The 120,874-nt window shown below is 45.7% G+C and overlaps 1 protein-coding gene and 3 non-coding genes across 5 annotated transcripts; 1 reads left to right on the forward strand and 3 right to left on the reverse strand.

Moving 5' to 3' along the window:
* Nucleotides 1-40,560: 40,560 nt before the first annotated feature.
* RAI2 (retinoic acid induced 2) lies at nt 40,561-120,178 on the forward strand. Of its 2 annotated transcripts, none has more exons than XM_043896980.1 (2): nt 40,561-40,775; nt 118,202-120,178. In XM_043896980.1, exon 2 carries the CDS (start codon nt 118,226-118,228, stop codon nt 119,804-119,806), a length of 1,581 nt encoding a protein of 526 aa, XP_043752915.1. In that variant the 5' UTR covers nt 40,561-40,775; nt 118,202-118,225; the 3' UTR covers nt 119,807-120,178. The 2 variants fall into 2 exon arrangements, with proteins under 2 accessions (XP_043752915.1, XP_043752914.1); XM_043896979.1 differs by lacking the exon at nt 40,561-40,775 and adding an exon at nt 40,974-41,370.
* Nucleotides 99,830-99,902, reverse strand: TRNAF-GAA. The gene has a single exon. It is a non-coding gene; the product is annotated as a tRNA-Phe (tRNA).
* On the reverse strand, nt 109,987-110,059 carry TRNAF-GAA. Its single transcript has one exon. It is a non-coding gene; the product is annotated as a tRNA-Phe (tRNA).
* TRNAF-GAA lies at nt 112,354-112,426 on the reverse strand. Its single transcript has one exon. It is a non-coding gene; the product is annotated as a tRNA-Phe (tRNA).
* Nucleotides 120,179-120,874: the final 696 nt, after the last annotated feature.

Here is a 120,874-nt window from a genome sequence, read left to right on the forward strand (position 1 = left end):
GCATTTGCCAATTTCCATGGTGTAAATCCTTCCGCCATAGCTGATTTCAAGCTACCCAGGTGATAAGGAGCTAGAGAGAAACACACAACAGGCAGCACAGCATTGAATAAATACTGTTTCCATCGTACAGACACGAGACACTGAAAAACCCTCAGGAGCATAGATCCTACAAAATATGATCAAATGAGTAGTGAATGATGAGTGTTTCGTGCCTTTTTCTAGTACCTTTGTTTTTAATATAATTTATGGGCTTGTGTGTTTATTCCATTTAATTTTAAACAATGGCTTTTTCAATTCCTATAAATTGAACACTCAGCTCCCGTGAGCCAGTGTGAGTTGGTATACCAACCCGTGAGCAGTCTGGGCAGATAGGAGTTGGCATGAACAAGCACAAGCCAGCTCCAACACATCACTGCTTCCGGGGAGCCACACCGGGGAGCAGGGTGAGGCTTGTTTATGCAAGCTCCTGGGAACTGGGTCCCCAAGGAGGTAGGACACGGGGATTCCTGTGTCAGAGCTTTAGCCATAGGCCTGTCCCACTTTCTCCCATTGTATCCACTTTCCTTTCCAGTTGCTCTGAAGAGCTCACTAGATCTTTCTTGTCTGTCCCTTTCTCTGGCTTTCCCAACCACTATCCCCACCCCAGCTCAGAGGGAGTCATTTCTGTCCTACCCAGAGATGGAGGACTCCAGAAGGCCACCTCCATGGAGGGCCCTGAGCCTAATCCTGGGGCCAGTTTTCCTTCCTGTGTGCACATCCCAGGGCAGAGACAGAACTGCAGAGTGGGAAGGGCCCTGGGAAGCCGCCAGGTGCCTGCCAGGGAATGCAGAGGGCTTGCTCCCAGTCTGCACATGTGTGGACCTCAAGGATCCTGGGCAAGCTGCACGTCTTTCCCCCTGTGCAGTCAATCTAGGTGTTGAGAGTCAATTCCCCACCAGGCGCCAGGCCAGGTGCTGCAGACTCACCAGTGACAAGCCTGCCATGGGGTCTGTGTCGGGGGCAGGGAGCAGGAATTCACTTTGGGCTTGTTAAATAAAAGGCAGAGGGACTTCCCCGGTGGTCCAGTGGCTAAGACCCTGCACTCCCAATGCAGGGGGTCCAGGTTGGATCCCTGATCAGGGGACTAGATCCCACGTGCCACAACTAAAAAGATCCTGCATGCGGCAACTAAGACTCGGCACAGCCAAATAAATAAATATTTAAAAATAAGTAGGTAAATAAATAAATAAGAGGCAGGTTTAGACCAACCTTGGTCTGAATCTTGACTGTGCCATTTAGAAGCTGCCTGTCAAGTCACTTCAACTCTTGAGCCTCGGCTCCCCCTCTTCTTCTTTGGAGAGTGTAGCACTTTTCTTGGGACATTGTTGTAAGACTTTAACAGGGTGATGTAAGTGTCTGGCCTGTAGAAAGAGTTTACCATGTAAAAAGAGAAGAGGGGTGACCAGGAGACCATGCGGGAGCAGCTGCAGTTTGCCCAGTATCCTGGGCCATCCTGAAGGCTGTGGGATGGAGGTGTCAGAACCCCCTCACCCTTCTCTGCCCGCATGGATCAGACAGCCTGTCTCCCAGCGACCCAGGCCCCAGGTGGGCGAGCCTCCTTCTGCCTAACCCTGGGCCTGATCACCTCATCGCTGGAGCAGCACCCGACCCCTTCTCCTAGACCACTCAGTGCCTCCTGAGGGTCTCCAGCCCAGGCATCCCTAGCGACGGGCAGCCTGGATGTGGTCTGCTTGACCTTTGTCCTTAACTCCCTTGCTGTGGCCCAGCGGGGTGGACACTAGTTGTGTGTCTGACTAGGGCAACCAGCAGTCCCAATACTGAGCATGAACCCTCTGCCTGCCCTGTCAGGAGGCCTGGGTTGCCCAGGGGAGATGGGCAAGCCTGCAAGTACTGCCCCCTCACTGTGGCCAGGACTGCCTGACAGCCAGCCTTTCGGAGAGGCACACCCAGTCCTCCGCAAGCAAGAGGTCCGCCTGTGTGCACCTGTGGCATTGACTTCAGAACCCCGAGCAAGCTGAGGAAGCACAGATGCAGACACACCTCAGCCACTCCGGCTGTCCTGAGTCTGACGTGGGCAAGGGGAGCCCCCCGGAGGAGGGAGACAGGCTGGAGAGACACTCAGAATGGAGAAAGGCTGATGGCGCATCAGAGCGACCTCCTTCTGTGGGCCCCCAGGGTGCTGGTCAGTGTCCAGGGTCCACCACGCATCTATCCCTCGCTGCTAAGAGCGTCAACATAAAATCAGGTGCTGTTCCATCCAGGCCCTCACATAGGGCCTGCCAACAGGGAACCTCTTCAGACTCTAAAACATGGCTTCCCCTGGGTTCCTCCTGGCATAAGATGCCAGAGTAGACATCTCTGATGGTCTCTAAGCCTTGGCTGTGGCAGTGACAGCAGACCACCTCCCTGGAGAAGTCCTGGGACAGACACCAAGGCCTCAGAGGGCAGGCTAAGAGAGAGAGCACGCGTGCGCAGACTCAGGCTGCCTGCCCCACTCCAGCGGTGCAGAGTGGCTGCTGAGTCCTCCAGCATGCTGTGCCTGCAAGGAGGACTCCTTCCATTCTGATATCCAGGCTCTGGAGCCCAGGCGAAGAAGCACTCTGCCATCTGCTTGGCCCCTCGACCTGCACGCCTCTGGACAAGTCTTCTTGCACCCTGTTCCCATTAGTTCTCCCCCAGAGAATGTGTCTCAGTTATCAGGAGCTACTTCCTGCTCTTCACCCAGAGCAGCACTGCATGACTCAACCTTGGAGTCCTCTGGTGGCTCCTTAGCTTCTTCTTAGGTTGTCCTGAGACATGTAAGGCTGGGGGCAAAGGAACCCGCATTTCATACTGTGGCTACCATGCAGTGTCCCAAGACCCCCAAATGGCGGTGGCTCCCTGCTGGCCACTTCACCTTGGCTTCCTGGATGGATGGGGTGGGGGTCTTTGCTTCTCTGGAAGACAATGCCTGTTCCCCAAATTACCTCCCCAAGTTACCTCAGGGAGAAACCCACTCAGAACTGCCGGGTTTCTCTCTGTGGGAGAGGGTGACCCAAAGAATGTGCGTCCTTTCTTGGGTCAGGGAAGGAGGCCCGTTTCATGGACATGTGACCTGTGTGGTCACACAGGACTCTGACCTCTGAAGGGCACCATGCTTAACTTAATGTTCTGCTATTGGTGTCTTCAAATTTTTAATAATTTTTGAATAAGGGACCCTGCATTTTTATTCTGCATTGGGCCTCCCAAATTGTGTAGCTGATTCTGCAAGTGGGGATGGTAACCAGTGCGCACATGATGGGTCAACCTTAGCTAAGAACAGACAGTTCTTAGAATGAAATTAGAACATTCTCTAACACCATACACAAAAATAAACTCAAGATGGATTAAAGACCTAAATGTAAAACTGTATACTATAAAACTTCTAGAGAAAAACAAACAGGACACTCTGTGGCATAAATCTCAGTAGTATTTTTTGGATCCGTCTCCTAGATGGGTGGAAGCATAAGCAAAAATAAATGAGACTTAAGAAGCAAGGCCATCAGGTATAAGGAAGAGAGAGACGTGTTTGTGATTTGAAGAAACAAGATACGGTGAGATATGGTCTGTGGGAGGGGACTGACTGGGTCCTTCCCAGCATCTGGGATGATTTGTGGGCCCGTCAGGAGCACTGTGTTTAAAGGGTCTGAGAGGGTCGACTGGCCAGGAAAAACTTCCATTCCACCCAACCGACAGGCTTCTGGAACCAACCTTGACAACCTTGTCCAGCCTGGGGGAGGAGCTTCAAAAACAGTTCACCTGATGCATGTGAGAGCTGATAAAGCCATCCCAGTGCCCCTACCAGTCCCTGACTGGGAACACAGTCTGAACTGCAGGTAGCCAAAGATAAACCAAAGACAAACCACTGAAACGGTTCTTATCAAGGATGCTAGTGACCTGCATGTTGCCAAATCCCACAGTCAGCTCTTAGCCCTCATCCTGCTTAACCCATCAATAGCTGTGACACAGTTGATCACCAGCTCTTCCTTAAATTCTTATTTGGTCACTGAGACAGCACCCTCTTTTGGTTTGCCTTTTCCTTGCTGGATTCTCCTTCTCACTCTCCTTTCCGATAAGACTTCCTTGCCTTCATGACCTCTAAGCTTTTGAACACCCCCAGGCTTGGTCTTCAGGTCTTTTCTCATTCCCTTCACTCCCTAGTTATTTTTATCCAAGCTGACAGCTTAAAACACCATCTATATACAGATGCCTCCCAAATTTGTATCTCTAGCTCAGTGCTCTCTGCTTAAACTCCACATTTGTACTGATATATCCACCAGCCTATTGGACTTCTCAACTTAAATGAGCCTAAAATGGAGCTACTGATACCTGTCTCAAATTTTCGGCCTTAAAGACCTCTCCCTCTCAGTGAATACCCAAAGCTCTGCCACGGCCGCCTCTCACAAAGAAGGGTTCATCTCCAGTGCCCATCTCCTAGGCCAGTTCTGCATGGAGCTCACTCCCTTCCATCTTAAATCCTGATTGCCAGAGCCTTGTGCCTGCTCCCTAAATGCATGGGAGGCTGGGAGAATGAATTCTGAGTTGTACCTTGAGAAATAACGTTTTCCAAACCTAGGAAGGATATTCAAAAGATGCTGAGTAGCCACAACTTATAATTTCCTCATATTTTATGAGGAAATCTGAGTATAAACTCTTGTGAGAGTTTTAAAATATTCACCTAATATTTCACACCTGTATCTACTATATCCAAAAATAGCATTCCTTTTTAATCACCAGAACTTGCCTTAATCAAGTCTATCTAATAGCTCTCAAGCTTTTTTAGTCTTTTTTCCATCAATTTAGGTCATATCTAATTAGATTACAGAATTCTAATGACAGCTACAAGCATAAACAGGTTTGGGGACAAATGTAGCTCATTCTTTGCTAAATATACAGCCCAACCAGTAGGAATGAACATATTCTGGCATCTCAGAGAGTGGCTCCGTAGCCCTGAGCAGTTTCAGGTCCTAGGCATTGGTATTGTTTCCACTGTGTGGAGCATTGGTTAATCGGGTGCATCAAGTAAGTAGAGGTGGCTTGACAGTTCCTGCATGCTTTACTTATTACTATCACGGGAGTGATGGCTTTACGTTCAGTGTCCATCTGGCTTCCCTTCTGATGTTGAACACATTGTGCTCTTGTGTTCCCTGCCCCATACTCAAGGAAAGGCTGGTTCTTTTCTCTTTCAGAACCCTTTGCAGACGCATCAGTCTATTACTTCCTGGAGGAATAATGTGTACTTCCAGCCTGATTCTGAAACAATCTGATTGCAGGAAGAAATAAATCATATCCATACATACATAAATACGTATTTATTTATCAACCAACCAGGACATTTTTTTAACTTTATTTTCTATTGGGGTATAGACAATTAACACACAATGTTGTGATAGTTTCAGGTGACTAGCAAAGGGACTCAGCTATACATATATATGTATCCATTCTCCCCAAAACTCTCCTCCCATTCAGGCTGCCACATAATATTGAGCAGAGTTCCATGTGCTATACAGTAGGTCTTTGTTGGTTACCCATTTTAAATGTAGCAGTGTGTATGTATCCATCCCAAACTCCCGAACTATCCCTTCCCTTATCCTTTCCCCTTCCCCCACAACCATAAGTTCATTCTCTAAGTCTGTGAGTCTATTTCTATTTTGTGTGCTCATTTGTATCATTTCTTTTTAGGTTCCACATGTAAGGGATGTCATACAATATTTCTCCTTCTCTGTCTGACTTACTTCACTCAGTAGGACACCCTCTAGGTCAATCCATATTGATGCCAATGGCATTGTTTCATTCTTTTTAATGGCTGAGTAATATTCCACTGTATATATGTACCATATCTTCTTTATCCATTCCTCCATCAATGGATATTTGGGTTGCTTCCATGTCTTTGCTATTGTAAATAGTGCTGCAATGAACAGTGGGGAGCATGTATCCTTTTGGATCATGTTTTTCTCCAGATTGTAGGGTCATAATGGTTGCTCTGTTTTTCAGAGAGTGAGTAAAGGGAACACTGTTAAACATTAGGATGGACCAACAGGTTTAAAAACTGAGATGTTTGTCTTGGTAAAGTGGAACATCTGATAACCCTGATACATGTATGCTCATGCAATGGCAATCTTCTCCAAAGCTCACAGAGAGGCTAGTAGTCATTGTCAACATAGTAAAATTTGCTTATTATATGTCATATGGAAGATGCAGGGATGCTTATTTAAGGGATTGAGATAACCCATTTTATCTGTGATACAGTGGCATTCCAGAAGGGTAGACTGTGATCCTATCAGATAAGATTCTGACCCATATCTGGAAAACCAACATCTCGTTCTGGTTCCAAACCAGTGAGTCTGGTATGTACTTTGTGCCAACTCAGTTGGAGGGTGATGGATACCACCTTCTTTATACTTGAAAATTCCATACCCCGCAATTGCATTGTCTATTGTATAACTCCAAGATTGATGAGGGGTACCTGGACCAATGGCTTGAGTCTTCCCAGCCTGTGAAGAATGTGAATGTGAATGAATGAACTTTCAGATGACTTCAACTCCAGCCATCTGCATCCATCTGAGAGATCCTGGGCTAAAATCTGCCCAACCAACCAATCTCAAGTTCCTGACCCATAGAAACTATGAGAGAGAATAAATTATTGTTATTGCTTGAAGCCACTAAATTTATGGGGTGATTTGTTAGGCATTAATACATAACTGGAACAGGTACCTATGTGCTGTCTCAACAGAGTACCCAACAATCAATGGGTTTCATGAGATGGAACTTCAAGGGAGAGCTCAATGCTGAAGATAATAATTTGGGGAGAATCTTAATATACATAATGGCTAAAAGGGCTGAAGATGAAACTAGAGGCCAATGCATCCATGAAAAAGGTCAAGAAGGGATACTCAGAGAGTTAAGCCCTGGTTTCTCAAACCCCAGTTTCTCATGGCTCTCCTCTATCTCATTGGCCATTGCTTCTTCTTAACATGTGTCTTTGCTGCTTTCTTCTCACTTCTCTGGCCTCTAAACTTTGGAGTCCCGGGCAGCTTCTCTCCTGTACATATTACCTAGACAATCTTATCTAAACTCATGACTAGATGTGATCCATGTGCTCACGACTCCTCACTTTCACTCTCTGGGTCTAACCTCTCTTTTTCACTCCAGACACATGTATCCAATTGCCAGCTATATATCTCCATTTGGAATCCTATCAATACTAGGAATCTCAAACTCCACATATTCAATACCAAACTCTCAACTTTCTCCAAACATGCTCCTTTTTCAGTCTTCTTCATCTCAGTAAGTAATGAATTCATCATTTACATGGCTCAGAAAAAAATTGGTGTCTTGTTTGAATTCCTCTATTTGTTTCACATATTTGGTCCATCCACAAATCCTTTTGGTTCTGCCTTCAAAATACACCCAGAAACCACCCACTTCTCTCTGTTTTCACCACTTCCTCCCTAGTCCAAGTCATCATTGACTCCCACCTGGTAGATGGCAGTGATAAACAGAGATAGTGAGTGATACAGTCAGAAGATAGTGATTCAAAACAAGAGGTTTGTTTTGTATGTTTTAATTAAATTAAACCTTTTATTTAAGATAATTATAGATTCCCACGCAGTTAAGAAATGACACAGAGAGATCCAGTGTTTCCCCAAAGGGTAGCATCTTGCAAAACTATAGTACAATATCACAACAAGGATATGGACACTGGTATGGTCAAGATAACATTTCCATCACCACAAGGATACCTCTACTGACCTTTAATAACAACATTCACCTTTGTTTCACCCCTCCACCCCATCCCTAACCACTGACAACCATTACTCTCTTTTCCATTTCTAAAACACTATCAGTTCAAAAATGTTATATAAATATTATCATACAGCTTGTAATCTTTAGAGATTGGCTTCTTTCACTCAGCTTAATTCCCTGGAGATTCATCAAGATTTTTGTGTATTTGTTTGTTTTTCTCAATAGTTTGTTCCTTTTTGTTGCTGAATAGTACCGTAGCTAGTTTAACCATTCATCTATGATAGAGCATCTTGTTGTCAGTTTGGGGTTGTTGTGAATATAGCAGCTATGGATATTCATGTATAGTTTTTTTGTGAACACAAGTTTTCATTTTTCTGGGATAAATGCCCAACAGTACAATTGCTGAATCATGTGATAGTTGCATGTTTCATTTTTAAAAAATAATTGCCAAACTATTTTCCAGTGTAGCTGTGCCATTTTACATTCCCACCAATAGTTTATGAGTCATCAAGTTTCTATGCATTCTTGCCAGCATTTGGTGTTGTCACTGTTTTTTAGATTAGTCATTCTGATAAGTGTAATGAGAGCTCATTGTGGGTTTTTTTTGCATTTTCTTTAATTGTTCACAATGTTGAACACCTTTTCCTGTGTTTATTTGCCATCTGTATATCCTCTTCTGTGAAATGTCTATTCATGTCTTTTACCCATTTTCTAATTGGATTCTTTGTATTTTACTGTTGAGTTTTGAGAGTTCTTTTTGTATTCTAGACAATAGTGCTTTGTTGGATATGTGGTCTGCAAATATTTTCTCCCAGTCTATAGCTTGCCCCTGTATCCTCTTTCAGGGTTCTCATAGAGCAAAAGTTCTTAATTTTGGTAAAGTTCAATTTATCAGTTTTTCTTTTTATGGGTCTTGCTTTGGTGTCAAGTCTAAGGATTTCTTACCTAGCTCTAGCAAAAATCTTCTGCTATGTTTTTTCTAATAACATTTTATAGTTTTACATTTTGCATTTAAGTTTGTGATCCAGCACCATTTGTTAAAAAGGCTCTCTTTCTTTTGAATTGTTTTTGCACCTTTGTCAAAAATCATTTGGACATATTTATGTGGCTCTATTTCTGGGTTCTTTATTCTGTTCCATTGACCTATGTGTCTGTCAACCACATTGCTCTGATGATGGTAGCTATTTAGTAAGCATTAATGTTATGTAGAACTATTTCTACCACTTTATTCTTATTTTCCCAAATAGTTTTAACTATTCTAGTTCCTTTACCTTTCTGTATATATTATAGAACAATCTTATCTATAACTACAAAAAATCTTGCTGGGATTTTGATAGGAATTGCATTAAACCTGCATATCAATTTAGGGAGCACTGACATTTTTTCTATTTTGAATCTTTCATGCCATGGGCAGGGTATGTCGCTCCATTTATGTGTATCTTATTTGATTTTTTTCATCAATGTTTTGTAGTTTTCAGCATGGAAGTCCCACACACGTTTTGTTAGATTTTCACATAAGTTTTTAATTTATTTTAGGGATTATAAATGGTATTGTATTTCTAATTTCGGTGTTCATATATTCATTGCTAGTATATAGAAATGTGACTGACTTTTGTGTGTTCACTTTATATACTGCCACCTTACTGAACTCATTCATTCTAGAAGTATTTTGTAAATTCCATTTTCTACCTAGACAGTCATCTGCAGATAGGGACAGTTCATTTCTTTCTTTCCAAACCCTATACCTCATTGCTTTTTATTTTCTTATTATGCTGGCTAGAACCTCCAGTACTATCTTGAATAAGAATGGTAAGAGAAGACATTCTTACCTTTTCCTTTATTTTAGAAGGAAAGCAGTCAGTCTTTCATCATTAATGTAATATTACCTATAGTTTTTTAGTAGGTGTTCTTTATCAAGTTGAGGAAATTCCTAGTTCTGAGATTTTTCATTTATTGTAAAAGGGTGTTAAATTTTGTCAGATGCTTTTTCTGCATCAATTGATATGATCATATGATTTTAATCCTTTAGCCTGTTATTATGATTGATTTTTTAATTTGAACAAAGCTTGCATCCTTAGAATAAGACCCATGTGGGCACAGTGTTTTTTTGTGTGTATTAGTGAATTTGTTTGCAAAATATTGTTAAAGGTTTTTGTATCTATATTTATGAGAAACGCTGGGCTGGAAAAGCACAAGCTTGAATCAAGATTGCCAGGAGAAATATCAATAACCTCAGATATGCAGATGACACCACCCTTATGGCAGAAAGTGAAGAAGAACTAAAAAGCCTTTTGATGAAAGTGAAAGACGAGATTGAAAAAGTTGGCTTAAAGCTCAACATTCAGAAAACTAAGATCATGGCATCTGGTCCCATCACTTCATGGGAAATAGATGGGGAGACAGTGGAAACAGTGTCAGACTTTATTTTTGGGGGCTCCAAGGTCACTGCAGATGGTGATTGCAGCCATGAAATTAAAAGACGCTTACTCCTTGGAAGGAAAGTTATGACCAACCTAGATAGCATATTAAAAAGCAGAGACATTACTTTGCCAACAAAGGTCCGTCTGGTCAAAGCTATTGATGTATGGACGTGAGAGTTGGACTGTGAGGAAAGCTGAGCGCCGAAAAATTGATGCTTTTGAATTATGGTGTTGGAGAAGACTCTTGAGAGTTCCTTGGATTGCAAGGAGATCCAACCAGTCCATCCTAAAGGAGATCAGTCCTGGGTGTTCATTGGAAGGACTGATGCTAAAGCTGAAACTCCAGTACTTTGGCCACCTCATGTGAAGAGCTGACTCATTGGAAAAGACCCTGATGCTGGGAGGGATTGGGGACAGGAGGAGAAGGGGACGACAGAGGATGAGATGGCTGGATAGCATCACCGACTCGATGGGCATGAGTTTGAGTAAACTCCAGGAGTTGGTGATGGACAGGGAGGCCTGGCGTGCTGCAATTCATGGGGTCGCAAAGAGTTGGACACAACTAAGCAACTGAACCGAACTGATGAGAGATGTACTTTTTTTGATACTGTCTTTATCTTGTTTGGCATCATAGTAATACTAGTTTAATAAAGTTAACTAGAAGTGTTCCTTTCTTATCTGTTTTCTGGAAGAGATTATATAGAATTGGTGTTAAGTATTCTTTAAACATTTGACAGATTTGCCAATAAAACCATCTGGTCCTGGAGATATCTTTTGGTGTAGTTTTAAAAGTGTAGATTGGATTTCTTTAATAGTTATAGGGCTATTCAAATTATTGTTGGGTGAGTTGTACTTGTTCGCACTTCTTGATGACTTCGCCCATTTCACTTAAGTTGTCAAATTATATGCATATAGTTTTTATAGTATTTCCTTATCCTTTTATGTCTACAGAGTCTGTTATGATAACCCCTGTTTAATTCCTGATATTGGTAATTTGTGCTTTGCTCTTTTATACTTTTCAGACTCACTAGATGTTCGTCAATTTTATTGATGTTTTAAAAACCCAGCTTTTGTTTTATTGATTTTCTCTTTTGTTTTTCTGTTGTCAATTTCATTGACTTTTGTTCTTATTATTGCCTTCCTTCTGCTTGCTTTGGGCTTATTTTGCTCTTCTTTTCTCTAAGTTCTTGAGGTGAATATGCATATTATTTAGTTGAAGTTTTTCCTCTTTTCTGAAGTAAACATTTTGTGCAATAAATTTTCCTCTCAGCTCTGGCTAGGTCTCACACATTTTGATGCGTGTATTTTCATTTTTGTTCAGTTCAATATATTTAAAAATTTTTCCTTGAGACTTCCTTTTTAACACATGGATTATTTACAAGTATGTTTAATTTCCAGCTGTTTGGAAATTTTCCTGTTATCTTTCAGTTATTGATTGCTACTTTAAATCCATGATGGTTGGAGAACATACTCCAACCATTTATTATTTAAATTATTTTAAATAAGCTGAGGTTTGTTTTATAGCCAGGATATGGTATCTTGGTATATGATCTTGGGAACTTGGAAAGAATATATATTCTTCTGTTGTTGGGCAGGGTGTTATATAAATATTAGATCCTGTTGGTTGATTGAGCTCTTCTATATCCTTCTTGATTTTTTATCTAGATGTTCTATCATTTGTTAAGACAGGGTATTATAGTTTCCAAATATGACTGTAGATTTGTCTATTTCTCCTTTCAGCTGTATCATTTTATTGCTTCACAGATTTTGCAGGCCTGTCATTTAATGCATACATATTTAAGATTTCTATGTGTGCTTGATGGGTTGACTCTTTCATTGTTATGTCACATGCCCCTCTGTCTCTGGTAATTTCCTTTGCTCTATTTTATCTAATATTAATATTAATACAACCACTTCTGCTTTCTTTTGACTACATGATATATCTTTTCCATCCTTTTACCTTCAACCTACATATATTGTTATATTTAAAGTTAGTCCCTTGTAGATACTATATAGTTGTGTCATGTTTTTTATCGACTATGCCAACTTCTGTCTTTGAATTGATGTTTACAGTTATATTTAATGTAATTATTAGTGTGTTAAGGCTTGTCTTCCATTATATAATTTTTTTTCTATTTGTTCTCTATGTTTATCACCTCTGTTCTTCCTGCCTTCCTGTGGGTCACTTGAACATTTTTAGAATTAAATTTTGAGTTATCTATAGCTATCTACAGCATTTTGAGTTTATCACTACATAATTATTTTATTAGTTATTCTATGTATTACATTATATATGTATGTATATATACATATATATGTATATATTACATATATATATATGTATATATATATAGAGAGAGAGAGCTCACTTATTGCAATCTGCTAGATATTTTGCCAGTTAAGGTGAAGTACAGAAACTTTACTTCCTTTACGCTTGTGTACCTTCAGAAACACAGCATATTTATCTATATTTTTATTCTTTCTATTGTTCTTTCTTCCTTTCTGATATTCTAAATTAGGTCTTTTAGTGATAAATTCTCTTAGTTTTTCTTCATCTGAGAATGCCTTAATTTCCTCTTCATTCCTGAAGGATATTTTCACTGGATATGGAACTCTGAATTTACAATTCTTTTTTCTTTCAATACTTGAAAAGTGTTGTGCCACTTTATTCTGGCCTCCATGGTTTATGTTGCTGCTGCTGCTGCTGCTAAGTCGCTTCAGTCGTGTCTGACTCTGTGCAATCCCATAGATGGCAGCCCACCAGGCTCCACCGTCCCTGGGATTCTCCAGCAAGAACACTGAAGTGGGTTGCCATTTCCTTCTCCAATGCACGAAAGTGAAAAGTGAAAGTGAAGTCGCTCGGTTGTGTCCGACTCTTCCCGACCCCATGGACTGCAGCCTACCAGGCTCCTCCGTCCATGGGATTTTCCAGGCAAGAGTACTGGAGTGGATTGACATTGCCTTCTCTGATGGTTTATGTTGAGAAATCTGCTATTATTTAAATTGTTTTCTCCCTATAGGTAATTTGTTGTTTTTCTCTCTCTGCTTTCAAGATTAATATTTGGTGTTAGTTTTCAGAAGTTTGACTATTACTTGGTACAGATTTCATTGAGTTTATCCTGTTTTAGGGTTTGTTCAGTTTCTGGAATGTGTTAGGTTTATGTATTTTGCCAAATTCAATGAATATTAATTCATTCTTTCTTCGAGCCCCTTTTCAGTCCCATCCTCTTTCTCCTTTCGTTCTGGGATTCCAGTGACCCAGATGTTAGATCTTTTGTTATAGTTCCTCAGTTCCTTGAGAAACTAAACAGTTCATGTTTTTAGCCTATTTTTTTCTCTCTTATTCAAATTGGGTAATTTTTATTCTTTCTTCAAGTTCACTAGTTCTGCCCTTCTTTTCCTCCATTCTACTATTGGACATATCTATTGAGTTTTTTATTTTGGTTACTGTATTTTAAGTTCCACAATTTTCATTTGGTTCTTCCTTATATCTTCTCCTTCTTTGCTGAAACTTTCTACTTTTTCGTTTGTTTCAGTCATGTTTGTAGTTGCTCATTGAAGCATTTCTCTGATGGCTGCTTTTAAGTCTTTGTCATATAATTCTAACATCCCTGTCATCTCAGTGTTGTCATCTATTGATTATCTTTTTCATTTAAACTGAGATTTTCCTGGTTCTTTGTATGATGAGTTTTTTTTTTTTTTTTTGAGACCTGGACATGTGTACTATGGTACTCTGGCTGTGATTTAAACCTTCTGCTTTAGGTGGGTTCCTCTGATACCCCTCTTACAGGGGAAGTAGGAGTGGCATTTTATTCCTGATAGGTGAGTGTAGAAGCCCGGGTTCCCCTCTCAGCCTCTGTTGTGATCCTAGAGAAGTGCAAACTCCCCATATAGCCTTCACTGACACCTGGGTGGTTGTCTCATTACCACTGGGTAGTGGTGAAAGTCCTGACTTTCCACTAGGCCTTCCCTGGCATCACCCACTGGGGAGGAGAACTTTCCACTAGTTCTTCCCTGGCATCACCCACTGGGGAGGAGAAGGGGAAGGATGCCTCATTACTGCTAAGTGGGGGTGGGGTCCAGGCTTACCACGTGGTATCCAGTGGCACTGCAAGGGAAGTGTGTTTGTTACCACGTGGCAGGGATGAAAGACATGGCTCCCTACTCAGCCTCCTCTGACACCCACTCTGGTGAGAGGATGGTCTAGGCTTACAGTTGTTGTTGGTGTTTGGCTGAAGTAATCTGGTTATTTTCTAAAGCTAGGTTTTCTGTGTTGCTAGGCTCTCCTTTTCCTGGTACTTTTGCTGGAGACAGCAGGCTTTAGTTTGGAATTTTTTTTTTTTTTTTTTGTCTGCACATGTCTGTATTCCAGATTGCGAGCTTCTTCAGCTCATAGTCTATGATATATGAAACAAAAGGAAAACCCAGAGAATTCACCACCCTTTTGTTCCTCAGGTCTTGAGGTCCCTAGCCAGTCTCCTTTCCCCTCCCACCTTTCAGAGTCTTCTTATATTTGTTTCATTTAGAATGTCTACGGGTTTTAGTTGTACTTAGTGAAAGGAATAGGGGAAAGTACATTTATTCCATCTTCTAGAAGATGGAAGTTCCCCAGAAGGTTTTTATATAAAGGTAGAGAAACAACAGTTTGGAGGAAGGACAGTTGGATGATGATGATGATGATCATTTCCATGAAACCCAATAGGATAAACACCATCTACCTAAAAGAGTTTTAGGAGATAGAACTTCACGGGAGAGCCAGATTTCGATTAACACTAGATAGTGGAGAAACGGTGGTGCCCAGGGCTATTTGCTCGGGAAGGGGCCCTGCAGTTCCAGTGGACACAGTGTACAAGCCTGGGAGGGACAGGAAGAGCAAGAGGGGTGATGAGCAGAGCAAAGAAATCCTTGGCTTAAAGTGTGAGAGATGACCTGTGGGGCTTATATTTGAGAGGTGACACAGGTGTGACAAGCTGAACTGCCTGCCTCAGCAGTAACAGATAAATTTGTGTCATATCAGAACCCAGTCGCAGTACACTACACTCTTGGTTCTTAGTGGCTGCAAAATGTCTCTTGCTGCAATGGGTACAGGTAGGCGAGAGTGGGAATGGCACTTGGAACCTCTGGGTTCCATCTTCCCATTGGCACAGCCAGCCCGGATACAAATAACCTCAGATGAAGGGTCTAAGTTCCAAAATGTTCTGAAAGAGTGCTGAACCACTCATGAATTCATTCCTTACCCCTCATTTTTTTCATTCTAATAAGGTTCTCAGGCAAACCAGTATGATTTCTTTGCAGCAAGGCATTGTCTGGTATACATTTTGGAAGATTTGAATATTGAGGTTGTCACTTTAAAATAAATTGTTGTTGCTATTGCAACACAACCAACAATAATAATAAAAATAATAAATGTATTAAGTGCTTATTAGATAGCCTGTACTGTTCCAAGTGCTTGACATGTTTTAAGTCATTTGATCCTTAAACTGCCCTATAAGGTAGATACTAATTATTGAATTCATTCCATTTTATGCATGAGAAAACTGGGGATGTGGCAGAGGAATTAGAAATATGTTCAAAACCTCCATTGAATTAAAAACTGGCATAGCCATCTTCTTTGTTACCACATGCATTACATGAGAATCACAAAGAATGATGTTTTCCAGTGCTTTTGCAAACTATTGCTACAATCCAGTTTTTGTGTTTATTTCAGTTGCTGGGGTAAAAAGTAATGGTGCTAGTCTCATTCATTTCATCCCTGGCAAAACACTCCATCCATTATCCCTATTTTTCCTGTCTTTAAAATTGGGGCAGTCGTACCAGGCCACCACCCCTCTAGCCACAGAGAACAAAAGCAATAAGTTTTTATTGCAAAACATTTTGAAAAATATTAAACTTGTACTAAGTTGTTATTCAACCCATAGGGAGATGGGTGGTGGCTGAAGAAGAAGAAAAGCAGGAAATGGGCAAAAAAACCACAGAGGAGAAGGGTTGCCTAGTGAGGTGGAACCCAAGATAACAAAGATTCCAGGACATTTCCAGCTACCAGTTTGTTTTCAACTGTACCCACCCCCATGGTGACTCTAGGCTCCTTTAAGCGGGCCAGTGGGCTTACTTGGGGCCTCACAGATGGCTACATCAATGTTAAATAATGACTCGAGTATAGATAAAGCTTCCTTGTATTGTTTTCCAAGTCGTCCCCCTTGTCTCCCATTTCCTCTTCCATCTACCATTCCAAAGGTTCCCAACAGATGTTTTTCAGGTTGTCCCATATTGATTTTGCTTCATGCAGAAATATTCCCTCAAAGAGGCATCTCTCTCTCAAAGCAGAGACTTGTCCAGTGCTCAGTGGTGTGTGTGTGTGTGTGTGTGTGTGTGTGTGTGTGTGTGTCTCCTCAGAGCACAATTCTCTTGCTTAATGTAGTATCAGTGTCACACACATTGCATTTATCTTCACAGAGGAAAAAAAGAAAATTTCAACGTGATCTCATTATAAACCATTTTTAAGCATTGAAAATTCCACCTTTGTGATACACTCCCAGGGTGGGGCAAATTTGGATATTTTTTGAGTCAAAACTATAAACAGAAAATTCCTCACTCCTGGGTTGAAGGCTACCACAGATCAACTTACTGCTTGAAAATCTGCAGATTCTCCCATCAAATTGGCACAGATTCTAAGCAGACTTGAATATTTCCATGCTGTCACTCTTTAGGAAAACTTGAATAATGGAAGACAAAAGCTCAAATTCCATTTGTTTGCCTCTGTCTTCTTTTCCAGGAGGAATGCTGGCCCAAGCATCTCACTAAAATTTAATTCCCCGAGAAACACTTCTTCCCTCACCTCTGTTTGGAAAGAACACCATATAAAATAGACTTTTAAACAACTTAAATAAATTCACAAGCTCTTACATGTACTTTCTGTGTTCACCTCTTCCTTTCCCCTGCTCCACACCATGGAATATCCTGCAATCAGATTAAATAGTCAAAAAATAAGGTTTCTATCACATCCTGTTGCCACTCAAACACATTCATTTACTAAAATCTTTAGACAGACCTTTACATTCTCTTCTCCCAGTCTTCTGTTATACAGTCTCTTCTCTTCAGAATCCTCCTCAACATGTCTTCTGCTTTCCCACCCTTATTCCTTTTAAAACTTCCTCCTCTCAACCCTTGACAGCCCTCTCCCCTTTACATAGCTAAAATTCTTTAGATCAGTAGTTCTCCAAGTGTGGTCTCTAGGCAGTGTATCAGCATCACTTGCGAACTTGATAGAAATGCAGGTGTTCAGTTCCCACCACAGATCTACCGAATTTGAGTCTTTGTGAGTGGGGACCTGCAATCTGACTTAACAGTCTGATGGTTATGGTGTACATTTGAGTTTGAGAATACGATTTTGTCTCAGATCTCAACTCTTCCTGAATGGTCCCCTGATCACCACAGCTTTGATCCGAGTTCTTGAGATGTTCCCATATTTGTCCACTTCATTTGGCAATCACCGTGTGCCACTTGGTCTAGGTTAACTACCTTTTAAGGAAACCAGAGATGATTTTCATCCCTACCTTCCTCCATCCCACTCTCGTACTCTCTCTCCCTCCCTCCCTTCCTTTCTAATATATCACAGGTCCTAATACAGACACTCAGTCAGCAGTTATTGATTGACTGTGGTTAGATGGCCAAGCAGAGTTCATATGTTTCGGTAGTAGCTTTTTAGCTTTGAAGTCTACAAGAAAAACATATCTTTCTAAAATGTATCCTTTGGTTCTTCTGGCATAAACAGAATGCTAGGGAAAATGCCTCAGGCCCTGACTCTTCTAGCATTTCTTGAGGCTTAACATTCTGGAGACACTGTAAGTGATTGATGTAGACCATTGGTGTGTAAACTACCAATGATGAAAGCAGGTCCCAGAAAACTCTTGATTTAGGTAAGTTTGTTGGCCCAGTTCTGGCTACTTAAGACAGAAGGTCGGTAAATGGTATATCTGATCAACTACTAGGACCCTGTGGCTCTCGCCCACCCCACCCTACTCGCTGAGGAAGTGACCCTTCTCAACATTGAGGGCCTCATGGGTGAACATCAAGAGAGATAGCTAACCCTCTCTCGGGAGGTAAAGTGAGGGCCCCACCTTTTCAATACCATCTTCTTTTATCATTTTCTTCTTTTCCTGGCCACCATGAACCCTGCATTCTGATGTTTTCATCTATAAGACAACCTGCTCTTAAATGTCATGATGCCCAAAGAGAAGTTAACCAAGCAAGTTGAAGGAGTTTTGTGAGAAGAGAGGGAGAGAGTCCTTTGTAAGACACTTTGGAACAAAAGAAAAAAAAAAAGGAGTTTATGATTTTTGTTCTGTGACTCTACTGTGGCTTGAGGTATTTCAACAGGGTTTGTGGCTCATAAACCATTCTGAGATTCCAATTCTACTTAGAGGAGTAACTTCTAAAACTGTTTTGATTCAGGTACCTGTATCAATAAGAATATTTTGTATGTGAACTGCCAATACAGATATAGTTGTTTCTAAATTATATTTGTGTACCCCTGCTCTAATGTACTGTGTACATAAGTTACATATACAAAAATGCACTTTGAAAGGTCAAGAAACTACATGCTCAGTCGCTCAGTCATGTCTACCTCTTTTAACCCCATGGACCATAGCTCACCAGGCTCCTCTGTCCATGGGATTTCCTGGGCAAGAATACTGGAGTGGGTTCCCATTTCCTCCTCCAGGGGATCTCCCCAACCCAGGGATTGAACCCACATCTCCTGCTCCTCCTGCATTGACAGGCAGACTTCCATTGCACCACCTGCGGAGCCCCCAAGAAACTATATACAGTCACAAAAAGACTCATTGTAGTTGCAGGCACTGTGATTGTCCAACTGAGATCCCCTTGGCCCTATCGGTCACCTGTAGACATTTCCCATACAAGCAAAGGCTTCCTGTATCTCTCTTCATGAAAGCATTCTGACTATTAAAGTGTGGCCAGTATGCACAGGAGAGGCTAGAAGTGCCAGGGACCTAGCACACCCCAAGAATAAGCCTTAAGATGAGAGTCAATGAATAAATGCCCCAACTTCCCTAAACCTCAGAGGGGCAATTTTGTTCCACTAAGTCCCTCAGAATGTCCCCAGCAGGATGGAGTCCTGGTCACCCAGAGTGGTGATTCACTATTTTGCTGCCTTTGTAGGTCACTTCCCCACTCCCTCACTGTGCTTCCTGGAATTACCTCCCAAATAAGATAGTTGCATCTAAATTCTGGTCTTAGACTGTGTTCTGGGGGGCACTCCAAATGAAGATAATTGTTAATGACATATTTTTTAATGATCTGCTTGACAAGTAATTTGAAGAAATTCCCTAGCAGTCTCGTGGTTAAGACTCCGTACCTCCACTGCAGGGGGCCCTGGTTCAATCCCTGGTTGGAGAACTAAGATCCCACAAGCCATGCTGCATAAAAAATAAATAAATAAAAAGAAAGTTATCTGATTAGAATTCCTTATTTTATGTAATACATTGAGCTATTCTAGGGTGGGAGAACTAGCAGTGTTGCCAATTTTCCTGTAGTTTTGTGAGTTTGAGTTAATGATAGTATCTTGATCTATGATTTCTTTGCAGGGACTTTTTAAAGTTACTTGCCAGTTTTGGAAAAGTTATTAATTAAAACTGGATAACATAATTTGTAATGTCACCTGACCAGGAACATTTAAACTGTAATACTTTGCAATATGCTGGGAGGCACAATCATATGAGGGCTCTGTTGTCAACTATCCCTGGTGTGGAACATTCACTCCTTCCTCAGGACACCTTGTGAAATAGGAAACCTATGACCTTAGCTTATAGACCAAGGGAGGGCACTGGCGGTGTTCTATATATTAAATACTAGTAAAACTGAATTTATCTATTCATGCTAACATTTGCTCCCTACACCCCAATGTATTATCTCACTTCTGCAATGTGATCACCCCATTTTGGAGACCACTGCTCTAGAGACTCTAAGGCCATGTATAAACAGCCAAAGCCAAGGACTGAGATCAGTAAAGACACTGTCTCACAGAGAATTAACACCCGGCACACAGGGGATATGGTAGGGTGGACAGTATTTCTCTGAACTGATGTCCATGAGTCCTGAAGTTCTGTATCTGAAGGAAGAAAGAGGCATTATATAAATGCATGAAGTATGGAGGTAGAGAGGGTGGAGAAATTAGAAATGAGGATGACAGAGTAGAAGGCAAGATTTTTATTCTTGCCCAGTTTGGCTGAATAGTTTTGAGCCTCAATGGAGAAAGGTATTATTGAGATCCAACATGGAAGGAGCCATTTTATGGGGCACACTGATGAGACTGAATATAAGCATCTTTATTTTGGGGCTCAGGTGACAAAGGGTTTGATCCCTGGGTCGGGAAGATCCCATACTACACATGGACCATTTAGAGAGCATGGGAGAGCACACCTGTGGGAAAGTTGGAATACTCACTAGCAGCAGCAGTGGAGACCACCACTCCACTTTTCAGCAAGCAAAACTGACAAAGGGAAGCCATGGCGGGAAAGCAGCAAAATTTGACCGTAGTGGATGTATGGGGCTGGCAGCTGCCATATTGGTTCATGAGCTCCCTGTGGAATCCCCCAGGGATATGCAGGAATACTTGGTTGGGAGGGGCTTTTCCAGAAAACTGTTTATTTGGGCTGATATAACAAAATATCATGCACAGGATGGCTCATGAAAAATAAAAATTTATTTCTCACTGGCTGAGAAATCCAGTATCAGGGTGCCAGCACGACCAGGTTCTAGCAGAGATCCACTTCAAGGTTGCAGACTGCTGACTACTTGCTGTGTCCTCACATAGTAGAAGGGGTCAGGGACCTCTCTGGGGTCTCTTTTATGAAGTAGTAGTCCCAGTCATGAAGGCTCCATACTCATGGTCTAATCACCACCCAAAGGATCCAGCTCTTAATACCATCAGTTTAGGGGTTAGGATTTCAACATACACATTTTGAGGGGGACGCAAATATTCAGACCTCAGCACTGGTGACTCAGAATTAGCAGGTGGGGTTAAGAGCCAGAAAATTTGGATTCATTTGACCTCATTCATGTCTCCCAGAAGACATTTGGTTGACAATAATAATTTAGGTTCTTTTACTATCAAGTAAGTTCAGTTCAGTTCAGTCGCTCAGTTGTGTCCTACTCTGTGACCCCATGAACCGCAGCATGCCAGGCCTCCCTGTCCATCACCAACTCCCAGAGTCCGCCCAAACCCATGTCCATTGAGTCGGTGATACCATCCGACCATCTCACAAACTCCTCTGTTGTTCCCTTCTCCTCCTGCCCTCAATCTTTCCAAACATCAGGATCTTTTCAGATGAGTCAGTTCTTTGCATCAGGTGGCCAAAGTTTTGGAGCTTCAGCTTCAGCATCAGTCCTTCCAATGAATATTCAGGACTGATTTCCTTTAGGATGGACTGGTTGGATCTCCTTGCAATCCAAGGGACTCTCAAGCATCTTCTCCAAACCACAGTTCAAAAGCATCAATTCTTCAGTGCTCAGCTTTCTTTATAGTCCAACTCTCAACATCCATACATGACTACTGGAAAAACCATAGCTTTGACTAGACAGACCTTTGTTGGCAAAGTAATGTCTCTGCTTTTTAATATGCTGTCTAGGTTGGTCATAACTTTTCTCCCAAGGAACAAGCGTCTTTTAAATTCATGGCTGCAATCACCATCTGCAGTGATCAAATAAGTAAGTGATTATTTAACATCAAATAATCATTGATCCACTTTGCTTTGACACTGCAGAGCCAGCCACACTACAGAGAAAATAATGGTGACTTTTTACCTGTTCACTTCACATGAAAGCTGTACTTGGTGCAGGAGAAAATTCTGAAGCATCAGTTTATATGATACTGAAGAACAAATGAAGATGAGAATTAATAATATTACTGCTTCTTTTAAGCAACTTTGCAAGGTCAGACTTGCTTCCTGCTGCCCTGAGTTGCAGAATTATAGATAATAGAACTTGTCCTATGAATGAGCATCACTCCTCTTGGTGAATCATTTGTACACCATGTTGTTCAGTCGCTAAGTCATGTCTGAGTCTTTGTGACCCCATGGACTGCAGCACGCCAGGCTCCCCTGTCCTCCACTATCTCCCAGAGTTTGCTCAAATTCATCATACGTCGTACATCATACGAGTGATATTTTGTGGCTCTGACCCTTAGATTCTTCCAGGTTGAGTAGTAATTTATACTATTGGATGAATTTTGCACTTGTAATTTATAAACTTGATCATTCTTACCCAGATCCTTGCCATCTCACTTCCTCATAGAGTCATGATTTAAGAGCTCAGCTCTGAGGTAATGTCACAAATTACCAAAGCGTTTGTAACTTACCACAAATACTGTAAGACATGCAGAAGGAAGTTAAGACCCCCCAAATCAATTGCACCTTATATAGCACTGTCAGCTAACTGCACGGTGGACACTTTTGGAACTTGGTTCACTTTGGGGGGATGCTGGGGAGCCATTTAATGTGCTGGAAGAAATTTGGGGTGAGTGAGATGACATCCCAATGTCTTGAAAGTTAAGAGATTTTCCAGTGACACCTTAATCAATTTCCACTGAATAGTTTCCCGTGGCTGATAGTCACTGCCCAATCATACCTGTCAAAATTCGTAAACTTGTTTTGTTGGGTAGCAAAGATTTAAATTTCATCCGGGATGCTGTCTGCAGTTTGGTTTTGTTTGGAGGTAGTTTTCCTAGAGGATTTGCGGGGGAAGAAGGTCTTTTATTTTGAGTTTGTTTTAAAAAAAAGAATTTCTCAAATCTAAATTATATGTGTGTGTGTTTAAATCTTTCATTAGATTTCTAAAAATTGACCCTGAAAAAGGCAGAAATATAGATACCATTGGGTTACCCTGGTAGCTCAGATGGTAAAGAATCCGCCTACAAGGCAGGAGACCTAGGTTTGATCCCTGAGTTGGGAAGATCCTCTGGAGAAGGGAATGGTGACCCACTCCAGTATTCCTCCCTGAAGAATTCCCATGGACAGAGGAACCTGGTGGGCTACAGACCATGGGGTTGAGTCAGACACGACTGAGTGACTAAGCACACAGTGCACACATAGATATTAACATGTAGAGAGATCTAATGAAAAACCTAATGAAACATTGAATTATGACATGGTCAGCTTTTATCTGAAATCTTGTATATACCATTGGGAGCAAAGGTTTAGTTTATATGGAAGTGACAATGGGCAAATGAAGCTCAGAAATGTGACATTGTAGAAGTAATTTAAGAAGTCAGAAGCTTAAAGAAAGATAAGATACAGTTTCACAAACTTATCCAAATGCCAATTATAATTTAACGCTCTCCTTCTAGGAATAAGCACTCCGTTGGTAATTATTGTCTTGAAATGAATTCATGAACATTAATTAAACCCCATTCAAGCTAGATGATTAAAAGACAGTTAATAAAAGACATTTAATACTAGTCAAATTTAGTAAACATTTGTTTCTATTGAAACTTTGTTCATTTGACAGATAGGTAAAAGGTATTTGACTGTTGCAGTGTATCTTCTAGCAAAGGTTGTGTTTGCAGTTTGAAAGCAGCACCCTGGGAAACAGTGTGCTGTTACCATGGTCTTGGAATGTCATAATCCTGAATTCTGCAACCATCCTACAGCCAAATGCCAGAGCAATTTTGGGAAAGCAACCTAACGCTTCAGCTCCTCTGGTTTCTAATCCCATCATAAAACAAATATAATAATCACCTCTCTCAGCTTCTTAACACTCTTTCTACCTTTGGCTTCAAGGCCCTTCTTCAAAATCTTTCTAATCTCTCCTTTTAATTTGTTCACTCTCGATGGCAAAGCTAGTATATTTGACACCTGGACCAGATCACTTTTTTAAATGCCCTTTATTTCTGTGCTGAAATTATTTTTAGTATCAATCATATAAAAATCACAGTGATCATTTTCTTCAATTATTCTTTGGTTTTAAAATAAACGATTAAAAAGAAATTTTGGCCTAGGCAAGATGGCTCAGACCCATTTCTCCCTGATTTCCCCTAAGTACAAGTATTATATAAACCCTGGAAAGAACTTAAGAGGTAGCTAAAGGAGAACTCTGGACTGTGCAAAGAGGAACTGTTTTGGGATCCCAGGAGGAACAACACAGCAACAGGATGTCTTACATTAGTACCTCCCCTCAACAGAAGAAGGCACCCCAGGCCCAGCATATCCATAACCCCCAGCCTAGTAACACAGGCTAGCCCTGGTAGGCTCATTCTCCCACCCAGATGAAACAGAAGGCCCGCTGACAACACAAGGTGAACCTGCCAGCAATGGCAAGGGGGATGGATCAGGAGCCCCTCTAAAAAGAAGCAGCTAAAGGAACCTCTTTTTGCCAGACCTGAGACACCTCTCTTGCCAAGAGACACCTAGTGACACAGGTTGGCACTGGCAAGAGAAATTCTGCCACACACAACCAGCTGCCTGGCCCAGGAATCACTCTTCATCCCTATGGGCCCCCGACTCCCTTCCTCCGTATAGAGACATCAGATGACCCTGCCTGGAGCAACCTCTTTGGCCCTCTCAGACAACACCCTCAGGGACCATTGGGAGCCCCAGCAGCATCAGATAAACTAAGCACACCAAAAATTACTGCAAAAGCTCTGAAAACTAAGCTCTCATTCAAACCACACTTCATGCCAGTCAGGACCTGCATGCTACACTTAAACAGGTGACTACCTGCTACAATAAAAGATTTAAATAGGGCTTAGAGTCTCACCTAATAGTAAGTGACCAGGATCCTGTTGAAAATCACTCTTCAAGGAATTCCTTGGTGGTCCAGTGCAGAGTGCATGAGTTTGATCTTTGGTTGGGGAACTAAGATCCTGCGTGCTGTATGGTATGCCCCCCCACAAAAAAAAATGAAAAGAAATCACCCATTGTATCAAGAGCAAGGAAAATCACAACATGATGTTGAAATTATCTGACAAGGAGTTTAAACTAACCATAACAATAACAACAAAATTTCAACGAGCAATAACAAATTCTCTTGAAACAGATGAAAAAATAGATAATCTCGGCAAAAAAATAAAAGTTATAGAAAAGAACTAAATGGAAACCTTCTAACTGAAAAGTGAACCAAAAATTTAAAACTTGCTTGATGGACTCAACAGTAAATATGCCAGCACATAAATTCAGTGAACTTCAGGAAAAATTAATAAAAATTAGCCAATCTGAAAAAGACAGGAAATAGATTGGAAAAATGAATAGATTCGTGGGTACCTGTGGAACAATAAGATCCAACATTCATGTCATTCTGGAGTCTCAGAAGAAAAGGAGAAAAAGAGTGGGGCTGAAAGAATATTAGAAGTAATAATGTAAAACACTCCAAATTTGGCAAAAGAAAATGCAAAGATACAAAAGTCTGAGCAAACCCCAAACAAGATAAACTCAAAGAAATTCATATTCACACATCATAGTTAAACCTCTGACAACTAAAAGCAAAGATAAAATCTTTAAAGCAAACAGAGAGAAATGATTATCTATCAGGTGACACCAATTTGAATGACTGGATTTCTCATCTGAAACCACAGAGGACAGAAGGAACTGGTACAGTATATTTCAAGTTCTGAAAGGAAAGAACTGCCAACCCAGAGTACCCTTTAGGTGAGAAGGGGAATCAAGACATTCAAAGATGAAAAATATTAAGAGAATTTGTAGCTGCCAGACCTTACTCTTAAATAGTGGCAAAAGAATATTCTTCAAGCAGAAAGGAGATTATAAAAGAAGGAATCTTGAAGCATGAAGAAAGAAAGTTAATTTTGTGTCCTGAAACTTTACTGAATGTTTCTTATTAATTCTAACAGTTATTTGGTGGAGTCTGGGATTTTCTTTATATAGGATCATGGGATCTGCAAACAGGGCGATTATACTTCTTTCTTCAAATGTAGATGCCTTTTATTTATTTTTCTTGCCTAATTTCCGTGGCTAAGATTTCTAGCACTATGTTGAACAGAAGTAGGGAGAGTGGGCATTCTTTTCTTATTCCTGATCTTACAGGAATTGTGTTTACCTTTTCATCCTTGAGTATGATGTTAGCTATGGGCTTGTCAAATACATAGTCTTTGTCGTATTGAGATACATTCTTTCTATACCTAACTTGTTGAGAGTTTTTATCATGAAAGTATGTTGAATTTTGTCAGATGCTTTTTCTATATATATTGAGAAGATATGGTTTTTCCTTTCATTCTGTTAATGTGGTATATATCATGCTTATTGATTTGTGTGTGTTCAGCTATCTTGCATCCCAGGAATAAAATCTACTTGATCATTATGTATGATCCATTTAATGTGATGTTGAATTCCATTGCTAGTATTTTGTTGAAAACTTTTGCATCTGTGTTCATCAAAAATATTGGCCTGTGATTTTCTTTTCTTGTAGTGTATTTGTCTGACTTTGATATCAGAGTAATGCTGGCATAATAAAATGAGTTTGGGAATGTTCCTTCCTCCTCAACTTTTTGAAAGAGTTTGAGAAGGATTGGCATTATTCTTCAAATGGTTGATAGAATTCACTAGTGAAGCCATCTGGTTCTGGCATTTTCTTTATTGAGAAGTTTTTTATTACTGATTCAAACACCTTAATCATTATTGATCTGTTCAGATCAGTTCAATTCATGATCCAGTCTTGTTAGGTGGTATATTTCCAGGAATTTATCCATTTTTTCCTAGGTTGTCCAATTAGTTGGCACATAATTTTTCTTAGTAGTCCCTTATGATCCTTTGTATTTCTATGATATCAGTTGTAAATGCTCCTCTTTCATTTATAATTTTATTTGAGTCTTCTCTTTTTTCTTAGTCTAGCTAAAGTTTTTTTAAAATTTTATCTTAAAAAACTTAGTTTTACTGATTTTTGTATTTTTTTCTAGTCTTTATTTCATTTATTTCTGCTCTCATCTTCATTACTTCCTTGAAAAACAGAAAGAGCAGACATATGGATGAAAACAATAGACTGTCTGTCTTCTCATGAATTTTATATTTTACAATTGAAACAAAAGTTATAACACAATCTGATACTCAAGACAATGATATTTGAAAGCAATGATAGTAAAGGGACCAAAATGGAAGATTTCCACAGTTTACTCGAAGTGGCAAAATGTTGATATGGTAGACTATGATACTGCCTTCCCTGGTAGCTCAGTGGTAAAGAATCCACCTGCCAATGCAAGAGACATGGGTTCAGTCCCTGGGTCGGGAAGATCCACTGGAGAAGGAAATGACAACCCACTCCAGTATTCTTGCCTGGGAAATCCTGTGGACAGAGGCGCCTGGTGGGCTCCAGTCCATGGGATCACAAAGAGCTGGACATGACTTAGCATCTAAAACCACAAAGCATACACCAAACAACAGAGACTTAGAATGAGTGAAGCAATGCTGTTCTCTCTGAACATCCCACCCTCGCCTTCTCCCACAGAGTCTAAAAGTCTGTTCTGTACATCTGTGTCTCTTTTTCTGTTTTGCATATAGGGTTATCGTTACCAGCCCAGGTTGGATGCATGAGACGGGTGCTCAGGGCTGGTGCACTGGGAAGACCCAGAGGGATGGGATGAAGAGGGAGGCAGGAGGGGGGATCGGGATGGGGAACACATGTAAATCCATGGCTGATTCATGTCAATGTATGGCAAAAACCACTACAATATTGTAAAGTAATGAGCCTCCAATGAATAAAAATAAATGGAAAAAATAAAATAAAATAAATCTCATGTGCATAAAAAAAAAAAGAATGAGTGAAGCAAAAACCAATAGAGCTGAAAGTGGAAATAGACCAGTTCACAATTATGTTGTTGTTCAGTCGTTTAGTCACATCTGATGCCATCCAACCATCTCATCCCCTGTCGTCCCCTTCTCCTGCCTTCAATCTTTCCCAGCATCAGGGTCTTTTCTTATGAGTCTGTTCTTCACATCAGGTGGCCAAAGTATTAGAGCTTCAGTTTCAGCATCAGTCCTTCCAATGAATATTCAGGATTGATTTCCTTTAGGATTGACTGGTTTGATCTCCTTGCTGTCCAAGGGAGTCTCAAAATTCTTCTCCAGCACCACAGGTTGAAAGTATCAGTTATTTGGTACTCAGCCTTCTTTGTGGTCCAACTCTCACATCCATACATGACTACTGGAAAAATCATAGCTTTGACTATATGGGCCTTTATCATCAGTACCATCCTTCTAGATTCCATATATGTGTGTTAATATACAATATTTGTTTTTCTAACTAACATCACTCCATATAATAGGCTCTAGGTTCATCCATCTCATGAAAACTGATTCAAATGCATTCCTTTTTATGGCTGAGTAATATTCCACTGTGTATGTATATTACAGCTTCTTTATCCATTCATTTGTTGGTGGACATCTAGGTTGCTTCCATGTCCTAGCTATTGTAAATAGTGCTGCAATGAACGTTGTCTTTTTCAATTTTGGTTTCCTCAAGGTATATGCCTAATAGTGGGATTACTGGTCATATGGTAGTTTCATTCCTAGTTATTTTTAAAGGAACTCCATACTGTCTTCCATAGTGGCTATATCAATTTCTGTTAAGATTGACTGCTTTGATATCCTTCACAATTATAGAAAGGAACTTAAACATCTCCCTCTCAGTGACTGAAGAATTATTATCAGAGAAGATATTGAAGATCTGAACAACATAATCAACCATCAGTAAATATTTGGTAAGCTTCATTAGAAGTTCTACATGGCAAAAGACAGTGTCAAGAGAATTAGAAGATAAGCCACAGCCTGAGAGAAAAGATCTACAAAAGACACATCTGATAAAGGGCAGTTATCCAAAATATACAAAGAACCCTTAAAATTCTACCAATTTTAAGAAAACAACCCAATTAAATTTCTTCAAATTTAAAGAAAGCAACCCTATCAAAAAATTGACCAAAGACCTTAACAGACACTTCACCAAAGAAGATATATAGATGGCAAATAAGCATGTTAAAAGCTGCTCTACATGGTATGTCATAAGGGAAACATAAAATAACAATGAGAGCCACTATATACCTATTAGAAAGGCCAAAATCTGAAACACTAACAACACCAAATGCTAGTGAGGTTTGGAGCAACAGAAACTGTCATACCCTGTTGGTGGTTCAATGTTGAATGCAACATAGTACAGCTACTTTGGAAGACAATTTGGTGATTTCTTACAAAATTAAACATACTACTACCATAGGACCTAGCAGTGCCACTCCTTTATATTTACCCAAAAGAGCAGAAGCCTGGCTTGGAGAATTTTGAGTATTACTTTACTAGCGTGAGATGAGTGCAATTGTGTGGTAGTTTGAGCATTCTTTGGCATTGCCTTTCTTTGGGATTGGAATGAAAACAGTGGAAACAGTGACTGACTTTATGTTTCTGGGCTCCAAAATCACTGCAGATGGTGACTGCAGCCATGAAATTAACAAACGCTTACTCCTTGGAAGGAAAGTTATGACCAACCTAGACAGCATATTAAAAAGCAGAGACATCACTTTGTCAACAAAGGTCAGTCTAGTCAATGCTATGGTTTTTCCAGTGGTCATGTATGGATGTGAGAGTTGGACTATAAAGAAAGATGAGCACAAAAGAATTGATGCTTTTGAACTGTGACTATATATATATATATATATTCCTAAATATTTTCTTCTTTTTGACACTGTTGTAAGTGGGATTGTTCTCTTAATTTCTTTTTCAGATAATTTGTTGTTACTGTATAGAAACACAACTGATTTTTGTACATTAATTTTGTATTTTTCAACTTTATTGAATTTGTTATTAATAAACAGTTTTTTGGTATAGTCTTTAGGGTTTCCCATTTATAAGGTCATGTTGCCTGAAAACAGAGACAATTTTAATTTTTTCCTCTTGGATTTGGATGCCTTTTATTTCTTTGTCTTGTATATTTGCTGTAACTAGAACTTCCAATACTATGTTGAACAGATGTAGTGAGAGTGGACAGACAGACTTGTGTTATTCCTCATCTTAGAGGAAAAGCTTTTAGCTTTTCAATGTTGTGTATGATATTAACTGAAACACAGGGAAAAAGCTCCTTGACAGTGATCTTGGCAATGATTTTTTTATATGACATCAAAAGCAAAAGCAACAAAAGCAAAAATAAACAAGCAGGAGTACATCAAACTAAAAAGCTTCTAGAAAGCAAAGGAAACAAGCTACACAAAGAAAAGGCAACCCATGGAATGGGAGATAATATTTGCAAAAGTTATATCTGAGATATATAATATGAGAAGTTAATATCCAAAATATGTAAGGAACTCATGCAACTCAATGGCAAAAAAGTCACAAATAACGTGATTTTAAAATGGGCAAAGAATGTCAATAGACATTTTCCCAAGGAAGACATAGAGATAGCCAACACATATCTGAAAAGATGTTCAACATCACTAATCATCAGAGAAATGCAAATCAAAACCACAATGAGATATTGCCTTATATCTGTTAAGACAGCTATTATTAAAAAAAAATACAGTAGTTAACAAATATAGGCAAGGATGTGGAGAAAAGGGAACCCCCCCCACACACACACATGCAATGTTGCATCCATGCTCAGACACTCAGCCATGTCCAACTCTTTGCAATCCCGTGGACTGCAGCCCACCAGGCTCCTCTGTCCATGGGATTTCCCAGGCAAGTATACTGGGGTGGGTTGCCATTTCCTACACTGTTGGTGGAATGTAAATTGGTGCAGTCATTGTGGAAAACAGTATGGAGTTTCCTCAAAAAAATTAAAAATAGAGCTACCGTATGAACTATCACTTCTGGGATTTGTTTTTTGCTATAATGATATACATTTATGTTGTACTAAATAAAAGACACATCCAGATAAATAAGATGTAAATTTTATTGTTTAATTAATGTGAGTATAAACAGTAGACTCACAATTCTCTTAGGTATATGAGTGGAAAGCACACAAATAAAAATGGTCCATCTCCCTAGTAATCAGTGAAGTATAATTTAAAGCAAAATAAGACAAATATTTTGGTCTATACTAGTAAATACTCATAAGGCAAGTACTCTAAGAGCTCATATTTGGAGTTGTAAGTGGAACATCCTTTTTAAAATCAGTTTGGCGACATGTAAATGTTTCTATGTCTGCTCCAGAAATATTCCAGTTGTGTATTTATTCTGAGAAATAATTATTAATAGGAAACATTGGTATACACAAAGATACTAATTGTAGATTCTTTATAACAGCAGGATTTGGAAATAGCCTACATTTCCAACAGTAGAGCAAAATCTTAAGTATATGGTGACAAATCCACTTAATAAAATTGTTTACTGAACCATTGAAAATGTTTATTTTGATTATGTAACATTACTAGAATGCTATGGGAAATCTTAGTTGAAGATATTAAGAGACAAAAGCAGGACTACAATTATGTGTATTATTATCTCACTTGAGTAAGTGCTATAAAGAGAAAAATTTGGAGAGAATATACAGATATTTGAGAGTGGGTATGATTAAATGTTTATACTGAAGATAGAATAGCCTTTTACACTTATATTTAATTTTTAATGAATGTTATAATGAAAATCATTTTAAAAGAATTATATGTAGTCTACAGTATTTCTATATTAAATGTGAATATTTTCTAAAGCAACATTTTTAAAAGGTCACCTCTATTTGCAGATAAAATATTTGTTCTTCAAAAAGTCAAAAACAACCACTATAAATCTCGTAATGAGGACCCATCTAATAGGAGTGAAAGAGATAATCCAGGATGGTGGTAGTCTGCAATTTATGAAGATCAAACTCGTATCAAGTTTGGGTACAGTCTCTTTAAGGCAAGATGTCTGTAAATGAGAAACCAACTTTATGTTATACATACAGAGACTGATGGGGATGCTGTGAGTGGGGTTTGGTGATGGGGCTACATTTCCAATGGAAGGCATGAGAGCTATGCAGAGTCACAGACCCAGAAGCCTGATCCTAGGGCTGGGGCCAGTGTGGGGAAGGGTCATGGAGAGGACGAGCTGCTAAATGGGGCTGAGCGATGCCTCAGGGACACTGGGAGGAGCCATTTTCAACCTCAGACCCACACACTGGTGGTCTGGCCCAGAAATTAGGCAGGGATTAAGAGTACCAGAGAGTCACCTGGAGGGGCCAAGGTGGGCAGGGACTGATGGAGTGTAATCTCACGAGAACACATGGATGTTGACCTGGCAGAGAGACCACAAATGCAAAGGGCAGCAATGAAACCTGTGAGCCATCCTAGCCAGAGAGATTTTACTCTTGCTCTCTTTCCCCCCTATAAAATTGTTCTGTTCATAAAACTCTGTGATTTGAGAAATCCTCCCAACTGAATAAAAATGAAATGATTGGCGTCCCTCCTGTATTACACATTGATGTCCTGTTCAAAAATGAAGGATCTTGCAAGTCATTTTACCCTTGAACTTATAGCAACAGAAATCTTGTCAGTTGTGTTGGAGAGAGTTGCCACTCTTGAATCGGACACACTTGACAGGCCCTACACACGGAAGCTGCAGGAGTGCGGTGCATTTTGTGGCATAAGCCATTTGTGAAATCGACGTCTGTGTTCTTGTTTGCTTATAAGCTGCGTGCTAGCTAGGTCAGATAGGATGTATCTGTGGGAGAGATCACTAATCCCTCCCAGAAGCGGATGGGTTTGATGGCTGAGAAAGCCCTCAGCAGCTCTTCTTCCAAGGGCCAACTGCAGAGATAGACTCTTGTCCTGACCACAGGGCCAGGCACGGGGACCATGCGTGGTTTTCAGTGATTGGAGATGTTAAGGGGCCACTGCTCGTTGTCCCCTTTAACATGAACACTCCTGCCTTGGAGTGTCTCGGCAGTTATTTTTTAGGATTGTTTTGGATAATATTCTAATTGTCAATGCTCCTTACTCCAGGGCAACTTTGTCAATTTTTCCTTTGTCACTGGGAGATCAGACTGGCTCATTTCTGAATGGATTTTTAGGAGAGGAAAAGGTAAATCAGGCACCTGGAAAGAATAGAGGAGGTGGCAGATGTAAAGGGGTGTGTGTGTGTGTGTGTAGTTCTCTGAGCATCATTTACCCATTGAAAGGCTGGGTGGTGTGTGGCCATCTCTGAACTAGCCTATCCTTGGTCCTTTATGTGGCAGTATTTCAATCACACTCATGTCATAGTTGGTACTATTAATCCCATCCAGCAAATTGTCACCTCTCCAAAACCAAATCTGGGTCTGTTTTCCACTTAACCAAAATCCACTGCCTTATTGTTTCATGCCTGTGACTATAATTTTTGTTTCTGGTCCTTTCTTGGTGATGAATATGCATGCCCCTCTGTCTCATGCAACCTGGCTTCTCACTTGGCTTGTACAGGACTCTTCATTGATTGAACAAGCCCCGAAAGCCTCAGGTGATGATCACGTGGCTTGTACAGGGCTCTCCGTTGATTGGACAAACTCCAAAAGCCTCAGGTGATGATCACATGGCTTCAACCCCAAACCAACTCTGTCCACAACCTCCCTCTACATGGAAAAGATAACTGCATTTGATAGTTATAATACTTGTACAAGATGAAGAATATTGATGCTCCTTAGTAATAAGACCAAAGTGCTCATTGAGTGAGGCGAGATCCTCATGAATTTAGCCATTACTTTTAAATTTTATTTTTAATATATTCTTATTGAAGTGTACTTGACTTACAATGTTTCAGGTATACAGCAAAGTGGTTCAGTTATACATATAATATATATTGTTCTTGTTCAGTTGCCAAGTTGTGCCTGACTCTTTCTGACTCCATGGACTCTAGCCCACCAGGGTCCTCTGTACATGGGTTTTTCCAGGCAAGAACAGTGGAGTGAGTTGCCATTCCTTTCTCCAGAGGATCTTCTCGAACCAGGGATCAAACCCATGTCTCCTGCATTGGCAGGCAGATTCTTTACCACTGAGCCACCAAAATTATATATATTCTTTTTCAGATTCTTTTCTGTTGTAGGTTGTTACAAGATATTGAATATAGTTCCCTGTGCTATACAGTCGGTCCTTGTTGCTTATTTTATACTTAGTAGTGTGTATTTGTTAATCCCAAACTCCTAACTTTTCCCTCCCCACTTTTTCCCCTTTGATAACCCTAAGTTTGTTTTCTATGTCTATGAGTCTATTTCTGCTTTGTAAATAAGTTCATTTGTATCATTTTTACATCCACATGTAAGTGATATCATATGAGACTTGTCTTTCTCTGTCTGACTTACTTCACTCAGTACAATATCTCTACGTCCATCCATGTTGCTGCAAATGACATTATTTCATTCTTTTTTGTGGCTGAGTAATAGTCCATTGTATATATGTATCATATCTTCTTTATTCATTCCTCTGTCAATGAACATTTAGGTTACTTTCATGTCCTTAACAGTTACTTATGGAAGTCCTCCTAACTAACATAGGTTCAGCAGGAAATGTAAGCCATGGGTCCTCCCTTGATATTGTGATTAAGTCAGCAAGACAAGACATGAGGGGGATGCCAGCTGCGGCTGTTACAAGGTATCTGAGCCCAGAAAGAGAACCTTGCTGGCTCAAAGACACTCAGACAGGGCAGAGAGAGGACAGGAGATAGAAACAACCTTTCCTGACACTCATTACAGGAGTCTCACCCTCTGTCAGAGGCAGGAGAGTGCCTCCAAGGTGCTGCTAGCATGAAAACCACTATGTGCACAGCGAACCGTGTACTTCAACATGTTCTAGTTTAGACTATTTTTTGCACTTGTCCTCAGTCAGATTAAAATATCAATTACTGACCTACTTTCTCCCTCCACTTATTTTTGTTAGATTTCTCGATTTCAGAATAGCCTTTACCCCTTACCTGGGACTAAAACCAAACAAAAACAATTCTGTAATCCTGCATGTATGTTTAAGGATGCTTTCAATTGCAAGCAGAGAGACCTGATTCAAAGAAACTTAACCTATACAGCAGGGTAATGATTTACATAATAGGAAGTGCAATTTCAGGTGGTTGTTCTAGCAGTTCAATAACATCGTAATAGTTTCAGATTCTTTCTCTGTTTTTGTTGTGTTGCTTGAGCATCGGCTCCCTCCTAGCATTGTTGTGATCATCCATTGTGGTTTGTTGGGAAAACCCAGTTTACGCCTTTTGCCCTGACATAATTAGTAATAGCAACTCCTTTCATCCTTAGTAGTGTCCAAGTTTAGATGGTCAATTACATGGTCAGCTGCATCCTGTTCTTGCTGTCAGTTGCAACTGTGGTTACACTGTCTTCACCTCGATTGGGAGAGGGAGGTATTCTTCCCAGCAAATCTCTCCTCTCACCTATTTGGTCCAGCTTATAGCAGGAGGGAAGCAATTATCCTCAGATCAAACAGACCCCATCCTAAAGTTAGGATCAAATTCTAAGGTACATGATTTCAAAGGAGAGGGATGGATACATGAATAGCATTAGGGCTCTGATGTTAGGAAAGAGGAATGGCGAATGCAGAATGGAGCAGCCACAAGCAATGCCCTTTATAATAAGCCTACTTCTTACCCTTGACAATTCCCGCAAATCCTCTGAAATCAAATGCCCTTCTGACTGAGACTACACAGAGCTACACCTGGACTATGAGAGGCCTCGGGCTCTCATTGCTCAGTACCTCATTGCTCCACGTGTTGTGTGTGTGTCTGTGTGTTGGTCGCTCAGTCATGTACGACTCTTTGTGATCCCACAGATTGTATGGGGTCCATACAGGCTCCTCTGTCCAAGGGATTCTCCAGGCAGGAATACTGGATTGGTCCCCATTCCCTTCTCCAGGGGATCTTCCCGTCCCAGGGATCGAACCCAGGTCTCCAACATTGCGGGCAGATTCTTTACCATCTGAGCCACCAGGGAAGCATGTGGTTCATTACTGTAAAGTAACAGCTGTTGGAGATATGCTTGTCGATTGCCTAACTGAAGGACCAACTCACAAATCCTTTGATTCACTCTTTGCCAAAATTATCAAAAATTTCACTGGACTCCATTATGGTCTTTGGATAAAATCAGGGCATAGGAAATTTCATAACAGATCTCTGAATGAAGAATACTTAAGCCCCCATGCCAACCACAAAGTCTCTGTTCTATCAAAACAGTCAAAACCTTTCCCTTATCCTGTGATTCTGGATATTCCTTAGGTCAAAATGTCATTGCAGCTGGACTGTCTCGCTGAATGCTCTCCATCCTCTTTCCTGGAGCCTGGGTTGGATTTCAAACCTCTGTGATTTAATTACTGCTTGCATTTTTTTTCCAGTATTTATCCCTTTTGCATTGTGATTATGTTTTCAAATGCCTGCCTCATTCAGTCACTTAATCATCCAGTAAATATTCTTGACCACAAAAATTTTTTAAAGAGTTTCAGTTTTAAATACATTATTCAACTTCAGTAAAATATAGACCCCTTAAGAATTTCTTGCAAGCAGTGGACCCTTTCCCTCAGTGACATTCAATACCAATGAGCATTAAACTTGCATCAACAACTTCAGGGCTTCCAGCAACTCCTACAGAAATCCACAACAGTGTTTATGCAGATTAGATCAAATCACGTTGGCACAGCCCAGGGTGATGGGCTCAGCCTTCAACTCAAATCACATGTGTCTTCTGTGGAGCTCATCAACACCCACTGACCAACATCCAGGGCCCAATCCCTCCCAAATCTAGGTCTGCAGCTTAGAGTTTGAATTCCAGACCCGTTCTTGTGAATGTTTCTTGGACTTCTTTATGTGGTTACCCAAGAGGCACTTCCAACTCGAGATATCCTAACCAGAGCTCCTTGGAGTGCACATTGATGGTGCTCCACCCCCATCCCTGGGATGCCACCATTTCAAAGTGCTCCACACACGTCCAGCTGCCAATATCTTCTCCCAATACCTGGGAAGGGCTCTCTGCCTATGCCGGATGGCAGGTTAAAATTGCCAGATAATCAGCGCCCCCTGGGCCCTTAATGAGCTTCCTCACCTCTTGAGTGGGACAATTTTGAAATGAGTGCTTTGCATCATGTCCAAGAGTTTGCTTGCGGGATTCTGCTCCAGTTGCCTATGGTGGTAATTGGCAGCCCCGCTATTGGCTGCCGCCTCTCTCTTTCCCTTTCCTACTTCCCTATCAGTGTTTCCTTCACCTTTACATTCAGGATCTGCTTCTGGGGGACCCTAGAGTGTTCATCATCTCCAGCTCCTAATCTGCTTCTCTTCCTCAGGACCTCTATCACAGTGATCACACCCCCACCCACTGTCACCCAATTTAGAAAGTCAGGCACAAGTTATTCCAACTCCTCCTGATTGCTCCATCACTCAGTCCTGTTGATCCTATATCCCCAGAATCACTTGACTCAAGTTCTGATCCTTCATGTCTGCTGGCACTGCCTTGACTCAAACTTTGGTCATGCCACAGTCACTCTCACCTGGTCTCCCTGCTGCCTATCTCACCCCCCTGCAACCAGCCCTTCCCACCCAACACCAGAGTGATCATTCCTTAACCCAAATCTTTCCTGGTCACTCCCTTGCTCAAAGTCCTTCAGTAGCTCCCCACTGATTACAGGAAAAAGCTCCTTTACAGGACAAACCCTAGCTAACCCATAGCTTCCTCCACCCCCTCCTTGCTGCTATTCTTCACAGCCCCTTCTCCAGCCTCACAGAGCATTTGAAGCCTCCAGAACGTGCTTTGCATCTGAGCTTTGGTGCCTGCTGTTCCCTTCACTTGTAATGACCCTCTCTTCGAAAAACTCCCATTCATCTCTCACTGCTCTGCTCTTAGCAACATGTCTATGCCATCTTTTCTGACTTCCCTGCCCCATGCCACTTGCTACGTCTTCCTGCACAGTGATAGGCCCACTCCCCTGGTGTTCACTTAGCCCATTTTATAATTCCTCATGTACACATGGTGTCACATAGTATTGGTAATAGTTTGTTTACTGGCCTATGAGCTCCTTGAGATCAGCAGTATATGTTGACCATCTCTAACCATAGTCCTTAGCTCAGTGAGTAGCATACAGCAGGTGCTTCATAGATGTTTAATGCACAAATGAATGAATTACTCATCTGGCAAGTACGTGAAACTGGATTATGAGTCAATTCTGTATTAGAAAAGCAGGATATAGATCAAAGAATCAGATCCAAAATGGGAAATTTCCTGAGTCTTTACTTAAAATCACTAAATGTTTGAATTACAGATCTCAACAATCACCCTGATTAACCCTGAAAGATTTTTTTTTTTTTTGGTTCTTCCCTGCTGTTTGGGCATGTCCTTTCCTCCCTCCATTTTCTGTATGAACAAAATTCTTTCATATTAATGTCCTATTTATATCCCCAAACCTCTCCTCCCCCCAGTGCAGACCCTCCCTTATAGACTCCTCTTTTCACCTTCTCTCTGCAAGGGCAGCTGCAGTGAAAGTACAGAAGGGTGCCACTGCACATTTCTCTGGAAATGGGGGCCATGATGCCTGTTTATTATGCATTAATCTGAATCAATACAGTCTTTCCTGAAAACATAAGCACCTCAAAGGGCAACAAATATGAATCACAACTGCCAGTGAGGATCAAACATTAACCCAGGGCTGTGATGAGGCCAACAAAAGAAATAGGCTAGTAATTGCCTTCCAGGATATCAATCCCTACCTTATACACACATACCCCCTCAACACACACAAAACCTTTATGGTTCTTTCATCCATGAACTTGCCCAATTATAATTGCCCAGCTGTGTCTTTAGTTGTATTCAGACTAGGTCCTGGCAGCCGAGACCTCACATACCTGATCCACGACTCAGAACACTTCTCAAATCTATAGAGGAAGTCTTTGGTTTCTGAAATGGTTGAAGACGAATTCACAGACAAATATTTCCACAGGTATCATTAATGACTTGGAGCTGATTTAAAACCTCCAGAACCTGACCGCAACAAGCAGGAACTGGTACTTTCTGTTGATACTCGTTTCTATCAGTTCTTAAACTTGCATTGTGTGTCTTTCTGCCCTTAGGTCGATCGGGTACTTCTAAGTTTAAGTCTTTTTTTTTTCATTCAAAAGAAGAAATTCAGTATCAAGGAAAGGTACCACCAGGGCTGACTTCTCCCTTAGGGGCAGTAGGCATGATGCCTGAGGCCCAAAATATTTTCAGGGGCTCAGGGAAATGTTTTAAAATCAGATTTTCAAATTTCTTTCAAAGTCAGAAGAAAACGTGTTGTTTTAGGTCAAAGAAAATGTTTTAATATATAATATTAATTCATTCATCTTTATACCAATGCAATCATAAAATGTAATTTTTACCATTTTTTCTATGGAGGAAACAGTCCACAAAGGCAAAGTGCCCACAAAAGGTATGACATGGCCCTGGTTTCTACCATATTATGCTTGCAACACAACAAGGTTAGAATTGAACCTTTCAAACCCAAGTTCCAGTTCCCATACTAATCATAAATGTGCAGGCTGCTCTGTATGTACTACACACTCTGGTCACCCCCAATTCTACAAAAGGGCAAGTCATGGCCACTACTCATGTGAGTGTCCAGACTCGAGGTTTGAACACGCAAAAGACATCCAGATTCAGACCAGCACTCTCTGCTCTGATTCAAGTAATTTCTGCTCTACCTTTCTCTCTCAAATATCTGCATCCTGTTTTGATTACCAGAAAAAAACTCTTTTCATCTTTAGGGATTAATTAAGCCAATGTATTTGATTCCTTTTCTCTCTTAAAACATTTATAGTATTTAGGTTTTTTTTTTTTTTTTTTTTTTTACTTTGTTTTAAAATGATCAATACTACTACTGATACCTATGATTTATTTACTGGTTGGCGACCACATAGTCATCATCTCTGTAAGGCCAGTTCTTAGCCCAGTGTCTGGCAAACACTGGGTGCTTAATAAATGTTAGATTAACAGATGCATCACCTCTTCGGCAAGTATGCGGAAATGAGATTATGTCCGTGGGCTAATTTTGTCTTCAATCATCTCACACCTTGGGAGAAAGATCTTCGACCTGTATCACAATTGGCATTTTAGGAGATGGTCGCTGGGCCCTCGGCACCTCTGCCGCCTCCATCCACCCGCCACTCCCTCCCGGCTGGGCTCTGTTCTCTCCCAGCATCCTGGGGTCTGAAATGGTCCCCAGCCTGCTGGGAAGCAGCAGGGTCCCCGCTCCACCGGCCCTCCCCGGCGTCGCCCCCGCGCCCCGGCACCCTTTCCTCCCGCCACCCCGCGCCTCCCACAGCCACGCCCTCCCCGTGGGCGAGATCACCTGTCCGTCCTCAGCAGCCGCCTCCTCGGGTACCCTTTCGCCCCCCTCCTGCTCCCCCTCCTCCGCCACCTCCCCCAAGCCCTCCCCTTCCCCGCCTCCTCCCACCCCTCGGTGTATATAGTAAAGGCCGGGCGCCGCACGCAGACACACACTCGTCCGGACACAGGCGCACACACGCTCACGCACGACCGGCAGCGGCGGCGGCGACAGCAGCTCGGTGACAGCGGCGACGGCAGCTCCCACCGCTGCGCACCCCCTTCAGGCGGCCGGCGGCGAGGCCAGACCGGAGAGTCCCCGCACCCGCGACCACCCCACGGCTTCCTGGAGGCGGCGGCCGCGATTGCGAGGTAGCGGCCGCGGCGCCCCCGTGCGGGCCGGGGTACCCCCCCACCCCGCGCCCTCCCCGCGCGGACCTGCCACCGGGACGCAGGGGGCGCGCCGGGCTGGGCGCGCCTGGCGGGGCCCGGCGCCCGGGGAGGGGCCTGCTCCCGGGGGCAGGACGGCGCCTGGAGGCCGGGGCCGGCGGGGAGGGCCGGCGGGGGCGGGGACGCGAGGCGAGGCCGCCACCCGCGCGGCGTCCCCGGGCCCCGCTCCTGCTCCCAGCGCCGCGCACTGGCCGGCGGGGCCGGGGCCGGCCGGGGAGGCGGCACAGGGCGGCGGGGCGGGGGCCCCGAAGTGGGTTTCGGGCCGCCACCGGCGCTGGCACAGGGCGCAGAGGGCGGCGCGCGGTGGACTCCGCGCCCGGGCATCGCACCGGGCCGCCTTCGGCTCTGTTGCTCTGCCCCGGCCCGGAAAACCCGGCGCCTTCCAGGCCCTTCGAAAGATGGATTCTGTTGACGTATCTGGCGGCCCTGGCGAGCCGGGTGGAAAGTTGGGTTTTGCCAGATCGCACTGGGCTCGTCTTTGTGACGCTTGGCCAGCCCCGCATCCTCCCGGAGCTGGGTGAGTGTGCATTGGCGCCCCGGGAGTCCTCGTGCCCCCCAATGCCCAGACCCGGGGTGGCCGCACCAGCTAGGGCTTTCTGCCATGTTAGGCACCGAGCAGCCTTCTCGCTGCATTTTGGCGTGCGTTTCAGCGGTGCCTTTTGCTGCGAAGGGACTTCTTGCCTCTCTCCCTGTTGGCTTTTTCGGGGTTGGGGTTATGCTCTGTGTGTTTGCTTGTTTGCCATTTAAAGCCCGACTATTGTTCAGGATAAGCTCCGCCTGGGTGGGGAAATGGCATCCCACCACAGTTGCCGGCGAGGGGTAGAAATGTTGCCAACAGCTGCTGCTTTGTGCTTCCCTATCAGAAGTCCCTGGAGTAGGTTTGGGGCACGACGGATGGCCGGAGAGAGGGATGAGGCACGGAAGAAGAAGGTGGCTTTGGAGGAGCGAATTGTCACCCACCCCGAGGCACGCAGTCCGCTTCCCTCTCTGCCTGCCAAACTTTTATGAATATTCCTTTTGTGATGGGGGAAGCTTAATGAATTCAGCCCAGTTTTCCAGGGAAAAGCAACCCGGCTTTAACAATGGTTTGAGAACTTAATCAATGAGAAGGGCAGGGGAGGAGGAGGAGGAGGCGCTGACACCAGTAATCGGCGATGTGGTTGCTTTTTGCAGAGTCAGGTAGGGGAGAGGTGGGCAGGGCAGGGCGCAGCGCCTGGGTGGCCGCGTTCCGGGGGACTGTCAGGCGCTTTTACCTGTGCCCGCTGGAGCCACCCACCGTCGTGCCCCCACCTCACGGTTTGCCCAGAACTCTGCGACGGGGCTCGAGGGGCCGCTCGCGGCAGTGCGCGGGCGGCCCCCCTCATCTGGCGTTTTTAAGGATGTGTAAATATTTTGCTGAGGGTAAGTGACATCAACAGAATGATATTCCGCAGAGCCCGGGTGTGCAGCGATGATAAATAGATACGGCCAAACAAAGTTTTGATAACCGCGGATTCTCATGGTTGGCTCTGTTTCATTTTGGGTCTTTGTTTTTGTTGGTTTAGCATTATCTCTCATCCTCTGGTGTGATCCCTTTATTTAGCTGATTCTTGGAAGCTGCTCTTTAGAACAGAGAGAAAAGCAGCCAGCAGGGAGAAAACGATTCTTAGCCTTGCATGCATCGGGCAAGGTTTTCTATGCTTTCCCGGGTGAGTCTTTCCGGGACTGTTTCTATGTCTCTTTTCCTCCTTTCGAGTCACCAGAATCGTTTGTTGATTGACCAGGAGATTTCGGATAACTTTGAAAATGTGTTGTGATGTGCCTTTGTTACAGGAAAGAGGTGGCAGTACAGTGGGGAGGCTAGCGGGTGGGAACCCCTACCCACTGATTGTCCTTGGCGTTTTCTTCTCAAAGGGGAACACGGGGAGCTGTGCTTCTTTTGGAAGGCAGCGGGGTGGCTGGAAGGCTGAAAGCTGGGGGGCATCCCAGTTTCTCTGCCCCTTAGAAGCCCAGAGAAGCCACTGTACCCCCACCCCATACACAGTATCCCGTGAGCGGGCACGTCTGTCTCATCCTGCCAGATGCCTGCCAGAGGCATCCACCAGGTGGCTGGGCACCAGGAGCCAAGTCAGACTGGATCTTGGGGGTCCTGGCTGCTTTGGCACTAGCCCATGGGACCATTTAGCCACCTAGGGAGGCCTTTTATCATGCAAAGAAGCCCCAGACCTCCAGAGGTGAGGTTTGGCCCAGGAAAGGCTGCCCATCTCAGAAACAAATGAGAAAACAGCTTTGCAGGTGATGCCAGTTGCCAGTATGAGAACTTGGTTGGTGGGCATTTGGGCAAGAACTGTAAAATAAATGAAAAGTCTTTTAGCCAGAAGACCGGGCCCCTGAAATGCAAAAAAAAGAAAAAAAAAGTGAAGAAAAAGAAAAGGCTGGAAGGTGTGTGACAAGGTGTTGCTGGGAGCGCTATAACACCAGACGACCAATATAGCTCTGGCTATGATGACCCCGAAAACTAGATAGGACTGGTCTCGCCAGAGCCATTTGACCCAGGAGGGAAGTATTCTGTACATGGGGACATCCACACCCAGTGTGCTCTGAATGGACAGTAAGAAGAGAGCAAGTATCTATCCTCTGGCTCCTTCTCTAACCTTAGTTTTGGGGAAGCAGGGGGGTAGCGGAGGGAAAGAAGTCGAGAAGGAAATGAACATTTGCTGTTGCCCTCTGTCTGCCAGACACTGTGCATATGGGAAACCATGATGTGATGGAGGCATTATTTTACAGATAAGGAATCAGACTCAGAGAAATTTCCAGTCGAGTGTCTGATTCCAGACCTCAGTGGTTATGACTTAAAGGGGCAACGTGTTCCTCTATCCTTCCCTCAAGGCTCTTATTTATTTCTCCCCGGGACTAGAGTCCTCAGCCCCTACCAAATGCAATACCTAACTGAGGGAAGGGGGCACCAGTGAGGCAGCTCGGCTATCCCAGCAGGGTACATGCTTATGTGCTAAGGAGATAGACCCCAAATAGTCCCTAACCATTTCAGATGGAAAAGACTGTACCATTTCATCTTGGAATTCCCAAAAGTCAACCGTCGCTGAATGAACCAGAGTTGAATGACTAAATGATGGAACTGATGGAATGAATGGTGGTGGGAGGGAGCTATGTCATTATCAAGGGAGACCAGCTGGGAGAAATCCAGAGGTTTGTGTGTGGTTGGGGTCTTGGAGTACCTGGTGTGATGCTGCAGTTCTAGCCTTGAGGAGTTCCAAGCTGACAAGCCTGTGTGAGATGAGCAGTCACATTCCCATCTTACCCGTGAGGAAACTGAGGATGAGACCGAGTGGGTAATTAGCCTGAGGGCCATGGTGGGGCCAGAGGGTAGGTAAGGTATTTCTGACTCTTAAATGTCTCAAATAAACAAACTCTAAATAAAAATGAGATGGGTTCTTGCTCTGTCACTGCACCATCAAAGCAAAGTCCTTTAGCCCCCTTCCAACCAGATGGTAGCCTTTAAGCCCCTAAAAATTCTGGGGCCACTGGGAGAGCCAGGATTTGAATCCCTGTATGAGGTGTTTCTGACTCTCCTGCCTTCATGATGAGAATATGAGGGGGACCTCAGAGAGAATGAGGTTCTCGAGGAGGGGGAAAGATGGTTAATTGCACTCTCCCATGCACAAAAGCCTGTGTGGGATTCTGAATTAAGCTTGATTTGGGGATCAGGGTGACATCCTTGCTGTAGAGTTGGCAGCGCTTGTCTTTGGAGAATGCCTCTGATTACCATTTCTCCCTCCCACCTGACCGTCTGCCCGGATGCCCATCATCTCATTCTCTGTAGCTCAAGGCGTCTCCTTTGTGGTTCATCATTTCTGATGAGCCTCTCAAGGCTCCCGCTCTCCTATGTTCTGATGGCAGCTGCTGAGGAGGTGACTCGTGTTAGTACTTTGGGATTTTGCACATGACACCCTCCTTCTCTCTCCAGCCAAGAACACACATGGGAACACGCATGCACACGCAGAGGCAGGCGCATGTAATTTGATCATGCCTCTGTATCTGCTTCGCCAAATTAGATTGCAAACCCAGAATTGTTATTGAAAGAACATACGTGACTTTGGCGATCTTCTGTCCCAGCCCCTGCCTTAAACAGATCCGAAGAGCTAAGATGCAGGCTGCTCAAGCTGCAGATGCCTTAAGTAATGATTATACTCTCTTGGCCTTGCCATGCCGGCCCCTGGGGCCTTTCATAAGAGCCCATTTTAATCTCCACTTAGAGGTAGGGCTGAGCTCCTAGAACATCCCAGTCTTGCAGTTCCGGTCTCTGCTATAATTCTTATTGCCCAGCCTGCTCTCACCTGTCATTCTTCTTCCCACAGTTTTATTTGGTCTTTCAGCACAGCACTGTCTAATAGAACTCTCTATGATGATGGAAATATATTATATCTGCACCATGCTGTATAGTAACTACTAGTCATATGTGGCTTTTCAGCAGGTGAAAGGTGGCTACTCCAAAATAGGATATGCTATGATGATAACGTAGGCACAGGATTTCTATGACCTGGTGCAAAAAAAAAAAAAAGAATGCAAAATAGCGCATTAATAATTTTTCTATTGATTACATGTTAAAATGATCATATTTGGAATGTGTTGGTCAAATAAGCCAGAGTGTTGAGATGAACGTCACCTGTTCCTTTAGAATCACGTACGGATTTCTGTTCGGCAGTTCTGCCCCACCAGCCCGTGCCTTCAGCCTCATAGCGCCTCCAGGAGTTTCGGGTGGCATGAACACCCTCCATCTCCATGGCAGGTGGGAGGCCTTGGGCTGACTCAAGAGCCACAGCAGCCTGGCATCAGGCTGCTCTGATTTGGGGGAGCTAAGGTGTCATTTGGGGGGGGTCCCCATCAAGCCCACCTGTGAGCATGTTTGCTCAGTCACCTTCTGTGAGGAACGTGGGCCCTGAAACTTAATGGAGACGAGAGAACAGGGCAGGGGTACGGGTGGACAGGGCTGGCTTTCCTTTCCTTTCCTCCACCCCAGGCTGGTGTCCTTGTCCATCAGAGAGCTGTCTCCCTCCTGAGTGACTGATTTCCTCAACACCTGCTCTAATAATATCCTTCCTGGGGATATGTGTTTGGAGAGTAGGGGCCCAAGGAGACACCCTGGCACTGAGAGTGGGTTATTTGGGGCTGGGGCTAGTCTTAAAGAAGAGAAGGGAAAAGGGGGGATGCACGTAGTCATTTCCTGACAGCTTGATGAAAACAAGAGCAAGGGAATAAATGCAGTTTCTGCGCGAGAGACAACATGAGCACCAGGAAGGCCAGTTTCACACACCCACGGTGCCGCAGATGAGAAGCCCTGAGGAAGGGACAGTTCGGGGAGGTGGGGGAAGGCTCACCGCGGGCATTGTGCCCTTGGCCCTGGGCATGGCCCGAGGAGACAGAAAGAGCTGGAATAATGGACTCGGGGCTTCGGTGATTTATAGGTCAGGCGCCTGTGGCTCTGGCTCCTGAGGGGGCTGCCCCCACAGGGGACCCTTGGCTGACCTCCTCGAGCTCCTCGGAAGGAGCTGGTTTTGTTTCCCATGGCAGAAGCAGACTGTTTACTGGAGCACAGGAAGAATCCGACATTCTGGCGAAAAATAATTCATTAACAGCCAGGGTATTACCAGTTCCCTGGAAAAGCTCCTCCAGCTGCACTGGAGCAACTGTTCTTTCTCAGCAGCGGAACTGGGCCTCGCTGGTGGCCAGGACTGGGTATGCTTGGGCATTTTTGTCGTTGTTGTTGTTTTTGCCTTTGTGTGTGTGCCCACTTTGGCCTTAAAATTCAGACAAAGGAACGGTGGCCTGAAAGGGTTGAGACAGTGTAGCCGTCAGCCATTCTGTCCTCCATGGTTTTAGCCTGGAAACTCTAGGCCAACTCTAGGAACATGCATCTTCCCTGACCAAAGTCCATCCTCATGCCGGGGGCACTGCACAATCACATAGGATGTTGTAGAACTAAAAGAATTTTTGAGAATCTCAGCACCTGCTCTTAAGACTTTATGGAAACAATTGGCTGAAGGACTCCCATACCCACCTCCCCACCCCCACCCACCCCCCACCCCCCCCACACACACTGAGCAGAATGTCCTATCTTGCTGTGTTGAATTCTTTGCTTACTATGAATTGGCACAGTGGGGCCAAAGTATGTGATTCATCATCCTAGTTTTGAGGGTATTTGGAAAGCCAGGCAGGCATAACCAACAGAATGGTTTGCATGTTTTGTTCACTAAGAATGATTGAATCTACAGTAATAAATAAAATGGAATGATTCAGGAAGCTTTTTATGCTCTGGAAAAATCTGCTTTAAAAGAGGGGGGTGGTTGTCTGCTTGTTTGTTTTTTAATGCCTCATGCTCAGAAATGTGTATCCAGCTAGCAAGAAATGGGAAAGAATGACATTTCCTTGGTTTAGTTTTTAAAAACACTAATTGCAGGTTAAGTAAGATGCAGTGTATTGATTTTGGTTTTGTATGGAACATAATGAGATAATCATTTTATTTTATGAGATATTAATTTCCATCCATTTAGACTGATGAAATACGCATTTCACATGCACCCTGCTAGCTCCACCATCATCACAGTATTGCTTTAATGTTCCTAGATTCAGACTGGGAACCTGTTTCATTTATTTGGAAAGGAATCAGTATGTCCTTAGTAAACATATGTGTAAGCCAACCTTAGATTTCAAGGAAAATGGGATTTTTCTTCTTTGATGACTACCGAAGATATGAATATTAAAGGCCAACTGTATTTGCCTTTAATTAGAGCACAGTTTCTCCACCTTGACCCTGTTGACATTTTAGGCCAGATCCTTCTATGTTGTAGGAGGCTGTCCTGTGCACTGGAGGGTGTTTAGCAGCATCCCTGGCCTCGACTCACTAGATGCCAAAAGTGTCACCCCTCCCCCCTAGTTGTGATGGCCAAAAATGTCTCCAGATCTTGCTAAATGCCCCCTCTGGGGCAAAATGGACCCTGATTGAGAACCACTGGTCTAGACCAAGATTTAATAAGTAATTTGTGGCTTTTGGATAATTCAATTTGAAATAATACAAGACAGAATTTCCCTCTCTGACTTATATGTGCAATTCATGGGAGTGATTAATTAATGGTTGGAAGTGGGTCATGTGCCAAATTTAAATGTAAGTTGGATGCAAGGGTCTGTAAGGTTGTATAAGCACAGAGATTTTTCTTTAAATTCAGGTGACTGAATAAGTCATAGGTAAGTGGGGGATACATTGTAACAACTAACACCTTTTCTGTTTTTTCATGAAGAGAACAGGTTTATTTCTCCTCAGTTTCTTTTTCACATGTGCCTGATTTCAGACATGCCTTCTCAGCCACCAGGCATCTTCCTCCACCCCCACCTCTCCCCACTGTCATTTCTCCTGTAGCATCTTAAGCCTGAGCCAATTAATTTAGCCCTTTAGTGTACTTGGGAGAGCCCTGCTCATAACACTGTAATAGACTCACTGCAGATCGTGGCAGCCCTTTACCCACCACTAATCTCTCCGTTTTCCCGTTCTGTTGAGAGAGAAAGTCAATGGTGAGCAGATGGAGCCTGTTTCAAAATTATTGGACATTCACATTCAGGTGGACTTCACCACCCCTCCCAGTTTTTTCCCCTCTTACACACATTTATTTCCCTGCAGCAGTTCTGCTTGGGAAAAGGAACGGCAGCAGGGCTCCTCTAGCCAGCTCGGTCCTGGTAATGCCCGAGGTCAGCAGCAACAGATGGAATGCTGCTGCCGGGAGCCGCAAGAGGGGTAATTATGCCTTCACGGGGAACGTGTCATGGGGTAAACCATTCCTGCCAATCCATGGAAATGGGATGAGCCCTTGGGGCACAGAGAGAGAACGGAGAGGTGGATCGCTCATTACATAGGACAGTATCCTGAGGCCAACCTCATCCCAGCCGTCTTTGGGGTGGGATGGGTGTTTAGGGAGTGCTCACGGGTGTGGCCAGGTGCTCAGGGCAGACATCACCCGGCGGCGGGGGAGGGGGGGACCACTTCACTTCGCAGGCATCCAAGGCCAGCTGAAGGCTGCCCTTTTCCAAAGAGTGTCTGAAGGAATTCTGAGTGTTGAGTGTGGAAGGAGGCTTAGCCAGTGAGGAAAGATAGAAAGGTGAGCACGTGGGGGGTTGGCCAGGCCAGCAATAGCCCTTCATTGGTGAGTTCGTGCCTCCCTTGCTGAGTCGTTTGACTCTTGGCAGACAGCCACTGAGTGCTTGAGTCCAGGCAGGGAAATAATTGATTTGCAGCACGTGACACTTGGTCATCCTGAGTTGGCTCTCCCTCGTGGACCAGGATTTGGGTGATGGCTGCAACACTAAGAGAGGAAGTGGGATCAAAAATCTGGGCTTGGAGGCCAGTTTCGTGGTGCAGAGGCCACCGGGGCCACTGCTGTGTGCTGCTGACGCCAACAGACAGGTCCGAGTGGTATGTTGTTCCTCAAAATAATGGCGATGGAAATGGCTGTGAAAAACATTTAGACCCTTGTCATAAAAATGCAAACAGTCTTCCTGCTATAGGGAAAAGCTAAATAAACTTCTATTGCAGCTGTATTAAGTAGAAACAGATTTAAAAATCGGGTGTTTTTTTTCCTGAGACACTTATTTATAGCAGGTTGGGCAAAGGCTGCCACTATCTTTCGCGACTCCGGAAGACTGTTTTCCAGATGGTCCTTGCTGTTTTTCTCTTTATTAAGCTTAGCTGAACCCTGCCTCGCTTGGAAAGGTTCATAGAAACTGGTGTTATTTTTTTCAGATTACAATGGCCATTGATTGGCTAACAAATCAATGGATGGGAATGGATTGAGCCTGTGCCGATGGATTTCCTTTCGCATTTCAAAATAAGAAAAATGTCAAGGAAAGCTCAGAATAGGAGTGCTATTTCGACTGTGTACATCAAAGCTTTGAAAAACATTCAGGGCTGCGTTTTCTATTAATTTACATTTGCATTTTTTTTCTAAAATAACGCCATCCTCTTTGCTAAAAACTGCAACGTTACCGTTTCCTTTCCAACATCTAAACAATGTCCAGATACATTTCAGATTGAGCAATTAGCTCTGGCTGCAATTTCCTTTTAGGAAAAAAATCACTAACCCTCTAGACTAAATATGAAATTATTGAATGTGAAGATATCAATATTTGTTCTAGGATCCTTTGTGGCTTATCACTTGCATTTTAAGAAGGCTAGAAGAGGCTGGTTCTACCTGGCCTTTCCATGTTAGATACACCCATGACAGAAAACTCAAACTTTGTGTTTTTGCTCTTAGGAGCTGGGCAGCTGAATTTAGGGTCATCAAGGCTGATACTTACAGCTGAAACTGCACAGGGAACCATTTTGGAAAGGCACATAAACCAGTGATCCCTGCAGACCAGGCTTGAGTACCACCACCCCACATGGGGCAAAATTTCTATCCATTCACAGTTAAATGAAAGAAGAGTGAAACTATACTGAGTTTCCATTTTTATAGAACTTCCCTTTATTCTAAAATGGCCTTTCCCACTTTTTTTTAGTGTTAAAGTCTCTTTTGTGAATGATGATATTTGTAGTTTAGCATCTTTTTTTTCACAAAGTCAGAAGTTGAACTCATGTTGGATCCTACTTTTTTTTTTTTTTAATGTTACTCATTCAGAACATTAGAAAGTCTGGGATTTACTGAGGAGGCCTGAGTAGATCAGGAAAGGGAGCCTTTGTTGCCATTTCTAAGCCAGAAAAACCCACCTGAGCTAGAGTCCTGCTCCCATTTCCTTACCTGATTCTTTTGACCCATCAGCCACAGAACTGTGGCTTTGTCCAAAGCCCATATGAAGAATGGAATTGCTTCTCCAGAGGAGGTTTTTTGTTTTCTGTTTTGTTTGTTTTTTTGGTTGCACTGTGAGGTTAGTGGGATCTTAGTTCCACCAGCTGAGATTGAACCCAAGCCCCCTGCAGTGGAAGCGTGGAGTCCTAACCACTGGACCACCAGTTCACACAGGCTCAACCCACTGTCCTCCTTTCCTCAGCATGGCTCACCAGGCAGCATCCTCAGTCCCCTTACTGCTCCAGAGTTGCTTCCCCAGCTGCTCCTCCTCTTGCTAAAGCAGCCCTTTAATTTCATCACTGTAGCTCAAGAACATTCAATGACTTCCTATTTCCTAATTAGACTAAAACCCCATATGAAGCCCTTTTTTCATTTTCCCAGGCCACTCTCTCCCTCAGGACTGCTCTTCAGTAGACAGGATGCCTCCAGGTTGTATCCTTGCTCTCACCCTGTGTGTTTTGATTGAAGTATGCTTGATTTACAAGGTTGTGTTAGTTTTGGGTGTGCAGCAAAACACATATATATGTAGGGCTTCCCTGGTGGCTCAGCTGGTAAAGAATCCGCCTGTAATGTCAGAGACCTGGCTTCGATCTCTGGGTTGGGAAGATATCCTGGCCTGGAGAATTCCATGGACTGTATAGTCCGTGGGGTTGCAAAGAGTTGGACACGACTGAGCGACTTTGACTTTCATATATAGGGGTGTGTGTGTGTGTGTGTGTGTGTGTGTGTATTGTGTGCTCAGTCACTCAGTCATGTCTGATTCTTTGACTCTTTTGCAACCCCATGGATTGTAGCCCGCCAGGCTGCTCTGTCCATGGGATTTCCCAGGCAAGAATACTGGAGTGGGTTGCCATTCCCTTCTCTAGGGGATCTTTCTGACCCAGGGATCAAACCCAGGTCACCTGCATTGCAGGCAGATTCTTTACCATCTGAGCCACCAGGGAAGCCATATATATATATAATTTTTTAGATTCTTTTCCTTTATAGATTATTACAAAATACAAGATAGATTATTACAAGATATTGAATATAGTTCCCTATGCTATACAGTAGGGCCTCAATATTTATCTATTTTATATACAGTAGTATCTGCTAATCTCAAACTCCTAATTTATCCTTCCTTTCCTTGTCCCTAGGTAACCATGAATTTGTTTCCTGTCTGTATTTCTGTTATGTATATAAGTTCCTTTGTATCAGTTTATTTTTTATATTCCACATATAAGTGATATCATATGATACCTGTTTTTCTCTGACTTACTTCACTTAGTATGATAATCTCTGGGCCTATCCATGTTACTACAAATGACATTACTGTATCCTTTTTTATGGCTAAATAATATTCCATTATATATATATATATATGCATGTGTGCATGCTAAGTTGCTTCAGTAGTGTCCGACCCTTTGCCACCCCATGGACTATAGTGCACTGGGCTCTTCTGTCCATGGGATTATCCAGGCAAGAATACTGGAGTGAGTTGCCATGCTCTACTTCAGGGGATCTTCCTGACCCAAGGATCAAAACCATCTCTTGCATCTCCTACACTGGAAAGCTGATTCTTTGCCACTAGCACCTCTCAGAAAGTCCTACACACACACACACACACACACACACACACACACACACACACACACACACACACACACACACACATATCATACATCATCTTCATCCATTCATCTGTCAGTGGACAGGTTGCCTCTATGTCTTTGCTACTGTAAAATAATGCTGCTATGAATATTGGGGTGCATGTATCTTTTTGAATTAGAGTTTTTGTGTTTTCTGTATACATGCCCAGGATGGGATTGGTGGATCAACTCTATTTTTGTTTTTTAAGGAACCTCCATACTGTTTTCCATAGTGGCTATACCAGTTTACATCTCCACCAACAGTATAAGAAGGTTCCCTTTTTCCTACACACTCTCTAGCATTTATTATTTGTAGACTTTTTGATGATGTCTCTCTCAGCTGTATTTTATTTGATTTTTTTATGGGGGGAGGTTTGCAAGAAGATTACGAGATCTTTGGGGCATCTTTCTTTAGATGAAGCGCACCAAAGCCTGAGTCTAATGTAATGGACCTTCCCATGGATTGTGACATTAGTGGTTTTAAAAAAAAAAAAAAAGGAAAAAAACTCCACATAAAATGAGGCTCTCAAGCTTCAAGAATTATAACCTTACTATGAGTCTCTCCTACAGTACTGCTTCTGGATTAGAATGCCCCATTTCTGACCTGTTGGCAGACGGGTGTTGCTTCAGGAGGGAACTGCTGGCTTGTCCTACTGAAAACAGAGCCACTTATACAAACTTTGAAATTTGCAGTTAAGACATAGTGAAGGACATTAGCCAGTGCAAACTGTCCATTCTATTAGAAACGTTTCCAATGGCTTTTTATAAAGTCATAGTAGGACAGTATTACCTATTATTTGTCAAGCTCCTGCTATAGCCTGGACAGTTGTACCAGGCGATTTACATCTATTGTTTTTGTTCCAGCTCCATAAGAGTCATATGATGTAAGTGGGTATTTTGAGCTTTATATCATAAAGGGGGAATTAGAGGCTCAGAGAGGGTTAGTAACTTAAACAGAGTCACACAGCTCATAGGAGGTAGAACTGGGATTCCTCCCCAGTGTGGTTCAAAAGAATTTTCAGTGATGATGGAAATGTCCTTCACTATCCAATATGGTAGCCACTAGCCAGCCTTAAGTTGCTGTTGAGCACTAGAAATGTGACTGGTGTGTGGCTGAGGCCTGACTTTTTAATTTTTTCTTGACCATTTTTTAAGTGTACAGCTCAGTGGTGTTCAGTGCATCCATATTGTTGCGCAGCCATTACTACCATCCATCTCCAGAGAACCCTTTTCATCTTGCAAATTGAATCTGTGTCCTCCTTAAACACTAACTCCCTGTTTACCCTCCTTCCCCTAACCCCTGGCAACCACCTTTCTACTTTCATTTTTCTTTCTCTTTCAGTCTCCCCTTTCCCCCACAGCCTCTGGTAACCACCATTCTACTCTATGTTAATATAAATCTGCTGTGCAAATTTCCCCGTTTGTATATTTCCAAGAGCAAGTCTTGACAGGCATGAACTTAAAACCCGATTTCTGTTACTTACAGGGTCTGTCCCCATTCATCGGTGATGAAATGTCAATGCAGTATTTGTCTATTTTAAATGTAAATTGCCCCTTGTGGCTAGTGGGTGCCGTATTGGAGAGTACCACTCTGGACCGACTTCACGTGCCATGCGGCCTGACGCGCACCTCTCCTGGAACGCCCAGCCGCTCTGCGTCTCTCTTCTTCCCTCTCTGCCCAGCACAGCTCCCCTGTTTCTCAGAGGCCTGTAGACCAGTGGTTCTCAAGTTTTAGCAGGTGTTAGAATCATCTGGTGAAGTGAAAGTCGCTCAGTAGTGTCCGATTCTTTGTGACTCCATGGACTGTAGCCTGCCAGGCTGCTCTATCCATGTGATTCTCCAGGCAAGAATACTGAAGTGGGTAGCCTATCCCTTCTCCAGGGGATCTTCCTGACCCAGGGATTGAACCGGGGTCTCCTGCATTGCAGGCGAATTCTTTACCAGCTGAGCTACCAGGGAATCATCTGGAGGGCTGGTTAAAATACAAATTTCTGGGACCCGCCTGGCAGGCCTGGAATGGGGCCCAAGAATTTGCATTTCTGGCAAGTTCCCAGGTGCTGTGGGGCTGCTGGTGCTAGGATCTTTGGTTGAACATTGTCTATCCAGGCTTAAAGACTAATTCCTACATCTTACAGTGGTGTGGCCTGGGGTTTAGCTGTTACCTCCTGGCATGCAGGGAGCAGCGGCTGCTGGCTCACCTCAGCTGGGAGAAGCCTCCTTCCTGCTCCTGTCCTGGGGACCTGGCCCTCCCTCAATCCCGACTTGACTTGGACCACTGTTAGCTTGGGTCACTCCCTTGGCAATTGCTCTGGAATGCATTCATTTTCATTTGGGGCTCCTTAGGAGGGGCTGGAAAGCCAGGCAGGGTGAAGGAAGAGGCATAATCTCTAAGAATTTGCCTGACCACATCGGGCAAGCCAGGAAGGAGAGGCCCATTTATTGTCCACGCTGCTATTCTCTGCAATTAAAGGTGGCAGGAAACTTAACTAGAAAAGGAAAAAAAAGTGAAGCAGGTGAGGCAGACAGATCAGGAAGCCTAGTCTCCCTATCCTTGTATTCTTACCCTAATTAAGGTCTCTGTCCCTTTTGGAGGGCAAAGGCCAAATGCCCTGGGGCAGGATTGGAGGTGACAGGGTGGGTGTGGCCAGAAGGGCCCAGAAGTCCTTGGAAAGGGTGCTGTCGCGTCGGCCACCTTGACTCTGGATCTAGCTTTCATCAGTGCTGAGAATGTTGTTCTTATTAAAAATAAACACATATGTGAAGAAGTAGCTGCTAGGCTGTTTTTCTTATGAATGTTTGTAAAACAAAAGAGCAATGTGGAGTCATTTTTTTTCCCTAAGTGTGCACATATCTGTGTTTTCTCCCACAGAACCTACGCTTTTTTCTTTTCTTGTCTCCCCCTCTTTGTTTTGTTTTGTTTTTTTTTTTTTTGAGAGCAGGAATCATATGTCTTTTTTTTTTTTTTTTTTGTGGCTTGGTCTTAAACCAGCATTCATTCTCTTGAGCCAGGCAGCACTTCCTAAAGTTCATTTTAATCACCATCTAGAACAACCCAAGCCCTTCGTGGCTCCTGGCAGCATACTCTGCAGTACTTAGATGTTGATAATATGTTTAATTTTTAAAAGTTACAACTGCGCAAATTTCCCCATTTGTATGTTTCCAAGAGCAAGTCTTGAAAGGCATGAACTCAAAACCTCATTTCTGTTATTTACAGGGGTTTGTCCCCATTAATCGGTGATGAAATGTCAAATTCTTGTGCCTCGAGTACTTCCATCTTCCCACTCGGCTGTGTGCCGTCTCCCCCTGCGTGAGCTCAGCAAATGTGAGCACACTGGTGAGGCCCCAGCCTTGTCCCTCTTGTTTTTAATCACTGCACCGCATCCTACTTTCCTCTGGTCCATTGGACCCACTCTCAGCCCCATCTCAGATATTTGGAACACAAGGCTCTTCATCCCCCCTCTGTATGGGATGCTTCTTCCCTTCCTGCAGATCTGTTGCTTTCCCCTTCTCTCTGTGATGGCCATTGCCAAGTTCCCCATTCCTTTGTTCACTTATGTGGGTGGGGTGAAGATACCAGGTTCTCCAAATCCATGATGGAGCTGAAGCACCTGGTCAGGAATTTCATGTACATGCTTGCAGGTAAACTGCACCATAATATTTAAAAACAGCTATTTTTCTTTGCAGTTTTCATGAGGAAACTGAGGCAGAAGGGCAGGTTATGAATGATGAGCAGAAAAGGTTGGCAGGATCCAGATCATCATGGGTCTTGTAGCCTTGGCAAAGCACTTGGACTTTATCCCTAAGCAGTTTTACACAAGCCAGTGACATTATTTACTTCACATGTTTTGTTTTTCTCCCTAATGGAGAACAGGGCAGAAGGGAAGGTAGACCAGAAAGGCTCTGTTGCAGTAATCCAGGGAGACCAATGACCTTGACCTTGAGTGGAAGCAGCATGGTGCCTGTGAATGGGGAGGCACGTGGCTGGATTCTAGAACTATTTAGGAGACTGACTCTGTGGGACCTGCTAATGGCTGGTAGACAGACTAAATTGTGACAGCACCCTAGTTTCTGTCATTTAGGCCCCTTAATGAGCCAGGGAACTCAGGAAAAGGGGACAGTTTAAGTACCTGGGCCCCACCCCGCCTTTGCAGCCAGGGGTGGGGCAGCCCAGATCTAGACAAGTGGTCAGAAAACCTTGGCACCAGCCCTCAGTAATCATCTGAGCACCCAGCTCTGAAGGGAATATGATGAAAACAGTGAACCAACCAGAAAATGTGGGGGAGAGAGGAAACCTGACAGACATAGTGAACAGCCAAGAGCACCTTCAGTCAGCAGCTTTAAATACACTTTCCAAATTCATATGCTTTAAATAGGTCAGAATTTGTAAGCGCTGGCGGCCATGGGTGATCCTGCTGGTAGAGAGGAGTTTGGCTGGTGGCCTGCCACCACACTTGTTCTGGTTGGCCAGGGATTCAGGGGGTTCCGGGGACACGGGACTTTCAGCTTTAAAACCCCGCAGTCCTGGGCAAACTGGGCAAGTCGGTCACCCCACCTGCCAGGGGAGGAGTTGCAATCTGGACACCTGGCCTGATCAGGGCCAGAGCAGTGGGGACTCAGTTCAGCCTGGAGAACCGGTATGGGTACCCCACCACCGAGCAGAAAGGGAGCTTGGCAATGGCAAAGGAAAGAACATAATCCGAGCCCTTTTAGATAGCTTCTCTGGGTCTGCATGAAATGCTTCTCTTAAATGGGAGCCTGAGAGGTCCATTCTACTTTCCTGGAACTACCATATGCCTTGTGCTCCTTATAATCCTGCCCATCTGGGGATTCAGCCGGACATTTCCGGTGAATATTAGGTGAGTGAACAAATTCTTTGGTCCTGCTGGCCTCCTGGACATGTAAGTCCTTAACCAGATGTGGGAATATTTAAGCTGGGCCCTGGGTGAGCTGAACAGTTTCTTTACATAATGTGTCCCTATATCCAATCATGGGTTGTGTGTGTGAGAGAGAGAGAGAGAGAGAGAGAGAGAGAGAGAGAGAGAGTCACTCAGTCGTGTCCGACCCTTTTCAACCCCATGGGCTATAGCCCACTAGGCTCCTCTGTCCATGGAATTCTCCAGGCAAAAATACTGGAGTGGGTTGCCATTCCCTTCTCCAGGGGATCTTCCCAACCCAGGGATTGAACACAAGTCTCCTGCATTGCAGGCAGATTCTTTACCATCTGAGCTACCTGGGAAGCCCAATCATGGTTAGAAAAGCCTTTTTATTTTTTAAGAACAGTAAAAGGCAGAATCATTTGTAGCAATAGAACATTCAGATCTTTATTTGCAAAGAGAGCATAACCCTCCATTATTCATAACTCTTTTAAAACCAAATGACAATTTTTTTTTTGTTTTCAAAGGCTTCCCTTCCCCACCCCCATCCCAACTATTTTCTCTTCCAAAATAAACCTCAGTAAATAAGCAGACTACATGTTGCAAATGGCAGGACAGAGGAGCACTTGGAAGAGGAAACTAATGAAACAGATTTTTCCTCTGAAGGTCTGGCCTGGTGGGAGCCTTTCACTCCCTTCCATGCAGAGAGAAATGGAGTGAGGTGACCCCCATTCAAGGGAACCCCTGACACCAGGGAAAGGGAAACATATGAGTCCATTTGTGAGGTGGACAGCAGCAGCAGGAATAAGGAGAAATTCTGTGCAGGGAAATAGAAGAATAGAGGAAGGTGTGAAAAAAGTAAGAGTGAGATTCCTCAGGCCACAAGGCTCAGATAGTGTAGGAGTTTGAAGGGCCGTAAACGGGACTTGGGTCTTTGGAAAGGAGCCTCCAACCATACCCTGTCTTAAAATGAGTTGGAGAGTGAAAATGAGCTTTGTCATTTCCCTGTGCCCTTCTGGATCACTTTATGAAGAGTTGTAGCAAAATTACCTACAGTATATTCTTTTCCAAGCATAAAGGACTTGGTGGGTAAAAACTTAAATGATAGTATCAGCATGTTAAAAAGGTTTACTATTTCACATACACTTTAAATAGATCAGAATTTTTAAGCAGTGTGGGGGTGGGGTTTATTTTTTATTGGTAATATTTGACTTTCAAAGTCAGCTTTGTGGATGGGAGAAGTCCTAAACATTATCCATCACGGATTTTTATTTTCAAAGTTTTGTCCAAACTCTTAACATACACACAGGAAAGTACCTGTATTAATAAGTGTACTGCTTGAAGTATTTTCACCAACAGCACACCCACGTCACCAGCATGCTGGTAGAGATAGGGATCACACCAGTCCATCAAAGCCTCCGTGCCCTTTTCACCACCCCTCACCAATAGTGACCACTATCTTCCCACAGCACAGATGAGTTTTGTCTCCCACAGGGCTTTTTCAATCGGGCTTTGTGTGTGACTACCAAAAAAAAAAAAAAGTCCTTGTAATTTTTTTTTAAGGAGCAGGGAAGAAGTTTTGTAACAGTTTCCTTTCTCTGGCAGATCGGAGTTAGGCCTGTTAAACAGGAAGTTCCGAGCTGGGTCCCTGCTGGTGCAGGGTTTTGGGCAGGCTGGTCTCTGCTGCCCAGAACGATGCCCAGGCCATGAGCCAGTAGCCTGCCCTTGGCGCCACCTCTACCAAAGGCAGCCACCGAGCTGGCCTTATCTGCCTCATTAAAGCCTCTGTCAGACCCTGCAGAGACACGTGTCCGGAAGCACTGGGGACAGGACCACAAAATGGCTGAAAGTTCCCCGAATGTACTGGCCTTCTGGAAAGGAAGGCCAGGCACCACTCAAAACAGCTTACCCAACGCGCTCAATTTTTTTCCAACTTCCAAATGAGAGTATGATTGATTGATTTTGCTTCCTGGTAGGTTTCGATGTGCTTTCTGCCCCCTTTTCTTGTTGCTGCAGGAAGCAAACAGTATGAATGCGGGAATAAAGCTATGGAACATACATCGTAATGTGTCTGGAGCGGCATCAGAAAAGGACTTATTTGTTCTCCTGGGTTGTGTAGTGCCGAGTGATTGAATGCTCGCCAAGCTGTCAGTTTTATGAAACAAATTCCCTAACCCCCTTGGCCCAGAGCTTTGCTCAGCCTGAGATGGAAAAGAAATAACTTTTAATAGAAAACTCATTGCTAAAATCTAAGATAAGATTTCAGAGTTACTTCTCTCCTAAGAATAAAATGAAATATGGAAGAAGGCATTTGATGGGGGACTCTTAGGGAACCTTATTTCTCAGTTCTTGGTTAACAAACTGTGTTAATAAAAATATTTAGACCGTCGTGATGCATAATGCATTTTTATTCCTAGTGAGCTGGCCTATTTGTATACACAGATGTTTCCTGTGGTCCTTCTATCATTGCTTCTACTTTTTCTGAAACAATATTTCTAGCAGGAAACAGAATCTTATGTTAAGATCCTAAGTCCCCCGCAGACCCTGTTAGTTTGAGAGGATATTTCCATTTCTAGATTTGATATTGGTGGGGGAGGGGTGGTAGGAACCTTCTTTTATTCAAAAAACATGGAAGATAATGCATTGAATCCACCATATCGAGACATTATTAGGCAATTCTTCCTTGGCTTCCAAATTAGACCTGGACGATTCATCCAGGCACATTCATTGCTGAAGGGCTGGATGGCTTTTCACTCTCCGTTCTCACTGTCAAAGGCGCGGTGAGTAATGCCTGCTCTTTCATACAAACCTTAGGTGTGTTTAACTGGGTTTTACAGATTTTCCAAAGCATTGTTCTCATAGAGCCGCAGTTCCCTTTCCAGCACCAGGAACACTGTGGCAACACAGCTCACCAGCCCAGTTTCTCTGCCAGTCTTAGCAGCATATGGAAATCAATTAAAAATAAAATCTATAGGCCAGCGTGCTAAGGAAGAAAATGAGGTTTTACACATCAGCATTCCTCAAAAAAAAAAAAAAAAAAAAGATGAACCTGTCTTAATAGAAAAATGGCACAATGCCCTAATGAAAAATTAAGCTTCAGGACTTAGTCCATAATATCTCAGTGCTGAGCATGTATTTCCTCCTGTGGCTACCCCTGTGAGTGAATTCTGAAATAATCAGGCAGTATGTTGAAATAAGATATCATTCTGCATGACTATAGCAGTGAAGCTTCGCCTTGTTTGGCTGACTTGTCAGTTACCACTTGAATGCTAGGAAAGGAAGAATCTGGTTCTTTGGAAGTTTATTTTTCTCTAACATTTTAGTTAATTTGTTTCTTTATGATTATAAAAGTAATAATGCTTATTTTAGACAATTTACAAATGCAGAAAGGTGACAAGAAAAGAATAAATGTTGTTTTGGGTTCTTGTCCTAAAGGGTCTTATTCTCCCATACATATGTCCTTTATCTTCTTCAGGCATTTGAAAGATATAGTCTACAATTCAGTCTTCCTGTGCTTAAATGGATTATTACCCCTGAAACTTCATTAACTTACATTTCTCTAATTATCAACATCAAGAATGAGATGTTATCTATTTTATTACCTCTCATGTGTGACAAACAATGTTGGCCTATTTACCCCCGCCCACCTTCCACTGTCCCTTCCCACCCCACTTGTTCATTGCTGTATACCCAGCACCTAGAATAGCACTCAGCACCTTGCCAGCTGTTGTTTAATAGATTTATTGAATCAAATCAATGAATGAATGCTTAGAGCTTATCCTCACATTACTTGCAGGAGGTGAGCACTGAGTCCTGAGGCTGACCTCTTTCCCCCTTCCTTTGCTGCCTTTCCCAAGCAGTCCATTTAAGCCAAGGCTCCTGTGGCTCTCTGTTGTGTCTGCTTTCCCAGATCTTCTACCTGGGGAGGCAGTGAGAGGTGGCGGTGAAAAGTGCCTGGTCTTTGGAGTCAAACAGACCAAATTCCCAGGTCCGCAGATGACTGCATAATGAGGCATGAGTCTTAATCTCTGTGGGCTCAGAGATGCTGTCTATAAAATGGGCAGTGATGATACGTCCCTGACAACATGAACGACAGATATCTATGATATTTGGTACACAGGATCCAAAATCTGTAGCTCCTAATATTGTTGCCACTTCTTTTTCCAATGACAGTGTAAATAAAGAGCCCATTGCACCCTAGAACACTGCCTTTCTCCTTGCATTTCCAGTCGTTTCATCTCATGAGCATAGGAGACTTTCAAATGAGTTACTTTGTGCTTCTGTGCCAAGTAAATTGTCAGTGGCAAAGAATCAAGTGGGCTTTCTAATGACTGTGTTTCCCCTGCCATCACACATGCTTCCCCTTGGTGAATTGTTCTTGTGTGTCTACCTAGCTGACCCCCATGAGACGGTGAATGGACGGGCCTTCCATCTTGGTATCCTCAACCTAGGTCTCACAGTGCTGTAACCGAGGAGTCACTCAGAATGTATTTATTAAGTGAATAAATAAACCAATAGTATCATGTTGTACACATCTTGCCATATCTCAACCATACCTGTGGGCTTTCTATAACCTTCTGGATGGCAAAAGTAAACCAGACTAGAGAATTAAGTTTCTAGCCCTCTGAATCTATAATGTAAGCTTCTGGCAGACAGATGCAATACTTATAGGTTCTGCAGAGAGCCAGCTTAAGAAAAACAAAATTCTAGTTCCTTTTACTTTCCATGATTAAGTTCATGGATTCACTGACTGGTATATAAGGTTCTTTAGGAGAGGAGGAATGATACTGTGTGCACAGTAGTGCTCATGTCTGCAGCTTTGACTTATGTGTGTGTTGGCACCTTTTTCACACAGAATCTGATGAGTTGGCATTTATTTTTGACAGCATCTCAAATCTTGTGAAAGTCAGAGTTGGGAGCTGATGTTGTTGTTTTTTAGTAATATCTCAGATGATGGCAGAACAACCTTGATAATAAAAAAAGAGAGGTTTAAAAAGATGTCCTCTTAGAGTTCTTCCAGGAAACTAAATGTTCAGCAAAGAGCTTTAAAACTTTCCAGAACAAAGGCTTCCTGAGCATTGGAATTTTGCAGACTGAACACAAATAAACACACACACACACACAGAGTCTCTGAGGTGTGTTTCCTCATCTAATTCACTGTGACAGCACTTGCTGGTTAGGCCCCCAAACTTGTTTTGTTCATCATCCCAGGTACCCAACTAGACTACATTACCCAGCCTCCCTTGAGGTTTATTGTGTGGCCATGTGACTAAGTTCTGACCAATAAGATGTGAGTGAAAATGATGTGTGCACCTCTAGTTCAGTCTTAAAAGCTTTCCAGGTTTTCCTCCATATTCTTTTGTCATCCACAGTGAATGGGCAGTTCTGGGATGGAGCAAAATCCCAGGGGAACCTTGGAAGCAAGGTGGCAGAGCCTCCTCTGCCTGGGGAGGATCATTTCATAAAATGCAAGTGCCTGATCTGGAGCCCCCACCCTAGACTGTTACATAAACAAGAAATAAGCTTTCATTAGTGAGCCATTGCAAGTGTGGAGGATAAGTGCAGCTTATCCTACCTTAATTAAGTCATACTCTTTGGATATTTTTTTAAAAAGGAAGAATAGCCAAGAGTTTTCAAAGACCTTTTGTTTGCCAGGAATTGTTTATGTTGATACTAATCCTTTCATCAGCCCTGCAAAGTTAAACTCTCATTTTACAGCCATAAGTACAACTCCCTGTGGGAAGCAGGTGAGGATTTTGTCCACCATGATGGTCGTTAGGGCTGGCACGGAGGGTCGCATTGAGTAGGCTCTCGATGAGGCTTGATGATGGAGGAAAAGCAGGCTCAGCAAGGTGAAGCCACACTCCCAGGAACCCACTGCTGGAGAAAATGCTGGACTCACTATTTAATCCCAGTCTGCCTGGCTTCAAGGCCCAGCTATTTCTGAGGACCTATAACCCAAGACTAAAAAGATTGGGTGGGGAGCCAATGATGGGACCTTAGAGAAAAGGTTTTAGTCTCTCATCTTGTATTTCAGATTGGAAAAAGTAATATATATTTTAAAAATGAAAACAGTACAGACATCTAAAACAAAGAAAGGAACAACCCTCTGTAATCTTACCAGAGAAAACTAGTACATGATTGGTTTTATTCTTTAAGTTCTTAACATATACACATATTCAACAAAAATTAGTTCACTTTGTGTATAGAAAATCTATAGATTCTCTCCCGCCTCATGACTTTTACACTTATTTTCCCCTTAAATAATTTCCTTAGACATTATTTCCGTGTCAGGACATACCAATTTGTGTCATCGTTTGCAATGACTGGTGATATTAGGTTGGTGAAAAAGTAATCGCGATTTTGGACTGTGAATTTTAAATCACTTTAACTAGGCTCAGACACATCTTTATTAATCAAAATAGGAACCATTACAATCAACACATTTTTACCAATGACAAATAAGTTTGTTTATTCCTGTAACATGAAAATCTGTGCTTCAGGATTCGATTAGCTCTTTAAAAGCAATTTTTTGCCTCCTGCTGGAAGTGGAAGCATTTTCCCCGCAAAAAAAATTGTTGATATGCTTGAAGAAGCGGCAGTCGGCTGCTGAGAGGTCAGGTGAAGATGGTGGATGAGGCAAAACTTCGTAGCTCAATTTATTAAACTTTTGAAGTATTGGTTGTACGACGTGTGGTTGGGTGTTTTAGAGAAGAATTGGGCCCTTTCTGTTAACCAGTGCCGACTGCAGGCATTGCAGTTTTCAGGGCATCTCATCGATTTGCTGAATATACTTCTCAGATGTAATGGTTTTGCTAGGATTCAGAAAGCTGTAGTGGATCAGACCAGCAGGAGGCCACCAAACAGTGACCGTGACCTAATACAGAGTATTACAATCTACGCTAGTTAACCAGTTCCCTCTTGGTTATCATTTAGGTTGTCTCAGTCTTTATAATACAGAGGAGCTGTGATCAACAGGCTTGTGTGTATCTCTAGGGTAGAATCCCGAGAGGGGAGACGTGTGGGCATGTCTCATTGCTTCACATGTGTGGAGACCTATTGCTACAGAAGGTCCAGATGGTCGACAGGTATGAAAATGGACTTGATGGGTTTAGTGCTTCAAGCGAAGGTAACAAAAGAACAGTGGAAGAGTTTCTAGCCTCTCAGGCTGTTGCAGAGATGGACAGTGAGGAGGCACTGGCATCCGGACCAGAGGCGGCGCCACTGCTACATGCTGGCTGCTTTCTCGGCCACCTTCTGGCAGTGATGTCAGCCTTGTCCGAAAGGCCAAGGATGGTCCAGACCCCAGGGAGGACCTTGTCCTGCACTCCAAGGAGTGAAGCAAGACTTCCTTTTGTGGGAGGGGCCAGTGGTCAGTAGGCCAGAGAGAAAGGGAAGGATGGGGTATGTAGATGTCGCCACAAAGTTCCTGGCGGGGCTGGAGCTGAAAATGGCAGGACGCATTCCTCAGGACCGGACATAAACCTGATGGGCCTGGACAGCTTTCAGGGTGAGCAGGCAGCTCCAGGCAGATGTCTTTGTCTGTGGGCACAGCTGTGTGTGCACAGAGACGTCCTGTCCGTGAGGGATGTTCCCGGAATGATGGTGATGATGATAATGATGATGACAGTGGCCTTGGTTGGCAGCGGGAAGAGAAAGATGATTACCCAGACAGCTCTGGAGCACTCAGAGCTGAAGTGTGTATGTGTGTGTGTGTATAGTTCCGTGTGGTATGAGCATCTGCTATGTGTTGGAGTAGGGGAGTCTGTGCAGTGTGTTGTGTGTGTGAGTGGGATGTGTGTGGTGTGGTGTGGATGGGTGATGTGTACAGTGCTCTGGATGTGTTGGAGGGGGTGTCAATTAAGTCCCCTGACATATTCGTGTGGCCTATCATAAGACTCCAGGCTGCTCACTTTTGAGTTTTTCCTCCTGTCTCCCCTGTTTTCCTGTGTCAGAAATGCCAGCTTCACCCAGGACAACCCTCTCGACCCTTCTATCCCTTAGGAGGCCAAGCTCTAGGGAAGCACTTAAGTTTCTGCTGGTTATCACATTACCTGACTGAGAAAGGGAGGCAGTGTTCTCCAGAGCCAGCCTTGTTTTAGTCTTCTAACTTAGCTGTTCTGTTTTACCTTTTCACTAAGGTACATACAACACATACAGTAAAGTGCACGGACTACATGAATCTGACAGATGTGTACGTGTGTAGCCACCCGTCAGATCACAGCAGAATCCATTCCCAGCGCCTCATAAAGCCTCTTTGAGCCCTTTCCCCATCAGTATCCCCAAAGGGGGATTTCCCTGGTGGTCCCATGGCTAAGATTCCGCGCCCAATGCAGGGGGGCCTGGTTCGATCCCTGGTCAGGAAACTAGATCCCACATGCTGCAACTAAATCCCAATGTAACCAAATAAATATTTTAAAATTTTATACACACACACACACATATATATTTATATATCCCCAAACAGCAACCACGGTTCTGTCTTCTGTCTCCATAGATTCGTTTTGTCCGTTCTGGAATCTCCCATCCGTGGAGCCACGCAGTGTGTGGTGTTTGGGGCTTGACCGCTTCCACTTCACACGGTGCTTTTGAGACCCGGCCACGTCGCCCACACATATCAGCACTCGCATCTTCTTATTGCCTGGTAGTACCTCATTGTATGGATGTATCACAGTTTGTTTATTCATTCTACTGCTGACGGACATCTGGGTGGTTTCCAGTTTGGGGCTATTGCAAATAAAGCTGCTACGAACATTCTTGAACGTGTCTTTTGGTGGCCATATGTAGAGCTGTCGTAATGTTGCCTGCGAGAGCATTTGACAAAGATAGAGCTTGCAGAAATCAAACAACAACAGTGAAACCCCCAACTTACTCCAGCAGGTTTCCCCGAGGAAGGAAGCGGTTGATTTGCCGGCTTTGCCTCTGACCAGCCTCTGCTTTTGGGAGGAGAGAACAGCTGTCTTGGGGTGGCAGGCTGTCTGTGCACAGAGTGCGGAACAGCCACCACCTCCGAGGAGGGCACCGTTTGTGGGTTTCCCAGTGTGACGGTTACTCCTTAGGGTCACTGGGTCTTTGAAAGGGCCAGTGGCTGCTGCAGTTTCTGTGGGCTTCCACAGAACCTTCCAGATTTTCCCACCAGGAGCCCCGTAAGGCTGGGTCCAGACAACTTCCAAACGATGCCCAACCTAGCCTGAGGGAGCTGGGGCCCAGGCACAAACCAGCCTGCTGTTGGACCCCGGGACATAGGGAAGGTCTTCCGGGAGTGAAAAAAGGAACAAGCACGCCTGTGTCACCACCACCACCCCCCAGGGGCCCTTTCCGACGTTCTGGTGTCTGCAACACCTAGCCTGTGGCCACGCTCTCCAGCACAAGCCCTCGGGTGACCTCTATGTCCCTGGCCCTCCTTCTACCTGCCTGTCTGTTCACACTACCCCCTGCCCCCAGGGCTTTCTGTGGCAGGTTTCCAGGGGCCCTGGGAGCATGCTTGGCCCAGATGCAGAGCAAGCAAGAGGTGCTGGAGTGTATGTTCCCCAGGGGCAGCCTCCAACCAGTGGAATTTGGAGGCAGATCCTATGGCTTCCCCATCTCAGCAGGGATGGCGCTGAGGTTTACTCCCGGACAGACTGAGCCCCGTGGTCCATGGCAGGACCTGCTCATCAAAGCACCTGGAACCAGCTACTTGCCCATCCCCACACTGGGGCTACCTGGGGGATCCCAGGTGAAGCCATGCTTCTCCCCAAACCCCAAACGCTCTCTGGCACATACATTCATTCTGTCTGGGAATTTTCCAAATTCTGTGGTGTCTTTTGACCACCCACCCCACGAAGCCAGTGCCAGCTACCTTTGTTGTGGAGAAGTTTGAGATCAGTGGCTGACCCAGGGGGAACAAGGATAAATAGTAGTTCATCTTCAAGCTCCAATGAAGATAGACAACCTTCTTTCCATTGCTCTCCATCAGCCTTTCTCCCCACAGTGTGCACGATGGATGTGACACTGTGGAACGTTGTGCTTAAATGAAATCATTTAAGACCCTCATGGGAGATGTGGGGAATATGGAGGTGAATGGAGTAGGATGGGGGATGGGCACTGCTATTTAAGGACATTCCAAGCCACTCTGTTGCCCCAAGGAAGATGGCTTATCATAAAATACAGAGTGGGAAACAAATAACAAAAATGACATCCCTGCCATGACAGGTCATTTTCTTAAAAAAAATACAAAATTTAATAGTTTTGATTTGTTGGAGGCGTATGACTCCTGAATGAATTTTTCCTTCTGTTTTTGTTTTTCCAAAATGTGACTGTAATGTAGGTGTGAACATCTTCAAAGAATTCTACGATGAATTGTTTTGTGAAGAAAAATCATAAAGCACAAAGCAGTGGTTTCTTTCTAATGTTTTCCTGGACAGGTATTTCCCCACATAACTGAAGAAAGGAAGAGGGGAGGATGGTGGGGCTGGGGCCAGAGAGCTATAATTAGAGCATTCGAGGATTTGAGTTTGAGTTTGTGGTTCTGAAAGGATAAACACGCAGTCCTCTCAGCGAGGCTGGGGTGGTCGTCGGCGAGAGCGCCGAGGGAGGGCAGGATATGAGGCTGCAGGTACAGACCTTAGTCCATCTGTGCAGAGGGCACAGATCACTTCAACCTACAGAGATCAGGATGGTAGAGGGACGGGTGTGTTCTGGGTTCTGAAGGACTCCCTTTGGCTTGGTTCTTCCAGGCATGGTTAGAAGCAGACAAGCTGTTGAAGCTACCCCATTCTATTCATCTTTCCCCAGGGCTGTGTTGGCCTGCGTTGATCCAGCATACCACCACACACATCTTCTAAACATTCTGCTGTTTCACTGCTTGTGGAGTTAGAAGCCTTGCCTGTCTAGTAAAAAGTAGGTCAGGAAGTTCCTGACTTTGGGATGCTGCTAATAGACTTCTGAATGGCAGTGTAAGGGTGCTTGGATGTGACATTTGAGCAGAATGATGGCAATCACTCACTGATGCTTCTGTGTTGGAGTCATTCTTTTCTCTAACAGGTGCAAGTGTGGGCGAGGCCCTGCAGATTGCAGGTGCTGCTGAGAAGTAAACTGACCCTGGGCTGTCAATTTAGAGGCAGAGAAGTGCTTTTTCGGAGAAGGCAATGGCACCCCACTCCAGTACTCTTGCCTGGAAAATCCCATGGACGGAGGAGCCTGGTAGGCTGCAGTCCATGGGGTCGCGAAGAGTCCGACACAACTGAGCGACTTCACTTTCACTTTTCACTTTCATGCACTGGAGAAGGAAATGGCAACCCACTCCAATGTTCTTGCCTGGAAAATCCCAGGGACAGGGGAGCCTGGTGGGTTGATGTCTATGGGGTTGCACAGAGTCAGACACGACTGAAGCGACTTAGCAGCAGCAGCAGAAGTGCTTTTTATCCGCGCCTTATCTCACCTCTTTGGGGAGCTCACTGCTGCTTCCCTTTCCCATCAGTTCTCCCCTCCCTGAACCACCGCCACAGCCTTGCACAGAGTCCCGTCTCATTGCCTCTCCATCCTCTCCTAGAAGCCCCCAGGGCTTGGCCATCTCCCTTCTTTTACCTGGACTTCTCGAGAGCTTCCTTCTCCTGGTAGTTTATTCTGTTCCCATATCTTTCTAGCTTTAGGATATTGCTGGCCAGGCAGAACCCATAGAAAATGACACTGCAAAGCCTTATGATAAAATAATTAAGCCTTTAGGTTGCCCTCAGGAAAAAAGTAAATTGAACCAAATTATTAAGACCTAGACATTTGTCAAATTCACCATCTGGGCATTTGTAGGGTGAAAATTATTGAACTAGGGTGTGCTGTGGGTGTCTCTCTTGCTTGCTGTCTCTCCTTTTAAATTTTTAATGGGAACATTTTTTGTTTAAACCACTTCTTTCTTCTAGTAGAAGTGGCCATCATAACTGTGTCCAGCTAAAGCATATTGCTCGTGTGTGTTCAGGTTTAATTTGAAAATGACAACAGTAATTTCTTTGAGGTATCATACTCACCCAGAGCTAGCCTGCCATTGGTTGCTTTAGAATCCCAGAATTTCCTAGAGGAGGAGAAAGAATAAATCAACATAAAATGGTGTAATAAAATCCTCTTAAATAACAACCAGGTAGTAAATTAACATATACACGACCTTTGAAATGATCATGTATAAGGAAGTCAAATGCAGCAAACAGCTGGCTGGGTGCCTGCCCTTGACTAATAGGCTGAGAGATATAGCTGCTGGAAAGATATTTGAGAGTGAGTCCTAAATGCAGAAAGCTGTCTTTTATTAAAAAAAAAAAAAAAGAAAAAAAATCAGATCCTTCGTTTGACAAACCCTAATTTCATTGAGATTGACAGCACTGCCTTTGTAGAGCGTACATTTAACAAATGAGATTGAACAACCACGCCACTCAGTTTCAGCTAATTTAATTTGACAACCAAAGCAGGTAGGTAGAATAATGTACTTAGAGAGGGGCGGGTGAGAAAGCTTCCTGGGGTTCAATGACAGGGCTTGCTGGATCAGGCTAAAAACGGAGAGCTCCTCTGTTGCTTTTGTATTTTTGTTGTTTCGTTTTCTTTTACTTCTTAAGTTGACGTATAAAAAGTACATCAAGTGAGTTCATCTTAAAGGTACAACTTAATAGATGTTTGCCAGTGTGTACTTTTCCAGAACCACCATCCAAACCAAGACATAGGACATTTCCATCCATATGAAAACTCAATTCCCAGTCAATATAACCCCCTTCTCCTGCCGTCAAGGTAACAGTACCCTGACTTCTAACAGCTTTTTAGGATGGTCATCTCCTTCATTTTTCAGGCCGTGTGTGCTTTTGCGTCTGTTTTCTTTCATTCACTGTGAAATTCATCCATGTTGTTGTGTGTATCAGTAATTCACTCTCTGCTATTGCTCTGTAATATTCTGTTATGTGAATATGGCAGCACAGTTTATATATTATTGGTGGACATTTGGATTATTTCTGGTTTAAGCCTTTAGCTTCAGCTTATTTTTCTGGATAGTCTCTACAAGGGCATCCTAGTAATAACCAAAAGTGATATGCCCACTGGTGAACTTGTTCCAGACTGGTAGCAGAATCCACTCACCATTACATGAGCAACTGTTCTGTGTCCTGAATTCAAAGACAGTCTTGGGTTATTGTTCTCCTAAGAGTCATGCCAGCTTCATGTTCTCTCATCCAATCCTCCACAGAGTTGTGGGGTGAGGATGCTGCTTCATTGCCCTTGCCTCTTGTAACCCTGAGATGCAGGAAGGGGAGGTGAGCAGGGTCTGCAGCCAGTTATAATAAGACAGCTTAGCAAACAGATGGGAGGGTGGGCCTTGGGGGGAGGGTTTGAAGGCAGCGAGGAAGGGAGAGGAGCAGTTTCTCATCTGGATGCCTGTGTATCTGGCACCCTGCCCACCTTTGGGCAGACTCAGGGACGCAACTTAAATTAGGGCATCCTTCTGGATCATTCTGACACCTTTCCATTCTCTGAATCTGGGAAATAAGCCACTATCATCTCTCATAAAGACATTGACCCAGTAGTAGGGCTGGATTTTTTTTTTTGTCATTGGGCAGAAACGGGCACAAAGGGCAGTCATCTTAGAAGGCCTCCCCTCCCTCCAGCTGATGGGTAAGGCAAGCAGCTGAATATACAGATGCGGCAGGCCTGCGACGTTCAGGGATAGGCAGGTCTGCAAGCCAGATCTGGCGGTGTGGAAATGAAGGGAGAGGAGGGTAAGCCATTTAACAGTCTCGGCTTGCCTGGGACTGTCTTGGGGTGAGCACTGAAAGTCCCAGGTCCCAAGAGGGTTGGTTCCCCTAAAAAGCAGAAGAACTTTTCACTCACTTATCTGTGCATTCAGTTTGCAAACAGTACTGAACTCTTAGTATAGACCATGCACCTTGCAAGGTTTGGGGGTAGAGAGCTGATCAACAAGGCAGTAGTGATTCCTGCCTCCCTTCCTCTAGGGAGAAGAGTGGGATTGGAGGAAGTGATTACAGTCGAGTGCAATGCTCTCTTTGATTGGGATAAGAAGGCACTGGGGTAAAATCGGAGGCTAATTACTTTGCAATATTGTGATGATTTTGCCATACATCGACATGAATTAGCCATGGATTTAAGTGTGTCCCACCATCCTGAACCCCGCTCCCACCTCCCTCCCCACCCCATCCCTCTGGATTGCCCCAGATCACCAGCTTTAAGTGCCCTGCTTCATTCATCAAACTTGCACTGGTCATCTATTTTACATATGGCACCAGGTGTTTTAATTGGGAAAATACCAGAGTCTATGAAACAGGTGAGGAAGACAATACACAGCGGATTCCTCATCTCCTTAACATATCCACAAAGTTCTAAAGTTGCTCAGAAAAGCAATTTATAGCAAACTGATGCATTCAAAACCTCTGTGGAACAGATAAGGTGGGGCTGGGGGGTGATAAGGAAGTAGACAGATATAGGTTGTATCCTGTGATCCTCCAAGCCACAGAGACCCCCAGGACTTCTTGTTGTTCAGTCGCTAAATCCTGTCTGACTCTTTGTGACCCCATGGACTGTAGCACACCAGGCTTCCCTGTCCTTTACCAGTTCAGTCGCTCAGTCATCTGACTCTTTGCCACCCCATGGACTGCAGCATGCCAAGCCTCCCTGTCCATCACCAACTCCCAAAGTTTACTCAGACTCATGTCCATTGAGTCGGTGATGCCATCCAACCTTCTTATCCTCTGTCGTCCCCTTCTCCTCCCACCTTCAATCTTTCCCAGCATCAGGGTCTTTTCCAGTGAGTCAGTTCTTTGCATCAGGTGGCCAAACTATTGGAGTTTCAGCTTCAGCATCAGTCCTTCCAGTGAATATTCAGGACTCATTTCCTTTAGGATGGACTGGTTAGATCTCCTTGCTGTCCAAGGGACTCTCAAGAGTCTCCTTAAATACCAAAAGCATCAATTCTTCGGCGCTCAACTTTCTTTAGAGTCCAACTCTCACATCCATACATGACTACTGGAAAAACCATAGCTTTGATTAGACGAACCTTTGTTGGCAAAGTAATGTCTTTGCTTTTTAATATGCTGTCTAGGTTAGTCATAAAGTTTCTTCCAAGGAGCAAGCATCTTTTAATTTCATGGCTGCAGTCACCATCTGCAGTGACTTTGGAGCCCCCCAAAATAAAGTCTGCCACTGTTTCCATTGTTTCCCCATCCATTTGTCATGAAGTGATGGGACCAGATGCCATGATCTTAGTTTTCTGAATGTTGAGTTTTACGCCAACTTTTTCACTCTTCTCTTTCACTTTCATCAAGAAGCTCTTTAGTTCTTCTTCACTTTCTGCCATAAGGGTGATGTCATCTGCATATCTGAAGTTATTGATATTTCTCCTGGCAATCTTGGTTCCAGCTTGTGCTTCATCCAGTCCAGCATTTCACATGGTATACTCTGCATATAAGTTAAATAAACAGGTGACACTACAGAGCTTTGACATACTCCTTTCCCAATTTGGAACCAGTCTGTTGTTCCATGTCTGGTTCTGTTTCTTGTTGACCTGCATATAGGTTTCTCAAGATGGTCTGGTATTCCCATCTCTTTAAGTGTTTTCCTCAGTTTGTTGTGATCCACACAGTCAAAGGCTTTGGTATAGTCAATAAAGCAGAGGTAGATGTTTTTCTGGAACTCTCTTGCTTTTTTGATGATCCAACAGATGTTGGCAATTTGATCTCTGGTCCTTTACCATCTCCCAGAGTTTGCTCAAACTCATGTCCATTGAGTCGGTGATGCCATCCAACCATCTCATCCTCTGTCGTCCCCTTCTCCTCCTGCCTTCAATCTTTCCTGGCATCAGGGTCTTTTCAAATGAGTCAGTTCTTTGCATCAGGTGGTCACAGTATTGGAGTTTCAGCTTCAGCATCAGTCCTTCCAATGAATATTCAGAACAGATTTCCTTTAGAATGGACTGGTTGGATCTCCTTGCTGTCCAAGGGACTCTCAAGAGTCTTCTCCAATACCACAGTCCAAAAGTGTCGATTCATTGGTGCTCAGCCTTCATTATGGCTCAAGTCTCACATCCATACATGACCACTGAAAAAACTATAGCTTTGACTACACAGACTTTTGTCGGCAAAGTGATGTCTCTGCTTTTTAATACACTGTCTAGGTTTGTCATAGCTCTTCTCCCAAGGGGAAGAAAAGTCTTTTAATTTTGTAGCTGCAGCCACCATCTGCAGTGATTTTGGAACCCAAGAAATTAAAATCTGTCACTGCTTCCACTTCTTCCCCTTCTGTTTGCCATGAAGTGATGGGTCTGGATGCCATGATCTTCATCTTTTGAATATTGAATTTTAAGCCAGCTTTTTCACTCTCCTCTTTCATCCTCATCAAGAGGCTCTGTAGTTCGTCTTTGCTTTCTTCCATTTAGAGGGCTATCATCTGCATATCAGAGAATGTTGATATTTCTACTGGCAATGTTGATTCCAGCTTGTAACTCATCCAGCCCAGCATTTCACATGATATACTCTGCATATAAGATAAATAAGATAAATGATATACTCTGCATATAAGATAAACTCTGCATATAAGATAAATAAGCAGGGTGACAATATACAGTCTTGTCATACTCCTTTCCCAATTTGGAACCAGTCTGTTGTTCCATGTCTGTTTCTAACTGTTGCTTCTTGACCTGCACACAGGTTTCTCAGGAGGCAGGTAAGGTGCTCTGGTATTCCCATGTCTTTAAGAATTTTCCACAGTTTTTCATGATTCACACAGTTAAGGGCTTTTTGCATAGCCCATGAACCACAAGTAGATGTTTTTCTGGGACTCCCTTGCTTTTTCTATGATCCAATGGATGTTGGCAATTCTATCTTTGGTTCTTCTGCCTTTTCTGAACCCAGCTTGTACATCTGGAAGTTCTCAGTTCACATACTGCTAAAGCCTAGTTTCAAGGATTTTGAATATAACCTTGCTAGCATGTGAAATGAGCCCAATTGTGTGGTAGTTTGAACATTCTTTGGCATTGCCCTTCTTTGGGGTTGGAATGCAAACTGACCTTTTCCAGTCCTGTGGCCATTGCTGAGTTTTCCATATTTGCTCACATATTGAGTGCAGCACTTTAGCAGCATCATCTTTTAGGGTTTGAAATAGCTCTGCTGGAATTCCATCACCTCCACTAGCTTTGTTGACAGTAATGCTTCTTAAGGCCCACTTGACTTCACAGTCCGGAATGTCGGGCTCTAGACTAGTGATCACACCATTGTGGCTATCCGGGTCATTACGACCTTTTTGATACAGTTCTTCCATGTATTCTTGACACCTCTTCTTAATCTCTTCTGCTTCTGCTAGGTCCTTGCCATTTCTATCCTATATCATGACCATCTTTGCATGAAATGTTCCCTTGGTATCTCGTTTTCATGCAGAGATCTCTAGTCTTTCCCATTCTGTTGTTTTCCTCTATTTCTTTGCATTGTTCACCTAAGAAGGCTTTCTTATATCTCCTTGTTATTCTCTGGAACTCTACATTCAGTTGGGTGTATCTTTCCCTTTCTCCCTTGCTTTTCTCTTCTTTCCTCAGCTATTTGTAAAGCCTCCTCAGACAAACACTTTGCCTTCTTGCATTTCTTTTTCTTTGGGATGATTTTGGTCACCACCTTGCATACAATGTTATGAACCTCTGTCCATAGTTCTTCGGTGACTCTGTCTACCAGACCTAATGAATCTATTGAATCTATTCATCACCTCTGTGGTATAATCATAGGGAATTTGATTTAGGTCATACCTCAATGGCCTAGTGGTTTTGCCTACTTTCTTCATTCTAGTCCTGAATTTTGCAATAAGGAGGTGATGATCTGAGCCACAGTCAGCTCCAGATCTTGTTTTTGCCGACTGTATAGAGCTTCTTCATCTTCAGCTGCAAAGAACATAATCACTAATTTCGGTATTGCCTTGATGCATTTATTGGCCTGCTCAGAGAGCACCTATTGGGTGCTGCAGAGCAGGCAGTTGTGTGGTGAGGAGATATTGGTGTTGTCCATGCCCATAAATTCACACTAAGGAGCATAGCCTGGCAAACCTCCTGCCATCTTTTTGGGTTGTGTGGATAAAATGCTGTGTTTGGGGGTGGGGAGCAGGGATGATGTACTGGGTTAATAATTCAGTGCGTTTGTAAACAGGGCTCTAGGAGCGAAAAGTTAGTGCCAGAACAGAACAGCATGTACTTCTAAGTATGTAAAACTAATAGACATGTGTTCTTGCCTAAGAGGCCCAGTTATTGTCTGTTTAAAAGGAAAAACATTTTAATGCATTAGAAATATATGGCAGCTGTTGTAAGATCTGAAAGGCCAGCCCAGTGCAGTTTCTTTCATTTTTCATCCATTTCACCAATATCTATTGACATATATGCCCCTGAACATTTTACTTTCTACCCAGTCAGCACATAGCACCAACAAAACAAAACAAATGCCCCCAAACTGAAGCCCTTATCTCCGTGAGAAGGTCCAGACTTTTATTGCATTGTCAAAGACATAACGAAGTAGGATGGCTTTTGAATTTTCAAATCTCTTTCTTATATTCCTCAGCTTAGATGGTGTCAGCGGTGTTTCTGTAAAGTGTGTCTTTCTATTGGTGTCTGTAGAAAAGAGAGGGATGAAGGGTTTTTTCTAGAGGGGAATTTTGATGATGTGTTAGAAACAGCCCAGATCTGTTGGGTGCAGGTTTTTGTTTGATTGTTTGTTTGTTTCACTTCTTTGCCTACTTTTGCCACTGTGCAGTTAAAACAAATCCTTCCAGAGGATTTTTTTCCTATCACATGGGAGGCAGTGTACTGCTCACTTGCTTTGAGTAGTGACCCTTTGAGGGTTCCCAGTTACCATGCAACCCCTTTCTAGTGGAGCTGTGGTGGGTTAGGGAGGGACCATGACACCCTCCCCTAGGTGACCTCCAGGCATTCCTTTGAAAGGAAGCAATGATGGAGACTTAGCCATGAGGAACGAAGTGCCTCTTCTCTTTACAGTTTGACGATGCCTTCCTTTGTAGCTAGTTCAGCATGCTTGTCCTGATTTATGATTTTTTGCCATCTGGTTTATTTCTCTTGTTGTTTTGTATTGTTTTAAATATGCCCGAGGCCATCTTTGAGTCTTTTCTTTAAAAAATACAAATTGAAAAAGCAAATCATAGGAGTGTCATTTGAAGGTTAGGGATGAAAGAGAAGTTTAAATAGGTCTTGGATCTTCTCTGTGAAGTTCAGTAGCTAAAAATAAAGTTCTTTTTACTTTGTTGATTATGTAATAGAACACATTCTCAGATGTGAACGCTATGGAATGTCTCAGTTGTTCAGAGAGTTCTTGTTTGGGTTTTCTTAAACAGAGGTGCAAGGGTTCTATCAAACAAGTGAATTCGTCTGCTTAGTGACTGGACACCTATTGGGTGGGAGCCACTGTTGGGGATCACTTTGTGATGTTGATGAGTTTTAACCAGAGGCAGGACTTGATTTTTGCTTGGTCTAACCTCACTTTTCATTCTCTTCAACTAGGTTACTCTCTCTAAAGAAAAACTTGTGTGTGGAGGCAGTGGGGAGGTAGTCCTGTTGTAAGAGGAAAGGGTGGAGTTGGGTCGGGGGCGTCTTTGTTTTTAAAAGAGAAGGTTCTCCGGGTGCTGTGTGCTGTGTTCTGGGCAGCCATGAAATATCGGTGACCTGGATAACTATGTTTAAACCATGTTCTTATTAAAACCAGCAGTCCTGGCTTTCCCAGACAAAGAAATTCTGAAACAATTTTGGAAATACATTCACAAGAGTGGAATTCATAAATGGAACTGTACAGCCATCAGCTGCACTGTTTAGACATAAAGTTGGATGAGCAAAGGGGGAATTTTACAAGTATGGATTCAAAGCTTTTAAATGAACTTGCCTAATTGGTAGTAGTGATGTAGAGCATCTTGCTGGAAGGAAAACAAATCTTGTATCTAAAAACGTTCTCTTAGATGTGAAAGCAAACGCAGCTTCAAACAATGCTTGGGAAATATCTTGGTTAAGGATTTTAAAAACGATTTAAGGATCCAGGGTTAGTGCCTGGCACGTGGTCAGTTGCCTCACACAATTTAGCAACCTCATCAAGAGGTTCCTAAATCCAGTCAACTGACCTTAGCATCACCTGGGTGGAGTTTGGGACCTGCACATTTCTAGACCCCATTAGATGTATTTGGCCAAGTTCCTGGGGGTCAGACAGAGAATCTGTATGCTCAGTGGGCTCTCTGGGGATTTTGATGATTGGCCCAATTTGAGAACTGCTGGCCTAGTCCCTTCCTCTGGATAGGATCCTGTATGTACCATTCCAGACAATTTTTTTTTGCCCCACAACTGGCCATGAAACAGCATCTCTACAAATGCCATCAACTCTGGATTATACCTTTATTCATTCACTGAAGCTCAATTTTAAAATCCAGTCAACTATATGATTCTTTTAAATGACTTTGAATCAAGTCACATGCAGTGCTTCTCAAGGTTTATTGCTGTGTGTTACTATTCTGCTTGAATCCTCAGGCCATCCAACTGCTCCTGGGTGGGTGGGCTAGAGGCATCAATAGCATTGTCCCCTTGGATGTGGGGACAGTTGGCAAGGGATTGGCACAGTGTGAGGCATGCTGACCCTCACAGCATCTTTCCCAGGATGCCAGGAACCCCCACTTCACAAGTGGGTAAGGTAGAGTGATGATCCAGGTCGCAGAGCTCAGGAGAAGAACCAGCAGTAAAGCCAGGCCTTCAGGACTTACCCCCGACTTGTTTCCCCACTCTCTCCCGCCCCAAGCCGGATGCTATATTTTCTTCTTTGGAGATGTGGTTCAGCCCCAGCTGGGCTCCTCGAGGCGCACTGACTCCTCTGGAGACCTCTGTAATCTATTCGGAGGGACAGCACGTCCTGTTCTGATTTGGCATGTTTGAGAGCCATCAAAGGTAGGACTGTTCGTTTCTGAATTATACATAGGCTTCCCTCCATCTCTAGAATGTAATTAAGTAAAAGGGCTTGAGGAATACCAATTTCCAAGCCAAGAGTCTTACGAAGCTGCCAAAGGAAGTAGATACTAGCAGCTTCTGCTGGGTGCCATGTGGGCCGAGGCTGCTCTTCGCTTCTCGGCAGGAGGGAGCAGCTATGTGTGGTGCCAGGAGGCAGCAGAGAGGCAGGCCGGGGAGGCATTTGCCTTCTGCCCTTCGGACATTACAGAGGTGAAGCCGGAGCCAGGCTGGCATTTCTCAGAGATTCCCAGATGGGCCCTCCGTTGCTGGCCTTCCACCATTTTCCGGAGCAGCAGGGTCACTCACCCTTAGCACTGTTGACCTGGGACCAGACGTGTCTCTGCTGTGAGGCGGTCCCTATGCACGCTGTGGGATGTTTGGCCGCATCCCTGGCTTCCACTCACTGGATGCCTTAGCACCCTCCTCTCACAAGTTGCAACAGGAAAAAAAAAATGTCTCCAGACACTGCCAGATGTCCCCTTGGCAGCCCGGACGGAGTCACACCAGGTTGAGAACCGCTGGCCTAGACCTAGAGTAGAAATAGGAAGACAGCATCTACCGTGGCAGCAGGGGACACTGGGTGGAAATGCTGGCAGGAGCCCCCAAATTCCCATCTCCCCACCTTCTCTCACGTGTATAAACCCTTCACCACCCAGGGTTCCCTTAAGGGGTAAGTAAGCCCCCAACTTGCTCACTTGACCTTCTCCTTGCTGTGCTTCGCCTCCACACCCCCCGTCCTTGGTACACGGTGCTGTGACCCCAGTTCATACCCCAGCTCTGCCACTGAGTAGCAAGTGCCCTGTTCTCTTCATGCCACCGTTTCCTCATCTGTAATGTAGCGGTAATAACAGCATCTCCCTTGTGGGGTGGTTGGTGAGGATTGGGTATTTATAAACATTTAGAAGAGCACCAGCACATAATAAGTGCTTTGTATAAGTGTTCTATAAATAAAACAGAAGTGATCCGGATGAAGAACCTCTGTTAAATACAGCCATTCAACAAATGCTTATTAGGTGTTGAACAGGGCCCTGCCCCTACCATCCAGGTGCTCAGTTTGGCCATGAGCCCCCCAGTAACTGAGGTGTGTAAGTCAGTAAGTAAGTTAGTAAGAAGCACTGCCCTGGATGTGCTCTCCCATACATTCCCCGAGGAAAGCCCTCAGCATCCCAGTGGACACAGCATCCATCCTTAGTGCCCCATGCACTGCTTCTTGTTCATTGTCAGTGGAACCCTGCTTCACCTTGCCATAAGCTCAACACTCCATTTCACAGTGACTCAACTCTGTATAGCTCCAGCTATAGCCAAAATACGTGGAACCCATTATTCAAAATTTAGGAGCACCTCTATGAGGAATCTAAGGTATTCTAGTCATTGGGTACACTAGTTGGGAACACTTTCCTCCCTCCCTCCCTCTTTCTTCCCCTCCCTGTCACCCTCCCTCCCTTCTTTCCTCACTTCATTCCTCCAAATATGTAGTCACTGAGCACTGTCTGTGGACTGAGCATTATTCCAGGTGCTGGGGATACTTCGATGAACATGGCAGATGAGGAGCTTGCCTTCCAGATGGAATGGAGGAGACAGAGTATAAATAGTAAATCAAGGGGAAAAAGAGAATTTGCAAATGTGATAGATGCTGAAGGAAGGACACATAGAAGTGATGTGAGAGTGAAGAGCTGGGATGAAGTTGTCGGCTTACAGATGGTCATAGACTTTTATGTAATGAGAATGGTTTGATTTGAGACTTCAAAGCTGAGCAGAAACCAGCTGTAAAGACACTCCAAGCTGAGGAAACAGCAAGTGCAAAGGCCCTGAGGCAGGAAACAGTGGTAGTTCTAAGAAAAGAAGTATTCTTAACATGGAGGAGAAAAGTGCAGAACAGAGCAGAGATTGGAAAGGGGTAAAGTGGGGCTAGTCTGTAGGGCTTTGTAGGGCTTGGCTTTTAGTTTAAAACCCAGTGAGAAGCCATTGGAACTGAGGAAAACAATCTGATTTGTGTTGGAAAAGAAGGAAGGAATGGCCAAGCATGTGGAACACTGCAGGAACAAGTAAGATGAGGGCTGACTTAGTGGATCTGGCCATGAGATCAACAGGACGTAGTAAGAGCATCACAGGGAAGGAGTAGACAGCAGCTGCGCCCTCTGTCTTTTGGTTTTAGAACATATAGTCTCACCAAGGGATAGGCATTTGCATTGCAAGGAATCCTTAATGTGATAACATTTCTTAACACTGCTTTGGTCAGTTTTCAGGGAGTTATTTGGCTTTAATTCTCACTTTAGTAAGAGACTTACTGCAATGGTCACAATGATGGTGGTGGTGGTGATGTCGTTCTTGGTGTCGATGACATCACCAAGCTCCTACTGTCAACCTCTTTGGTGATTTTTTTAGTTGTGAGACAGTGCCAGCCCAGCCATACACCGCCCCACTGGGCCTCCGAGCTCGATCCATGACCCAAGTTCATTGCAGAATGGCTGCCCAAAGCTGGGGGCTGCCTGTGACACGGCAGAACTACCCAGGCCCCTGGCAGGTGGGCCCTGCAGGGCTCAGAGTGGTGACCTTAGCCTCCGGCGCCATGTTCTGACGGCTGTCCTCTGCATGGCCTTTCACTTCTAAAGTCCACCCACCTCTGTAACCTTGCCTGAACTTTTAAGCCCAAGAATGGTAGGAAATCCCTCAGGATAAATCCTTAAAGAGGCATTTGACAAAGCATATATAAACTTACACTTGGTGAAAAGTGACTGTAGAAGAAAGTATGTTTAGCCCAAGCTTAAATATGACCGTGCTTTTTCTGCGGTCTCCCGCAGCATTTTGGAACCCTGACATTTTTCCTGACTGATCGTTCCCTTTGATTTTTTTTCCTCCACAGCTTTGATTTTGTAACACAAGAATAATATTTTTTCTGGACTAAACTTCTTATAAGTGGTCTTATCCTGGGAATGTTTTTAAATTTAAAGATGATTCTATTTTCTCTTAAGTACCAAGAAGTACATATACATACAAACACATGTAATAGCTTCAGATGGGATAGTCTGACTTTTTAAAGGCATATTTGCAAAATTTGTTCCTCTTGATTCCAGCTCCTAATTCAAAGTTCCATCATATTAATGGAGAAGATGCCCAGTCACCTGCAGGGTAGATGTCTCTCCGGAGGGGCAGACCTTGGTTCTGTACAGATGGATCCACCTTCATTTATAGTGTCTTCAGGATGGATTCACAGGCGAATCCATCCCATTTTCTGAAAGGGAAGGTTTTTTACTCTCTCAAGGCAAAGACCCATCTTCAGTGTGATGGGCAAGGCTTCAGAATGCCAACACCTTTGTTTTTACCAGCTGGCAGAACTAGTTCCTGTCAGTAACCACGTGGGGGCGCATTTTGTACTTAACCCCTCCTGGGAGTGGGGGGCTGACAGAGGACTGTGCTGTGCTTAGTTGCTTGGTCGTGTCCGACTTTTTGCAACCCCTCTTTGCAACCCTCTGGAGTGGGTGGCCATGCCCCTTCCCAACCCAGGATCGAACCTAGGTCTCCTGCATTGCAGGCAGATTCTTTACCGTCTGAGCCACCAGGGAAACCCAAGAATACTGGAGTGGGTAGCCTAATCCGTCCTCCAGGGGATCATCCCGACCCAGGAATTGAACCAGGATCTCCTGCATTGCAAGTGGATTCTTTACCAACTGAGCTACCAGAGAAGCCCAGCAGAGGACTGCTTTGCTCCAAATCTAATATCAGGCCCTGCCTTACTGTGAGTTTTTTTAATAGCTTAGCTGACTGACTGGTGGGACTTTTCTATCATCTCTCTCCTATTTAGGAGGGTCTCTCTTGTGCTTACGCCACTGAATTCTGGGATGGTCTGAGTTCTTACCTGAAAAAGTAAAGTGAAAGTGTTAGTCGCTCAGTCAAGTCCAACTCTTTGCAACCCCATGGACTGTAGCCCGCCAGGCCCCTCTGTCCATGGAATTCTCCAGGCAAGAATACTGGAGTGGGTTGCCATTTTCTTCTCCAGGGAGTTTTCCTGACTCAGGGATCAAACCCAGGTCTCCTGCATTGCAGGCGAATTCTTTACCATCTGAGCCACCAGGGGAGTGTTTCTTCTTTCTTATCTGAAAGTCTGTTCAAATCTCAGTCTGTCATGAAAGAGAGTAAGTGATTGACCTTGCTTAAGAGTGACCTTCTCCCACCTCCCCACAGAGGTGGAATTTCAAGAGCATGAGTGTCCTGGACTACCCACTCTTCCTCTCCTGTTGCCCACAGATCTCTGTAATCAGAACTGTAGGCACTTGGGCAAAAATTCAGCCAGGGCCTGCATTGCTTTGGGGTGATGCCAAGACGGATTTTCTGGGTCAGCGAGTGTGAATGCTTTTAAATTGCCCTCCAGAAAGTTTTTAACCAGTTTGACTTCCATATCACCAGATATTTGCTGTGGTGCAAGTATTCATTCATTCCTTCATGTATGTATCTGTCCATTCCCTTACTGATTCTCTGCACCACGATGGTGTCCCAGGCACTGTGGACTCACACAAGTACTAATGAGCTCCTGCCCTGCGTGAGCTTGGTGGGTTTTTTCTGTCTCTGTCATGAGAATTGAGACTGTGCATCTGGGCCTCCTGAGGACTAACCAGGAAAAGCGCTCAATCATGTCTGGAGCAGGATGGGGGCAGACCCGAAGGTGGGGTCCTCGCCACTGGCTGCACATTCAGATCACCTAAGGAAATCTCAAAGATCCTGGCGCCCAGGCCGACCATGGAAGATTCTGATTTCACTGGTCTGGGATGTGGCCTGGGTATCCAGATCTTTTAAAGCCCTGTAACTGAGTCTCATGTGCAGCTCACCACCCTTCATTCAGGGGAGTCTGGCCTAATGAAAACCCTCCATCAGGTCCCCACTGCCTCTGCTTCTGACCTTATGCTTGTCACTTCAGGCTCATAGCATTTGCTATTCCTTTGCACACCTTGCCCACCATGGCCAGCACCATGCCAGGCTGACAACTTGCCAAGAAGAAAAATCACCTTCCTTTTCTCTCATTTATTGCTTATTTATAGTTTAAAATGAAATTCTCACCTCATTTAGTGCTCCACAGTGAGGGTCCTTTGGCTCCCCTATCTTTATTATAATAACAATAGCTTGCCCCTGCTGAGTGCTTACTGTGTGCCAGGAACTGTTCTAAGTGTTTTTGCATGTTAACCCGCTCACTCCCTTCCACACCCCTCCAGCAGAGATCCTGCTCTGATCCTCCCCCCATTGTACAGATGACAACTCTGAGGCATAGAGAGGTTCGGGCACTCGCTCCTGTGCCCACAGCCAGGGCATGTCCACCCTATTTCATTAAGTGAGGCTCTTCTCTCCCAGTCCGAAGGGTTTCTTTTGGATTACTTATGCTTCAGCGTTGTATTTCCTTTGTCAAATTGGAGCTTCAGGGCATGAGTAAGGGTACGCCTGAGGTCTCCCAGTGTTCCGATGTTTCCACGATGGCAAACAGCGGCTTAGCACAGAGAACTTAGCGAGGGAAACATGCCACAGCTTCTCGGCCAGCAGTTTGAGTCACTTTAGTTGCATCCACTGTGGAGACGCAGGTCAAGTAACTAAAAGCAGAGGGTTCTTACCTGTGCCAAAAGATGCCAGGCCCTTCTGCCACTCGCACCCTCACATCTGCGTACTTTCAGGCTTGTCCTCACAAGAAAAATGAGAGGTGGAGCGAACCCCGGGAGTGATTCTGAAACAGCCTGTATTTGTCTCTTTGAAAATACGTAGAACTTCTCATCTGCTTATTCTCCGGGGAGAAGTCACAGACTCTCGGAAGTCAGTCATTGTGATCTCTTGAGTCATAATTTCGGCAGTTGTAGCAGAGCCCAGGGTGGGGACGCAGGATGGAGGCAGCACGTGGGTCTGTTGCCATAGATGAGTCGTAGAGTGGAAGGGCTGAAATCTCCTCCTGGCAGGAAAGGATTAGCTGGTCAAAGAGGAAAACAGATTTGAGAAATCCATTCACCCTGAAGATTTAATAGGGAATGCAGGTCAGACTGACTCCAGTGTCTCTAGTCACAGCACTGTTTTATCTTGTACTCAACTCAGAATTGCAAAAGAAAAGGGGAGGTGAGCCTTTAAACGCTGACCTTAATATTTCCATCTGTATTTTAGGAGTAAGAAATCTTATGTGTTGAACTGAAAGGATAGCCTTAAATTACATGTAAAAGTATTTATCTACTACTTATGTATTTCTCACTTATTTATAGATTATTAAGAAAAATTCTTTTTTCTGCTTTTGTGGTCATAGTGCCCAACTCAAATTTCAAAGAACATCACCAGCGTATCCTTGATGTTTTTCTTTAGAATATCACCCATGATAAGAAAATACCTTGGAAATACTCACATGGTTTTGGACGTGGCCCTAAGGCCATTAAAGAATATCAGAATCCTAATTAGTCATCAAATAATCCTTTTTTTTGTGATACATAACTTCTGGTTAGAACACCATTTCAAGATGCTACTTGTCACCTTATTACCTGGAAGCCACTTGGAGGCATTTTGTGGAATCAAGCCATTTGAGGGCCCAGAGGAGCAGCACGTTGCCAGGAACATTACCTTGAACAGAAGGGACTTTGAATTCTAGTCATAATCTTGCCCCTAAATGGATGGGGCAAGTCAGCTTTTCTGAGCCTTTGTTTGCTCATCTGTAAAATGGGTTGTACTAGGTAGTCTTTGTGAAATGAAAAGTGGAAGGCCAGGCGTGACCTATTCCCTCACCCGTTTTTTTTCTGTCACTCGGGAACTTTCTCACTTCCCTCCTGTCTCCCTGTCTCTGTCTTTCTGTCACACACACACACACACACACACACACACACACACTTGTCAGAGCACTGGAATGCTGCCATGCTATGATGTTTTCTCGTCTTTTAGGTCTTTGCTCCCTGAAGCAATCGCTCCTCCACCGCATCCCCAGTGTCACTAACCCTGACTTAGTTTCTTCTTAGTACTTAGCCCCATCAGAAAGTATAAGAAGACACTCCAGTGCTGGTGCTGGGGTAAACAAAGGAACTGAAAGCATAGACTGTCCAGAAATAGACCCACATGTTGTTGAGTGGGCCATGCCTTCATGAGTGTTTGTTATTTTAAATGTTATAATATTAAAAATAAAAGAAACAGTTTTTAAAATAAAACCCCCAAAAGGGAAAGCCATGCATGGAACGGTGTTATGAACCAAAGATGATGACTACATACATCCTGTGCACCTGCGGCCCAGAGGGTTAACAAGGAGGTCTCTACTCCGGGTGGGAGTTTGGCGTGCATGACCAGGAAAGGCCTTTGGAGCCCAGACACAATTCTGTGTTGAGCATATACTGGGCACCAGGCAATTTCTCCTTCACCAGCAGGAGGCGTTCTTTCCCCATTTCACAGGCAGGGAAACTGCAGCTCAGAGAGGCTGAGTCACTTTTCCAAGGCCACACAGTTCTGAAGGGGCAGAGCCAGGGCCAGTTCGTCTTATATAAAGCCACCCTGGGCTATTTGAGGGCTGCACACCACAGCAACTGGGCCAGACTGCTGTGGCCTCTTACTAGAGAAATAGAAGATTCCTCAGCCTCATGTGAAATAGACCTTTGCCCTTAAGGAACTTCCAACTTCTGCTCCTGCCCATGCTGTTTTCTGGATGCCCCACCCCAGAAGCCCTTGAGGAGGTCTCGGTAGCAGCACTTTGAAGCCTCTCCCACAGTGCCTCCCAGTCAGGCAGCAGTTGTGCAAAAACCAACACATTTTGGCTCTTGCTCGCCTTAATACTCCCTCCCTTTCCCAAACACAAAAATATTGGCATTTCCTGGAAAGTGGTTTGGGCTCAAGGCCTGATAGCTATCCCACACTCTTGGACCAGCCTCCTTTGGGGCCTCTGTTCTTTTATTTCATGGAGCATTTGTTTGGAGGCTGACGTTGCTGCCTCCTTCAATTGTACCTGGGGTAAAGGACCCTGGCAGGTTCCCTGGTTGGGGGGTGCTGCTCCCCCTTACCAGCAGCATCCTCCATCTCACATCCTTTCACTGTTTTCAGAATTGGTCAAAACTTACCATGCGTGCACACAGATTCACTTTGGGTTGTTTTTTCTTTTTTGCAGTTTGATAGTATTTTCAATGTCTAGTTTCTTAAATCAGGGGACAGCTTGCATCAAATGTTGTTGAGCTTTGACAGAAAACAACAAAATTCTGTAAAGCAATTATCCTTCAATAAATAAATAAAATGATTTAAAATTTTACATCAAATGATTCTTAAGTGGCCAGATATATCAGTGTTGACTATTGTGCTCACCTGTGTAACCACTGCCTGAAAGAGGTTATAAAACATTTCCATCACCCCAGGAAAGTCCTTCTCCCTCCCCCGCTCACCAGAACAACTATCTGATTTCTATCATTATACATTTTTTTGGCTTGTTTTTGAATTGTGTCAGTGAAATCTTATAGCAGGTACACTTTTGTATCTGGCTTCTTTCGCTCAACACAGTGTTTTTGAAACATCGATGTCATTGTTTGTGGCAGGAGTTCACTACTTTTTATTGCGGAGCAGAGGTCCACTGTGTGGGTGCTGCCCATTGTGTTTATCCATTCACCTGTTGACAGACATTCAGGTTGTTTCCAGTTTGTAGCTCTTATGACCAGACTGTTTGGAACATCTGTATACAAGTCTTTTGTGAATATATCTTCTCATTTGTCTTTGGAGGGTGCCTCAGATTGGAATTGCTCAGCCTGAGGATGGGCAGGTGTTTAACCTCGTTAGAAACTGCCAGACAGTCCTCCAAAGTGGCTGTGTCATTTTACCAACAGTGTATGAGCATTCCGGTTGCTTTGTATCCTCACCAACTTTTGGTGTTACAGTCTTTTTTATTTTAGTCATTGGACTGCAAGGAGATCCAACCAGTCCATCCTAAAGGAGATCAGTCCTGGGTGTTCATTGGAAGGACTGATGCTGAAGCTGAAACTCCAATACTTTGGCCACCTGATGCGAAGAGCTAACTCAAGTGAAAAGACCCTGATGTTGGGAAAGATTGAGGGCAGGAGAAGGGGACGACAGAGGATGAGATGGTTGGATGGCATCACCAACTCAATGGATATGGGTTTGGGTGGACTCTGGGAGTTGATGATGGACAGGGAGGCCTGGCATGCTGCGGTTCATGGGGTTGCAAAGAGTCGGACACGGCTGAGTGACTGAACTGAACTGAATGGATGTGATATCACCCTTTAGGTTTTTCTTCTAAAAGACATTTTTAAGAATTTTCAAGCATGTCAGTCAGTGCCAGCTCAGACACTGGAACGGTCCTGTGGAGAGGAAGCAGAGTGCTAGATTTTTATGGTCAGGAGGTTTCTGCTTATCATCCTTGTCCCTGAAGTGGAGTCTTTCCAGCCCTGAGGGCTGTCTGTGGGCTACCGTGGGGCAAGCTCAAGGCCAGGGCCCCAGAGAGGCAAGGCAAGCCAGGAATCAGAGTCGAGACAGGCGGGGCCCCCACTCAGGGAGATCAGAATGACACATGACAACTGCAGGAGACAGATCACAACATGTGTGCATGCACACACACACACACACACACACACACACACACACACACACACACTGAGAATCTAAGCTTTAAGTAGCCAGCAGGCACGGGCCAGTTCACAGTCCCGTTGTCATTTCAGCTTCAGTGATCACCCATGGTACGAAAGCTCCACTCAGTGGAGACATGACAACATTTCCAATTTCTTACCTTGTAGTTAGCCTAAGCAACTGGAAGTCTTCCAAAACCAGTTGCCCAGCATGGGACCACTTAGGTGGCAAGCATCAGAAGCATTCCTGGGCAGGGAGCAGGAGGGCTGGCTATGGCTTTCCTGACTTCTCCTACCCTACCCACCCAGGGGTGTGGGGAGCAACTCTAAAATACTTTAGTTGATCTGTATATCCTGAATATCCTTAGTTTTACCCATTTCTAACAGTCATCATGCTAATTAGCTGCTCATTTTACCCCCAAAAGAGCATTTCTGATATTCCCTGTGCTCTGCTAGCCAAGCCTCAAGTATTGATAGAGATGAAGAGATAACTAGAACTCAGCTAGCAGTCCGGAGTTGGGCCTCCCTGGTTTGAACTTAAGCTGACACCTAACCGCCCCCCTCCTTGGGGTGGGGGAGAGTGCACACTTGATGACAACGGTGGCTGGTTGACTGCTGTAGGGCTTCACCTGAGTTAAAAATGTCCCACTGTAGGCGGGGGTGCCCCTACTGTGTAGAAAGTATTCTGATCAGTTTGCTCCCATGTGGCAATGCCCCAGAGGCTTTAGAGGAACAGATGTCTTGGAGAGAAACCCAGAAAGAGGGCAGTAATAGCAGACGTCACACAGAGCTCACTAGTAGTGAAACACCAGTGTTTGGTGGAGTGGGGCATGCTTTTGAAAGGGCAGTCTTTGCCTGGACAGTCGATGATGTAGGACACCAAGGTAAAGCTGACCAAGCCCCTTGAGCCACGGATGGTAGACTCCCTGAAAGGAAAAGCTGCAGGGACCTCTCCTGTAATGAATCCCGTGTGGCTGGGCAAAGGGCAGAAGCCCAGGCCTCCCTGCTCTTCAGACAGCAAAACATCAAAGGATACAAAGAAAGAGCGAAGTGTTGTGGTCCTTGAAGCTTCCTCTGGCCTGATGCCAGGCGCGCCAGCTTCCCGGATCTGTTTGCCTGTGCCATGCCAGGCCCCACTGCTCCTCCCTCCCATGCCCCTAACCACTCACAGGAACAGGCCCCTAGAGAAAGGCTCCCGAAAGGCTGGCCTTCTGCTCTCTGATGGCAGCTCCACTCCTCCGGGCCTCTCTGAACCCCGCCAGCTCTGTGAATGCCAAGGAGATGAACTCTTTTAGAGGAGATTTATGCAGGAATCAAGCAGAGAATGGTCCCGAACCCACGTTCATAAATCGATTCAAGTCAGGAAGAACAGCCAAGGGAGTCAGTGCTTTTAGTACAGAAAAGTTTGCACATGGAGGCTCAGAAGTGCTGGGCTCTGAGCCCTTGGGCTGCTCCTACCATTCTAGTTTTCAGCCGGGGGGGGGCTTAAGTTGCTCGGAGGCTGCAAGTCAAGTCAGCCTGCCCCCAGCACTCGCTGTGCCCCAAGCTGTCCCAGGAAGCATGGTAAGGCGATGCTAGCTGCTCTTTCAAACAAGTCGAACGTGGATTGTGGCTCAAGAACACAAAAGTTTATTTCTTACTCAAAGCCCAGAGTGGATGTTCCTTATGGAAGGTTGCCCTCCTCTAAGCCATGACTGTGGTGTGCAGATTCCATCTTGTGGCTCCACTGTCTCCACCAGGCGGCTTCCATGAGGTCCCTGTGCATCAAGCTGAGGGGAGGAGAAAGAGCTTGGAGCATCGTTTGGGAAGGTTTGTAGGAGCCAGGGCTGGAAGTACTGTACTTGGCTTCCACCCACCTTCTGTTTGCTAGAACCCAGGCGTGGGCCGCACCGAACTGCAAGGGAGGCTGGGAAATGTAGTCCAGGCAGATGAAGAGATGGGTATGGCGAACAGCCCGGTCAGGCAGCCACAGATGACAAACTGTTGAGGGAAGGATGGGAATGAACCACTACCTGGGATGCGTTGAGTTGGGAAGACAGAGTTGTCCTTCAGGGGCCAGGAGTGGCTGGTGCAGGGGTAGTGGTGGATCAGGGAGCTGCCGCCGGGGCCGAAACAGGTCGGGGAGTTCTAGGCTCTGGTCAGAGGCGAGAAGACGCGCCCCCTTCTCCAGCCCCACCAGCCCCCACACGGGGCTCTCTCTTTCCGCCACCCCACCCCTCCCTCTTCCCCCAGACTTGCCTCCCCTGCATTCAGCGTTGTCCACCATTCTCGGAAGGCTCTGTCCCTTTCGTTCCCTGGGGATTCACAGTGCAGTTTGTGGGGAAAGAAAACCAACAAACCGGTTCACACCAAGGTGGTACTGATCTGCTGAGGTTGCTGAGAAACCGAGTTGAGAAAATGAATGTGAAATACCTAGAGGGCGCCTGGCACATAAGAAATAAATGCTTAGTAAATAGGTTATTATTCTCATCCTTGCAAGTGTGTGTGTGTATGTGTGTGAGAGAGAGAGGAGGGGAGAGACAGAGTGCTAGGCAAGTCCCACAGATTAATCTACTCTCTTCCTCCCCATCTAATGGTCTCCTGACTGAATCATGGCCTTAGGGCCTGTGAAAACATCAGAATTGTTCTGGTTGAGTCGGCAGGCCTTTGGCACACAGGCTAATTGCCAAAGGGCACCTTTTAAGCCTCTTTGGAGGAGCCAGCCACCTCGGTAATGTTCACAGTACCCTGTCTCCCCCTCAGGCCCTCACCAGCCCTGGGCCCCAGGCCCCTCATCTTTCCTCTAGTGCCTTTCCTCCTGCTTTTGGACACCTCCCCTATCCCCCCCGCCCGGGTCCCCTCACCATTCCACTATCTCCGCTGAAATCCTGTCCCCATGGCAAGACCCAGTTCACAGGTCCCTTCTGGGAATAAAGGCTTAATGACTGGAACTTAGAGGTGCAGCAGGTGAGGACAAAGGAGAAGTATCATGGAGCCTGGTTTGGGCACCTGGAGTGTTTGAGGGACAACAGGTGGACTCATTCCTCCCAGCCCACCGTGGGGTGAGTGCACGTGTCTGTGAACACACACATTCCAGAACTCTTTCCCAAATGAATAGGAAATGACACCTGTTGTCTTCACCGTCAACTAGTCAGAGGTTACACGGCAGCTTCCGCTCCCCACCCAGCACCCTTGGCGTTGTTTATGCTGTATTACTTGCAGCCGTGATACAGTGAATTTCTGGAACTTCAAAAGACTCACTGACCCAAAGGTTCTGCAGAGTGCCTTGTGCTGCTCTTGAGAGAGCCGCCTCCAGGCAGAATTCCAAAAAGGAGGCTCCCCATTTAAAACAGAATTCCAGAAAGAAGGCTCCCCATTTAAAAGGCGAACACTTTCTGCCCCCCTCTTCCAGCGTTGTCTGCCTACTTCTTGGGTTGAGGTTACTATTATTATTATTTTTCGGCAGTGTGCAGCTGATGAAGTGAAGTTGTTTATTTATTGGTTTTCCATCCCTGTGTTTGAACACAAGATCACCAACAGAGAGACTCCCTCTGTGACTCATCCCAGCCGCACAAATATGATTAAAAGAACTTTCTCAAGGGCCCCAGTTATATTCTAGCAAAGGAACACATGAGCCGGGCTGACCACCTCTGGAACAGTTTGCTTTTGAAAAGAGAGCTGTCTCTGCCTTGTTGTGTCCCCAGTTCTTTATGAGATCTTTGGGCACACTTCTAGCAAGTTCCTCTGTGGCTTGGAGGTTGCTATCATAACGGAGTGTCTTTTTCACAGGGGTCATAGAAAATGCCACCAGTTGAGGAAACACCTGGTCAGAGTGGCTTGAATTGGTGACATTTGGGTCATCACATAATAAACACTAGAACTTTCCAGGGCATGATTGGTATAGCAGACATGGTTGATATCCTGTCCCCGTGTCCTCTCAGACTGACCTCTATATTCCAATGGCAGCTCACTGAAAATACCTGTGGTTTTTCCCTGAGGCTTTTTTTTTTTTAAGTCTCAGGAGTGCACTAGGCCCACGTGCTGGACCAGCTGGAAGTGCTAAGGAATTAGCACATCGTCCAGGAGCAGCCCTTGAGCTCTGATGCATGGATGGGAGTTGGTGAATAAATGCCCCAACTCCCAGGCAGGTGTTCTCCACTGTCTCCCAGCATTCCCTGTGCAGCTGAGCCTCAGTTGCCTGTGGTGGGAACTTACTTGATAAGTTGGCTTCCTGCCGTTCCAAGTCTCACTGCTTTACTTCTCTCCTGGTGTTTTCTAGATCTCCTCCCAAAGAAAGTCAAGCCAGTCTGTGCAGGAGCCCAAACTATGATAAGAAGCCAGTTGGGATCAACAAAACCCAACAGCTTCGCTGCTCCCCCACTTCTTACCATGTAGTTAGGGTTCCACCGTGGCTGTGGCATTGCAGTAGCATGTGTGCATGGGAGTGCAGTCCTTTGCGAGCCCCTGACCTTTGCATAGAAACCTCGTAACACAGAAACCAGATTTGGAAGGAGTAGCCACTTCAGGAACACGGCCCTGTAAGGACAATTCCAGATATTGCTAAAACCTCTGGACCTGGGAGCCACATACTCATGTGGTTCCTGGTGTATGAACAGCAAGTGTTTGTTGATTTGAGTCTCAAAGGATGATCCATAAAGGGGGAAGATCCCCTGGAGGAGGGCATGGCAACCCACTCGTCTTGCCTGGAGAATCCCATGGACAGAGGAGCCTGGCGGGCTACAGTCCTTGGGGTCAGAGAGTCAGACACGACTGAAGTGATTGAGCACACTTAGCACAGCATGAAGCAGTGAAGAACTGACTTGTATTTGCTTCTTCTCCTAGTTCTGAAGGCTTAAAGGTTGAGGTTATGTTCCATCCCCTTTTTGAACATCAGGTGCCTTTTAATGGAGCCAGAAAACTTAGTTGTAGTTATAGCCCCTTGTCTCTATGGAGGGATTCAAGATAAGAAGATTCCTCCCTTTGTTTGGTGTCTAAAGTCTCTCAATGAGAGTTTCATTTCTTTGTTCTTAACATTATCACCAACTGAATTAAGTTTATTATACCAATAGAGGAAATGTAATTCCTGAATCTATCCATCATAGACTTCATTGAGAATGAGTTTATCAGTTCCATTCTGGAAAACCCAATTTTGATACAGGAAACCCAATTCTGACTGCCCAAGGAGGGGTGAGAGGTAGGCAAAAACTATACGATGAGTACCAAAGGAAGATAAATCTATGTTGTTTTCTACAACTGACAAGTCACAAGTAAATGTGCTTGGTGGTTTTAAGAGCATAGGAGAAGCGTTTCCCAAATTTGGATCACCTTTTTCATGTGCCTCTGGTGGTGGTGAATGATTTCCTATTTTCCTGACCTCCTCTTTCTACTGGGAAACTCTACTCCTGCCTCTCCCTCCACCACGCGGCACAGCAACCAAGCTGTTGTAGCTCAACAGCAACCCCCTGTGGGCAACTGAATAAAGCTCATTCAGTATTTTTCTCAGCTTTTTCCTCAGTTTCTGTTCCAGCTGAGCAACCACTTTCTCGTTTGCACGTGCACATACTTTTTTATCCCCAGCACCCCACTACATTTTTTCCTTCAACTCTCGCTCTGTTATCTAGAAAATTCCTCTGCTTTCTCTCTCCCTCTTGTCCTTACCCTCTTCCTCCCCTCTTTCACCCCTCCCTTGTTTTTGAGAAGATGCTCCTCATCTTGCAGCTAGGCAGGAGAGGAGAGTTATTTAGGCCTTTGTGTCTAGAATAAACAAAACAGTAGGATCTGAAGTGAAATTATGCATCATAACTAATCAGCGATAGCTTTGGAACCTTGCAAATTCAAGATATAAAAGGCTCTGGCCACCTCCCTCTTCTTTCTCCCCCAGCCTCTCAGCCTGAATGAGAAATAGATTTGTGTGTTTACTGAATTGTTTTCCCATTGTCTTTCATTTCCAGTCGTGCAACAGTGTTGTTTTTATTTTCACTGCAAATATTAATATTTCAGCAATGTTGGGGGTTAAGTGAGTTTTTTCGCCATCAAGTGTAACATTAATTCTATGGTAACTGCCTTCCCAGTTCCTAGCAATTGATTTTAAAATGAACCTTTGAACAAACAGGGTTTTAGCTCAGAAACTGAACATACAAACCCATTGGGAGCATTTGTCATGCTATTTAAGATGCTAAGAGGAACTATGGACCGTGGGTCTGATAATGAAGACAGTGATGCTGGTGACAAGATGACAGAATGATGGTGATGATATGATGACTGTGACAGGAGGATGATGATGCTGAAAACCATGATAATGGTGATGGCAGTGGTGACGATAGGGGTGATGATGATGTTAGCCATGTTTTCTTGAGCACTTTCTAAGTGCCAGGCCCTGTGCCAGGAGCTTTACACTGATTATTTCCTTTCATCCTTACAGACACCCCAGGTCTTCCCGCCCCCACCGTCCCTGATCCCAGGTCATTTTTAATCTCCATTTTGCACAGAGGGATACTGAAGCTTAAAACTAACCTGCCCAAGGTCACACAGCTAGCTAGGCAGAGCTGAAATTTGAACTAAGGTCTCTCTGAGTTCAAAGTTTGTACTTCTGACCTGTCTGGTGGAGGGGGCATGGGGAGCAGGGTGCAGTGCCCGGGGTGAGCCTGGCAGTGTTCATGTGGAGAGTTGGTGGGGATAAAGGGAAAATCTGAAGTCCAGGCCTTTGCACTTTGCAATTGTGCACCCCTTCCTTCCAGTGACCCCTCAGAGGGTCTATTTCTGGCACACTAGTCTCTGGAAAATGTCCTGCTAATGACACGGGATTATAAACAGTCCTTTTCCCAGAACAAAAATTTAACCTTTGTATCTCAACCTAATTAGAAGTATTTTCTCTTCCACAGGCAGGTTCCACACACCCCCCCACCCCACCCCATCTTTGTTCCTTACTTAGGAGGTTTCTTTATGGCCAGGAAAAATCTCCAAAAACCATAGCTTTTGGGGATGATAGACCCCGGCCTGAGATCTTGAACATGACCTGGGCTCCTGCACAAGATGGCACTCCGACACCAGCACCTGAGGTGTTCGAGTGGTGTGTGTCCAGCTGATGGCTACGGGGCCTTGGCCACGTGAGGGACAGACGCTCACTGGCTCTCACAGCCCATGTGCCCCGAGCATCCCCTGCCACCACCAACAGTTCTTCATGATTTTCTCCAGTGATTCTGAGGCATGCCTCTTCCCTTCCACTGTGGTCACCAACACTTGAGGTTGGCACTTCTTTCATCTTAGTTTCACGGGCAGCCCTCTCTGGACAGTGTTTCCTCGGGTCCTCGCACTGACATCCTTTTAGCGACTTACTTCTTTACCTCTGCAAGAACTGTGGGCCTTGAGGGAGCCTCGTTAGAAGCAGATTGCCCTGGGAGAGTAGTGAGTGGTTAATCCTCAGGGAATCGAGCCAAGAGAAAAGGCAATGAGCCTGTGGAGAAAGCAGCATCGGGGTAGATGACTAGGAGATGCATGCCTGGCACGCAGTAAAGGTGCTCGGTTTCTGAAAGAATAAATAAGTGAATGGACAGAAACCTAGTTCCCTGTTCCAGCCCTGCTCCCAGACCTGCAGCCCAAGGACCGCCATAGGTCCTTGGTGGGCAGGCTGGAGGTAGTTGGGGGGTCTAAAATGAGATCAGAAATGCCAAGACACCTGAAACTCTCCTGGAGCAGAAAGGAGCCAGGGCAACCCCATGGCACCCTCCACAGCCAGACCCCCAGATCCCACCTGTGCTCTGGCAGAACCCTCCCAGGCCCACTGATAGAAGATCAGGCCTGGCAGCTGCTGGCTCTGGTCATGAAGTTGTCTCTGCACTCTTCAGATTTATCCTGCTTTAGTATTTCAACCATAGTTTATTTCGTGATGCCCAGCCCTAAGCTGAGACCCTACACAGACCTCATTGTAGGCCCATTTGGCGCATCATGGGTTCCCTGCCAGTGCTGTGATGTCTTCACCCACAGACACTGCCCCACTCTGGGATGCTGAGGCCCAAGAGACACAAACCATGCTCTGACTGACGCTGAAGGGGTCTACTTACCTTTTCCCCTCCTTTTGGCCTTCCCTTTCAGCCTTCTGTTCTCCGCTGGCCAGCAGAGCTTGCCTCCTTTTTGTAACCATTCCTGGTCCTGGGGGCTTTGGAGTTGGGAGGATAGGGGATGGAGTCTTCTCAGTGGTCATGGGGGTGGCCCCAAGAGACCCTTCCATTCTGCCCTTCCCTCACCCCCTTGTGCACTTTCCTTCCTGGGCCCAATTCTCTTGAATGCCCACACCTCCCCTTCTTTCAGGGCCCGCTGCAATTCCTTCCCAGCAGGCAGCACTCGTGGGAGGCCTGAGTTAACATTCCACTCCCCCATGAGAGTGGGCAGTACCCTGTGTTACAGAGGAGGAATCTGAGTCCCAGGGACTTAAAAAGGCTTTACCACAGTCACAAAGAGCTTGTGTGTGTGTGTGCGTGTCCTGAATCTCATTTTCTATTTCAATTACTTCTCTATTAGGTGTCGCAGACTCAAGGATGTATTTCATCTCTTTTTTTTTCAGTCAAATTCCTCACCCATCAGATTATTTGACATTTGGTGATTGAATCAGACCATCTCACATACTTTAGTGTTTGATGCTGGGTCAGGGACACAGACATAGCAAGGGATCCCTTTGACTCACATCAAATGTGAACCCAAAGCAGTGGCTGAGGGACTGTGCTTCTGAAGGAGCAGGGGTCTGGGAGTCTTGAGTACCCCAGCCTCTAAGCCTCACTGAACCTCTGAACCTCAACTTCCTGCTGTACAAAATGGGAGGTGTGGCCTGGGCCAGTAACCCTAAGACCCTAAGACATGTTCAAGCAGGAGGGACGCTTGGAAGTCTCACTAGGCCTTGGAAGCTCTGTCTCTCCTGCTGAGTTGCAACTTCTTCATGCTTGCACTCCTGTCAGAAAAAGAAAAAAACTTGGACACCCCCTCAACACATAATGCATTGTTAAATTATATATGTCTTCCTGTATTTATTTATTATATATGCCATAAAATAGAAAAATGGGAATAAAAAGGATGAGATGGCAAAATGACCATAAGTAAGTTTTATTACAACTGAGCCCTGCTTCCCGGGAAGACCTGGGAGCTCCCTGGTGTCAGTGGCCAGTTTTTGATGCTCAGGCTCACTGCTTCCTCTGCCTGACTGGCCATCATCTCCGCCCCCCTCCTTTTTTTTTTTTTTTACCAATATCACAGCAGAGCTAAGATTTGCACTCTCTCCTCTCTGGCAGAACTCCCCACAACTGCTACCCACCTTCACAAAGGTGAGACTCTGTCATGAACTGCCTAACCACCACTGTTTTCATTAAGTAACACGTTGGGGAACGTGTTCCCAAAGGTAACCTAGGTGCTCATAGTCCTTTCAGAGGGCTGTGTAGATCTTTGCATGTAAAAGGCAATCAGCTGTAAGCCAGGGTGACTATTTTGCATTTTCTCTGTATTTTAGCCAATTTGGGAATACATTCATGTGGTAATTATGTTCACAGCTTCAGTAGAAAGGCCCTGTGCTGATGTTTAAAGCTCAGAAAATTTAATCACCGGGGCAAGTAATTGACAATTATTACACCCTGTGGGGAGAGCAAAACCATTTTTTAACCAGTTGGAATTACTTCTTAGATATTTAGTGCATATCAGGTCCTAAATGGTAAAACCATATCCATGTTGTAATAAAGAATGAAAATTAGGCTTTGCTCATTTCACTCATAGTAAGTGGTTGGTGGTTTTTACACAGAATTAAGTCGATCACTGACAGTGTAGTTTAAATTCTGGATTGAAAGCAGGAAATAGACACAGAATACAGGGTGCAGTTGGGAGGAGCGGGATATTTACACAGATCTCTGGGAAGTCAGTCTTGCAAGAGGGAGTGATGCCTCAGTGTTTTCTGGTGGGCAGGGGAACACAGAAAGACACTTTGAGAGCCAGGGTGGAAGTTGAGGGAATTTGAGGCTAGATGGCTTTAGGCTTCTCTGTGAAGTAAGAACCAAGTGAAAAGTGAAAGTGTTAGTCACTCAGTCCTGTCCAAATCTCGCTCAGTCCTGTCCAACTCTTTGCAACACCAGGGACTGTAACCCGCCAGGCTCCTCGGTCCATGGAATTCTCCAGGCAAGAATACTGGAGTGGGTTGCCATTCCCTTCGCCAGAGGATCTTCCTGACCCAGGGATCGAACCCAGGTCTCCCTCATTGCAGGCAGATTCTTTACCATCTGAGCCACCAGAGAAGCCCAAAGCAGCCACTGAGAAGCAAGAGCATTCACTCAGAACACGTTGGGCTGACCAGGTGCTTTATTCTCTGGCCTTTGGATTAAGGCTTTTCTGCACAGTGGAGTCACCTAGGGAATTTTTTAAAAATCCCAATGCCCCGGCTGTATCTGAGACTAGTTAAGTCAGAGTCTTGGTGGTGGAACCCAGGCATCGGTTTTTTTAAAGCTCCCAAGTGACTCTAATGTGTAGCCAACTCGGAGAAGAGGGCTGAGCCAGCACTTGTCAGACAGGAACATGCATAGGGGTCATCCCGGGAACTTGTGGAAATGCCACTCCCAGGATTCATGAGCAACAAGGACAAGAACGACCCCATTCTGACCTGAAAAATGGATGGCTGCCTACAGTCATCATAAAAACCAAAGCTGTCGATATTTTACAGCTGGAAAACATATCAGGATGTATTTTTAGAAAATGAATGTCTCAGAGGAATAGATTTATCCGGATAAAAAAATCTAGGTGATGCTGATTTCAGCAGCAGAGGAGGGCAGGTCACCACTTCAAGGTGGGGACCAGGGGACTCCAGAACTGCCGGCCCCAGAGCATCTGGCTCATTGAGACTGCCTCTCCTGAGGCTAGATAGTAAAGAATATGCCTGCAACACGGGAGACCTGGCTTCGATTCCTGGGTCGGAAGATCCCCTGGAGAAGGAACATGGCAACCCACTCCAGTATTCTTGCCTGGAGAATCCCATGGACGGAGGAGCCTGGTGGGCTACAGTCCACGGAGTCACAAAGAGTCGGACACTACTGAGCAGCTTCACTTGGATGTAGGTGAAAACACTGATTCTGTCGGAACACGGGATTGAAGCAAGGACCTTTAGATTTTCAGGCTAACGCTCTCCCAACGGAGCTATTCCGGCCCCCTAGCAAGCCCTGCCCTCAATGTGTATTGAGTCGTATGACTGTGCGACTAACATTTTCCTTCACTGGATATAGGACTCCTCCTGGGTGTAAGCTAAAACACTTGGTCTTTGAGAAAGCTCAGATCCCGAGGTTGCAAGAAGTGTGCCTTTCCTTGGGATGTAGATGAAAAGAATGGCTTTGCCGGAACCCGGGGTTGAACCGAGGGCCTTTAGATCTAGAGTCTAACACTCTCCCAACTGAGCTATTCCGGCTCCCTAGCAAGCCCCGCCCTCAATGAATATTAAACAGTTTCTCAGAGACCTCCTTGCTTCTTCATTGTAAGGGAACACTTGCAATGCCTGGTGGCTCAGATAGCAAAGAATATGCCTGCAATGCAGGAGACCTGGGTTCGATTCCTGAGTCAGGAAGATCCTTAGGAGAGAGGGAAATGGCAACAAACTCCAGTATTCTTGCCTGGAGAATTCCACGGACAGCGAAAACACTTGCTCTATGAGAGAGCTCATATCGCGAGGTTGCAAGAAGTGTGTCTTTCCTTGGGATAGACACAAAAACACCTGCATTGCCGGAAACCAGGATCGAACCGGGGACCTTTAAGATTTCCAGTCTAACACTCTTCTAACTAACTGAATTATTCTGGCTCTTGGCGAGCCGCCCCCCCTCCCCCACCCCGCTTCCCCGCCCCGGCAACGTATCTTAAAGAGTTTCTCAGACGAGTCGCTGCTTCTTCATTGTAAGGGAACAATTGCAATGCCTGGTGGCTCAGATACTAAAATATATGTCTGCAATGCGGGACATGGGTTCAATTCCTGGGTCGGGAACATCCCCTGGCGAAGGGAATGGCAACCCACCCAAGTATTCTTGCCTGGAGAATTCCACAGAGAGGGAAAACACTTGCTCTATGAGAGAGCTCAGATCGCGAGGTTGCAAGAATTGCACCTTTCCTTGGATGTAGATGAAAACAACATCTGCCAGAACCCGGGATCGAACCAGGGACCTTTAGATCTTCAGTCTAACGCTCTCCCAACTGAGCTATTCCGGCTGCCTAGTGAGCCCCAAGCTCAATGTATCTTAAACAGTTTCTCAGAGGCGTCCCTGCTTCATTGTAAGGGAACAATTGCAATGCCTGGTGGCTCAGATAGTAAAGAATATGCCCGCAGTGTGGGAGAGTTGGGTTCGACTCCTGGGTCGGAAGATCCCCTGGAGAAGGAACATGGCAACCCACTCCAGTATTCTTGCCTGGAGAATCCCATGGACGGAGGAGCCTGGTGGGCTACAGTCCACGGAGTCACAAAGAGTTGGACACTACTGAGCAGCTTCACTTGGATGTAGGTGAAAACACTGATTCTGTCGGAACACGGGATTGAAGCAAGGACCTTTAGATTTTCAGGCTAACGCTCTCCCAACGGAGCTATTCCGGCCCCCTAGCAAGCCCCGCCCTCAATGTGTATTGAGTCGTACGACTGTGCGACTAACATTTTCCTTCACTGGATATAGGACTCCTCCTGGGTGTAAGCTAAAACACTTGGTCTTTGAGAAAGCTCAGATCCCGAGGTTGCAAGAAGTGTGCCTTTCCTTGGGATGTAGACGAAAAGAGTGGCTTTGCCGGAACCCGGGGTTGAACCAAGGGCCTTTAGATCTAGAGTCACACTCTCCCAACTGAGCTATTCCGGCTCCCTAGCAAGCCCCGCCCTCAATGAATATTAAACAGTTTCTCAGAGAAGTCCTTGCTTCTTCATTGTAAGGGAACAATTACAATGCCTAGTGGCTCAGATAGTAAAAAAAAATATGCCGGCAATGCGGGAGACCTGGGTTCGATTCCTGGGTCGGGAAGATCCTCAGAAGAGAGGGAAATGGCAACCCATTCCAGTATGCTTGACTGGAGAATTCCACGGACAGCAAAAACACTTGCTCTATGAGAGAGCTCAGATTGCGAGGTTGTAGGAATTGCACTTTCCTTGGATGCAGATGAAAACAACGGCTCTGCCAGAACCCGGGATCGAACTGTTATGCCCGATGTCCGAATCCCCGAGCAGGAAGAGAGAAGGCTCCCAGACAATGAAACTCGCAAAAAGGGAAGTTTATTGCTGACTCGAGTCAGGGCTCCTGCTGCATCCAACGCAGTGGTGCGGAGTCAGAGAGCCCCGAGCCCAAGCTGTTACACAAATTTATAGGGTGAGCACACGCCACTGGTAGTTGGTTTAAGCGGATTGGTTACAAGTTTGCAAAGCAATTTCATTGGTCAAAACTTTTGCACGTGCAGGACTTTACCGGGGTTTCCGACCCGTTCCTAATTTCCTAATTGGCAAACAGCAGTCAGTGTTAAGCGAAAGCTGATTGGTTGTATCCAGGTGGCCTGATAATCTTACCACCCAGAAGTAGAAAGGCCTACTCCTAATCTAAGCTGCCTACCATGGCGTTACTTCTTCTCGCCTCACATTCCCCACTGTCTGTTGTTCAAGTAGAGGAATCTTCCTCTTTTCCATCTTGGGCCACTAGCTGATATTGTTTCAACACCATAATCTGAATGGTGTTGAGGCGTTTTTTCACTAGTCGGTTTAAAATACATGGGCCAAATGTGAGTGTCAATAATAGCACTATAAGTGGACCCAGGAGCCCAGGAGGGTGGAAATTAAGGTAGTCAGCCAGGGGGAGTGTTGAAACCAAGACTCAAACCATATCTGCTGGGCTTCCCGTTCTCTCTTTCGTTGCACCAGTCCCTCTCTCACTTTTGCCATAGATCCTCTTACCACTCTTGTATGGTCTGCATAGAAACAACATTCTTTTCCCAGAACCTCGCAGACCCTACCCTGTTGGAGAAAAATCAAGTCTAATCCTCTCTTATTCTGCAAGACCACCTCAGACAAGGAAGTCAAAGACTTCTCTAAGTGACTGATTGCATCTACAGTGGCTCGTAGGGAGGAAAGCCCTTGGCCTTGCAGAGATAGTGAAGCTTGGTTAAATTGAGGTACTTGGCCCTGGGGATTGCGCCACACTCGGGGCTACCAAATCTCTGTTTCCTACGTCCCATTCCCGGGGCCCATCACAAGAGGTTGCACAGCTCCAGCTCCTGCAATAATAGCTTTCCATGCCACTACAGGTTTTCCTGGGCACGCGAAGAACCCCTCTTGGCCGAGTTTTCTCCCGGTCCCCACGGCTCCCCATGTCCCGAATTGTGGGTATTTCCCCCGGGGTCCTTCCCCGGGGAAGATTCCCCTTAGGTCAAAGTAAAGGTCTGGCCACCAGGTGTTCGGAGGGTGGATTCCTGAGGTCTCATTGAGCAGCTCATGAGTCTGCCCGTCGCTGATCAGCAGGAGAATTAGGAGACCTCCTGGCGGACGAGTTTCAGTTTCAAAGGATTTGACGGGTGAGGACTCGCCTTCCATTCTGCTCGCGCTTTTTCCTGTTCTTCCGGTGTGGCTTGCCGCACATGATTGCAGTGAACCCAGGGTCCAATCCCGTCGACCTTGACAGCGGTAGGAGTGGTAAGGAGAACAACATAAGGGCCTTTCCATCTAGGTTCTAATACTTTAGATTGGTGCCGTTTTACCCAAACCCAATCACCTGGGCCAATATTATGTGAGGGGATGGCCCCCTTATTTTGACCCTCGTGTATCTCTCGAATCAATTTCCAAACATGGTTATGCACCTTACTTAATGCCATCAGAGTTTGCTGGAATTGTCCCAAAGTAGGGGGTGGCAGGCATTTTCCTTTGAAAATAGGACACACAGGAGGGGGTCTTCCATACAGAATCTCAAAAGGGGTAAGATTCAGCTTATAAGGGGTGTTACGCACCCAAAAGAGTGTGAAGGGAAGGAGGGTCACCCAGTCCCTGCCAGTCTCTATTGCCAACTTTGTCAAAGTTTCTTTTAGGGTCCGATTCATTCTGTCAACCTGTCCTGAGCTCTGGGGATTATATTCACAATGTAACTTCCTTTTCATCCCCAGAGCTTGGGCCAGCCCTTGTACAATCTGGCTCACAAAGGCAGGTCCGTTATCAGAGCCCATAGTCACTGGCAGCCCGTACCTAGGCACTATCTCCTCTAAGATCTTTTTAGCAACCACTATTGCTGTCTCTCCCTTAGCGGGGAAGGCTTCCACCCACCCCAAGAAGGTATCTACCAGAACCAACAGATAGCGATACCTGTACTTGCCTGGCCTTAGCTCAGTGAAATCTATCTCCCAGTATTGCCCTGGCTCTTCCCCTCGGTGCCTCGTTCCCGTGTGCTGCTGCTTCCCTCCCCTCATTAGCTGGCACACTTTGCAGGCCTGAATTATCTCTCGTACAGTTGCATTTTGTCGAGGGAACCTCAGGCAGGCCGTCTGGAGAAGTGTTAGGGTCTTTTTTTCTCCCAAGTGTGTAGTTGTATGCAGGTGTTCACACAGGTGACGACCCAGGATGGCAGGCAATATCAGGTTGTTGTTTTGATCTCTGTACCATCCATCTTTGTCATCCTTCTGGAGGGTGGTATCCTCGTTGATCCATGCGAGATCAGGGAGGGAATATTCGGGAACTGGTGGCAAGGTCCCCATACCAGGAGGTGGAAGTCCCACGGCTAATACGGGGCAGCGTAGTCCCGGCTAGCCGCTTCTCAAGTGGCTGCATCAGCGGCACGATTGCCCCATGCCTTAGGGTCTTCTCCTTTCTGGTGACCAGGGACATGTACTATTTCTACTGCCCAGGGCAGCTGGACAGCTTCCAGGAGCCTGCAAATCTCGGGCAAATTTTTAACCTCCTTTCCCTCAGCTGTCCGAAATCCCCTTTCTTGGTATATTGGACCTTGAATGTGGGCAGTGCTGAAAGCATATCGGCTGTCAGTAAAAATGGTAACTCTCTTCCCTTTGGCTAGCTCCAGAGCCTGTATTAGGGCAATCAATTCTGCTTTTTGCACAGAAGTGTTTGGGGGAAGTGTCTCAGCCCATATCGTCTGTCTCCCGCTTTCCTTTGCCCATCTTTTACACAGCTGCTCCCATCGGTGAACCATACTAGCTCACTGTTGTCTAGGGGTACATCAGTTAAGTCTTTTCGTGCCGCCAGGGCCTCAGCCAGTATCTCGCTGCAATCATGGAGAGGGCGGTCTTTCTCTGGGCTGGGTAGGAGTGTGGCCAGATTCAGGAAGCAAGGGGTCTGAAAACGCACCCATGGGGCATCAAGCAGCAAGGCCTGGTAATGTGTCAAGCGGGCATTGGAGATCCACTTACCCAGTGGCTGCTTCAAAACCCCTTCAATGGCATGGGGGGTGTAAACCAAGAGTTGCTGTCCATACGTCAACTTGTCAGTGTCGCAGACAAGGAGGGCAGTGGCTGCGATGATGCGAAGGCAAGGGGGCCACCCAGCGGCCACCGGGTCTAATCGCTTCGAAAGGTATGCCACCAGCTGCTTCCACGGTCCCCATTGTTGCGTCAAGACCCCCTTTCCTATTCCTTGCTTTTCATCTACAAACAGCTGGAATGGCTTATTTGGGTTAGGCAGGGCAAGGGCTGGGGCTTCTAGTAGGGCCCGTCTGAGTGTCTGGAAAGCCTGTTTCATTGGCTCAGTCCAAGTCCAGTTTGGGTTCTCTTTACTTCCCTCATACAAGGGCCGGGCCTTCTCAGCAAACCCCATGATCCACAGTCTGCAATATCCAACAGTCCCCAGAAACTCTCTCACCTGGCGGGGGGTCTTGGACTCTGGTATCTGCAATATTGTTTCTTTCATGGCCTGGGTTAGCCACCTTTGCCCCTGCCTGATCTTATACCCCAAATAGGTGACCTCTTGCCGGGCTATTTGCGCCTTCTTTGCGCTAGCGCGATACCCCAAGGTGCCTAGGGTCTGTAAGACGTCCCCGGTGGCACGGCTGCATGCCTCCTCGGTGGTTCCAGCCAACATAAGGTCGTCTACATATTGTAGCAGAATGACCTCTGGGTGGCAAGTCCGATATTCGTAGAGGTCCTCACTCAGAGCCTCATTAAACAAGGTAGGGGAGTTCTTGAACCCCTGTGGGAGGCGGGTCCAAGTTAATTGTATTACCGGTTGGCCTTCCCCCTCGGTCCACTCAAAGGCAAATATCTCCTGGCTCTGGGCCGCCAGGGGTAGGCTGAAAAAGGCATCTTTCAAGTCCAACACAGTGTACCAAGTGTACTCAGGCAGCAAACTGCTCAGGAGGGTATACGGGTTAGGGACAGTGGGGTGTATATCACTCACCCGTTTGTTGACTTCTCGCAGGTCTTGGACAGGTCTGTAATCTGTCCCCCCTGGCTTCTTCACCGGCAGTAAGGGGGTGTTCCAAGGGGATTGGCACTGCTTGAGAATTCCGGCATCCATGAGACGTCGAATGTGGGGAGTGATTGATCCTCCACCGAGCTTCCTGGCTCATGGGGTACTGTCTCACCTTCACAGGAGTTGCCTCGGTCTTTAGCTCGATGACGACTGGATGTCTCTGTTTGGCCAGTCCCATCCCTGCTGTTTCAGCCCAGGCCAACGGGTATTTATGGACCCATGGTTGTACATCTGGTGCTATGGTCTCTGAGGGCTTAGGCACAAAAAGTCTGTATTCATCTCTTAAGGCTAGGGATAAGACACGTATCGGCGGCTGTCCAAGTCCATCTGTGACTGTCATTCTCCCAGGGTCAAAATGAATCTGAGCATTAACTTTAGTCAACAAGTCTCTTCCAAGTAGAGGGGCTGGGCATTCTGGTATCACCAAAAACGAATGGGACACCTGGTGGGTCCCCAGATCTACTTTTCGTTCTGTGATCCAATAATATCTTTTTGTCCCCGTGGCTCCTTGCACCAAGCTGGTTTTCTTAGACATTGGTCCCAGTTTTTTATTTAAAACAGAGTGTTGGGCACCAGTATCTACCATGAAGCCAACGAGTTTCCCCTCCATATGTATGGTTACCCAGGACTCGGGGAGGGGTGCCGAGTCTTGACTCCCCCAGTCACTGTCTTCCCCCCCATGTAGAACTTGAGTTCTAGGGGAGATTTTCTCTCTCTGGGTCGTTCCTCTCCTTGGGTCCCTCTTAGGGCACTCATTTTTCCAGTGCCCCTGTTCTTTGCAGTAGGCGCACTGATCTTTCTTTAGGGCCTGCCTTTTTGGTTTCTCTTTTTCTCTCATCCGGGGGTCTCGAGGTTCCCTCAATTCTGTTCCGGCCTTTATCCCTGCAAAAAGAATCTGGGCTATCTCCCTCTGGTTCTTCCGGTTTTCCCTCGCTCTATGTTCTCTATCTTCCTTCCTGATCCTCTCAGCTAATTCCCTTTCCTCCCGTCGAATTCATTCTTCCCTTTCTTCTGGGGTCTCCCTATTATTAAATACCTTTTCAGCTGCTTTCAGTAGATCCTGTATCATCTGTTCTCCCAATCCCTCTATCTTTTGTAATTTCTTCCTAATATCTGGGGCTGCCTGATTTACAAATGCTAACAAAACTGCAGCGCATGACTCCTCAGCCTGGGGGTCCACAGGTGTATATTGCCTGAAAGCTTCCATCAGCCTCTCTAGGAAGGCTGCCAGGCTCTCAGTGGGCTCTTGCCTTACTAAATTTACCTTTGCCAAATTTGTCAGCTTTCTTGCTGTGGCCCTCAGGCCTGCCATCAGAGTCTGGCGGTACACTCAAAGATGCTCCCTACCTTCTGCTCGCTCAAAATCCCAGTTAGGCCACAACAGAGGAAACCCCTCATGCACGAGATGAGGCTGGGCGGTTGGCCTCCCGTCGGCCCCCAGGACCCGTTTCCACGCCTCTGCCAGAACTCGCTCCCGTTCTTCTGTGGTGAAGAGCACCTGCAACAGCTGCTGACAGTCGTCCCAGGTGGGGTTGTGAGTGAACAAAATGGAATCTAAGAGGTCAATGAGGCCTTGGGGTTTCTCTGAGAAAGGAGGGTTTGAGGTCTTCCAATTGTACAGGTCACTTGTGGAAAAGGGCCACTCTGCAGCCAAAAAATGGTCAGTCATGAGGGAAAGTGGGGTAGATTCCCCCTGACCCATGGTCAAAGAATAAATGGTAGGGAAGAGAGAGGGAGAGAGGAAGTCACTGAGAACGACCACCAAAAATCCTACCAGGAGTGGTGGCGGCCAAGAGGTTAGGCTTATGGTATGCTTTTGGAACTGTTTATATGCCTGTGTCATTGCACGGAAGTTTTCTTGCTGGGGGCGGGCACCCTAGGGGTTTATAGCCCGTTCCGTGACCCCCTTATCCTCTCACGGGAGTCTTCAAGTGGCAGGCGCCCTAATGGCCTTTAAGTGCCTGACCCACGCCCACACAAAGAATTTAGGCCACGTCCTCAGTTAAGGATGTTAAAGGAGAGTTTCACCCTGTCAGGCTCTAGTTACTGAGGCTCACTTATTGTAGGGCCTTCAGAGTCTGCCAGAGTGTAGCCCTGGCCGGGACTCATCAATTGCCCCCACAACCATTCGCCTGTTCACTGAAACTCCTGAAAAGAGTAGGAGTTGAAGGCAGATCAGAGAAGAAGGGGAGAAGGAAGAGAATGATGCACCAGAAGAGAACGAGACCAGAGACAATGCCGGCACACACACAAACACGGAGAGCGGAAGAGAAACACACGGACAGACAAACGTCGGCTGACAACACAGCGCTGGGTTTTTGCGCCCCCTGAGTTTTCCTCCACTGCTCACCAGACGGGATCAGGAGAGAAACTCTCCTTCCTGCAGACCCAGCTGCCTTCCAGTGCACTCGCTGGCCTCGGTCTTGCGCCGGCTGGAATGTCCAGTCCGTTCCCAACCCTCTATAGAAAGCTTTCTCCTGTGCCAGATACCTTCCTGCTTCACAGCAGGGCCTTGGATTTACACTGGAATTTCCTGTCCTGCCTGAGCACTGGTGTTATTATCTATCCTTCCCCTCTGTCCTGGAAGTGTTCTCTTTCCCCAGTCAAGGGATCCCGGACAAGCCCCCAAATGTTATGCCCGATGTCCGAATCCCTGAGCAGGAAGAGAGAAGGCTCCCAGACAATGCAACTCGCAAAAAGGGAAGTTTATTGCTGACTCGAGTCAGGGCTCCTGCTGCATCCAACGCAGTGGTGCGGAGTCAGAGAGCCCCGAGCCCAAGCTGTTACACAAATTTATAGGGTGAGCACACGCCATTGGTAGTTGGTTTAAGCGGATTGGTTACAAGTTTGCAAAGCAATTTCATTGGTCAAAACTTTTGCACGTGCAGGACTTTACCGGGGGTTTCCTCCCCGTTCCTAATTTCCTAATTGGCAAACAGCAGTCAGTGTTAAGCGAAAGCTGATTGGTTGTATCCAGGTGGCCTGATAATCTTACCACCCAGAAGTAGGAAGGCCTACTCCTAATCTAAGCTGCCTACCATGGCGTTACTTCTGCTCGCCTCACAGAACCAGGGACCTTTACATTTTCAGTCTAACGCTCTCCCAAATGAGCTATTCCGGCTGCCTAGAGAGCCCCGCCCTCGATGTATCTTAAACAGTTTCTCAGAGGCGTCCCTGCTTCATGGTAAGGGAACACTTGCAATGCCTGGTGGCTCAGATAGTAAAGAATATGCCCGCAATGCAGGAGACCTGGGTTCGATTCCTGGGTCAGGAAGATCCTTAGGAGAGAGGGAAATGGCAACCCATTCCAGTATGCTTGACTGGAGAATTCCACGGACAGTGAAAACACTTGCTCTATGAGAGAGCTCATATCGTGAGGTTGCAAGAAGTGTGCCTTTCCTTGGGATGGACACAAAAGCACCTGCTTTGCCGGAAACCGGGATCGAACCGGAGACCTTTAAGATTTCCAGTCTAACACTCTTCTAACTAACTGAATTATTCTGACTCCTGGCGAGCCACCCCCCGGACCCCACCCCGCTGAGCAACATATGTTAAGGAGTTTCTCAGAGGAGTCGCTGCTTCTTCATTGTAAGGGAACAATTGCAATGCCTGGTGGCTCAGATAGTAAAGAATTTGGCCGCAATGTGGGAGAATTGGGTTCGATTCCTGGGTTGGGAAGATCCTCAGGAGAAAGGGAAATGTCAACCCACTCCTGTATTCTTGCCTTGAGAATCCCATGGACGGAGGAGCCTGGTGGGCTACAGTCCATGGGGTCACAAAGAGTCGGACACTACTGAGCAGCTTCACTTGGATGTAGATGATAACACTGATTCTGTCGGAACACGGGATTGAAGCAAGGACCTTTAGATTTTCAGGCTAACGCTCTCCCAACGGAGCTATTCCGGCCCCCTAGCAAGCCCCGCCCTCAATGTGTATTGAGTCGCACGACTGTGCGACTAACATTTTCCTTCACTGGATATAGGACTCCTCCTGGGTGTAAGCTAAAACACTTGGTCTTTGAGAAAGCTCAGATCCCGAGGTTGCAAGAAGTGTGCCTTTCCTTGGGATGTAGACGAAAAGAGTGGCTTTGCCGGAACCTGGGGTCGAACCAAGGACCTTTAGATCTAGAGTCTAACACTCTCCCAACTGAGCTATTCCGGCTCCCTAGCAAGCCCCGCCCTCAATGAATATTAAACAGTTTCTCAGAGACGTCCTTGCTTCTTCATTGTAAGGGAACACTTGCAATGCCTGATGGCTCAGATTGTAAAGAATATGCCCGCAATGCAGGAGACCTGGGTTCGATTCCGGGTTCAGGAAGATCCTCAGGAGAGAGGGAAATGGCAACCCACTCCAGTATTCTTGACTGGAGAATTCCACGGACAGCGAAAACACTTGCTCTATGAGAGAGCTCATATCGCGAGGTTGCAAGAAGTGTGCCTTTCCTTGGGATGAACACAAAAACACCTGCTTTGCTGGAAAGCGGGATCGAACCGGGGACCTTTAAGATTTCCAGTCTAACACTCTTCTAACTAACTGAATTATTCTGGCTCTTGGCGAGCCACGCCCCCCCCCACCTCCCCCGCAAGGTATCATAAAGTGTTTCTCAGACGAGTCGCTGCTTCTTCATGGTAAGGGAACAATTGCAATGCCTGGTGGCTCAGATACTAAAATATATGTCTGCAATGCGGGAGACATGGGTTCGATTCCTGGGTCGGGAACATCCCCTGGCGAAGGGAATGGCAACCCACCCAAGTATTCTTGCCTGGAGAATTCCACAGAGAGGGAAAACACTTGCTCTATGAGAGAGCTCAGATCGCGAGGTTGCAAGAATTGCACCTTTCCTTGGATGTAGATGAAAACAACATCTGCCAGAACCCGGGATCGAACCAGGGACCTTTAGATCTTCAGTCTAACGCTCTCCCAACTGAGCTATTCCGGCTGCCTAGTGAGCCCCAAGCTCAATGTATCTTAAACAGTTTCTCAGAGGCGTCCCTGCTTCATTGTAAGGGAACAATTGCAATGCCTGGTGGCTCAGATAGTAAAGAATATGCCCGCAGTGTGGGAGAGTTGGGTTCGACTCCTGGGTCGGAAGATCCCCTGGAGAAGGAACATGGCAACCCACTCCAGTATTCTTGCCTGGAGAATCCCATGGACGGAGGAGCCTGGTGGGCTACAGTCCACGGGGTCACAAAGAGTCGGACACTACTGAGCAGCTTCACTTGGATGTAGGTGAAAACACTGATTCTGTCGGAACACGGGATTGAAGCAAGGACCTTTAAATTTTCAGGCTAACGCTCTCCCAACGGAGCTATTCCGGCCCCCTAGCAAGCCCCGCCCTCAATGTGTATTGAGTCGTATGACTGTGCGACTAACATTTTCCTTCACTGGATATAGGACTCCTCCTGGGTGGATATAGGACTCCTCCTGGGTGTAAGCTAAAACACTTGGTCTTTGAGAAAGCTCAGATCCCGAGGTTGCAAGAAGTGTGCCTTTCCTTGGGATGTAGACGAAAAGAATGGCTTTGCCGGAACCCGGGGTCGAACCGAGGGCCTTTAGATCTAGAGTCTAACGCTCTCCCAACGGAGCTATTCCGGCCCCCTAGCAAGCCCCGCCCTCAGTGTGTATTGAGTCGCATGACTGTGCGACTAACATTTTCCTTCACTGGATATAGGACTCCTCCTGGGTGGATATAGGACTCCTCCTGGGTGTAAGCTAAAACACTTGGTCTTTGAGAAAGCTCAGATCCCGAGGTTGCAAGAAGTGTGCCTTTCCTTGGGATGTAGACGAAAAGAGTGGCTTTGCCGGAACCCGGGGTCGAACCGAGGGCCTTTAGATCTAGAGTCTAACGCTCTCCCAACTGAGCTATTCCGGCTGCCTAGAGAACCCCGCCTTGGATTTATCTTAAACAGTTTCTCAGAGACGTCCTTGCTTCTTGATTTTAAGGCAACGATTGCAATGCCTGGTGGCTCAGATAGTAAAGAATATGCCCGCAGTGCAGGAGACCTGGGTTCGATTCCTGGGTCAGGAAGATCCTAGGAGAGAGGGAAATGGCAACCCACTCCAGTGTTCTTGACTGGAAAATTCCACGGACAGCGAAAACACTTGCTCTATGAGAGAGCTCATATTGCGAGGTTGCAAGAAGTGTGCCTTTCCTTGGGATGAACACAAAAATACCTGCTTTGCTGGAAAGTGGGATCGAACCGGGGACCTTTAAGATTTCCAGTCTAACACTCTTCTAACAATTATTCTGGCTCCTGGCGAGCTGCCCCCACACCCCCGCCCCCGCAACGTATCTTAAAGAGTTTCTCAGACGAGTCGCTGCTTCTTCATGGTAAGGGAACAATTGCAATGCCTGGTGGCTCAGGTAGTAAAAAGTATACCCGCAGTGCGGGAGACATGGGTTCAATTCCTGTGTCGGGAAGATCCCCTGGCGAAAGGAATGGGAACCCATCCGAGTATTCTTGCCTGGAGAATTCCCGGGACAGCGAAAACACTTGCTCTATGAGAGAGCTCAGATCGCAAGGTAGTAAAGAATATGCCTGCAATGTGTGAGACCTGGGTTCGATTCCTGGGTCGGGAAGATCCTCAGGAGAGAGGGAAATGGCAACCCACTCCAGTATTCTTGCCTGGAGAATTCCGTGGGCAGAGGGAACCTGGTCAACTATGGTCCATGGAGTCACAGAGTCGGACACGACTGTGGGACTAAGGTTTTCTTTTACTGGAATTAGGACTCCTCCTGGATGTAAGCTAAAACAGGTCTTTGAGAGAGGTCCTATCACGAGTTTGCAAGAAGTGTGCCTTTCCTTTGGATGGACACAAAAACACCTGCTTTGCCGGAAACTGGGATCGAACCGGGAACCTTTAAGATTTCCAGTCTAACACTCTTCTAACTGAATTATTCTGGCTCCTGGCGAGCCCCCCTCCCTGCCGCCACCCCCACCCACCTGCCCTGCCCTGCCCCAAGATTCTTAAAAGAGTTTCTCAGAGGAGTCTCTGCTTCTTCATTGTAAGGGAACAATTGCAGTGCCTGGTGGCTCAGATAGTAAAAAGTATGCCCACAATGCGGGAGACATGGGTTCAATTCCTGTGTCGGGAAGATCCCCTGGTGAAGGGAATGGCAACCCACACCAGTATTCTTGCCTGGAGAATTCCATGGACAGCGAAAACACTTGCTCAGATCACGAGGTTGCAAGAATTGCACCTTTCCTTGGATGTAGATGAAAACAACAGCTCTGCCAGAACCCGGGATCGAACCAGGGACCTTTAGATCTTCAGTCTAACGCTCTCCCAACTGAGCTATTCCGGCTGCCTAGTGAGCCCCGCCCTCAATGTATCTTAAACAGTTTCTCAGAGACGTCCCTGCTTCATTGTAAGGGAACAATTGCAATGCCTGGTGGCGCAGATAGTAAAGAATATGCCCACAGTGTGGGCGACCTGGGTTCGATTCCTTGGTTGGGAAGATCCTCAGGAGAGAGGCAAATGGCAACCCACTCCCGTATTCTTGCCTGGAGAATTCCACGCCTTCCTGTGACCTCACTCCAGTGGCTCCGGGATCCTCACAGGGTTCCAAAGCAGGCAGTGGTCCCCAGCTTGATTCCTGCGAGGTAACCCTGCCTACCAGACCCAGAAACCTAGGCCTCAAACCTCTCCTCAGGGGTGCTTAGCTTTGTGGTTGGCTCGGTAGTCACTTCTGTGGTGAAAACGCTCTCAGTTCACAACATGAAATCAAGATGCTCTCCAGAAGGTGATACAGGGCTCCCTGGCATGCTCCCAGGGGATCATTTAGGATGTAGCTGAGGGTATTAGGTTATTTGAGTGTGTGAGCGTGTGTGAGCGTGTGTGTGTGTGTGTGTGTGTGTGTGTGTGTGTGTGTGTGTAGAGAGAGAGAGATGGAGAGAGAGATTAGGTGTTAAATGCCCACAACAAGGAAATAGATGCACCTATAACCTAGAGAATAGTCTGAGTGGTCAAGTGTTTTCACCTTTGAAATTAAGCCATAGTTGAATCCTTATCATAAAAATGTCAGTCTGTATGGAAGCCCGTAGGGTAAATTGAGTCCTCTGTGCAATGCTCTGGAAGCGGAAGCCTGAGAGGCAGGCCTGGCTTGCAGGCCACCCAGTGGGGTGCAGATGCAGGGCGGGTCACTTACTGACTGCCGGGAGTTGGGCCCCAGGTCAGCTTCTTCCCAAATGTAACTGCTTATGAGAGAAACGGCACATGTGCCGCTTTGCCTTGGTCTTCTTTTTCTGTGTGCATCAGAGAAACACAGGACCCTAGGACGAATCCATTCACTGGTCACCCCGATGGACTCTTCACTGTCCATGAAAGTGCTTTTGCATTGCCTGCCTCATCATCATCAGAGTCTCTGCCTGGCCAGCAAGAGGGTTGGCTACCACGTTCCCCTCCATGGGGCCTATGGGCCCAACCCTCTGTTCTTAGGACAATGCAAGTGTGTGACCTCTGTGATAACTGGCCTCTGATGAGTGGTAATCAGAATTTCTGGGTCACGGTCTCCTCATCAATAAGAAGGGTTGAGAAGAGGATAGTGGTGTGAGGTTTCATGCCCTGCCAGCCTTGACCTGCCCTGATTCTATAAATGTGACAAGAGCCTGGCTACAAGAACACCAGGCTGTGAAAGGCCTATGTGTGGCAATCTGAGAGCAGGTTGGAAAAAAGAATTTCCAGACGTGGGGAAAAAAATGAAAGGAGAATAGACTTTATTAGAAGGGGAGACACTGTTAGAAGAGTGGGCCAGCTCAAGGGAGAGCTGCCACTTTCATGGGCATGCGGCCAATCTTATAGCCTTAGGACAAAGAAAATTCCTATAGCAATAGGTGGTGATAGGTCATTGTTCGGGGGTCCTTCAGTGCCCACTTTGACTAACATGGAGAATGGAGACAGGAGCTGGCCAGTTAGGAAAGGATGGCCCGTGAGAGACAAGATGGCTCCTGACAGTGGTTGCCATGGAGCTTCTGGATTTATCGCTCTATGACCTCAGTATAGGGCTCCACAGCCTAGACACTTACTGATGCTCTCCCTCATTCTGAAAGGATTCGGGGAACACCTGCTGTTCATCAGTTATGGGTATAAAGATGAGCAAAGGAGAAGCTGTTTCTCTTGCTGGCCGTGAGGGGGAAGGGGAGGACTAGACAAGGGAAGGCGGGAACTCGGTGGGGTTGGGGGAGGCAGAGACTTCGGAGTGTGACGGGTGAGCAGGAGTCGGCTGCATGAAGGTCAAGGCCCAAGGGGGTGCCAAGCTGAGGGCAGAGCCCAGGGACAACGCCCCTGTGGTGTGTACTTAGATCTTCGTGATAGTTAGGCAGGGGGTTCAGGTGGCAATTCTGTGACCCCACAGGTCTCTGAGCCCAACTACTGCCCCACTTACCTAGCTGCCCTCTGCCCTGAGCCTTCTCCCCAGAGTCTCTGGCTGCCGGGCACACAGGCTACACCCGGGTGGGCCCCAGCCCCCTGCCTTCCAGCCCCAGCAACTGGCCGTGGGCCAAGAAAGCAAGGGTCTCCAGCAACCGCAGGTCCACAGGGCCCAGTTCCCCTCCCGTTACACCCCCATCCCATGCCCCCAGGGGTAATAGTGCAGGCTGGATGGCTGACCTCATTTAAATTCATTTGCAAAGAATACCTTAAAATACACAAACAAAGCATTCCCTGCCTCCTCGGCTGGAGCACACTTGGGCAGCCCCTCTGGCTTCCTGGCTTGTTCTCAGAGACAGAGACTTGCCCTCTGAACCCTCATCTCTTGACCTGGTTATCCTCAGGACATCACTGAGGCTTCCAGCAGCAGCTTCTACAACGGGGTCACCCACTGAGGCCCCCCAGAGTCGGGGCGCCTGCTGGCAGGGTGAACAAGGGAAGGGAGAGCAGAGAGTAAGAGGGGAAGAGCCCCCTGGGAGGTGTGTGTGATAAAGGCAGGGTAGCCCTGGGCCCTGCATGGTACTGGAGGGGAGCCGCTGCCCAGCCCATAGTGGGGAAGCAGAGTGGTCAGGCAGCTCCAAAGCTGTGGAGCCGGGAGAAGGCAGGAGTGAGATCCAGGTCCTTGGCCCCTGAGATGCCACACGCTGCTCACCTCCACCTGTGCCCCGGCCTCTCCTGCATCCATCTGTCCCCAGTCCTGTTCCCAGAGGCTCGTGGCTCCTGCAGGTCTGGTGCCAAGAGCTGAAACTCACTGGGTGCTGTAGGGTAAGGGAGTTAGAGAAGGCAAGGTTCAGAAAAAGAACGAGACCGGCACTTTACAGGAACAGAACACCTTTAATGAGGCGAGAAGGGGCAGCAGTCAGATTACTGAGCTGCTGCACTTATCCAAGAAAAGAGTAAGTATATACAGGCATGCATGTGGAAATCTACTGTCTTAAGGGGGCCTGTTCTTCTCCAAGATTTGTTCGGAGTAGTTATCTCTTAAACAGCTGGGGCAAGGAATTTTGGAGATCGGCCAGAGGCTGAACCGGCTGGGAGCTGGGCGTAATCAACCTTAATGTCCATTTTTTCTTCGGGTGAGAGAGTTCTTTGTTTTGCATAGAATGGTGGGGAGGACCTGGAGGGGACTTTTAACTCCAGGCTATTTTGAGCCATGTAACTTTCCTTCAGGTACCACCCGTGGAAGGAGCAGGGGCCCATGGGTGACACCCTGACCTGGCAAGGTGGCTTCCTCACACTTAGCGGGAAGATGCTGGAGGATTAGCTGCCATAGAACCAGGACCAGGCAGGGAGAGGAGTGGGGTTGCGGGAAGACAGGAGAGCCACTAGCTGGGCTGACGGGTGTGCCCAGAGAAGGTGGAGATGATGCTCCAAAGTTTGCCTTCTTGCTCTTGGTGGGCGGGGGAACGGGACTGAGGAAGGCAGAGAGAGAGGGAGGCCCATATCTGGAAGGACAGACGGTATAGCCCTTTATGAGGAAGCAGTCTCTCAGTGGGGTAACCCCAGACTCACGGGAAGCAGGGAACGGGATTTCTTCTGGTGGCTTGCCTCGCAGGTCCTCAGAAGCCACCTCAGATGGACAGTCGCGGGTGCCTTCTCTGCTGCAGTCCGTGTCCTCTCCAGCCCCACCTCAGCTTCCCTTCAGGCTCCTGTCACCCCTCCCAGAGTTCTGGCCACTGTGACAGACAGGGCGGCCCTTCTGGAGGAGGCCTGGGGCGCTAAGGGCCTTCCAAGGGCTGCATGTGAATGGCCAACAGAGCTCTGACCTGCCAAGCCTGCTACCTCTCCTGGCTTCACTCTGAGGCCCTCTCACGCTAGCCAGTCTCTATCTGATCAAAGACATGCTCCTCCACTAGACTATAGTCCCCATGAAAGCATGAACATCTCCAGGATCACAACAGCATCTCCAGCTCCCAGCAAAGCTCTGGCATGCAGTAGGCATTCAGCAAATTGATTGTTTGGATGAATGCTGAATGAATGCATGGAATAATGAATGAAAGGTATATCGGAGGCATGTCACTTTCTGGACTGAATAAGAGAGCACTCCTCTCAGGAAAAGCAGACCCTTTACCTGGGGCAAGCCCCCTTGCCACTCTGCCCCCAAGGGCATCACTGGCCAGCACACTGGGCTAGCTCATGGTCATCTCCGGAGCACACCTGGCCCCTAGGCAGCTGGGCTCTGGCACCCTTCCTCAGAGGCTCTGCAGTGTGCCCAGCCCAGGGTATCGCTCACCCATCCTTCTGCAGAAAGTCATTTGCACAGCATCCTTTATCTTGCCCTCCCCTCCTCCTACTTCAGAGAAATTCCTTGCTCTGTGCATTCAACACGTTGTGATTGTCTGGAAATATCACAGGGTTGTTCATTTGTTAAAGCCGCCTTCCTGTAGGGAAGGTTCATTGGTTGACTTCTAATCCCATGGTGTTCTGGGCCACCTCTCCTGTTTTGGAGATTGTGTTGGTCATGGAGGGGTGAGGGGAGAAGGATGAGTTGACCACAGGACAAAAGTCTAGACAGCTCAGACAGGTAAGGTCAAGAACTGGAGTTGCCCAAGGCCTGCCCAGCAAGACTGAGGATTATTGAATTATTATTGAGCCCCACCAGACTCCAGGGCTGCACAGATCCCTGAGTTAGACATGGTGCCTGCCTTCTCCATGGTAACAAGGCTAAATATGGACGTGTTTCCATGGAGAGCCATATCGCAGCTGCAGCCCTGCTTCCTCCAGGAAGCACCGGTGCTGGGCTCCTTTGGCATCTTAGGAGGTGGCCAGAGGTGCCAAGGACATCAAGAAAGTATATCTCACCTTTGAGGATGTTTGTTTCCAACAAGAGTTCCATTTCCCCACAGCCCTAGATTCATCAACACCCCCTCCTCTTGACAGCTAGAAGTTAGGGGAGGTGAAGGGTCAGACAGACTGATTGGGAAAGTGACACTGGACCCCAATGAGTGTTTGTACAAGTTACCCCGTCTCCCCCTTGCTCCTCAGAGTGGCTTTTCCTCTGACTGGAGGAAAGAAGGTGCCATTGGTCAGAGAGAGGGCGACAACTGTAATGACCCTTGTATAAATACACTGGTGTTCCTCTCATCAAGGCTCTTTTGGAAGAATTATTGCTGCTACAAAGAGGTTGTTTGTTTTTTTTTGTTTTTTTTTTTTTTAATGCTTTTCATAACTGGGATGGCCCCTGTCCAATTTTGTAGAATATTCTAATATGGCAGAGCTCTGTTTTTTTCCTTAAAGAAAAGTAAGTCTTAGCTCCCTATTTGAATTTGGACAAGTCCAATCTCCACATATCTTAACTGTCCAATACAGCGATGTGGAATGAAACTTTGTGTTTGTTGAAGGCTAAACATAAGCTGAGTGCGTATTCAGCTTCACAATACTCTGTTCAACCTCACTCGGCTATTTAGTCATGACATCATCTGTGTTTATAGTTTAATCGTCTGTTAAATTGGGGCTGTCCACGCACAGCTGATCGTATGGGTGTGTTCGTATATATTAGGAAATAGCTGTCACATGTATGTGTACACTGAGAAATGGGTGTGTTCCCCGGGTAACTGAGACATGGAAACTTTTAAGAGATGTGGGGAGAGCTCTGGAGGCAGCTATAAATGGTCTCAGAAGGAAGCTTCACATGGTGTATTCTGTGTTGCAGGCCGAGTGGCATCCGAGCCGAGTGATGGACGATCTGCAGTCCCAGAACCTCGCCATGGACATGAGCGACTCCTCCCCCGCCTTGACCAATAACAGACTGGAGAATGGCATGGCCCAGCTGATCACCACCGAGGCCTGGAACATCAACTCCACCGACCTGGTAAAGAAGGCGCTGGTGACCGTGCCGGCCCCGTCCATCCTGAACCCCCCGGCCGAGTCCCAGAGCGGTGTGGCTCTCAAGGTGGCGGCCACTGTGCTGCAGCCCCTGTGCCTGGGGGAGAGCCCCGTGGTGATGCCCATTCACATGCAGGTGGAGGGCAGCTCCGCGCCTGAGCTCAACCAGAGCGGCAACGCCACGTACGTGATGACCGCGCAGGGGCCTGTGCAGCTTCCAGTGGTGCTGGAGCAGCACGTGTTCCAGCACCTCAACTCCCCACTGGTCCTGCCGCCGGAAGCCCCGGGCTCCTCCAGCGCCATCCACAACAACCTCTTCCAGGGGGCCCGGGACCCTGAGGCGCAACCCCAGCTCCTGGATCTGCGGATCCCCAGCCAGCCGCAGGAGCCCCCGCTGCCCTTCGAAGCCGTGCTCCACAATCTGTTTCCTGCCCAGGGCGCACTCGGCCCCCCGCCCTGCCAGCCTCCCCCAGGCTACGCCCCGGTGCCCCCCCAGCCATTCAACTCCCCCTTGTCACCCCTGGTCCCGCCGGCCACGCTCCTGGTGCCCTACCCGGTGATCGTGCCCCTGCCCGTACCACTCCCCATCCCCATCCCCATCCCCGTGCCTCAGAGCTCTGAAGCCAAGTTCAGCCCGACTTGCCCCAAGCCACCATCTGCCTTCGGCCTCCACCCCTTTAAAGGCCCCCAGAGCCCTCTCCAGAAGGAGGAAGTAAAGCCCTTTGACCTGTTCCAGCCCCGGGAGTACTTCCAGCTCGGCCGCCACACCGTCATCAAGATGGGGAGTGAGAACGAGGCCCTGGATCTCTCCATGAAGTCGGTGCCCTGGCTCAAGGCTGGCGAAGTCAGCCCCGCAATGGGCCAGGAAGACACAGCCCTAGACCTGTCGCTGGCCACCCACCGGAAACCTGAACCTCCCCCCGAGACACTGTACAACAGCAGCGGGTCCGTGGACAGCCCAGGTCACCCGGTGCTGGAGAAACTGCCCAGTGGCATGGAAGTGCCCTTTGCCCCCGCCACGACACAGGAGGCTGCATCTGTCATGGAGAGTCACGGGGGCGGCAGCGACACCACGGAGCCACCCAGCCAGCCCAGCAGCGAGGTCAAGGCTGAAAATCACATGGAGATGGTGAGCGAGTCCCAGGCGGCCAAGGTGATCGTCTCAGTTGAAGACAGTGTGCCTACCATCTTCTGTGGCAAGATCAAAGGCCTCTCGGGGGTGTCCACCAAAAACTTCTCCTTCAGACGTGAAGACTCCGTGTTTCAGGGCTCCGACACCAATAGCCCCGGAGAAGAGGCCTTGGGAAACACGGAGGCCCTCAGGAAACCCACCAAAAACCGGAGCATAAAGTTAAAGAAAGTGAACTCCCAGGAAATACACATGCTCCCAATCAAAAAACAACGGCTGGCCACCTTTTTTCCAAGAAAGTAAATAATGGCTTTTTAAAATTTTTATGATTATAATATGGGGAAAGGTGCATTGGTTTTATAAAAAAGGCATTTAAAACAAATTATCTTTGTTAATTATTCTGGGGAGTAGCTGGGAACCAGGAAAAGCAAATTGGCTCTAGAGGCCCTGTAAGCTAGGATCATTTTCTTTTTTAATTTTTGACTTTTCACAAATGAGTAAATAAGAGCAACCTATTTTTCAAGCAGATTGCACATTTTTTGCAGCTTTAATGGAATATTGGGTGAATCAGAGGGGGTTAAAAAAGCTATTTTCATTGCCACAAAGTGCTTTGATGATGTAATACCTAATAAAGGGTAGGATGAATATTTCACAATAAATGTTCATTTGCACTAATTGGTTGCAGTATTCTATCATTTATAAAATTTGCATGCCTGAACTGGCATGGTTTGGCCAAAACTGTCGCTTGTAAAGCACTGAAAATTATCCGTGTTTAAAGACCAAAGTTCTTCAGACATGCTGGACAAAGAAGAATCATACTGGCCTCTGCCCTCAGAAAAGGAGGATTAGGAGTATGTATGACTTTGAGCAATTTATTTCCCCTTCTGGCCCCTTTCTTCATTTGTAAAAATATGGCAGAGGGAGGTGAGTTCCAAGTACCCACAGCCCCCTCTAGTTCACAGAGACCCTGGATGTGCAGAATTCGGTCTGAAACCCTCCATAGACTAAGACAGACAGATGTCTCTAAAGGCATATTTACCTGCCTCCTCTCCTCCCTCTCCCAAAATTTAGCTGAAAGGAATTTCTTTTCAAGGGCAACAGGAGCATTGTTCTGAATAATAACAGTCTAGGAAGTCAAAAATACTACCGAAGGCCACTCAGAACAAGAGGAAAATCCAGTGGATTAGGAGGTGTCTCATAAAAGTTCCCAGTACTGGGTAGAGATGTTTGGGAGTGGGCTCGGGTAGGGAAGAGAAAGCCATTCCAGCGACTGGGGGTGATCGTGCCCTCCAGGGAACATCTGGCAGTGCCTGGACACGCTTTGGGTTGCCACGGCTGGGGGAGGGGGTGCCAGTGGCATCGGGTGGGCAG

This window comes from Cervus elaphus, chromosome X (genome assembly GCF_910594005.1).
Source record: "Cervus elaphus chromosome X, mCerEla1.1, whole genome shotgun sequence".
NCBI lineage: Eukaryota > Metazoa > Chordata > Mammalia > Artiodactyla > Cervidae > Cervus > Cervus elaphus.

Excerpts from the sequence above, each read along its gene's own strand:
- RAI2 (XM_043896980.1), top strand. The coding sequence starts at position 118,226 with ATGGACGATCTGCAGTCCCAGAACCTCGCCATGGACATGAGCGACTCC.